The 102,566-nt window shown below is 40.1% G+C and overlaps 4 protein-coding genes and 2 non-coding genes across 8 annotated transcripts; 2 read left to right on the plus strand and 4 right to left on the minus strand.

Moving 5' to 3' along the window:
• The first annotated feature begins 26,123 nt into the window (after positions 1-26,123).
• Positions 26,124-32,385, plus strand: LOC147860594 (uncharacterized). Its single transcript, XM_087324459.1, has 11 exons — positions 26,124-26,160; positions 26,350-26,485; positions 27,150-27,310; positions 27,485-28,178; positions 28,837-29,657; positions 29,731-29,808; positions 29,910-30,096; positions 30,207-30,302; positions 30,380-30,446; positions 30,521-30,683; positions 31,054-32,385. The coding sequence occupies exons 2-11, from the start codon at positions 26,435-26,437 to the stop codon at positions 31,853-31,855; spliced, it is 3,120 nt and encodes a 1,039-aa protein (XP_087180585.1). The 5' UTR covers positions 26,124-26,160; positions 26,350-26,434; the 3' UTR covers positions 31,856-32,385.
• A 1,146-nt stretch (positions 32,386-33,531) lies between these two features.
• Positions 33,532-38,130, minus strand: LOC147860595 (uncharacterized). Of its 3 annotated transcripts, none has more exons than XM_087324351.1 (6): positions 37,131-38,128; positions 36,634-36,983; positions 36,474-36,550; positions 36,259-36,370; positions 36,050-36,175; positions 33,532-34,276 (listed from the first exon to the last, which is right to left on the minus strand). In XM_087324351.1, the coding sequence occupies exons 1-6, from the start codon at positions 38,080-38,082 to the stop codon at positions 33,914-33,916; spliced, it is 1,980 nt and encodes a 659-aa protein (XP_087180477.1). In that variant the 5' UTR covers positions 38,083-38,128; the 3' UTR covers positions 33,532-33,913. The 3 variants fall into 3 exon arrangements, with proteins under 3 accessions (XP_087180477.1, XP_087180479.1, XP_087180478.1); XM_087324353.1 differs by having other exon boundaries at positions 34,119-34,276; positions 36,050-36,144; positions 37,131-38,130; XM_087324352.1 differs by having other exon boundaries at positions 34,119-34,276; positions 36,050-36,147; positions 37,131-38,130.
• A 2,372-nt stretch (positions 38,131-40,502) lies between these two features.
• Positions 40,503-45,182, minus strand: ACL5 (S-adenosyl-L-methionine-dependent methyltransferases superfamily protein). Its single transcript, XM_087324547.1, has 10 exons — positions 45,024-45,182; positions 44,507-44,573; positions 43,991-44,085; positions 43,548-43,650; positions 42,422-42,510; positions 41,834-41,990; positions 41,649-41,724; positions 41,410-41,468; positions 41,145-41,290; positions 40,503-40,822 (listed from the first exon to the last, which is right to left on the minus strand). Exons 3-10 carry the CDS (start codon positions 44,062-44,064, stop codon positions 40,741-40,743), a joined length of 786 nt encoding a protein of 261 aa, XP_087180673.1. The 5' UTR covers positions 44,065-44,085; positions 44,507-44,573; positions 45,024-45,182; the 3' UTR covers positions 40,503-40,740.
• A 24,416-nt stretch (positions 45,183-69,598) lies between these two features.
• Positions 69,599-69,805, plus strand: LOC147860597 (U2 spliceosomal RNA). The gene has a single exon (XR_015530294.1). It is a non-coding gene; the product is annotated as a U2 spliceosomal RNA (small nuclear RNA).
• Positions 69,806-70,709: 904 nt separating this feature from the next.
• On the minus strand, positions 70,710-70,875 carry LOC147860598 (U1 spliceosomal RNA). Its single transcript, XR_015530282.1, has one exon. It is a non-coding gene; the product is annotated as a U1 spliceosomal RNA (small nuclear RNA).
• A 2,401-nt stretch (positions 70,876-73,276) lies between these two features.
• On the minus strand, positions 73,277-75,389 carry LOC147860599 (uncharacterized). Its single transcript, XM_087324123.1, has one exon. The coding sequence runs from the start codon at positions 75,387-75,389 to the stop codon at positions 73,290-73,292; it is 2,100 nt and encodes a 699-aa protein (XP_087180249.1). The 3' UTR covers positions 73,277-73,289.
• Positions 75,390-102,566: the final 27,177 nt, after the last annotated feature.

Here is a 102,566-nt window from a genome sequence, read left to right on the forward strand (position 1 = left end):
GCGCTCTGATACCATGTAAAGAATATGTGCGGAAGCAATAGAAAACCGAACACTAAAGATACGCAGGTTTAATGGAGAGCTTGAATATACACAGCACGTGGGAGAGACAGATAGAACACACAGAAACTCAATTCAAAATAATGTTAAATCTGTACATAGGATGTGCTCAGTGAGCACTTTTATACAAGTCCATACGGACTGACAAAAGTACTGACACGTACTTCAATGCTCATAAGTGAGCTCTACACTAACTCCCAAAATGTATTCCTACATGGAATATCTTCTCAACGGTCTCACGGTTTACGCAACGCTACGGCTTCTCGTTGCGTATCGGTTTACGCACCCAGTTTTCACACCAGTCCGACCTAACCGATCAGTCCCAACCGATCCGGTTCTCGGCTTGCACAGCCGATCCGGCCAATGTTGAGCTTATATCTCAACAAGGCACGATGGCCCTTTATTCCCAACACCCCCTTCAAAGGTACGGGAGACCTGTTTATAAGGTAGACAGCCATCAACATTGCCTCAGCCCAATACGACTTTGGCAATTTTGTATGTGCCAACATGCGTCTTACCCTTTCCATTATGGTCCTATTCATTCTCTCCCAAACCATTGAGCTCAGGTGTCTTTATAACCATATACTCAAATTTGTTGCCTTGAGACTTGCAATACATCTCAAATTGGCCTCTATACTCACCACCATTATCTATCCAGATAGCATTGAACTTTTGTCCAGATTCTCTTGTTGGCTTTGCATGAAACTCTTTAAAGACCGACAACACTTGGTCTTTAGACACCAACACAAAAGCCCACACATTTCTACTCAAATCATCGAAGAATTATCCACCACGGTGTGATGGGGCATCCACATAACACACATCTGTGTGAACCAGTTCTAGGGCATGCTCTCTTCTCATCGGAGGCCTGGAGTGAAAGATTGTTCTATTCTGCTTTCCAGCCAAGCAGTCCACACACTTTTCAAGGTGTATCCCTTTCACTTCTGGTAGGAAATCCTTTTCAGCAAGGATATGCATTCCCCTTTCGCTCATGTGCCCGAGCCTTTTATGCCACAACTCACCATTTGAGTCCCCCACAACATTTGCTTCATCTCGGCACATCACAGTGTGTTCTGTTTTTGAGCTCGAGCCACAATCAAACTCCCTTTACAGAACTTCCATGTACCATTACGAAAACCACATTGTAGCCTTCGTCGTCTAGCCGTCCATCCAATATCAGATTCAATCTGACATCCAGAACATGGTAAACATCCCTCAACATTAACCTACAGCCAGTAGATGTTAGCAAACACACGTTTCCTATGCCCACAATCTTGCATTCACCGTCATTTCCCATCCTTACGTAGCCATAGTCACCAGCTATGTAAGATGAGAAACATTCTCTTTTAGGGGTTAAGTGGAATGATGCACCGAAATCCACTACCCATGAGCACTCAGCATTTGCAAGATTCATACTAGCTTGTTCACAGATAAATAACATCTCTTCCTAACTAGTTGCAATGGCTGAGGTGTTTTTATCATTGGAAACTTTTCTAGGTTTGACCTTGTCAGTCATACCTTTGTCCTTTCTAAGGTGTCGACCATTCTTTTGGAAGTGGTCACCTTCCCACAATAGAAGCATGTAGGTCTTCCTCTAGATTTCGACCTTGCATAAAACCTATCTCCATTTTCGAGACTTCTGTGTTTGCTTCTTCCTCTACTAAGCTCTTGGGTCACATTAGCTTCTAATTGAGACAAGGCACTTTTATCCTTTCTTCTTGTCTCTTCATTTAAAATACTTGTCTTTACTACTTGTAAAGATAGATTGTCTTCTTTACATGAGGTATTGAGTGTCACTATTAAGTTTTCCCAACTGTCAGGTAGAGTACATAGTAGTAGTGTGGCTTGCATAGCATCATCTAATGGGAACTTCGTTGATGCTAACTGATTCACCAGTCCCATGAGCGTACTAATGTGCTCTACAATGCTCTCCCCATCTACGTACTTTTAGTCTCACTATTTTCCTCATTAGGGAAGTTTTATTTAGAGTATTTTTCCTTTCATAAAGTGCAGAGAGTTTATGCCATAACTCGGAGGCATTGGTATCACTTGCTACATGTTGTAGGATGCTAATGTCCACACACTGTCTTATAGTTACCACTGCCTTTCTATGTAGAGTTTTCCATTCAGATTCTATTACCCCTCTAGGTATGTCTTCCTTTTCTATAGGCTCATACAGATCTTTGACTATCAAAAGATCTTCCATTTTGATCTTCCAGTCTGAGTAGTTTTGTGAGTTTAGGACAATCATCCCTAGAAAGCTACTCACATTCCCTTCCATCTAGAACCTAGGATCTTATACCAGTTTGAAAGATTTTACTCAGACGTAAACCATAATATACTGAGACACAAACAAAACGAAAAACAAGGAGCACACGATTTACGTGGAAAAACCTGATTTCAGGGAAAAACTACAGCAAACAGAAATTTCCACTATGAGACAAGAAGAAATACAAACATGGAATGATAGAACCTGATTTGGTATGGATGCACTCTCAAGTTGTTATCTAAAACCATAGTTTTAGCCGAGTGCACCAAACCCTAACTCGTAGGTATCTGTCACTTTTGAAGCTTCCAAAGCTTCTCTGTTCTATCTCTCTTTCTTCTCTATTTCACTCTCGTTCCTTTGTTTCCTCTCACGCTCTGCTTCTGAGCTATGTCACTCGCACAACCACTACTGTGTTAGCACTCTATCGTTCTCTGTATCACTCTACTCTTGCAATACGTTCACTTACACCTCACGCGCTCACTTACTTAAGTTCACTTTCGCACTTTTCTCGTTGTTTTTACTCTTAGTGAGTTATCCCACATACAGACCGAATTCGGGCAGCCGACTCTTGTTTCGGCTTTTCGACCAATTTCGGCCAGCCGACTCTCGTTTCGGCTTTTCAACCAATTTCGGTCAACCGAGTTCATTGCACCTTGAGGTAAGGTACACATCCGCACGAGCCCGATTGGAGTCCTCATGGTTGTAATGTCACAACTGTCGATCGCCAATTAGAATTGGTCATATCCGAAGTAGAGATCACCAATGGAGTAGATGGACCGGCCCGCAAACGCCTCGGCAAATTCGTCCACGCTCGGACCGATTCCAGCATTTCGAATTGTCACCTTGTTGACGGGTTGAAGATCTTGGATGAATCACAATGATCCATTCTTCTTCGGCACCGTGAACCACCTATTAGAGTAAGGAGCATTCGACGGTTCTAGAATACCCATATTCACTTTCTCCTTTAAGAGCTCGATTAGCTTCAGAAGGTGCGCTCTTGGAACTAGTATCGGTTTCAAATTCCAAGGTACGTGTGGCACCATGAAGATCACCATCGGCTCTATCGTCCTTGGATCAGCACATCCGATTTCTTGTGGGAAAAATGCGAAAGCCTTCCCATGTCACGAAACATTCGCTCTTCTTCAGGGGAGAGGAAATCCTCCCTTCCAACTCGCAACTTTCCCTTCGTCTCTTCGGTGAAGATATGACCTATCGTCTTCAAATCTCTTAAGCTTGGATCGTTAGTGACTTCCTTCATCTTTTGCCAGCTATCTTCCAGTAGCGAAACCGCAACTGGCTTGATCTTCTTATCCACCATTTTATATTTTGTGTTGACTTCAGCTTCCTCCATCAAGATGCCACGAGAGTATTCATCGATGATAGCGTACATGTTGACGGAGTTAACCGAAATCACGCGTTGGTCGTGAAGATAGCTCAAGTCCACGACGTCCTCAATTTCGCCGATGGTATCGTTAAATGAGGCTTCTTCCATAATATGAGTCACGAACTCTTCTTCTTCTATTATGTTTTCTTCTTTCAACATCTTCTCGAATTCGTGTATCCGACGCTTGTCCTTCTTGTCGGGTAGTACTAGTTTACATGTGCCACTAGGTGTGACACATGTTGCTTCTCCTCGCAATCCACGCGCTCTTCTTTCTTGTGGGAACTTCTGATCACTCGGACTATTTGTGCCCCATGCTTCCATAGTCCACTCTAAAAATCCGAGGATTCGCCTCCAAGACTATCTCGATTCCTTTCATGATTAGCTCGCACCATTAGGAATTGAACAAATCTTTGGTTGTCAAGACTCTTTATTCGAGCAAATGCCGCACCATTGTCGAACACTTTGGTTTCCATCCGAGATTATGTGATATACGGTTGTCCTAGGATGATAGGATGCGATGCCGATTATTGCACAAAGACATGTTGATCCATCTCCATATCCCCGATCGCGACGTTAACATTGGGACAAGCTACGTACAAGTCCTCTGTAGTCTTTATTGCCGCACGAATCTTCCATCCGTGATTTGTATTGATTGGCCATCTTCCTTTTTTGTAGAAGTCGGTTGCCATGCGGTTGATCTCCGAGCCGTGGTCGATCAAGGCTACCACGATCTCTTTCTTCTCCCCGATCTTCATTGGCGTCTCTGTTGTCGCTCGTGCCCAATGAGGTTGAGTATAGTGGTTGTCCACCATTTCGTCATCGACTTCGTCTCTTGCCATCGTTATGGCATTTGCTTTCGCTTTTAGGGGCTTCTCTTCTTCTTCGTCCGATTGTTGCCTTTTTCGCTTTACAAGGTCCACGATCGTGTCGTGGAACTCCTTCTTTGTAATGCCGAGTAGTTCCCTCAAGGACAAGGTCATGTGGTTGTCAAGAACGCGTTCCTCGAGAATCTTCTTTAGGTCTGTCGTCTGCTCTATGTCCGACCTTAGCTTATAGGTAGGCATAGTCCTTGTCTTTCGAGCGGGGTCTTCGACACCAATCTTCACGGGCCGAACCGTTTCTTCGACTCGTTTGCTCGACTCCACTTTTCGGCTAGCATCTCCTTCCTCCATTTGTAAAGATCGACTCGTTTCTGCATCTTCTTTATTTTTCATGTTCCTTGTTTCATGTCTTTTTGATGGGCAAGCTCTTCTATTCTTTTTCTCTTTTCTTCGACGAACACCTCGTGGTTGTCGCACATCACTTCCGCGAGTATGGTGTTGTCGTCCACCGGATCCGACCACCCGGTTATGCTTTGCACACTTCGGTCTGCAAGCTCTACCTCGTTCGATGTGACCTTCCCCATCTTCTCATACTCAAGAACGGAAGACCAAAACTTTGCTCCCACTTTCGCAGCTTCATTTTTGTCCCGACTCTTATTCCGGCCGTTGCAGCATAGTGCATCGCATCCACATGAGTTACCTCAACATCTTCCATAGATTTCTTCATTCCCCCTCTTCCAAAATTCACCCGTAGGGGTTTTCGAGTTTCAGTCGAGCAGATCATGTTGTCATCTATGTATACGATATTTTGTCGGATCGCCTCTCGAAGGCTCGCGCAATCCCTTCTCATGTGGTCCATGCTATCGCACCACGCGCATCTAAAGGGTTCTTTTCCTTTGGGCCCCCGACGATTCATGTTGGCTAGCGTAACCATCTCGAACTTCTTCACTAGCTCTTCGATGATGTCATCATCAATCTTCTTTTCTTTCGGGTTGCTTTGTTTGGGCGGCTCAGCTACTTTCGGTTGTCTAGTTTTCTCCGCAACAATCGATCCCGCTAAGTCGATGTCATCGACCCACTGACAACACTTGTCGAGCCTATTGCATGCTCGCTTCACCGCGACCCAGTCCGCCACAAGCTCGTTCGCTTGGGTATCATCTTCGAGGAGAGTACCCAGTTCTCATCTATCCTTTATGTCCACAGCCTTTAGGAAGTACAAAGTTTTGTCCTCCTCAAGTAGCACTTGGTCTGTGGCGGGGAGACGACGAAACATTTGGTCGAATTCGTCGTACACCCTCGAAGCGCTCATCTTCTTATTCTTCTTTTCTATTCACTTCATCAAGGCATGTCGAGTCATCCTCGACAAATCTTCCGTCGCGAACTCCGCTAATATCGCTTTCTCAAACTCCGACCACATTGTCTCCCCTTCTTGAAGCTCGATGACGCACCTTTGGATGTTGTTGGCGACAACTCTCTTGAAGCTTGTGATTTGACGTGCTTCAAACACGTCCCTTTGATTCATCTCCCTTTTGTATGCATCGAGGAACTTCGTAATGTTCCTTCCATCGAATTGACCCTCGAGCTCCACGACACGGTCGACGGCCTTCTCCACACTCGCATCGTTGTCTCGAGATCTCATCATTTGTTCGACGATCAACATCATCCTTTCGAACTCTCCTGCTTGGTTGCTTGAGGACGCCATCTCCAAGTATTGGTCTCAACTTGATCCTTCCTACTGCCTCTTTCACGTCGAGTTCACCGCTTAAATATGTCGTGAAGATCCGTCACTACGTGCGGATCGCGAGGCGGAACTGCCGGGGTTCTAGACCGGAAGGATTCAAAGTTGCACTAGCTTTAGCGAGAAAGAAATTAAGACAGATTGGAAGAGAGAGAGATTGAGATAAGATAGAACGCTTGATTTTAGATTAAGAGAGAGCTTAAGATTGGACCCTTGACTTTAGTTTTAAGAAACAAGATACACCATCAATTGGACAACGAATTTTTCTTCTTCTTAAATTCGTGAATTACATTCTATTCTTTTACCTTTTCAATTGTTACATTCATTTCCTACCATCTGTCTCTTGGGTCCCACATTGGTTCTCAACGCAACTGCCCAAGTCTCTAGTTTTAAGAAACAAGATACACCATCAATTGGAGAACGAATTTTTCTTCTTCTTAAATTCTTGAATTACATTCTATTTTTTTACCTTTTCAATTTTTACATTCATTTCCTACCATCTGTCTCTTGGGTCCCACATTGGTTTTCAACGCAACTGCCCAAGTCTCTAGATACCACCGTCCATCTCTTGGGTCTCACGTTGGCTTTCTACAACTGCCCAAGTCTCCGCACATAGACACTCCCCTACCATCTGTCTCTTGGGTCCCACGTTGGTTCTCAACGCAACTGCTCAAGTCTCTAGATGGAGTGTCCTACATGGGTATCACCATCGTCCATCTCTTGGGTCTCATGTTGGCTTTCTACAACTGCCCAAGTCTTCGAAACATGTGTGCTCCTCACATAGACACAAAGGTAATAGCTTTTGCTCTGCCTTATATATGGTGGGATCTTTATTTGTCCCGTCGATGTGGGATATCACATATTTTTCTCTTCTTCTTTGTAAACTTCATACCCACATAACTTGACACTTAGATGTCTATTTCCTACGTAGTAAAGTACATTCAGAAGCTCTTCAAGACCTCCATCTCTTTGTACCACGATATTAAACTTATTTAAAATAGTATCCTTACTATTATTGTTTTATATTTCGTGAGAAGAACCACACTCGATTTCGTATGTTCCTTACAAGTTTCACACTATCGCCGAAAATCTTCAAGACACCGTGTGCCCTAGATGGTTAGTTGGGTTGTAGATAGGATTAAAGAAAGGGCGATTAGGGTTATAAAGTAAGACTCGTGGGCCATAATGGTTTTGATGAGGATTTCTACTTACTTGATTATTTGTTATGTTGCAGATGTATTGCGGGAGGAGGTTCCGGTGGTTCAATGATCGAGGATTTCTTTTTGCTGGAAAATTAGGGTTAGCAATAGGGTTAGATTTTTGAAAGGGATTAGGTTGTAGGTTCTTTGTAGAGGATTTTAGTTTGGGGTTGGGGTTAGTGTTAGAGTTAACATTAACGTTAGCTTTAGGGTTAGGTTTTTGAATGGGATCATTTGTAGAGAATTTCTTTGGTTTTTCACTCCTAATGTAATTTGGAATTGTTAAGGAACTGTTATTAACATTATAATCTTCATTATCACTCATCTCTATGTCGATTTCTCTAACATTGTTTGTATCGTTAATGTTGTGCATGCTACTCTCTGCTTTGTCTCTACTGATAGTGGCCTTCTTTCTAATAGTCGTAGTAATAGAATAAGTAACTACTACTTCATCACAAGCTCTAAGGATTTATGTGGCAAACTCTTGCTGCCAATGTGCCATTCTATCTTGGAATGAATCGGGACCTACTAGTGATGTTACTTCTTGTATGAATGGGGGTTCTTGCATTGTTTCCATTATTTTTACTATGTTGGTACAAACTTGATTAGGAAAATCATCTATGGCTTTGGTTAATGCGTGGACTAATAAGTCTAAATGCCGAATATATCATGTTGTAAGATCCTTGCGATATTGTGTTGTGAGGGCTAGAAATTTTGTTCGCAAGCTCGAATTGATCTCCTCATGACCTACTATTAATTTCGGTGGGTGAACCCTAAGATTATGAGGGGTGATGTCATGTGAGTTTAGATCAGAGATACGCTTATATGTATTCTTAGCTTCTTGTGTGCGCCTATATAGATGTTTAAATTCAGATACCACTTTACGCTTATAGTCTTCAAAGTGGTGTGAGGACATATATGAGTCGGAGGAATTTACCTTTTCATTACTAGGATTAGAGTTTATGAAAGTTGGGGATAATGTAGGGGCACGTTGTCGTTTATTAGGACATTTGTTGGCGCTTCTCAGTTTTGTTGGTGTTGGTGTAGTTGATGCCATCGCTGCAAAAGTCATCATCTGTTGTGGAGGAAACTCGGCACTAAATGGTGATTCGATGCGAGTCGAAGTATCACTATTGTGGGTTCCAAACTCCAATGATAATCCCTCCATAGGAACCAAGATAACAATTATTGTTGTGACCGTAGCGTCGTGACAAGGAGTGCGAGCGAACTAGCACAACTATTGAGATGATATGGGAAGAGTAAGAAAAGAAATAAAGCAATGATGCAAGTGAAACTAAGATGAGTAGGATTAGAGGTGAACAAGAGTAAAAGAGAATGAGAGAATGAGATGAAAGAAGAAGAGAATAGTGAGTGAGAAAAAAAAAAAAAAAGCTTAAGAAATTTTCATTAGAAAGACCTTGTGCAAACTAGTAGAGCTCTAGGTAGAGCTCATCAGTGCCAAGGTCATTTACAACAAGAGGGTAGGTTTATATAGGGGGAAGAGAGAGAGAGAGAGAGAGAATAGGAGTTTAATGAGGGGAGTGAGGGAAACGAGGAATTGTGATAGGCAAAGGATTGATAAGTGAAAGTGGGCTAGAGGGGGGTTATATGTATGTATATGATAAGTGATAGGTGGGGGTGGGGGTGGGCTCTAAGAAAAGGGGGATTATAGGGGTGGGATATAAAAGGAATATAGTATTAAGTGGGAGTATTTATGGATTTATATTTAGTTTTGACAAGAATGGAATGAATGGACTTAGACTTAGTCCAACATATGAAGGGTCGCGGTAGTTCGGATAGTTGGGGATGTGTGGCTAAATCTGCGTGGAGGTTTTCTAGCATGTCATAAATTCCTAATCTAGGGGTATCTTTCATATACCTAAGTTTGAAGATAACATGTATAAGGGTACTTATAGGTTTTCTACTAAATACTACTGATTTCCTAGCGCTAAATAGGACCTTTTTATAATTCTCTAATATAAAAGAAAGGGGATATCCTCTCTTAACTAATCTACTAAAAAATAGTTTTTTCATTCAAAGGAAACCTAAGGGGGTACTTTCTCTAATTAGGTATCATTTTAGTTCATTAATAATAAAATGATGTTTTAAGTGAAGGGGGTTAACTGACGAGAATGAGAGATACTGGTAGGCATTTTGGGGCTTTTGGTAGCAATTAAAGGAGAAATGTGAATTCCTTATGTTAATCCATAAATCTAAGAATGGTAATCACAAGGGAGAAGTGGTGATGGTAATTTTGAGGCTATGATTAAAGATTATGACATCACTCCTACACTCGAGCATCACACATGCCTAGTAGATCTTTTTGGCCGATCAGGTCAGTTAGAAAAAGCTATAATAGCAATGGAGGAAACACTATTTTATCCGAACAGTGTGATGTGGCATGCTATGTTGGGTGTTTGTCGGAAGTGGGGCAATGTAAAGCTCGGAAGATATGCATTTGACCAAATACTGAAGTTTGATGAAAGTGAGATTGGGGCATATATATCCATGCATAACATTTATGCCGATGTTGGCATGTTGGATGAGAATATGAGTGAGATAGATGGATAAACAGATGTTTAATTTAATTTTCGCGGGATATCTATGGGATAAGCAGAGCCCATCTCGAATATTATTGGAGTAACACATACTAATGCAATATTTGACGCCCTTGTAAGGGCATCATAAACTTTTTATTCCCCTTCACTTACATCTCTCCACAAGGATGTGGAAGTTGGAAGCCAATCAAGAGACAATGCATTGACGCAAAAAGAACTCTCCGATGAAACAAAAACACATCCATGTTGTGGAAAAAAAATTGTCGACAGGGAGAGCACCTTATGGGGAACTCTTTAAATTCAAACCCACCCTTAGGACTTAAGACAACATAAATCAAGTGTTGCTCGATAGTGAAGGGCCGGTTGAACAAAACAAAATATGCAGAGGTTGGTTGACAATGCATGTAGGTATACAAAGGGATTTAAACCTTATCCAAGGAGTATGCCAGCCAGATCGACTCAACAAGCACCTCCTCTGACATAACACTTAAACACGGTAACATAGAACAAAGTGTAGAACTCTAGGACCGATCTAAATTTCCTAAAACTACCCAATCATACCGTGTTAGATGTGAAAGGGACATGTTTGATGCACCGCCTTGCAAGGGTTCTTACTACTTAATGAATTGCAACAATAAGCACATGCCGTAGGAAATTTGGATTGTATACTTAGAGGGACAAGGTCTAAAACTATGTTACTAAGGGTCTGAAAATAAGGGTCGTAATTGAAAAACAAACTTTAGTGAGAGACAAGTTCCTAAAGAAGTTTGACTCTATTGAACATGAGTTAACAACAATAAAGGGAGCATCACACATCTCTTACTAACAAAAGTTTACAGCCAAACATAATTAGGCCAGGCAGCACCCTTCAACGCCTATAGAAGATGGAGAAATAAACCTCCTACATTCAACATTTCAAATGGCCATTTGAGGAAAAAGTATTGGGTGGATTCTAGGGTGAGATCAAATACCCACCCTAGATTCTCTCCCCCAAGAGCAACTCTACTCAAATCAAAGCCTTTTTGTATCTCTAAACTCTATACAATATCAATATCCCTGATGGAGAATAAAATCAGTTATTTATTGTCGATGAGGAGGCCAATTTTGACCTATGGTACCAAATAAACATATCATCTTGAATGTGACTCCTTGCTAAGAAGAGGGGTTAACCTTGTTGTGAAAATAATGCATGCGCATATGAGTGCACCCGTTTTTGGTGGAGATTTGAGTATGACAATTAAGTTTCAATGCATGTCTAAGTACAAGTCATCATAATTCTCTCAAATTTCCTTATATGTTGACCATGCAAGGGTTAAGCAATATTCATCCTCCACAAACTCTTCATTGCATATCTTCATACTAAGGTAATGATAGTATGATTGTGTGAGAGTGTGAGAGTGTTTGAAGAAGTGTTATCTCCAAGAGCCAAGGGTCATGGGGGGTATGAAGATGTGGGATATGTTTTGGCATCTTCACCTTGTATTGGGGGTTAACATTTGAAATGTAATTGATCAATTTTGACATCGTAGCATCTAGCCACTTCGTCGTTAGTGTCTATTAATCAATCTTCAATGATCACATACTTCATAACATCACTTGAGAGCTCCAATATATCTTCTACTCCCCATCTTTCAAACCATTTCATAATGTCCACCATAATTTTATATATATATATATATATATATATATCTTGGAGGGAGTGTGTATGTGGAGGTTGAGGTTGAGGTTGAGGTGAGGTAGCACGGTGAGAAGTGGGGGCATTTCGGTTAGAAAGTGATGTGTCTATGGGTGAGGGGGTGATCGATGACAAAAGACGAGGGGCACATGATGAACCAAGAAGGTGGCAAGGGATGGAGGAATGGGGGTAAAAAGGAAAAGTATTAGGGAAAAAGTAAAAGGAAAAATAAGGAAAGAAGGGAGATAAGAGAGAGAAACAAAAACAAAAAGGAATAAGTTAAAAAATATGTACAAGAACCAATGAATTGTATGGTTTGCAACCCTATGGTCCGAAAACAGCAAGATAAGGAGAGGGAAGGGAGAAACCACAACTTAAGTGTCTCATGGACATTGGTTTTACTACTTACTCTAAAGAAATTATGTACATGGCGAGTGATTGTTCCTCTAAACAACCACAATCTCTAACGTATTGTGAGATTTGACTATGACTGACATTTTCGAGGGAAGCTCCATATAGGTATCTTGTTTGGGATAGAATGTTGAGGTTAAACATGGGTGTTTGGATGCAATTGCCAAGCTCAATGGTACAAGTCAAAGGTTTTTTCATTGTAGACCCAGGAAGTGGCATGATTGACAAACCAATGTGGGCATTGGTAGAGACTAAAAGGTGAGGGGTGGTCCAACACAAAGAGCATTATGTGGCAACTCAAGATGAACGCGAGGGCCAAAATTGAGCGTTACCTTCGTACAAACTTTGCAGTTTCATGGTTTGATGGGAGATTGACATCAACTAAGTGTCGAATACGAGTGTATAATGGCCGTATTCACACTGTCCCTTTGGACAGCCCAAGTTTGGGCTATTTCTATAAATAGCATAAAGGGCAATTGCCCTAAGACAGTCACTATATAAAGTGACTTTGTAACCTTTAGAAAAGGTTGGTTGTTAATTTTGTAACTGTTGCTATTGGAATATAACATTTCTTTGTGCCTATCTCTCTCCCTCTCTCTCCGTGTCTATCTTGCTCATGCTCATACACAGGTTCTGCTTCATCACGAATGTTGCTTGCACTTCCGCATTGACGGCCTTGTTCCCAACATTTGGTATCAGCATGTTGGAGGTTCTTCAACCCGTTGTCGGTCATCATAGTACACCACACAACATTCTGTTTTCGTTTTCTTTGAAGAACATAGAAGGGAGAAGAAAAACAAAAAAGCTCGCATATCACTCTGTTAAATCACAAATCGGAGTAAGCCAACCAGTTGTACTCTGTTCCTGTGATTGTAACCGGTTGAGGGGAGCTCCTTGTGCAACAACCGACCCAATCATGCTTCATTCGGTTAAACGGCATCCGAATAGGTCACCCGACGCTATTCACCCACTTGTTGTAACCACCTAGTGCATATTGGTCTCCTGGCAACAACCACTTCGTGCTTCACTCGGCTGATCGACATTCAAGAGGATCAGTTGGATCCGTCCATCTCATCGCTGCAGTCATCTGAAGTAGAATCGGCCTAAACAATCGGTTTCTTGTAATCAGTATTCGGCATACAATCGGAAGCTAACCGGGTTCACTCCAACTCGGCAACATTCGGGAAGACCAGCCGGTTTTGTCCCTCAAGTTACCGTAGTTACTCCGAGCAAGTTCAGCAACAAGTATCCGAAACCAAACCGAATTGGGTTCAAAACCGACTAGAACGATATCAGGTGAGCCGACCGGCTGCACCTCACCAAAGTTCGTAGTCAACTCCGAACCGAGTCTTACCAACCGAAACCGAATCAAATGGCATCAACATCCGGCACATCGGAGATGAGTCTAAGGGGGTTCAACGGTTCGAACTTCAACTTCTGGAAGGAACAAATGCAGGACTATCTCATAGTCAAGGGTCAGATAGACCCGATTGAGAATGAAAATCCTCCAGAAGCATACAAGGCAAACGAGTGGCTAAAGCTGGACAGAATCGTCCGCGCCACGATTCGGATGCACTTGTCAGAGTCAGTATACTTCATAGTGCAATCATGCACGACAGCTTTCGAACTTTGGAAAACACTGTCGGAAACTTATGAAAAGAAGCGACGAAGATGTATCTGATCCGGCGCCTCTACAATCTGCGGATGAAAGAATCTGATTCGGTTCAGGCACACCTCAATGAGTACGAAAGCATAAGCTCCCAAATCTCGTCTCAGGGGACGACAATCAAGGATGAACTCATAGCAATGATACTCATGAGTAGCCTCCCCTCTTCATGGGAAACTTTCGTTACAACCGTGTGCAATGCTTCAACGATTTCTATCAAGTACTCCAAAATCACGAGCGCAATCCTGATTGAAGCAGCTCGGAGAAAGTATCTCGCCAATGACTCGGCAGATGAAGCTTACGTAGTACAAGGTTCGACCGACCGATCGAACAACCAGGGAAGAAGTTCTTCCCGACCACCGAACAATCAGCGAAGACAGAGCAAGTCCCGGGACAACCGAATATGCAACTACTACAAGAAACCGGGACACATCAAAGCCGAATGTCGGGCACTCAAAGCAAAAACCGACAAAGCGCAGAGAGTGGATCAGAAGAGTAGCCGGCATGAGGAGGTCAACTACGTCGGCTCTTCAGCCGAAATTCTGACGACCGACCCAAACATATTATCCATAGAGAACCCAGTCGAATCAGAAGTTTTGCTTACAACTGAGGAATCGAGCACATGGCTCCTGGACTCGGGTGCATCGTATCATGTGACACCTCATCGATCTCAATTTCGGCAATATTCGGACCGGCACTCTAACTCAGTTCGAGTCGGAAACTCGCAGCATTGTGCAATAATCGGAATCGGCACCGTAGAGCTCAACCTTCCGGGTGGCTCTACACTCGTACTACACAACGTCTGACACGTTCCTAAGCTCTCAAGACCCTTGATCTCAATCGGACAACTTGACGAAGCCGGCATCCGTGCCGGGTTCTCATCGGGAGGGTGGACACTCCACAAAGGGAACCTCCTGCTTGCTCGAGGACCAAAGGTACATTCCTTGTACCCTTTATATGTCACACTCAAAAAGGGTGATTTGTTTTTGGTTGATATTCCTGTGTCATCATTATGGCACGGACGACTTGGACACCTCAGCAAGTCCGGCATAACGCACCTATCCAGAGCCGGCTACATCCCCAAGCTCTCCTTCTCGGATCACCAATTCTGCGAGCATTGCCAGTACGGCAAATAGGTAGCCGCATCACACCCGACATCACCACCAAGAGAATCGAGCCCACTCGATTTGGTCCACTCAGACGTCTGTGGCCCGATGCCACATCAGTCTCTCGGCGGTGCTTTGTGCTTCGTCAGTTTTATTGACGACTTGACTCAGAAGGTGTGGGCTTACCCCATTAGAACCAAAGATCGAGTGTTCTCGATCTTCTCTGAATGGCTTGCAATGGTCGAAAATCAGACCAATCGGAAACTGAAATGTCTTCGAACCGACAATGGAGGAGAATTCAAGTCTGAAGAATTCGTCAAATTCTGTCGGGAACGCTGTCGTGAAGATTTTCGGCAATGGTGTGAAAATCACATAAAACGTACAAAATCGAGTATGAATCACATAAAACAATAATAGTGAAAATAACATTTTAAATAAGTTTAATATCTAAGTACAAAATGATGGAGGCCTTCAATAGCTTTCGAATGCACTTTATTACACGAGAAACGGACAACTAGATATCAAGATATGAGGGTATAAAGTTTGTGAAAGAAAAAGAGAAAACTGTGAGATATCCCACATATGCACGACAAATACGGCTCTCATCATATATAAGGTAGAGCAAAAGCTATTATCTTTGTGTCTATGTGTGGACCATAGAGAGTTCAAGGTAACTTGAACTAAGAGTGGAGGTGGCCTAGCACTCTAAAGGTTTTGGCCAACCAAAACCGATCCGGCGATGAAGCCGGTGCTCCGGTGGCACACCGGCAACCGGTGATCCGATGGAGCCGGCGAGCCGGTAGAACCGACATCCGGCGGTGCACCGGTGAGGCGGGGGCATCCTACGGCGCACCGACATCTGGCGCCAGCGAGGCACCGGTAACCGACAGCATCCGGCGAACCGGCGACTAGATAAATAAATATATAAATATATATACATATACAAGGAGGGCAAGTAAAGATTGGAACTTTGCACCTCCAAGTTAAAAGTCAATTGGCTTACCACTAAGCCAAGATATTTAGTTGAAATTATATTTCTATCATTGTACTTTTACATATAAATTCTCATACATGAGAGCTAAAATGAGTGACATGGTTATCATGCACCACATGTAATACATAAGCGCCAAATGGCAAACATGCATTATGGCTTGGTCGGTTGGCGCACACATTTTGACAAGTCGACTCCGACTCGGCTCCAGTTGTCTACAACGACAATCAGGGTGTTGTTGCTTTGTCAAAAAATCCGGTTCACCACAACGCCTCCAAGCATATCGATGTTCGATATCACTTTGTTCGGGACTGCATCATTTCAGGGAAAATCGGTCTCGAGAAGATATCCACAACCGATAATGTCGAAGATGGAATGACCAAGTGTCTTTTTGCGGATCGCTTGGACCAGTCCCTTCGGCACCAGATGGGCATAACGAAAAATCAGTCCGGTTAAAGTCGGACACACATCACAGGATGGTTTCAGACCACCGACATCGGTTCTTTGAGAATCGACTTTAGCTCTTCCGATCCGACCGGTTCGGTCTTGTGTCTACGGATCTTGCCGACTCTAACAAAACCGATCTATCCAATAAACCTTGTATATACCTGTAATTTTCTTTTAGATAACCCATGTATACGCCCATTACGGGGGAGTGTCGAATAGGAGTGTATAATGGCTGTATTCACACTGTCCCTTTGGACAGCTCAAGTTTGGGCTATTTCTGTAAATAGCATAAAGGGCAGTTGCCCTAAGACAATCGCTATATAAAGTGACTTTGTAACCTTTAGAAAAGGTTGGTTGTTAATTTTGTAATTGTTGCTATTGGAATATAACATTTCTTTGTGCCTATCTCTCTCCCTCTGTCTCCGTGTCTATCTTGCTCATGCGCATACACAGGTTCTGCTTCATCACGAATGTTGCTTGCACTTCCGCATTGACGGCCTTGTCCCCAACACTAAGGATGGCACAACGAATACATCACTCATCAATGATGAACGAGGTACTAGCTGAACAAAACAATGTGTATGGAGGTTGGTTTATCTCTAGGGTAACATAACTAAACTAGAACCAAGACACGTGTGAGCCAGCTAGCATGCCAAACACATTGGCAGAAACTACAACATGAACATGCTGATGTAATACTAGAAATTAGAATAATAGGACAAGAAATGGATTGCCAATATGATTGATTGCTCAAAGGAATACAACCAAACTAGTACAACACAAAATCAAAGTAGCATTACAAGAATGAACTTTGGAATGATACAACTATTAATAAAGCTAAATCTATATATTATGATCTTATAAACACTCAAATGTGCTAGATCACCTTTGGAAAAGGCTCCCATGCAAAGGTAAGTATGCTAGACCAAGTATTACACAACACCTATAAGTGAAAACAAAAACATCCAATAAGAGACAAGCCAACAATCTATTAAAGTGAGCCAAAATTCTTGAGACTCATATAAGACACCCACACCTCACAAAAACCTTGGGTGGCCATACAAGCTATACATGCATTAATCTCGCTAATGGAAAAGGAGAGATAATCCATCCAACCCTCTTAAAAACCAATTAATGACTATTGTGAGTGTGCACAAATTAGCAATTTGGTCTTGAAGTTTACATAGTTTGGTGATGCTTATAACCACATGGAGCACTTCAAACGAAATCCTCAAGCTTATGAGCTTATTACAAATGTAATGTGTTTATGACCTTCAAGATCACACTTGATGACTAACCTGACATGTGGTTCTAGGTTCGTCAAGGTGATATGCTAAACAAATTCAATTATGTGGAGAAGTTTTATCATTGTGTGCTACGTGAAACCTATTGAACAACTACTTATCACTCAAATAATGCAAGGGAGATAATGTAGGCTTACATCATGCATGCCAAAAGCATGCATAATTGATGCAAACCATAAGATAAAATGTAAAATGACAAACTCGTGAGTTGGTTTGTCAAAGGGTTATGTGATCTTACCTTACCTAACTTGTTGTTTGTCAAATCATGTAGGTCCTTTTTTGAAGCTTACACCATGGTAATGGTCATGAAAGAGTCCATGATTAGACTCCAAATGCCAACTGCCACAAACACAAACCCAAGAGGGTGGTCCATGTACAACCCAAAAGAAGGTAGAATCTCCTACAAGCTACAAGATTGGAGAAAACATTAGTTTCCCTACATGTTATGGACACCCAACAAGTCATAAGTGCCGACTTGTAAACCAACATAAATCACAATATTGTAAATTGTGCAAGGCCTTTGTAATGCGCCACCTAGATATTTCTAGAATGCAACCAATGGAAGGTAAGATTTGAACAAGGACCCTTGGTGGTATATCCTATGTCTCCAACTCAGTCACATAGATCGCCTCCACTAGCCATTTCACGACGAAAACTCCCAAATCCTACATCAACATAGTATGAAAATCCAAATTTTGACCATGGGTCAAGACTCATGAAGGACAAGGGGGTAGCCCACCCTATTAACCAAACAAATCACAAAGTGATTATGACCGAGATTGAAATAACAATGTTGATATGGCATGTGCAAAAGGGGAAAACTAAGAAAAAAGGCAAAATGCACAAAGGCTTAAGATGTTGGTTTAAATTCTCACTAGAAGAAAAATTGAGGAGAACAAGATTAAAACAAGAAACCATATTCCAAATGGAAAGAGGTAACTAATAATTGTTGAGAGATCAAGCTCAACTTAGTTTAGTTAGTTAGTCAACCATGTAACTTCGTAGTTACCTAGATAGAATCTAGTTAGAAGTGTTGACTATAACACCTTAAATAGGACCTTCTACTTAAGTGGGATATTGTAGATCCTCCACTCCCAAGTACATTTAATATACGACTCACACATGTGCACCTTTGCACATGAGATGTATATATACCTCATTGTGGGTATTTTTGTATTTTGATGATGATAATGCTAATTTAATATACTTACTCATCCCCCATCTTGTGTTCTTCATAAGTGTGTGTGTGTGTGTGTGTGTGTGTGTGTGTCTCTCTCTCTCTCTCTCTCTTCCTCTCACACACATATCACTTAATCTTCCGCTTATCAACTAATCACATAATTAGGTACTAATTAATCCTTGCTTAATTACTTACCTAATTCTTAACATGGTATCAGAGCGTGTGGTTTAGCACATCCACTAAGCCCACCCAATTCTTCGTAATTGTGTGTTTGAAACGCCGACGACAAATTCCGGCCATTCGCTATTGTCGTGCCGCTACGTAGCACGTACACGTGATTGAAGGAAGAAAAACAAAAGAAGAGAAGACACAATCAACATGAACACACAAATGGGTAGCTCGCTCCCTAGCGAAAAGCTAGACCTGAGCAATTATTCATCTTGGGAATACAAGATGACCCAATACCTCGTCGGCCAAGAGTATTGGAGCTACATCAACGGTGCACAAGAAAATCGACCTGACTCGAAAAATGCTGACTTTGCAACATGGGAGCAAGCTGCGAGTCAAGTAATGTATTGCATGGCAACATGTGTCCACGACCACATGCTTAGCCACATTCAAGACGCCAAGACACCCAAAGAGGCGTGGGAGAACTTAAAGAAAATGTTTGCCGCCAACACAACCGCCTGAAAGCTTCAACTCCGATAAGAGTTGAACAACATTCGGCAAAAAGACATGTCTGTGTTGGACTACACCGCCAAGATCAAGAGCATTTGCGACTCTCTTGGCTCCATCAAAATAAACGTCGACAAAGACGAGATTGTTCAAGTATGCTTGGGCGGCCTCTCACAACGATTCGACTCGTTGAGGACGGAAATCTTGGCGAGGGAAAACCCTCCCTCGTTCTTCGACCTTCAATCAATGCTAATGGTTGAAGAGAACCATGTCCAAACCAAAACTAAGACATCGGAAGGACAAATGTTCTTCTCGAATTCAGATGGTGACCGAGGACGAGGTTACGGCGGTAAAAGAGATAAATTCGACCCATCACACGAAGGGAAATCAAACCTTCACGGAAGCCATCGAGGAACCTTCGGAAGAAGGGGGAGCTTCCACGCCGAACATGGTCGGCAAAAGAGGCCCGCAACTTGAAATTACTGTGGCAAAGTTGGCCACTACGAGGCGGAGTGTCGAAAAAAGAGAAGTGAGTCGGCTTCAACAAGTCGACAACTTACAAACTACGCATCGAACTCCGACTACGATGACCGTGGCAGAATGTTCGTAATGAGGCATAGAGTGAACTCTATGTCGGCCTCTAACTCCGTAAGCGCCTCCAACTCGGAAGACGTGTGGTTCGTCGATTCCGGCGCCTCACATCACATGACATCTCACGAAGAGTGGTTTCGTGATTTCCGAATGCCGGATCGACCCGGCTTCATAAAGACGGGAGATGACACCACGCACCCCATTCGGCACATTGGCAATGTCACATTCGAGAAAGAAGGCGAGCAAACTTGCATCAAGAATGTCTTGCACGTGCCCACAATAACGAAGAATTTGGTCTCGGTCGGCCAAATCGTGGAGTAAGGCATGCAAGTCCGCTTCAACAATGAAGGTTGTTTCATTAAGAAAGATGGTTGACTCATAGCTAAGGGGCGGAGAGACGACCGAATGTTCATCCTCGATTCGAACAAGGTGAAATCGGCAATGTACGTTAAAGGTCTCAAAACCGAGGCAAGCATCGAGTTGTGACACAAGAGAATCGGCCACATAAACCTCCAACGGCTTCAAGCGATGCAAACCAAGGGAGTCGTCATCGGACTTCCGACATTCGAGTCAAAACGAGTCGACCGAGTATGTGAAGTGTGTCAACTCGGCAAACAACATCAACTCCCATTCCCAAAGGAGGGCCACGTGAGCAAAGGCCTCCCCGACATCATACACTCGGATGTATGGGGACCGGCTCAAACACCGACAATTGGCGGATGCCGATACTACGTAACCTTCATCGACGACTACTCGCGCTACGCGTGGATCTACCCGATGAAGAAAGCAAAGTGCTCTCCCACTTCCGAAAGCTCAAGGGCCAAGTCAAAAAAGAAACCAGTCGGCACATTCGATGCCTACGATCGGATGGAGGCAAGGAGTACTTCTCCGACGAATTCACCTCCTACCTCCAAAGTGAAGGCATTCGTAGAGAATTCTCATGTCGATACACACCCCAACAAAATGGAGTAGCCGAAAGGAAGAATCAGCAAATACTCGAGGTAGCACGCGCCATGATGCATGAGAAGCACATGTCGAATTTCTATTGGGCCGAAGTGGCATCCACGACCGTCTATCTCATGAACCAGTGCACCACCAATGGATTCCATGAGGTAACTTCATACGAGCTCCTCGTCGAAAGGAAGTCAATCTTGTCGCACCTCAAGGTGTTCAGAAGCATTGCGAATGTACGCATCCTGAACGAACAACAACAGAAGCCCGACGCGAAGTCTCCTCATAGGATATTTGTCCAAGAAGAAGGTGTACAAGTGTTACAACCCTTCTACCCGAGCGGTTCGAGTAAGTCGAGACGTAGTCTTCGACGAGTCCGCATCGTGGTACGCACCATAGGCTACTTCGACTCCGACTCCGGTCGACCCAGAATCCGTCGAACAAGAGGTAGAAGATGGAGATCTCTTCGAACACATGTTCGAAGAAAGTCCGATTATGGCAAAGCCTAGTGAGCCACAAGAGCCCCCACGCGACCCAAGCCCGTTGCGGCCAAGTACGAACTTGGACAAAGGCAAAGGTAAGATGCCTGAATACGAAGCCGATCACCCCAACGACAGTGATTTGGATGAATCGGCCCCCTCACTAGATAGTGAGTTTGGTGTACCCATCATGCATACACCCGGAGTAAAGAAGGCGCTCACATTGGCAAGCGAAAAACTTTGATGCTCATCTATAGCTAAGAACCCCGTCACTCGGCACGGTTACAACGAGTATATGGCCCATCATTACACCTTCATGATGAAGGTAGCGGCCGAACAAGAGCCCAAGAGCTCCACCGAAGCGGCTCGTAACCCACGATGGGTGGTAGTAGTCGACCTTCGCCCACACACTACAAGCCTTCGTCACCAGCTTGAGGGGGAGGAACCGAGATTGCCACGGCAAAGAAAGCCGAAGGCCGGACGAAAGCCGCACAGAAGCCGACACCGAAAGCCGGACAACGCCGAAAGCATAACCGGATGTCGAACGTCTCACACTTGAGCTTGAGGGGGCATGTTGAGAGATCAAGCTCAACTTAGTTTAGTTAGTTAGTCAACCATGTAACTTCATAGTTACCTAGATAGAATCTAGTTAGAAGTGTTGACTATAACACCTTAAATAGGACCTTCTACTTAAGTGGGATATTGTAGATCCTCCACTCCCAAGTACATTTAATATAGGATTCACACATGTGCACCTTTGCACATGAGATGTATATATACCTCATTGTGGGTATTTTTGTATTTTGATGATGATAATGCTAATTTAATATACTTACTCATCCCCCATCTTGTGTTCTTCATAAGTGTCTCTCTCTCTCTCTCTCTCTCTCATTCTAATAAATGATTAGTTCTAAGAGCTTCATACTAAGCCTTGCACTAATTTTATGTTTTTTCTTTTCCAAAAAAGAATATACTCCTTTAGTTTAAATATACATAAAACTCGATCCCTTTCTTGGGAAGGCCGAGCCAAGACTATCCTATCCTACACAAGAGATCATGCTTATTTATCTTACACTTTCACATATGGCTCTAGCCATCCTTTCATGCACATCACCTACATTCACTATCCCACATGCCATGTCTTTCACGCCCCTCGTTCATCTAATGGGAGGGGGGGGGGAACAACCATTTGGATACTTCATACTTCCATAATATATCCATTCCATTTGTTGCGGCCATCGGTGTAGTACACCATCGCTTTCGAAAATTCAGCCTCATTAGTTCTACAGCATCATTAGTACCATCAATCCGCTCATATTGAGCTCTTAGTGTAGTTATTAATGTGTGCCAGATTAGCTTAATCGATTCAGCAGGGGGGCGCTTGTGTGCTGAAAATACCTTGGTACACCTTGTTGTCCATATATACCATATAGTAATGGGGGCAAGCAACATCCAAAAATCTCCAAGTTTTTGATTCTGTGCACAAGTTGTAGGTATCTTGTTGTCAGTGATCAGCTGCACAATGCCATTCTCCCCTCTGTACTTAGCATCGCACGTGCCATCATATTTCGCCACATCATCCTCAAGACAAATCCAGCAAGCATGTCCCCAGTTGAGGTTGAACGAACTAGAGGCATGGCAAAGCAAACGTAGTGCCCTTCCCATACAGCCACTGCCTCGCAACATTCCCATAGACAATGGGAAATGCTTTCTATCTGTCCACAAGCAATGCATCTAGGGTCTACATTGGGACCTTTACCCCACGTCCCTACCAGCGAGGCTCTATGTGCAATAAGCCATAAACACATCATTATCTTGCAGTCATATCTGTCATGTCATATCATTTTCTAGAATTTATCTAGTCTCATTTCACTAATGCCCTCCTGTATCCAAAATTTCCTTGTTGCAATCTTGTCGTGTTCTTGTTCTAGAATAATTTGCCTCCCAATCTTCGTGTTGTACCTGAAAAATTGAACCAGTTTTTCCCCATCAGTTCATCCTTGAGTTCTCCAACAATACATCGTTGGGTCCCATGATACAAATGTATAGGCCAACACACTATTGTGTTTTAGCTTAGTCTCCTTGATTCATGGAAGGTGTTTATTTAAGCATGTGTTTTGTTTAGTTAAATTGTATACCATACTTATGTATGGCAAAGTACATTGCATTTGTTGCTATCATGAAGAAGTAAAGAAAGTGATGTAACATTTGCTTGTGGCCACTGGCTAGGGTGCCCAAAAAGAAAATTGGATGACAAAATTATGCTGGAAATAAAGCCTTCTAAAACTTGGGGTTTAAAGAAAGCATATTGTAACAAATGTACACAATGTTAGTTGAATTAGAGCATTATTTGCAACTTCATCAAAACCAACTATGTTGGAAGCCTAGTCTTGTCCATTTTCATGAGTTCTGCCACAACATGCCATAATGTTAAGGAGCAAGACATGATGTGCTAAAAAACACATTGTTATGTGGCTTTATGCATCATGTTAGAGACTTTTGATGTGCCTATTGATGTGATCTAAATTGTTTATTGCTTTATATTTCAAAGCTTGCATCTTAAATTAGACATATAAATACGGTGCGGTGGTATCAAAGTTGTTAAGGTGCATGGTCTTCTTGAGTTGATATTGGGCTTAGCCTAAAACTTCTTCGAAAGTTGATATTTTTTTTTTTTTCCAAAAAAAAACTCCTTCCATTGATATTGAAATAATACAAACTAATAGAGGAACGATATAAATTAACTTAAAGCTTTGGAACCATAGTATCACATTTTATAATAGATCAATATTTTTGTTTGAGATCATGCATTTCCCCCCCTAAAAACAACTTTACAAATTTCACTTTCCACAATGAGATCGTTGAAAACAACACCACACTGATTATTAAACACTTCATGTTTTTTCCTTTGGGGTCATGCACAGTTACAATTTGATCCTATAAATGGATTTCGAATTTCCAACCTACTATTGAAAACATAGCATTGCATTTGAAAAGACAATGGTTATAATAATGTTTTTTGCAAGGTTGTATTTTCAAACATCACATATTGTAAATGCTTGAGTATGCACTAGCATGTCTATCAACTATTTGGATCAATGAATAAAAATGAATGCATGGTACACAATAGACGTTATATCCTCGTGAAAACAAGCATAAACATGACCATTTGACACTAATATCACCATAGTTTACTCAGATGGCATTGAATTGAGTTGTTTATGTTAATATATTGGCAATGTCATTTTCGGTGTCCACTATCATAATCCACTTTAGGTGAATCATGATGGAACAACAAACATATGTGGCCCATTATGCGTCTCATGGGATGCTCATTACGGTGACCTCGTCGAAGGTGACAGTAATCAAGCAAAGTAGTCGTGTTATCTCTATGTAGAGTAACGTTGTTGTCGAAAGGGTTGTAGATAAGGTGAGATGAAGGTTATTAATGTGTAGTGAGCGTCTCGACACAAAGACAAAACCCAACCCCCATTGGATTCGTTCTAAGTTCTAACCAGTGGGGGTCTGGTCTGGACACCAAGAACAGAACCCAACTTGCATTGGTCATGTCTAAACCAACGCATTCTGTTCTCCAATTCATAACTGCTCCCCCTCCCCCGACAGGGGGCAGAACTCAATTGGCGTTACTCTTTCGGATGACAGGGTTCATAGCAGGTTTCCTCCAAAACTCTCGAACTGAAGACATATATATATATATATATATATAACCCAATCAGGATGACTTTGTTGTGAGTCACGATGACTTTGTGGTGATCGCGCACGCAAGGAATTGAGGGGGGCCCACACCTCCCTCTCTCTCTCTCACACACACACAAACACACACATAGAGATGGACACACACACACACACACATAGAGATGGACACACACACACGAACACACACACACATACACATAGAGATGGACACACACACACACGAACACACACACACACACATAGAGATGGACACACAAACACACGCATACACATAGAGATGGACACACACACACACACACACATACACATAGAGATGGAGACACACACACACACACATAGAGATGGACACACACACACAGACAACCACACATATACACATAGAGATGGGGAAGGATGTGGGGTCATGGGGGGGGGGGGGTAGGTAGTTAATGACATACATAATTAAGCCTGAAGAAGAAGAAGAAGAAGAAGAAGAAGAAGGAGTGAGTCTATGTATACATATATACCTATCTACTCTCTATAATCTAATCTAATCTAATCTAATCTAATCTACTCTACTCTCTATAACCCAAGTAAAAACAGAGCAGCTTTCTGCAACACACACACACACACACACACACACACACACACTCACTCTCTCTCTCTCTGTTTCTCTCTCCATATATGTATTACCTTATTATAGCTGTCTGTCTCTCTGTTTCCCGCGCACATCCGTGAACTGAAAACACATACACACACACACACAGAGCATCGCCATCGCCATCGCCATCGCCATTGAGCCATGTGATAGGCCATAGCTATAGCCATAGCCATAGCCATAGCCATCTCCATCGAGCTCTGTTACATCCTCCCCTGTTCCTGCTCCCTTCGTCGTCTCCCAAAAGGCCATCGCCATCGAGCTCTGCTTGATCTCTCCGACCGATTGCCCCTCTCTCCCAAAGGTCAGGTATCCTCCTCCTTCTTTCCCCCTTCGTTTCTTTCCCCCTTTGCGTATAAGGCAAAATTTCTTCGTCTTCGTCTTCGGTTTTATCTCTGAAGGCTTATTTGCCTCATTTCTTTCTCGTTTTTTCTCCATTTCATTGTTCCTTCCATCATTTCTCTCTCTCTCTCTCTCTCTCTCTCATCTGCAGATATCTCCTGAGATTGCTTATACCGAATCGGGGATTTTCGGTGGCCTTTTTTCTTTCAGAATTTACATTGGTAAACAGAGAGGCCATGGAGTCTCCAGAGAGGAGCTCTATGGTCACAACAGTATCAGAAGACCAGGTATTTTTTCTTGATTAAATTATTTCTCCTATTTCTCCCTTCAAATTTAAAGGTTCGTAAACACTTATATGTGTATGTATATATGCATGTGTGCATACATTTGGATCTTGTCCTCATAACCCGTGCTAGAGGAAAGGAATTTCATCTTCTGTGTTGATATGATCCAGGGCCATGATACCGACCATTCTCAATTTGACAGTTTTTTTTCGTACATCTAGATGTCTATAATAAATACATAGACTGATTTCAACTCTTAATGCAGAGAACCACATTGAGTTCTATTCTTAATGCTGGGAACCATTTGAATTCTATTGTAAATCCGGCAAGAAAGTTGGACTCTGTTGGCATTAGAGCAAAAAAAAACACTCAACATTTCTCTGTGTTCCAATCCTTGGCCATGTTGCAACGCTCATTATTACAGTGCTTAGTCCATTTAATGCAGATAGTATGCATGATCCGTGTTCTGGATTGTGTTTATTTTGTGATCCAGTAAGTCCTGGATAATGGTTCTTTTCTCATATTTACACTTTAGTCCGGATTGATGCAGAGTAGACATCATTCATATACATCGTTTGGGCCATTCTATTCTATGCTATGATATAGTCCTTGTTGATGCAATTCTCAGAATCTCCTCTTTGATGTTTTCATGGTTGCGTTTTTATAGGGATCTCCAATATTCAACTTCCTCTGTAGTCTCTCTCCGATCAAGGTTGTCAAATCTGTGCATATTGCACAGACACTTGCAGAGTTCAATTTCCCACCTCCACCAACTGTTTTTGTTACCCCAAGAGTTGATTCGAGAAGAGACACGAGAACATTACAAAAGTGAGTCAAGTTCACTGTGGTAAACTATCCGTACTGTTTATATTCTAGAGGGGGGAATAAAAAAATAGCTGGACAATATAAATGGACATGTATACATCTTTCTTAACCAACCATGTTTTGGGGTTTCATTGCTTTACTGAAAAATGTGTAAAATGCTTTCTTTTTCTTTAATAGGAATGGATCTTCTGATACGAGCGATTTATTGCAAAATCAGTCCAAAAACTCTCATGATTGTGTGCAAAAAGAGATCAGTCAGGCTCTTGTTAATACATCCAGAAGAATTCAAGGTGTGAGGAAGGTTGAAGGCCAGCAAGTAAAAAATAATGTGTGTAATTCACCCTGTAATAGTCCCTCGAAGCTTGTAGATCAATATCTGGCTGAACCCATGGAAGTTGAACCAAAATCGTCAATGGAAGAGTTAGATGTACACAAGGAAATTGTTGATGGAACTCAAGATGGGAAAATGAGATCTGGAAAATGCAATGGGGATGATGATTTAAAAGATGCTCAACTGATTGAATCATTGAGATCAGCCCACTTGGATTCACAAGAAATTAGGGATGATAAATTTGTTCTTGAACTTGACCAGGAGACATCGGGTCTTGTGTTTTTTATGTCAGAAGATGCTGAAAAGCAACCTATTACACTTGCAAACTTAAGTGGTTGGCAGAATCAGGCCTCTTCTTCAGTATCTGATACACCCATGCAACAATTACCTAATCCTTTCACTTCAAATGGTGAAATTGGAAGCGAAAATGCCATGCACAGAGAAGTTGATTGTCTCTCAACCCAAATGGAGACAAATGCTCTGGCAAGCAAGGCTGCAAATGTAGATTCTCTTGATCAACCAGGAGGTGGTGCCAATAAGGTAAGATGAATAACCTATTTTAAAGCTTTGAATAAAAATGAGCAGATCAATGTAATATATGTTTATGTGCATCATTGCAGTATGAGACATATTTGATAGAAGAAAATCGCAAGTAGAAATTTATAAAGCTGGCGAGCCCAATATATTTTAGTCTCTTTTATTTATTGTTTTCATCTAAACATTTGAGGAAGTTCTATCCTGAGAATATTTATAACTACATTCTTCACCATCTTCTTGACAGCATAAATATATTTCCACAATTAAGAGCTAAATAGTGCCTGTTGACCAATTTATACATCAGATTAGGGTCAGATCTGTTTAAGAAAATGTTTGATATATCTCCATTACTCATTTTTCAGATTTGCAGGTTTAGGTGAGTTTGCCCTAAATTTAAAGTGCACGATTGATGATTGATGAGCAGTATTGTATTTGTTTGGTAGTAATCTGTTAAGTTAAAGCTGACCTTGCATTTGCAAAACCATATAGTTGATAAACCATATTGATAAGTTGCAGGTTTATGCGAGTTTGCCCTAAATATAAATGGCACAATTGGTGATTGATTAGCAATATCATATTCGTTTGGCAGTAAGCTGTTAAGTTTAATCTGACCTTCTATTTGCAAAACTATATAAATGATAGATAAGATCCATGCTCTCAGGTCAATTTGCCTTCTCAACGTGGATTTCGGCGACGGTGCCTAGATTTTGAAGAGGGTCAAGGAAAAAGCAAGAGCACTCCCCCTGCACTGAAACAGAATGCTAATAATGGTGACGTTCAATCTGAAAACGATGCGAGCTCTATTCCAGATTCAACCACCCAACTGTATGTCCTGAAAGAAAGAGTTTTGGCAACATCTGGTGCAACAAATAGTGACGCTGCCAAATTTCTAGATACAGATAAGGGAGCACAACTCAAATCTAATTGTGTGCACAACTCAGCACAGTCCTTGAAGGATTCCCATGTCGATATGGATTACCACCATTCATGTGATATACAACATTCACCTGGAAACATTACCGTTTCTGAGAACATGCAATGTGGCACACTATGCTTTAATAGTAGTATGCCTTCATCAGAATCATCTTTGCGGTCAACAAATGCTTCCTTAGGCACAACACCTCCCTCAAGGAGTTCTGATGATGGATACCGTAACTACTTGCCTTCAGGAAATCCTTGTTATCTCTTAAACATTGGATCGGAAGGATGTGATTCATTTGTTTCTCTTATGGAGGAAAGAAAGGAAAGTGAATGTGATTTGCAGTTAGAAAGCTCTGAACTACCTGTAATTGCCATTGAAAATATTCAGTTAGCTGAAATAGGAATGAAGCACTCACAAGACTCTGTCCCAACGTATAGATTTGAGAAAAAACCAAGTCTCCTTGGCCATAGGAGAGGTTCACAGACAGAACTTAGCTGTCAAATAGAAAGCGATGATCGGGAGTCCTCTGACCAAAGCCCACCTAGCCCAAAGAAGAAAAGGTATTGTATGTTGTCCAGAGAACTGGCCTTTGGTTGATTGTTTGTGTGGACTGAATTTATGTGAAATATGCAGGAGGTCAACATCATCAACTGATAAATCGGGTGGTGTATGCAAGCGATGTAATTGTAAGAAGTCCAAGTGCCTTAAATTGTAAGTTTTGCTCTTGTTCACCAACTATTTATAGAATTTATAAGAATGTGGCTTAACTGGAATTATTTGAATCGATTTGAAAAATTAACTTCTCTTTACAGGTACTGTGAATGTTTTGCCGCTGGGGTTTATTGTGTAGATTCTTGTTCTTGTCAAGGCTGCCAGAATAAACCTGAATTTGAAGAGGTAGTTTTAGAAACACGACAACAAATCGAATCACGGAATCCTCTTGCCTTTGCACCTAAGGTTGTTCTCGCAGCGTCTGGTGATTTGACTCCTTCAACTATGGTAATTGATGAAAAAACATAAGCATTTAGTATTCAATTATATTGACTCATGAAAATGACATTGTTTATTGTCTCTCGTTGACAAGATACCATTGTAACTTTTTTATACAGGAAAAGAATAGCGGTGATACTCCTCCTGCAAGACATAAGAGAGGGTGCAACTGCAAAAAGTCTAAATGCTTGAAGAAGTATTGCGAATGCTATCAGGTAGGTGGTGTGCATCACATCTTCATTGTATATTTTCCATATGGCAAACATTTGTATATTCCAATTTCCAATTTCAGGCAGGAGTTGGCTGTTCAGACGGTTGTAGGTGTGAAGACTGTCAAAATATTCATGGAAGGAAAGAAGGTATGTGGGTTGTCAATTATTCCTTTCATTTAAAAAACTATTTTTATAATAGCATGAGTGCCAACTTCTTGTAGGTTTCAAAGATTCAGATGAAAAAGACATATCTAATGAAACAGCTGAGAAAGAGGCGTTATACGATCAGGTGGAGGTGTCACAATATTGCCATGAGCTTACAGATATGTCACAGCAGCAACATCATAACTTGTCTCCGATAACTCCATCTTTGGAACACATGGGGTACATTTTTCTCCTCACATACACTTGTGCCTTCTTAACTGATGAGAGGATGGTCTTTTTTGTTGAATGTAGCCATCATGAGACATAGGCTCCCTCACTCCCCTCCACATCTTGTCCTCTGGATGTGTTTCTGGTAGTTTTCAGGATATGTATGTTTGTGTGTTCAAGTCTTCTGACTATGCAAATAGAAACTTAAAAAGCAAGCAAGAAATAAAAATATGAATGAATTCTACATTGAGTTGGAGGAATTTAACTGGGTTTGTGCAAGCAAGCAAAATAAGGAACTGTATTTGGGAAGATGTGAATATGTATATTTGTGATTGGTACCTTCCTATCTGTGTTGATAACTGGATTGAACTTCTCTACACAGGCCAAACAGGTCTGCATTAATGTCTAGATCTGCCAGCAAACGGCGTTTTTCATATGAGGAGATACAGTCTCCACCTTTCTTGCTTTCATCGTCAAAGCCACCAAAGACACCATCACGGTTGCTTAGGTCTTCAAAAGAAACTGATAACACTTTCCTGCCCATTTCTGGAAGACGTCTTTCGAGCTCACCTATATCAACACCCGACCTCTTTGGGATTGACCAATTTTCACCTCGTTGGGATGGACTCGCTGATATATGCACTCTCACTCCTTTACCTCAGGCTCCTAATAGAGCTGTCCCAGCATCTGTATCAAAATTGGATGAACCTGATGATTCTTCTCCATCCATAAATTTTCAGCAATGTGACAGCCTTCTTAGTTCTGATAACAAGAGATTCGCAAGTAAAAATTCAAGATTAGCACACTGCATATCACCAATGTATCCAAGTAAGGTTTCTGATGACATACAAAATTCTCAGACTTCAACGGAATTGCAGAATGCCCCTTTGATGCCAACATTTAATGCGCATGTTTCTGATATGGATCCTAAGGGGTCCTATAATGATTCTAAGGCTCTTCAACAAAAGTCTGCTGAAGATGTAATGCCTGAATGTTTGAAAGACCCAGAAGCTTCACTCTCTCCAGTATGTCAGTTGAAAACTAGCTCACCGAAGAGAAAGAGAGTCTCTCCTCCTAGCTCGAGGGAAACTCTCCATGGAAGTTTTCATTCACCAGCATCAAGAAGTGTAAGGAAATTCATATTACGATCCATTCCATCGACACCAAGTATTGATGGCTCTTGAAACCTTGAGATGCTCAGAATGTATAGAGAAGTTAATCACAGGCATCATTGCTTCGGAAGAATATGAAATGTGAGATTTTATCAGTGTAGGTCACAAGGTTCCACATCGAATATCCTTATCTACTTGTTATTGTCATGGTGATATATTTTGACTAGCAGTTTGATATCTCCACCAGGTCTGCCAATGTGGATAACTGGGGACTGTAAGTTTTGGAAGGGCTCATGCTCCAAAAGACACATTTGTGAAGATTCTGAAGAAAACCCTTCAAGTGATATTTGTATCAATACTATCAGTATAGTTCTGAAGTAGGATGCCACAAGTTGGGTGTAACCATAAAAAGTCGTGTTTTTTGGAATTTCTTTTGGAAGTTATTAAGAGGCAAAAGATTATATGAGCTCTGTTAGATAGATAGCTCCCCTTGAGACAAAGCAATGCTAGAATAAGAGATGCTTTCAAGGCTCAAAAATATCCTGGCATGATGTTATATAAATATTTCTAATCACTTGTAGTAATACCAATATTTTTGTATACATGTGAGTTTAAAATAACATGTGAATTTTATTGATTTGGATGCCCCTATAAATAAATATGACTTTCTTTATGGCCTTGAACCCTATGTTACGATACTCACCTGCATCTGTTTTTTATGGTTCCAATACCCAGCAAACTTCGGTGAAGAACTTATTCCTTGGAGCTTAAAAAAGAAATCAATTATATGTTGCTTAGTTTTTCTACATTTCACACTAGTTATTGCTATGTAGAATGTACTAGTGTTTCCATTGGTGTTCTGCATGTGTTTCAGCCACACCGTAATTATGATCTGGAAAGCTATATGCTGTAAAGAGAGGCAAACTAGATATCTAGTACATAAGGGCTTTCAGAACTGCTAGTGGCATTAGTTTCTGGATAATGCAAAAATCATACATCTTGCATAAGGTCCTTCAGAATTGCTAGATGATTTTTTAGGACATTTGTAATCAGCAATAATAATCAAAGAAATGTTTTGAGGTATATACTGCCCCCGAAAAAGGCCTGGAAAGCTCTTCCCTCTGTCTTGAAAACTTGTACCCCCCAAGTGAAACTTTATCCTGTAGTTGTCAAAGAGTAAATTCATGAACAATCTAAAGACAGCCAAGACAAGAACCATTGTTGTTGCATGGATAGAGGTGTCTTATAAGCTCAAGAGTTCAAAAATCAAAATATTCCCTGGGTGTCAATGCCTCTAGTATTGCTTGACATCATCTACTATAGTATCATTGAGTCATAGCAACCCTAGATTATCATTTTCTCCTTTGCTACTGTATTCACTAGTGTTTAGAAGTGATGATGGCAGCATTGCCAAAAAACCTCATCTTAGAATTCACAATGTTAGATGCCTTGCAATCTCTGGTGATCTCACACAATCAAACATAGAACTTCTTCCATAAATTTAGTGTCAATTGATGTTAGTTAAGGAACAATTTACGTTAGAAACAGTTGCAATTAAATCAGGTGTCTATCTATTGATGTTAGTTAAGGTATACTTCATGTTAGAATTTGAACAGTACACAAGCAAAACAGCTTTTACCAAAATTTCTATGCAAAGGTTATGTAACAGTACATAGACTCGTTTTTGAAGGAATTTTTCTTGGATTCTGTGACGACTTATACAGTAACAAATTGAACAATATCACCAATTGATGCAATCACAGTTAGTAGCATTTTTAATAATGGTATAAGCTAGCCCTAACTTTTTATTCGAGACAATACAATCTTTTGCTCCAAAATCACTGCAGCTTCATGAATGTCGTCTGTTGGCAACAAAAGGCAGCCCTTTGTGTCGAACAAGGAAATAGATAGACAATGAACCATGCCCCAGAGGGGATCTTTCCCGAGGCATTGCATATTGCATGTATGAAGATCCCTTTATCAAGATGTTAATTTTACAGCAACTGAAGTGATTCATCTATGAAGAATTTACCACAGTTGTCTGTATAGTACAAACAAACTCTAAATTCATATTTCAGCAAAATTCTCAGTGAAGCATGGTAGGTCAACCAAGTACATGAGGTAGGCTCGTCAAGAATTTGAATCAACTAGAGGCTCAAAAAGTTCTCCCATTTCTGCTGATGGCTGAGTTGCACTGTTACCTTGGAAAAATACTGGTCTCCCTCGAAGCCAATCATATGGCCAACACATGTTGTATAGCCTTGAGGTTATTCCACCATCACCTAGTCTCTCAAGGGCATCAAATTGCCTATTCAATTCTTCAACCCTCTCTCTCAGTTGCACAGCACGTTCGTCAGCAATGCGTAGAGATCTTTCAGCTGCATTTCGTGCAGCAATTGCAGCCATTGTCATCTCCTCTTTAGATTGTAGTTTGTTATTGGACTCTTCTAATGATCGGCCCAACTGTTCACATTGTTTTTTCAAAGAAGAAACCTGCACAATCAACAAAAAATGAATGATTCCTACACATGATCCAAATGAAACATGGTTCCTACACATGATCAAAATGAAACAAAGCTACTCAGCTAAACAGAATCTACTAGATTGTAATTCAAGGAAGAGAATTTAACCTTACAGGCATCAAAACAAAAGCTACCTAACATAGAACAAGAAGGAATAAATACACTAGGATAGTTCCATGCTAGCTCAAATGCTGCAAGATTATCCCTCACTCCCCTTTCAAGATATCAGATTTCCGGTTTCGTCTTAGGATTGAATATTATTTTTGTCCAAAAGAAGCATCCAATTTGACATTTAAAAGATGTTGATCCATGGAGTTACTCAGGTCATGCTGTCACATACTTTGCTTCGCATTTAGACTTTCAACAGCTTCTGATTTCCAGATATGTTCATAAAACTTTAGGTTGTACCCTTTTTTTTTGAGTATTGTTGGCATTTCCAATTCACTCTACACTTGATCAAAAATTTTGGGGATAAAAGAACAGAAAGAGCATATACACATTCTTTTGTCATTTCTGAAATGTGGTTGGATACATCTGTAACTTGAGCATGATAAAACAATTTCCATCCTTTGATTGATATACATACATGTCTGTTCTTTATATTCAATTTTTCTTGAAATTTTCTTCTTAGAATGGATCTTCTGTATCAATATTTTATTTCCAATATAAGGGTGAATATACTTCGTCTGATGACTAACAGGCCAACAAGAAAAGAGAAGTGGATTGACATATATCAATATCTTTAATTTGTTGGACTGATGTTCTAAAATTGTCTTCTCCAGTTGAGATACAATATGATTGTCCCAACTTCTCAATATGGTTGGCATCCGAGCATCAAACAAACTGTATTAAGTGAATGCATCATTAGAAGAGCACCACGCTTCCGTGGTGTTTACATATTTAACTCTTTCACCTCGTTTATGCTTCCAATGAGTTTCAGAGAAACATTATACTGGTTATTGCAAAAAATGGTAACTCATGTGACATGCACCAAACAAATTAGTGCAGTAAAGAAGAGCACTATGGTCCCTTAGCATTGATATTGATACTTTTAGGACAGTGGCCATTCTCTTTTCAGCAGCCATAGCTCACTCTGCCACAACATGGCTGCCTCATTCCAAACAATCCCGCAGGCCATATGTCTTTTCACATTCTAGCTACTGTGCATCCATAATTGAAACAGGACATTTCTAAATAAACTTTGTTTCCATGGTTGCTGTGGCACGTGCATACATAATGTCCAATATTTTTATCCATTTTGCATGACAGAAAAAATCATCATTCATTTCAAGAATTCCTAACTGCAGAGTCCAAAATATTACCTTGTTTTTGGCGCATTGCATGATAAAGAACAGCACTGTTTATTTCAAGCATTTCCTGATGATCAAGTACATTACCGGCAATTTCTTGACACGTCGAGTAATGACTAAGCCCAAAATAGCTTTGCTGTGGCGAGAATTGTTTAGTTTGCCATATCTTTGAATGGAAAGCCACTATGAAGCTTGGCTCTGACTAGAACAGCATGGTTTAAAAAGAAGACTTTGTTGATTTGGTCGAAATATATGACAACGGACACACTTATTTTGCATAAAATGAAGATGGCATAGAAGGATGATCTCAGGGAAGCATTTCAAAACATTGAATTTAAATAAGGATAAGACTTTCATAAGCACAAAATAACTCATCACACCTATCAAAACCCCATTTATATTTTTTCAAGCTATTCATGGAAAATACTTCCTACCTCTTCTTGGCATCTTTCAGCCTCCTCCAACATTGCTGCTCCAGCTTCAGCTTCTTTTGTGGCAGCTTGTTTCCATTGAAAAATCTCCTCTTGTGCTGCTGCCAAATCCATGTTAAGGTTCTCAATCTATAATGATAAAGGAATTGTCAGCTGTTTCTCAAAACAAAAACCAAGAAAGTTTTGAAAGCAACAAGTTGGAGGGCATTTACTTGGTCTTGTGTTAGAGATTGTTTTTCTTTCAGCTCCTCTATTTCGGAAGTTCTCTGAGAAAACTCTTTTCCTTGACGATCTAAGGTCAGCCTTAGATGCTCAACTTCACCCCTGGTGTTAAATCATAAAACAAAATAAATCAATACTAAACACTTCAAGCATTGAAAGGTATTTAACTTTTCCGATAAGTAGAGAATATGATAAGTGATAATACCTTGAAGCAGCTAGAGATTGTTGTAGTTCATACACTTGTTGCCTTAGGATTTTAACCTCATTTTCCAATGCAGATGCCTGTTTGAGAAAACAATAATATTGGTCTATATGTGAGAGGGTGTATTTACAAGTTACATATATATATATGAAACAATGCTTACCATGCTGATAACTGCTGGTTTATTTGTTCCATTTTCAGAAAGACTTGATAATTCTTGCTTATTGGCAAGCGCATTTCGAAGGAAACCGGATATCTCTTCTTTCTCTTTTATTAGCTGGGCTACTGAGTCTTCTAAGTTGTTGATTTCTTTCTCTTTGATCTTTCTATGCTCAGACAAATGAATCGTTATTTTTGAATAACCCTCAACGAGCTCTTTCAATCTGATTAAGCAATCCTGAAGACCTTCTTCAGGGTCGGCTCGAATAGGAGATGGAGATTGTTTAGACAGCACATGAGAAGATGATGATGACTGTGTCGTTAATTCATCCAATTTTGCAACTATTTCATTACCTTTGCAAACAAGATCCGATAGTTAGTTTGAATGTGCATATGGGGTGATGGTGTTAACCCATTCAAGTTTGCAACTTCTTGAAACAAGATTGACATGAAATGGCTATAATGATATTGATACATCAAAATCTTCATTTATTCCATTACCTTTGGAAACAATATTTGATATTTGTAGAATCGATCCTTTCATTTTCTCTATCTTGCTCCTCACTCCTTGTGATTCAGCTTTATACTCATCGGATTCCTTCTTGATTCTGGATACTTTTGAAGCAAAATCTTGTTCAATCTCAACAATCTTCGCTTCCTTATCAGAAGCCAAATTCTTCCATTTCTCCAATTCTGAAGCTTTCTCTGATACTTCTTCTTTCAGCGTCTGAATTGATGCTTCCATTTTTGATACCTCAATGGCCATACGATAATTATGCTGTTCCATCTGTTGTCTCAATTCACCTCTACTTTTTAATGCAACTTCATGAAGTTTCACCAATTCTTCTACTATTTCCTCTGCTCTTTTAGTATAACCATAAGCTATGGCAGCAACACCTGTGTGTTGCGATGATCTAGGCAAGTTTCCAGGAAAGTTTTTGATAGAATTAACTCTAACGGTGATCTTTTCAGCACCTTCAACCAGCAACCTAGCAGCCATTTCAATCTCAGATCTAGAAAATTCCTTACCTTTGTTTGCATCGTCTCTCTGTCTCAAAGCTTCTTCTTTCATTCTGATAGCTTCATCCCTCTGATGAGAAATCTCATCTCTCTGTTTCATCGCTTCACTTAACTGATTGGAGAGCTCATCTCTCAGTTTGTGTATTTGCTCTTCTTTTTGTTTGACCATCTCCTCTCGCTGCCGGGAAGCATCTTGCGTGTACGTCTTGAAACGCATAACAAGCTCTGCCTTGGCTGCCTCGGCTGCTTTCTTGGCTAATCTCTCTGTTTCAAGCTCTGCAAGGAGAGAAGCTATGGCGGGAGGGGGAGAAGCCGAAGATGAAACTAAAGAGGAAGGAGGGGGAGGGGGAGGGGGAGGAGGCTTTGATGATGGAAGAGGAGGGGGGACATCTTCTTCTAGGTCGCTCAGAGCTTCCTCTTCGCCACTCTCCATGGAAGCAGAGAGAAACAGAGCAAAAGAGGAGAGGAAGAAATTGGACAGGAAAATGATGTTATTATATACATATGTATATCATATATGTATAACAGTATGTACATGTATATGTATATGTATATGTATATGTATATGTATATGTATATGTATATGTATATGTATTATGTATTATGTTATTATGTTTATGTTTATGTTTATATATTGTGTATATGTATATGTATATGTATATGTATATGTATATGTATATGTATATGTATACGTATATGTATATGTATGCGTATATGTATATGTATGCGTATATGTGACTCTTAGCACTCGAATTCGTAACCCCATGCACCCACTCCTACATCCGTTGTCTCATTGGCGTTCAGCTTTAAGTTTGTTGGGATGTGGCAACTCGGAGCATACACTACAATGGCATGTAGACCATGGTGACTCTTTATGTGGGCTTATGCGTCTAGTATATTTGGGCATATAGTTCTCCCCTATGGTGGACCATATTGCTTTGTAATGTACATTTCTTCATTAGTTGGACCATGCAAACTCTTTCCATACACTTGTATGTTTGATCTTGTTGGGCAACACACGTCTAAGTCAGAGGTAACTCGTGGGCATATTGTTCCCATGCCAACTGCTCTAGACACCGCAAATGAAAAATCCAGTCACCCCTTGAACAAATACTTCCAAGTCATCTAACTTTGGGCAATACACACAATTCCCCATCAACTCCTGTTGGGAAATCTGTATGTGTTCATACTCATTATCTAGTTAACGATGTTGGAACAACCTAAACTTTAGGGACGTTTTAAAATATATCAAAAGGAGGCAATATGTGGTTCTCCCTCAAAAGAATGCGACGAAACAAATGAATACCAAGTGCATCTACTTTCTCTGTTTTGTTTGTCAACGTTTCCTTTAAAGGGCAAATTTATGGTTTGCATGCCTTGTATTTGTGTAAAAGTATATTCTATAGCTATTTTTATGTTGAACCTGGGAGTATGTATATATGATCTCAAGCTAAGATTATGAAAGGTTTTTTGGGCTGAATCATTTGTTTTGCTAGGAGCAGTTTAGGGTTTGGATGAACTTTATGGCTACACTTACATGTTTATATATTTAAGTAGGGAACCTTGTGATAGTATAAAATATGTTATATGATATCTGGTGGTGACATGAGCTTTCACATTGTTCTTTAGCTCATATTGTCTTGTTTACATGGATGTTTTCCTATCCTTCATCAAACATTTCAATATTTATCGACTCAAATCTCCCAAACTTGATGAACTTATTTTAATCCATTCTATTTTATCTATTAGTGCGAATTCTTATTCAATCCATCCCACTTCCTTTATAGTAATACCATACAAAGTAGAGAGTTCAATAGAAAAGCTGAAATCTGAACTTGATCGATGAGCAAGTGTTATTAAATATGACATCTAAGTGTGAGAAAAGTTTTTCCATAAAGATCAAACTCGTTGCTTGAGACAGTAATATTGCAAAGCAGAACCTTCACCATTACGTCATCATGTATGCATTCAAATCTTAGAATTTAAATAAGGTAAATTATGAACCTATGTAACCCATCATTTTTGGGACCTCTAATTAATTCATTTGTATGGTGTAAAAAGGCAATGTTTTCACATTGTATTTTAGCATGTATTGCCATGATCTTGACAATTGCTACATATCCTGCCATGGATGGATGTTATCAAGTACATATTTGGAGGTTATGTTAATAGAATGGCACATGTACTCTGGCTACCATCAACAAACAATAGAAATATGCTATTGAATTTGTAGTGGCATAATAAGCAACGTATCTATGCATTTCTACTCACCATAATATATATAGAAATGTGCTTAATGATAAATTAATTATTTTTTTGTTTATAAAAACAAAGTCCAACTCTCCTAAACATGTTTATGGAAGTTGGATAGATATCTTTTCGCTTAGACGAACAATTCTAGTTTTGGTTTTATTTTCATTTTACATTTGAATTTGGTGACAATTATTAATTGTTCGATTCAAACCGTGTTTAGTTCGACCTCCTATTCACCATAGTATTGGTCATATTGTAACTTAATTCCATCACAAGGTTCATCATGGGTGTAATCACTTTGTGTTTTAAAAATCAGAATACGATACTTCCTACTTCAATGTTTACACATGATACATGACACATGTTCATAGAAACATGACACATTAAGCCAAATAAAATCAAACATGTTGATTGCGTTTATAAAAAATTAAAAGTATATTCTTAAAGGGAACTTTATAGAATTTACAATAAAATTGCATGATAAAATCTTTGTTTAAATTAAAGACAATATTTGATCTATCTATATATGATATGTTCATGAATTGTATATATGAGAGCAACTTACAATTCTTTTGTGGCAGACACCCAAAACTAGCATAAAAAACCACTTTTCAAAATATTCAAATGGTGGTACGGTTAAAAAACACCCTTAAAGTTCTTTTGGTAGAAAAGGCAAAAAAAAGTTGTTAAAATTTAGCTTCAAATAAGACAGGAAAGGGGAGACATTCCTAAAAGAGCAATGTTTCTCCCTTGTATAGTTTTATGTATACATGTACGATTACTCCCCTTGTAGGCCATACTTGAGATGCGAATGTGACTAGATGATTTACCTCATGAATTAGTGTGCATTTGCATTCCTCCCATGACCGTATAAAAACCTAGTTGAACCTTCTGTGTAGACATGGTCCTCATTTTCTAGACTGCACGATTAAAACAACACTTAATAAGTCCCCCAAAAATGCCCAATAGCTAATGAAGAAAAACTTATTTGCAAGTTGTACATTATAGTTTGCCCTCTAAATATACCTTTAATTGGCATATAAAAGCTAAAATGCCAATCACAAAAGATGCATACTTGCAATATATATGGTGTAAATCCATTATGCCCAATGTTATGTTTGATACGAATGTTATACATTGTTTACTCTAAACTTACCAAATTCAATCACTACATGATACAATGTATGCCTATATTTTGTATTACGAAAACCTAATTTAATATAGGGATGAAATTTGTATTACCTAATACGAATTGTCTTGTTAAGGATGGTGGACGCATGCAATGTAGGTCCATCTAAGTATCTCAAATCACCCTTGATACGTTGCTTGATTTTGGAATCCATTTCAGGATCAAATGTAGATACTTCACCCAATGGTTGGTCAGATGCCTAATGAAACCGATAAGAAAATAAACTATCATGTCACTGAACTAATAAAATAACAAAATAATGTATCATGTATTCTATTGAATTGCATGGATTAATGTGATCTATTATTTTGGTCTCACCATAACCCAACCCCAAGTGTCTGCATACGAGGGTATGTGAGCAGTGTAAGCCACAACATCTAAAACAAGTTCATGTAAACAATGGTTTTAGATTAAAATATAGATAAAGTTGAATAGTGTGCATATGTACTAATACATGCATACATACATACATACATACAAACATGGGCAGAAATTTAGAGACACGAGATGTCATTATGTCTTAATAATATTACTAAGAAACAATGTAAAGTTCTTACAAGCAAATGCATGCTTCAAAGTGTTATAGATGGATGTAAACACCTCTTTGTGAGATAGGATACCCGCAGGACCAGCCTTCATCACATAAACAATCAACATAAAAGATTATCTAGGTGAACTATCAATATGGAGTACCAACTATATCAGTTAACAAAGGAATAATGTAATAACGGTAATGAATTACTTGTGTAACAAAGATTCCACCCAAATTCAATTTTGGTTTTAGGATGTTTTGATAAAAGTCTTTGGAATAGAGTTGATAACAAGGACCCCATTCTAAGGGATCTGCCAAATCTCCCACAATCACATCAAACAACTCATCTCGAGATTCTAATTCCGCTCTAGATTTTAGCTCCAATTCAAAGAGACAATATGGCAATAAGATCAATAAGAAAAGGTGTTAGTGTTGATTCATTATAATCAAATACATAACCCACATATAAAAAATAAACAAGATACTAAATGCAAGAGACAATGTGATGCATTGCCTTTTATTGGAGATATATCACGATAATAGAGTCAATTTAAACCAAATGTAGATAGTTATACATAAGAAAGGGTACAATGATTTGTTTATGCTCCGATTACCATACAAACACACAATCCCTTATACCCATTCTTAACAATGAACACCTAAAAAGTACCAAATGGACAATTCTTTTTAAATGGAGATCCACTTCAATAGATAATAAAATAACCACAAAACCTTGATACCCCCAACAAATTGTATATTTGTGCCAACATTATCAACAATGGGGAAAAATATGTGTACTTGGCATCGTTGATCACAAGCTCCAAGCGAGGGTTCTCGAAAGCCTCCCTATTGTTAGTAAGATAAGTGCTACAAAATTTCACCACTTCCTAACAAGAAGAATGAAAAAACATAATAGCCATTAACAAATCTAAAACGAAATCATTTCATAAATAAAAATAACACTATTACATAATGCAAAACAAAGCACTATATAGAAAAGAACATGAAAGGAGATGATCATGAGACTTGCTAGACATATTTGGTGCTAGTATTGAGGAAGATACCATTATGCCGATGATAACCGTGGCCCTATAATAATATATTTTTATTGCAATTTGGTATCTAAGTTACATAAAGCGCTTCATCTAGTCAAAGTTTGGTATCATTGAGAGAGTATGCAAGTTACCTGGTTTGGAAATTATGACCATAGTTGAGACTAATATGCTAAGTATAGAGCATAAGCAAGGAATTTCATTTCTAGTATTGGAAAAAAGAACAATGTTAATCTCGTTAAGGCATATGACACTAGCATCAAGCAAGCAAGGAATGATCCAAGCCATAATCACACAAATCTTCAATGTACTAATGATTCTCTTACAACAAGAATCATTCCATATTTACCATTTGTAGATTGTTCATGCACATAAACATTTATTTAAAGATTATGGTTACAATTTATAAGCACTACTATAGGGAAGCCCTATTGCATGCCAAATATGGCCGATTGACTTTTGGCATCACTAAATTGGGACACCGGGGATACTCAAGCATTGTATTAGTTATAAACACTACACTACCATAGCGAAACCCTCTCTTTCATGCCAATGGCTCGATCGAGTTTGGCAGTCAATGTGAGGGGTGTGAGTGTATAATTGAACGCACCACCTCCATTTGCCTTCTTCATTTCCTAATGTGAACTTCTCCTTGTTCTTTGTGGATAGCATTGAGAGCCATATATATTTGGTTACTATACTACTATTAGTGTTGGGTATGCGTGTTTGTATATGTATGTATGTATGTATGTATGTATGCATGCATGCATGTATGTAACTTTGTAAGTGTAATATGTATGCTTGTATGTATGTATGTATGTATGTACGTACGTATGTATGTATGTGTAATGTGTGTGTGTATGTATGTATACCTCATCGATATCGCACATGACCACCTTCTCCAGACGGTAGTGGCGAAGGGCCTCACGTGCTGTGGATCCTTCGCCACCCCCCAGTATGAACACGTTCTTTGGGCTGCCATTGTAAATTATATCAGATCAGATGAAATCAAATCAAAGCTCCAAGGAAAATCGATCGTATTTCATTGGGAATCCTACCGGCATGCCGTCTCTAGGTTCTCACTATGCGCACAATTAACACATGCATGCATGCATACATGCAACATGTATGTATGTGTATGTATATATGTATATGTATGTATGTATGTATGTGTATGTATGATGTATGTATGTATGTATGTGTATGTATGTATGTATGTGTATGTATGTATGTGTATGTATGTATGTATGTATGTATGTATGTATGTATGTATGTATGTATGTATGTATGTATGTATGTATGTAATGGATGTGACCTGTCGTGGAGCAATAGGGCAGGATGAACAAGGCATTCATGATACACCCATTCATCCATCTCTGCACTCTGCATTTTCCTGTCCAGTGTGAGAACCTTATCATCCATATCCATGTCCATGTCCATGTCCATCCATTGCAATCATAACCCAACAAAAGAAATCATCATCATTATCAGAAAACAGAAGAACCTAATGATTTTTAAGTTCTTATAGTAGGAGCTTAATTTCGCATTCTACAGTCAGAAAAATCTGATGATTCAAGTGCTTGTAATCTCAGTTTTTAAACTTATCATTAAAACAGCACAAAATCTGATGATTAGCTGCTCGCCATTTTAGCTTAACTTGTGCTTAGATAAGCATAAAGCCTTCAGATGATCTAAGTCGTAATTATATTATCCGAGCTTAATTTATCATCAAACCAACAGAAAATCTACTACTTTCGAGAATAAAAAAACAGAAAATCCAATGATTTGAGTTCTTATATCTTATCTTAATTAGTGATTATAAGGAAATTACCTTGCCAAAAGACTGTGTGTCTAGCAGGGCTATCTCTTGGTATTTGCTGACTCCAGTATGAAGGATACTGCAATTCAGTTTAGAAGAAGAATTTATTAAAGCCCAATCGTAGGATTAAATCAATTTTGCTTCGGGACCTTAATCCTCTGCAGAAACACCTTCAACTTCAGAATGAAAATCATAGGAAAAAAAAAAGGCTTATTAAACTATGATCAGTCGAAGAAACAAAGCTTTATTTTCCAGACTGAATGAAATCCATGGCAAAAGATTTCATTTTATCAGAAGCTGCAAAAAAAAATTCATTTTTTTTTGGAATATGATTGAATCCGAAGAATGTATGTATGGATCGAATTCTTCTGATTCAAATATCCATCCCGTTGGGGATCATCATTTGAATCGGGAGAAACAAAAAAGCAGCAAAATGAATTTTATGAAGCCACAGTCTGATGATTCAATGGAATGGAATGGATTAAAATAAAGATTCCAATTGGAATGTTTATATATATATATGAATGACCTGATGAGGCCGAAGCACCATCGCAGATTTTCATCGATCTCCTCCTCGTACCACAGAGAAGGGCGGCTTGGAAGAGGAGGAGGTATCAAATTTAGGTTCTGATTGCCATCACTGTCCCCATTGCCGTCTCCATGACCATGACCATGACCTTGACCATCATGACCATGGCCATGATCTTGACCTTGGCTATGACCTTGACCATCATGACCATGGCCATGACCTTGACCATCATGAACATGGCCATGACCATGATCATCACGACTATAACCTTGACCATGGCTATGACCTTGACCTTGACCACCATGACCATGGCTATGACCTTGACCATGACCATCATCATCACCACTATGACCTTGACCATGACCATCATCATCTTCACTATGACCTTGACCATGACCATCATCACCATGACTATGATGCCCTTGACCATGACCGTCATCACCAGGATGGCCCAAGCATAAGGCTTCATTTCCATTGGAGCTTTGACTGCCATCATTAATGGCGGCGGCGGCGGCTGAGTCAGCGGATGTGCCACGTGTCGCATCTAGGGAATCTGCCACGTCAGCCATAATATACGAGAATCATAAAACAGAGAGAGAGAGAGAGAGAGAGAGAGAGAGTGGATTTAATGGAGGGAAGGCTGTTAATTTATAGGCGGGAGTTGGGGGGGGGGGAGGGTTGCCCACGTGGCACTCTGACGTGGCGGCAGCACGCCCACGTCAGCTGTGCCCCCTTGACTGACCCACCACCGAAAAGAGCGTATCCTATCGGTTTCCCTTAGGACCACAATGGGCCAGTGTGAAACGAGAGTTGTGTTTATTTTTCTTCTTCTTTGTTGCTCGTGACAAAGATTTGTTTGGTTACTGTGTCCGGACATGCTTCGTTCGGTTCTTGAACTCTGTCCTTCCTGCCAAACTCAAGGTGTCCGAATATAGTTGACATTTGCAAGAATAATCCACAATGGTTCGGTTTCGGCTTTAACCAGTTTGACCCAAAGCAATTTGGCAAGGTTCAAGCCGAACCGAAATGAGCTCAAACTAGTTACAAAAGCTCAAGCTTGAACCGAGCCGAACATGCCCCAACTGTTTTAACATGATTTAGTGGCTTGGTTTAGGCTTGAGCTGAGTCGATGCTGACTCCTAATTGCCATCTTTATTGTCTCACTCTCTCGTTGTTGGCTTCATGCCTTACGATTTAGCACCAAAGTCATGATTTTGATCAAACATAAGTTCAATCTTGATTCCTCGCCATGGGCTACACCGCTTCTCATAGATCGCAATCAGTCTCCCATGGACATTAAAAAGATTTCTCTCTCTCTCTCTCTCTCTCTCTCTCTCTTTGTAAATAGTAATGTGTTGATTGCATTACAATAATAGACAAAACTCTTATTGGCATCATCACCCAATGTATAAAGATATGCAATATATGTGATGAAAACCTAGTGGAGGATGAATATCAGCTCTTGAGTGCTCAACATATAAGGTGATTCGTGAGAAACATAGATTTACACACACATGATATTCGTGATATTCGCCATGCGTGATATTGGCAATATTTGAGAATAAGAAATAGCCCCAATAATATTATAAAACCATTCGTTTTGCAAAATAAATTTACATAATAGAAATTAATTTATTCATAAAAAAAAAGAACAATCACTCGCTAATAGAAATATGATTAGTGTCAAATAAAAATATCCACAAAATCCGGGAGACTATAAAGGGGAGAATTTATGAACCATTATTTTCTAATTTCTAATTTCCACAAACCATTTCTAACTTCTATAAACCCTAAATCCTAAACCATTTCTAACTTCTAATTTATCAACATGAGCACGAGTCGGTCTATTTCTTCTTCTTTTTTCCTTAAAAGAAAAAAAAAGAATACCTTTACATCTATTTGTATTCGTATTCGTACGCATTTGTGGGGAGGCCCTACGAATGTGAACATGTCAATCTATGATATGTATGGTGGCTTCTTTGATGAGCATGAATTTTAGTGGTCTATGATGTAATTTGTTTGCTCACTAATGCGAAGTAGTGTTTTTTTGGAAAGAAGAAGAAGAAGAAGTTAGATGTTATACGCAAATCTCCACCAAGAAGGGGCAACACATATATTTGTGCATTATTTTCACATCGGGATTTTTTTTACTATAGACTAATAACCTTCGTGAGGAGGCGATAACCAGATGATATGTTTATTTGGTTCCATAGGTCACACATCACACACACACTCTCTCTCTCTCTCTTCATGATGCACTCGAATTACTCATGTTTCCTTTGTGTTCCATAAAGGCGACAATGGTTTATGTCTAGTTTGTGTATCTCTCTATGTGTGTCTAGATTCTCACATTATAGAACACACAAGCCACATGTGGTGGCTACACCTTATGCAACAACAAATATGACACTCTTGGAGGCACCTTTTTGGGTCCCATAAGTCATGTTTGCTTATCATTCTCATGAATTAATGAAGACAATATACATCAAGAAAAATGTCTCATTTGATCTCATAGAACATAACATGGATTTCACTCATGAGTTCAAGACCAACTCAAGCAAGGACATGTTCCAATCATTTATTGCATTGGAATCAATCACAATCCCTTGTCTACCACATTCTAACCTCCTAGTTTGGGAGACTTTCCTAATGTAGAATTCATGTCTAGATTTAGGCGATTTTAATGCAAAACCTTATTTCAAGACATTCTCATAGAGGTAGGGATTGGACCACTTTACATATAAATTTACTTTGTTAACCATTGAAGTTGTTCGAGCCAAACACAAAAAAGCAATAATTTCATAATGATTTGCAAGTAATACTCAAGGGATGGGGTAGGTTATCTCATATGCCCATCTTGAACAAGAAAGGACAAAACCCCATCGTTGAATGATGCTCAATTTTTTCTTAAAAAATTACCAAAGTTTGTTGCAAAGTTAATATAGTTGAATGAATTATGTGCGTAACTTTGATTATGACATTATGATTAGATAAGGGGCAAAAAGATCACCACCTTTTACATGAACACAAAGAAATTGTCTTGATGAATTGGAACCAAACACATTGCAGTATATTTCAAGTACTTCGTAAAGCTTACATATATATACATGAAAATTTTATGTCGGAATAGTACGCCAAGAATTATGAAAAAGCATAGCATCGAAAGAGGGTTGCATGTCCTTGGTCCCTTGTTTCCAACTTCATGTTTCGGAAGTGATTCGTGAATACTAGCAACTCTTGATTTTGTTTGTATTGATACCATAGCTACAATGGGTCATCCTAAATTGATAATAATATTTATATCAAATATACTCAGCTTGTAACTACAATGTATCATCCTAAATTGACAATAGGATTTGTATTAGTACCGAGCTTGTAATGACAACAAGAATAATGCAAAGATGACTCTTATTGAATCAACATAAGAATTTATCATGCACCATAAGTAGAGAATAATAAATTCTGTATATTAATTTTTTGGTATGAGACTAGGTTAATGCACTAATATCGAATAAATTAACTATTTAATATCCAACAATAGATTAATAAAAACAACAATCATTTCATATTTAATAAAATAATCATTACAATATTAACAATTGGTTAATAAAAGATAATAATCTATTTATATTATTGAATAGAACGATTAAATATCGAATCAATATGGAGAAATGATTGATTAAAGATAAAATAAAATAAAAATAAATGATAGATTTAAATTCAACTCAAATATTGACAAATGATCAATTCAATACATATAAGCAATCAAATTAAGTAAAAATAGCTATACGATCATTTAAAATATTTGCATAAAATTAGCCATATGTTAAAAAAACTCAAAGTCAAGTAAGAACGAGACAGATTTTCAATCCTTTGCAAGTTTCCTAGATCGATTGATGATAAAATTTAATAATCAAAGAAAAGAAGCAACAAAAGAGAGAAAAAAGTATTTAAGACATTACAATTTTTATAGAATCGAAATATTAATGATAAGCATTGAATAGTTATATTAAGAAAAGAATAGTTGGAGGGTGCTTTAAATACGTACCACCCTTGAACGAAGGACAAGAGACAAACATAAAATTCCATTGGTGTAACAAGTCAATTTTGATGTTGAAAGGGAAATCTTGAATCCTTTCAACAAGGAAACGTCATATGCAATAAGCACTACTTCATCATCTTCTTCTTCCCAAGCATTGGGATAATGCAAGCAATTGATGCCTAGAGCTTCGAATCATCAAGTTTGGGGCCAGAGTCATTGGCTAATGAATTCACGACATCCGCAGAAGGAACTCGAGAAGTCGAGTAATACAAGGGAAACCATAAGTGGAGGCTATGCGCATACATGTCTCCTGACACCGGATCAATCTTGGGATGCGAACATACATCAGATGTGCATTATTAAAATCAATTATCAATTTAGAGATAATGAGAAACCTCAAGACTATAGTCCACATGAGCTTCCACGAGTCTCCATGCACATATAGGTCCTGTCTTATGCATTGATAAATAAGACATTGGAGTGTTAGGATAGGAAGCCCCATCAAGAGGTCGTCAAGAGTAGTGAAGTGTGATGGTAATCAAACGTTAGGTCGCATGTGGGCAAAGTATGAAATATGTAGAAGATATGCATGTTAAGGGCTTGTCTAATCTTCCTCAATATAATGAAGAAGAAATTCTTCCCTAGTTCGTAGAGCCCTTTGGCCTACACGATGTTCTCCTGAATTTCTACTTCATTATGTCGTGGAAGATTAGACAAGCCCTCAACATGCATATCTTCTATTTCATGCTTCCCACATGCAACCAAACGTTTGATTGCCATCACACTTCAATATTCTTGACGACCTCTTGACGGAGTTTCCTATCCTAACACTCCAATGTCTTATTGATTGATGCATAAGACATGACCTCTATGTGCATGCAGACTCGTGGAAGCTCATTTGATCTACACTCTTGAGGTTTCTCAGTATCTCTAAATTGATAATTGATTTCAAATTTCAATAATGCCCATCTAGGGTATTTATACACAAAATGTCTTCATTACACATAATGTTTATGTCAAATTAAATTGAGAGAATAGACCACAAGAAAAAAAGGCAAGGAAAAGTTACGAATTTGAATGGGGTCACATGCCGTAATTCCTAAAGTCTAAAGTCTCTTTGTACACCTTACAATTAAAAGAATTGTCGTCCACAAAATAACATCCACAAACGTTGCCTTCACTTAAAAGTGAAGATCATATGGTTGAATTCCCAACACTCAAAACCTCTATGGCATCAATGTGCCCTTGTGGATGTGGGATTTCGTACAAAGAGAGGTTGACCCAACGTTTGATTTCCATGACACTCCACTATTTTTTATAACCTTTTAATATGCTTGAGTTTTCTACAAAAGGAAGTAACAAGTTTGGTCTTCCTCCTTTCTTTTGTACTAGATAAGACCAAATTATCACATATAACTTTGCATAGAGGATCACCAAACCCTTTTGTTTAGCCATAAGAGGAAAATTCTATCTACAAACTATAAATTTCTATGTAGATATAGGCCAAATGTTTGTATCCATTTTGTATTATATACAACATCTAAGTTGTGTGTGTTGGCTTTATATCTTTGATGATTGTTATGTAATCTCCATTGATAGTAATCTTAGAAGACTAGATTTGCTAATCTCAAGATAGAGAACTAGGTCAATAAGACTATTCCATTTGCATTTAAAACATGCTTTGTTGTGTATACTTTAATTTATTTTAAGATTTATGTCACATGAAAAAAGCTAAGAAAAGTCATGGGTCCTTTTTTACATTGATGCTTGATGCTACGTGAGGTTCCGTTGTACCATGTCATTTCATTTGTCATTAATCCACAACCTTGCATTGTGAGACACTGGCGTTACAAATCCTCTTCAAAGTTTATGAAACCAAACTACTACTACACAAATACAACAAATTGCACAAACCATGCATGTTCCTCCTACACAAAACAACGCATTCCTTGTTTATTGTATTTGTTTTATATGGAGACATTGGTAGGGGGTCTATCTCAAAGCAGTTTTTATTGGAGCATACTCTTTTATCTCTTGAGAATATGCACAATCATGGTGTATGTAAAAACTCTTCGAGGTGCTCCAGAACACGTGCTAAGAGAGTTCATTTCAACCTATGAAACAATTATCTACCGAAAAGTTTTCGCCTTTAATTTGGGTTCTTTTCAACCCTTATCAAACAAATCTCTATCAAAAAGTTTCCGCGTTAAATTTGAGAGGTACAACATCATCCATCCACAAGTCACTTTGAGTTGGTGATTGAAACATATTAATCTCCCGCAATCACGCCTTTTCCGACTCTTTTGGCATGGGGAACATTGTTCTCTTTTTAAATCAAACTGGCACTATCTTACATGAGATTTCAACAACACTCCAATATTTCAAAATAAATTACTAATAATGAGGTACATACTTCAAAGAAGTAAACAAGGTCACTAAAACACATGGAAAGATACAAATTAATAGAAACATATACAAAATAGACTTACAGATCAATATTTTCACCTCAATATTTTCAAATGCCCATTTCTTTTCAGAAAATGTGTAAACTTAGTGTGTCAAAAAACATCCTGACTACATAGATCCAAGAGATGTAATATATATATATATATACCCAAAGTTTTACGGATAATCAGCTAAGGTGTGTATTTGGTTATCTTTAATCAACTAATGATAGCAAATGATGTCTTGACAACAGAGCCCTGTATACTTGGCCTTGAGAATGAAATGATGGATACTGTATTGCACTATGTCTATCAATATGCAATGATTTCATCTTCAGTCTGAGTCTCGATCTTCTCATCATACCATGTCGGCATCTAATCAATCATCCTAGCATCTCCCGTTGGGTCGTTACCAAAACAATGTCGCGACAGGGTCTACTCATGAAGCAAGATTCAAGTGACTTAGCAGCAAAAACTTTAGTGTCAATCACTACATTCTGTGCTCAGCCTACCATTCTTAAGCATACATTACTGGGAGTTGGACCATCAATAATTATACAAGCATACACTAATGTACATAGTGCAATGAATAGTAATAATGCGCACAATTAACATATGAGTGGAACTATTCGATGATGCAGAATAGAAGCATCCATTCATATGCATGTGCAAGATAATCGTTTAATCACGAGTACTATAATCAATGCTACATTTAAGAACACATAAATTTGTGAGAAGAGTGAGTATACACGAATATGTGAATGGGGGAGTAGAAGAATGAGTACAAAGCATCCATTGATGTGGCATGGAATGATAAAATACATTAGTAGAGGATTTCAATTATTGAAAAAGCATTAAAAATAAAATAGAACACTGAAACTGAATATTGATGTAGAATGCTCTATGGATTTCAATTATTGAGCATTAAAAATAAAATAGAACACTGAAACTGAATATTGATGTAGAATGATGTATGTGCATGATCTAAAAATAGATGGAAAATCATGAATAAAAATAGTTTATAGAGTTCTGATCTACTCCGAATCACAGAGAGGAAGCAAACTCACTCTCTCTCTCTCTCCCCACACTACTAAGTGGGTACATGTATAACAATCTCCCACTAAAAGGCCTAAACTAGGAGGAGTACAAATGATGGAAGGTTGACCTGTACAAGACCTAGACCTATACCTCTCACCTGATGGGCATGTTACACAATGTACACGACAAGTGTGTAACGTAAGGTACTAAGTAATGCCCATCAAGTAACAACAATGCTCCAACGCATCTTGTGGTAAGGCCTTGGTCAATGCATCTGCAACATTTTCGCGACAAACAACCTTCTCAAGGCTAATGCAACCATTAGCTACGCATTCCCCAATGAAATGGTATCACACTCCAATATGTTTGGTCTTCGCATGACCAAACATACCGGGTTCTTAGCCAAAGCAATGGCACTCTGACTATCACAAAATAGTTTAGGTACATGTTGCGGTATACCCATGTCACTAGCTAATCCAGACAACCAAATTGCTTCGTCACATGCCTCACTGGCTGCAACATACTCAACCTCTGTAGTTGACAATGCGACACAATCTCGAAGACGAGATCTCCAAGCAATAACACCTCCCATAATCTGAAAGATGTACCCTAAAGTAGATTTCCTACTATCAGCGCATCCGGCATAATCTGAATTTGTGTATCCAATGATAGAGACATCCCCTTTACCTAAACAAAGGCACTTATCCTTAGTGCCACTCAGATATCTCAATATCAACTTGACAACATCCCAATGTTTCTTACCATGATTTGACATGAATCGACTTACTGCTCCCACTACAAATGCAATGTTTGGTCTAGTGGCCACCATTGCGTACATAAGACTCCCAACTACGGATTGATAAGGAACCTTGGACATGAATTCCTTGTCCTCATCAGATGTGGAGCAATCGCATGTGCTCAATTTTACATATGTAGGCAATGGAGTGCTCAATGGCTTTGCATTTTCCATATTAAACCTCTTGAGCACTTTCGATATGTACTCGACCTTAGACAAGGAAATGCATCGGTTACTCCTATCACGAGTAATATGCATACCAAGAATATGTTTTGCATCTCCCAAATCCTTCATGTCAAAATTCTGGCCCAAGTTTTTCTTTAACAAGGATAACTCATCCTTGTTTTTACCAACAATAAGCATGTCATCAACATATTGTATCAACGTGATAAAACTCCCATTTCAACAGGTTTTCGTATAAAGACATGCATCCTCATTGCTTCTAGTATATCCTTGATTCTTCATAAAAGCATCAAAATTCTGGTACCACAGTCTAGGGGACTGCTTAAGCCCATACAAACTCTTCTAGAGTTTACATACCAAATATTCTTTTCCCGAGACTTCATGACCTTCTGGTTGTTCCATATAAATATCCTCATCAAGGTCCCCATGTAAAAAGGCAGTCTTCACATCCATTTGGACTAATTCCAAATTCTGATTTGCAGCCAATGAAGCAACATACATAATGTAGTCATCTTAACTACATGAGAGAAGGTTTCATCAAAATCAATTCCATGTTCTTGCTTGAAACCTTTGGCTACCAAGCATGCTTTATACTTTGGGGAAACACTATCACATGTATAGTTGTACTTGTATACCTACTTGCAAAAGGTCCTTTCTTCGTTGAACCGTTCGGTCTTGCCACTCACGTCCTACAGATCCTCGTCTCGTCGATGCTTGCCACTCCGAATACGCACGATCCATAACACTTCTCATATATAAACGAGCTAACCTTATTTTGATAGCATCCCCCCCAGCAGCTATTTCATTTCTTTGAAGGATCTCGAAATTCCGAGTGGAGAAATAAGTAGGAAGAACGTTCTTCCAGGATCGATCCTCATAATTGAACAAGCCTCGCAATCTTGATGAGGTTGGTCTCTCAGCCACAGGCCTAGCAAAAAAAAGATTGGGATAGGTGAAAAACGGTCCCCCCCTCGGAATCAGACATGAGTGTTTCCCCTCATCCGGCTCGAATAGCTTTATCTAAACGCAAAAATTTGTTTGAGGGTAATTTAAATTTTTGTTTGACGGTGTGATGGGTTCTTAGGACGACATAGCGCTCCCACCCCCATCAATTCATCTATGCATGCAGAAATAGCTATTCGTTACTCAAGCTTCAACAAGCCTTTCTTGAGTAGTCTTGAATCCCTTTGCATGTGCCATCTACACCCCCGAAGGGAGGTTGGTTCCCCTCACTCTCTTTGGTTCGATCATGGATTGGAGAGATTTTTCTTGTCCCTAATACGATTATTACTCTTCTTTGGATTTCCACTCCACCTCGATGGTTTACCAATTCGTTTGAGAAACCTCTGTGATGGTTGGATTTCTATAACCATATCTATTCTTTAAAGGAGCTTTAATAAAAAGAAACCTCAAAAGAAGAAGAAGAAGAATTCAATCAGTCTTTGATCACCCAATCAAGATTGTCAGATTAGACTTGTCTTTACGAAGCTTGATCGAAGGATTAATTGATTAATACTGGAAGAGAACCCTCAGTATGTACATAATACTTTTAATCCCGAGTTACAAAATTCTCCTCAATTGTGAGAAATATGTTGGAAGTGGAGGCATCCCATCGTCGTATGAGATGACAGGCTGGGTTTAGTCTGTGGTGATCGAAATATACAATCGACTCACGCATCGCAAAACACTAGGCTTTCTGATTCCTTGAGAGGCTTAGCAAGTAGATTTGCTATGTAACTAGGGACTCGCTTTGGGAACCATATGTGAGTTACTGGGCATGCTAATTTGATATATCCCATTCGGTATCTTCGAACCCGAGAGTCGGTGAATTCAACCCCGCAATGCGTACAAAAATTGGAAAACTCCTCCTCATTCTCGATAGTTTCCACAGGTACAAACTCCACTTTTTATTGGCCCAAAAATTCTCTCACAGAATAAACCATCTCGCTCTGGCTTATGGGTCTTATGATGCAATGTATAAGGTTAATCAACTTGACCAATGGTCTCTCCGTTAGGTAACCTTCTTTCGGCCCAGCTACGAATCTGTTCAGGGGAAGCTAGCCCAATACGAAGTTTTTGATAATTAGTGTCATGAATCTTAAGATAAAAAGTTTCAATTGTTTTTTTTTTACTTCTATGGAGTATCAAATATCTTCACTTCCCCTACCTGAATCTTCTTCAAACACAAACTCGTGTTCCAAATTCAGGCCCATGCATCGTAATTCTCGGACTAGCAATTGGAAAGATTTTGTAACAGTATTTGGTTTATGGACTGGCTTTCCAGTCACAATGGCACTAGGTACCTTATAACAAGCCTGAATTTGATCTGATTTGATCGTAAGCATCTCTTGTAACGTGTAAGAAACACCGAAACCCTCCAAAGCCCAAACTTCCATTTCTGCAACTCGTTGTCCCCCCCGCCTAGATCTACCCTTGAGAAGCTGTTGCGTGACAAGCGCATAAGGTCCACTCGATCGTGCATGAATTTTAACATCAACTTGATGGATCAATTTCATTGTATAAACCTTTCCAATCGTAACTGGTTGCTTGAAAGGATCGCCCATTCGTCAGTCAAACAATTGACTCTTTCTGGGATGTTTAGGTTCAAACAACCAAGGATTTAGTGTCTTTGTACTCGCCCCGCAAAGTTCCGAAAAGACCGGTTTTCTAGAAGCCTCCCGTTCATATCTCTCATCAAAAGGCACTATCCGATAATGAGTTTTGAGGAGCTCTCCGGCTAACCCAAGCAAACACTCAAAAATCTATCCTACATTCATTCATGAAGGTAACTCCTAAGGGACTTAAGATCATATCAACTAGTGTACCATCCTGTAAATGAGGCATATCTTGTCTTGATAAGGTTTTTGACACAATGCCTTTGTTTCCGTGCCTACCAACTATCTTATCACCTACTTGTATCTTACGTTTTATAAAATATATATATGAATAACCTTTGCATCATTCGTAGCATCATCTTCGGGATAGACCCACCTAACGGCAATAATTCGACCTCTTCCACCAATAGGAACTTTCAAGCAACTTTCTCTTGCGTTAACAGGTTGGATACCATAAATGGCTTGTAATAACCTTCCTTCTAGAGTGAGTGGCGAATTTGCTCCCCCCTGAGGTGTCAATTTACCTACCAAAATATCCCACGTCTCTACCCAGGATCCCGATTTTACAACCCCATTATTATCTAGATGTCGAGGTGCATAACTATCCAACTGAGGTCTTTCCTTAGTAATCCTTTCAGGACCTTGGTTTGTCGCACGAAAGTCAATCTCGTGTCTCTCGATGTGGAAGGATGTAGAAATATCTTTGTATATCGAACGTTCGTTGATCAATACCGCATCCTCAAAGTTATACCCCTCCCACGACATGTAAGCTACCAAGATGTTTCTACCCGAAGCCGACTCTCCTCCGACGGTTGATGCGCCATCTGCTAAAAGTTCTCCAGTTCTCACGAGTTCTCCTGGTATAACCGTGGAGTTTTGGTTTATACAGGTATTGTTATTAGAACGTTCATATGTTCTCAATCAGGTATTTGTGGTGTTCAAACTTTCCCTATTATAGATGTCCCTATTGATTGTAGCTAATGTGATTATATTACCATCAATGTATTGAATGCATCCTTCTTGTTCGGATACAACTACACTTCCCAAGTCTAGGGCTACTTAACCTTCTAACCTAGTCCCTACAATGCATCTTTCAGGTTTAAAGAGTGGAACCGCTTGACGTTGCATGGTAGAACCCATCAATGCACGGTTTGCGTCGTTATGCTCAATGAATGGAATAAGAGAAGCTCCGATAGAGAAATGTTGTAGGGGATCAATGCTTCGTAAATCTACTTGTTCCCATAGAACACTTAAAGATTCTTGGCGATAGCGAACTGGTATAACTTCTTTTTCTTTAGTTCTCCACTCTGATACTAATAGGTTTCCGGTGGCTACTCGGTAAAAATCATCCTTGGCAGGAGATAAATCAACTGGTTGTTCTTCCACAAATGATTTGAACATTTTAAGGTAAGGACTCTGTAAGGATCAGATTTGCTAATCTTTGCGCGGATTGCTAATGACGAGATTAGCCTAACGTTCATCCCTTTGGATGTCTCGATTGGGCACATACGCCCGTAATGACTGAAATGAATGTCTCGAGCTTGAAAACTAGCAGTTCGTCTCGTCAACCCGTCGGGACCTAGAGAACTTAATCTCCTTCTATGAACTAGTTCTGCTAGTGGATTGGTTTGGTCTAGAAATTGCGATAAGGGATGTGAACCAAAAAACTCCTTAAAAGTTGCTATTATTGGGATGGACGTTACTAAACCCCCGGAGTTAATTTACGTTTACGTCTGACGGATTTATGAAGATTTTGTCGAATTGAATTCTCCAAGCGCTTTAGGGCTAGATTTAATCGTTCTTGTAGGTGATCCGCTACAGATCGAACACATCGATTCTTCAAATGATCTATGTCATCAAGACTACCTATTCCATAGCTTATCTCTATTAGACGATCTGCGGTTGCCAATACGTCTTGCGCAATGCCAATTATACTCGAATGTTCAACATAGGGATGAACTTCATCCGACATATCCATTATCAATGCACTATAAGTGGTTGGTAGACATAGTGGTTATGCCAATGGGATTGTGGCAAATGAGCTACCTCGTGCTAGCAAGAGAGGATCTCACCAACCAAGTAGAAGGTTGGGCACTAAGGAATAAAACAACTCTGGCGGTTTGCAAGTTTCTCCTTGAAGATGTTATTTGTCGATACGGATGTGTCGGCAAAATAGTAGCCGATAGAGGAGAATTAGATGCAGATGAAGCTAAAGAGTTTTTCTCAAGGATATGCATCAAATTATCACTTACCATGGCATACAACCCAAAGGCAAATGGAAAGGTGGAGCGGGGACATAGTCCGATTGTAAAAGCTCTAGCAAAGGCTTGTGATGGGAAGATGGGGGACTAGCCATGATTATTACCATATGCATTGTGGGCCGATAGAACTACACATAGCACGACTACTGGATATATGCTGTCTGAGCTCATATTCAGGCAAAAACCAATAATGCATATCGAGCAAAGTGTTGCCTCATGAACAACTTTGCCATGGCAAGAGGAGATGAGTCGAGAAGACTTGCTAGCTACAAGGATCCAACAATTAGAACGGAGACCCAAAGATGTTGAGTTAGCAATAGAACGGTTACGTGAGGCTCGATTGAGGAACAAGGAGAATTTTGATAAAAAGCATCATCTTCGTCTAAGAAAAATTGAAGAAGGAGATTGGGTACTTGTCTATGATAGCAGCCTTGATCATCAACATAGCACTACTCGAAAGTTCGTGAAACGATGGTTTGGCCCATACGTGGTTAAGGAAATAGAAAACAATGCAACCTATTTTCTAGCGGAGTTAGATGGAACTCGACTTGCTTTGCCGATTGCAAGGAAGAGAATCAAGATCTTTAAGAGAAGAGAGACCACAAATCCTGAAATCGAACCTCTAGACTTCGAGGTTTAAAAAGAATAAGCAATAGCAACTAACAATCATTGGCACATATCGGAGGATGTGCAGGTTTGGTGGGGGTGGATGTCGTGATGTTTCTAACACATAGTGTGAAACCACCCTAGAAAAGAAGCAAAATAGTAGTTTAAATAAACTAGTATTGTGAAGTCAACTTTATTGGTAGCAAAAATACTTTTTCATTTTGCCAAAGATAATTCCTTATAAATAAAAGGTCAAAGGATTGAACCTTACAATAAATAATGATGAATGTTAAGTTAGAGGCGGTTTTCAAAAGTAGAGGAAAAAAAGCACGTGTGGATATGAGGAGCACTGTAGAGAAAAAAGCTCATAATTTCTCGTCAGATGTCCAAATTAGAAAAGAAAAGATGCATAAGAAAGCTAACCCAAAGATATTTCCAAGAATATCTTGCATGTGAAATTTGGGGCTAGAAAACAGAAATAGTGAGGAAAAGAAAAGTCGACTCATATAGACAAGCTTTTTTTTAGGGGAAAAAGCCAAGCAATCCTAAACCTATAAATAAGAGCCGATTCTGGTGAAGAAGGGGAGGAGGGAGAAGGAACGCAGAAGCTCTACTCAATTGGAAGGCAAAAGAAGAAGGATCAACAACATCGAGAGGCATCATCAACAAAGAATCACCTTCTTCTATATTCCACTCTCTTCTTTCCTCCACCTCTCTTCCCCCTTCCTTTATAAATGATCTCTCATTATCATATCAAACCCGTTGTAAAATTGATTCTTATTTTATAAAAGAATCTATTATATTGTAATAAACTAATGCTTGGTTTCACCTACGTGTCTTATATGTTATCATCATTTGTGCTTATTTGTTTGTGTGTCTTGTGACAAGGGAGCGTTTCAGGCTTGCCCATACACCTCTCCTTTCACAAAGGCATTCAAACTTACGTATCTTATATGTTATTGTCATTTGTGCTTATTTGTTTGTGTGTCTTGTGACAAGGGAGCGTTTCGGGCTTGCCCATGCACCTCTCCTTTCACAAAGGCATTCAAACTTACGTATCTTATATGTTATTGTCATTTGTGCTTATTTGTTTGTGTGTCTTGTGACAAGGGAGTGTTTCAGACTTGCCCATGCACCTCTCCTTTCACAATGGCATTCAAACTTATGTATCTTATATGTTATTATCATTTGTGCTTATTTGTTTGTGTGTCTTGTGACAAGGGAGCGTTTCGGGCTTGCCCATGCACCTCTCCTTTCACAAAGGCATTCAAACTTACATGTCTTTTATGTTATTGCCATTTGTGCTTATATGTCTGTGTGTCTTGTGACAAGGGAGCGTTTCGGGCTTGCCCATACACCTCTCCTTTCACAAAGGCTTTCAAACTTTCGTATCTTGCATGTTAGTGTAAATCTTGCTTGTGTGTTCGTGCGACTTGTGGCAAGGGAGCGTTCGGGCTTGCCCATGCACCTCTCCTTTCACAAAAACGTTCGAATATTCGTGCCTTCTTTGTGTAAGCCTTGCTTGTGTTGTGCGTGTGAGCCCTATTTCCTTCCTGTCCATAACCCTAGCGGTTCCGCACATAGTGATGGATTTTCACAACAACGTGGGAGCAAGCGGCAAGCTAAGTGATGTATTGTTTGGCGTCATGTGTTCATGACCACATGCTCGGGTACATTCGAGAAGCTGAGATGCCAAAGGAAGTGCGGGAGAATCTACGGAAGATTTTCGCCGCCAACACAACCGTGAGAAAGCTTCAACTCTGCCAAGAGTTGAACAACATCCAACAAAGGGATATGTCCATCACAAGCTACACCTTGAAGATCAAGGAGCTTTGCGACTCGCTCGTCTTGATATGCATCAATGTGGACGATGATGAGATGGTGCAAATTTGCCTCGGCGGCCTTGCACCACGGTTTGGCGCGATGAGGATTGTCGTAGTAGCACGGGAGAATCCGCCCTCCTTCTTCGATCTTCAATCCATGTTGTTGGTCAAAGAAAACCATGTTTGAACGAGGAGCAACGCCTCGAAAGGCCACATGCTCTACACGTATTCAGATAGAGGAAGAGGACGAGGCCAAGGACCAGGCGGATGAGGCCCGGTTTACGAAAACAACTCTCACTTACGACAACAAGATGGAGGCCATCGAGGAACCTTCGGAAGAAGGGGGAGCCACCATTCCGGTTCGAGCCGACAAACCTCAATCGAATGCGGATATTGCGGCAAAGTTGGCCACCACGAAGAAGAGTGCCGAAAGAAGATGTGTGAGTCAGCTTCCACTAGTCGACAACTCACCAATTACGCCCCCGACTCCGAGTACGACGACTACGGTGGAGTATTCGTAATGAGACAAAGAGCTAATTCTATGTTGGCCTCTACTTCTACTAGTGCCTCCGGTCCGGAAGACTAATGGTTCATTGATTCCAGTGCCTCGAACCATATGACGTCACATCAAGAATGGTTCCGAGAACTTCGAGAGCCGGACCAACCTGGCTATGTCAAAACCGGAGACAACACTACGCACCCGATTCGGCACATCGGCAATGTTCCATTCGGAAAATAAGGTAAGCAAACCTACATTAAAAATGTCTTGCATGTACCAACCATTACGAAGAATTTGGTCTCTGTCGGCCAAATTGTTGAGCAAGGGATGCAAGTATGATTTAATCAAGGCGGTTGCTTCATCAAAAAAGTGGGTTGACTCATCGCGCGCGGACGAAGAGAGGGCTGAATATTCATTCTCGACTCGCACAAGATGAAATCGGCCATGTTCGCAAAAGGCACAAAAACCGAGTTCGACATAGAGTTATGGCACAAGTGGATTGGCCATATCAACCTTCAAAAGCTCAAGGCGATGCAATTGAAAGGAGTCGTCATCGGACTCCTGACCTTCAAAGAGAGAGAGATTGAAGGCGTATGTGCGGCTTGCCAATTTGGCAAGCAACATCAGCATCCATTTCCGAAGGAGAGGAATGTAAGCAAAGGCGTATTCGACGTAATTCATTCCGATGTATGGGGACCGGCTCAAACGGCGACATTCGGCGGATGCCGATACTACGTGACCTTTATCGACAACTTCTCTAGGCACACTTGGATCTACCCGATGGGCAAAAGAGTGAAAATGTTCAGACACTTCCAAAAATTCAAGAGTGGAGTCAAAAAAGCTACGAGTCAACACGTACGATGCCTTCTATTGGATGGAGGCAAAGAATATTTCTCGGATGAGTTTATGACGTATCTTCAAAAAGAAGGTATTCGATGAGAATTTTCGTCTCGACATACGCCCCAATAGAACGGAGTAGCCGAACGCAAGAATTGGCACATCCTTGAAGTGGCACGACCTATGCTTAACGAAAAGCACATGCCGAAATCGTATTGGGCAGAAGCAGCTAACACGACCGTCTATCTCATGAATCGGTGTACGACATCTGGTGTGCATGAACTCATGCCGCACAAGAAGTTTTTCGGAAAGAAGCTGTATCTATCACATGTTTGGATATTCGGTTCCATTGCGTATGTGCACATCCCCGACGAAAAGCGACAAAAGCTCGACCCAAAGTCAGAGAAATGTATCCTCATAGGATACTCACTGGAGCAAAAGGGGTACAAGTGCTATAACCCCTCAACTCAAAAATCTTGAGTAAGTCGAGACCTCGTTTTCGACGAGTCTGCATCTTGGTACGCACTAGAGACAACTTTGACTCCGATTCCGCTAGACTCGGAATCCGCTGAAATAGAGATAGAAGCCAAAGATCGACTCACGCGAGATATCCATTTCAATTGCGCTAAGCGAGTATTACGATACGTGAGCGGCACAATGGATTACAACGTTCTCTACGCATCGGCCACACCAATACGACTCGAAGGGTACTCAAATGCGAACTGGGCAGGCTACAAAGCTGATCAATGATCGACCTCCGGATTTGTCTTCTCGCTCGGTAGCAGAGCAATATCTTGGAAGAGTAAGAAGTAGCCTACCGTCGCACTTTCGAGTACAGAGGCCGAATATAGGGGCGCAACCGTAGCTGCATGTGAAGCCGTATGGCTCAAGAGGATTTTGAAGGATTTGGGCGTTACCATCAAGGATCCGATTCCCATTTACTACGACAACATAAGAAGTATATATTTGGCTCGGAACCCGGTGTTCCACACACGCACAAAGCATATCGAAGTGCACTACCACTTCATTCAAGAGCATGTTCAGGTCGGAGATGTTGATCTTCTACACATCAACACGAATCTTTAGACATTCGACATCTTCACCAAGGCCCTAGGAGTCGACAAGCTTCGACAATTCATGTCAGACCTTGGATTGATGATCCTTGACTTGCCAAGTTTGAGGGGGAGTACAAGCGAGAACCGGATACCATCCGAACCCGGTACGAGCCGAAGTGGACACCGGAGATCATCCGAACCGGATACCAACCGAAGCGAACATCAATCGAAAAGAATTGACCCGAGTTGAGCTTGAGGGGGCGTGTTGAGAATCAAGCTCAACATAGTGCAATGTGTGAACACACCTTTTGAGAATCTATGATTACTCAAAGGTCAAGAGTCACACCACTACTCTCTACACATTAACTATGTGTCATAGAATCATATTCTATGACACATAACAAATGAGTTACATATTCCCCATGACTATGAATCTTCACATTCCCCAAGAGAGAGAGAGAGGTTGTTGTAGTTAGTTAATGAAGAGAGAGGGTACTTGGTTAATTTGCATTCACACCGATTGTCAATCTCTTTTTGATGCGAATGGTCAGGTTATCCTTGCAATTGAGCACAGATTTTGCATGCCCTACATATTTTTGTTTGAAAGGGGTCTTGTTAATAGTGCATAGGCGGAGAGAGAGAGAGAGAGAGAGATTTTATTATCGTCTTCGGAGGTCAAATATGACCTATGAGACCAAAAATATTACATTTCACGTGATACATGTGAAAGTGAGTAGTGACTCTCGATGTTCAAGAACTTTACCAATGAATGTTGCAATCGAGAGTGCACATTGTGGTTGTGAGAGGAATTCATGCAAGGATTGGGCTTGGTTGAAGAAATGTGGAAAGCATGGTCAAATATGATCAAAGGCAGAGCATTGTATCAAAGTGTGATATTCAGACTCGCAAACTTGTTTAAGGTAATGTGTGCATAGCCGACCACTCTCTTCACTTGTGCCCCAACGCCCTGTCTCGCATCGCAATGCATGTGAGCTAAGTCGCATGGAAGCCATGGTTCGAATGGCAGATAACGGTATGGGCTCTAACATGTATCGATGTGTACGATTTCCCTGTTCCGCAATGAATATGGTTTTGTAGTTAGGTGCAACATGTGTAGTATAATGTGTGAAGCGTGAGCCTCCACATTTGTCCTATGTCATGATACATTGGCGTTGCAAAAAAGCCTCATTTACAGAGGAATCTAATGATGCATCATGAAGCAAGTGTCTCGCATCTCATCTACCAAACCATTTTTCTATATCTTGCATCCAACTGGAACACAAAATTTTGCTTTTATGCGTCTTTTGGATCTTTTTGCTTGCTTCCCATGCAATTCTAGGAAGTCGATGTGAGGGAATTTTTTGAACCTTAAGCATGTATTCAACAATTCTTTCCACGGCCATGATCTCAATGGGAAGCGATTCCGTCTCAAGGAGGAGGAGGGTGTAGGGCATTTGTTTCTTAACGTGTAGAAACTTTGTAAGAAAATGTTTTTGGACATTTTCAAACTCTTTCCACATAGATTTAGGGATGCCACCGCCCCATACTTCCACCCCATAGAGAAGAACCAATGTCACCAAAGTGTCGAAAAGATATTTCTTGAGGACCCAACACTTAATATCTCCAAGATTGCATGTGTTCTCAAATGCATAGTATGCTCACATACCTGCCTCTAAGGGGCATGTAGCACATTCATTCCATATATGATTTGAAGGAACTTCAAGGCCAAGATATTTGAAACTTTCCACACATTCAAGTGGCTCATTGTTGTACAAAATGCATGGTTTATCTCTTTTTTGGCTCTTCACAAGCATAATCTTTGTTTTAAAGCTATTGACACTTAATTTAGTATGCATGCAAAATGTTTCCAATGTCTTCATAAGCTTTTGTGCATCTCCTAAAAAGGAATAAAATTCCTTAAATCACGATGCATTGTAAGACTGGATTTGAACAATGCACCTTTAGTTAGGAGTCAATATGTCTATCCACTAGCCCATTAACTCTCCATTCAACTGTCTTTCGGAGACATGGTCGAAAAGTGAGGGTCGAAAGTGGTTGGCCTCACTCTTTCCTTTCGCAACAGGCTATGTTCCCTATTTATTAAGGTAAGTTGCCTCCGTCTCATCGTGAACACCTACAATGTTGTGATTACATTGTTTAGTAATACATTTACTTGGTGGTTTAACGGTCGCCTCTCCAGGAATGGAAGGTAAAAATGTTAGAACTTCTCTTCTATTCAAATCGGAGAATTTATGGAGGAATTTGGGTTTCGAATTCCCAAAAACCACACGATTATATAGCCAAAGAGGACATGTTGCGCCTAAAATCATGCCAAGTGCCGCTGATGTGGCCAAGAGAGAGAGAGAGAGAGAGAGAGAGAGAGAGAGAGAGAGAGAGAGAGAGAGTTTTGGAGGGAATAAGCAAGTTTGCCTTTCAGCTTAACTAAGTGCAACTGTCTGTGCTTCTTGATCTTTGAATCTTGCTAATAGTGCATATCCATTCTTCTAGCTATTTGTATCGTTGTCTGTCTCACACCAACCTACAGATCCTCATCTTTCGCTGCATAATATCTTCCATATTCATCAGGTACAAGAAGTTCAACGATTTTATACAATCGGTCGGCTTCGTAGTCTGAAAACCATTCGATGTTGGGGGTTACATGGAACGTGGCATTGGAATCCAGTAACCACGTCCACGCATCTTGTGCATTGTATAGGATCTCACCGGTCAACGAGTCTTCCGAGCAGAGTGAGACGACTTTCACATTTGAAACCGGAACCGATAACCGAAGCCAACCTAGATACCAGTAGGATGAAAAGCCGACTTTCTAGCAATCAGAAGTTGAGCTTGAAGGGGTGTGTTGAGAATCAAACTCAGTTTCCCTATGGTGTGAACACACTTTAAGAATATTCAAGTGTGTGAACCCCCCACTACCATGTAACATAGCTAATGTGTCATAAGAATTAACTTCTATGACACATAGTTAATAGGTAGGTAGTTAAGTCCCCACCTCTTTCCCAAGAGGTAATAAGAAAGTGTAGAGAGAATGTGACTATATAAGCACCTTCTCCTCTCCTTTGTAATGAGTTGATTGTTATTTTCTTGTGAATACAATTTTCTTATTTTTTGTCTATTATGTGTCGACTATTTCTCTCCCTCACACACACACACACACACACACACACACACACACACACACACACACACACACACACATCTATTTTGTTGCATAGAATGATACGTTTGATTCTTTACACCACTATCTTGCCGAAAGTGGGAGTTGTTTTCATGGGATGGACCTCTACCGTTTCGTCCTTGTCTAAATCGACCTCTTCTTGCGCGATTGTGTTGTCTACCTCTGTCCGAGTGTGAGTAGAGCATGTGCCCTTCCGATGCAATGCTCGTTGTTAGGACATGGTTCTCTTCGACCAACAACATTGATTGAATGTCGAAGAAGGAAGCAAGATTCTCCCTTGCTAGGACAACGGTCCACATGGTGCCGAATCGTGGTGTTAGGCCGCCAAGGCATATTTGCACCACCTTTTCATCATCAACATTGGCGTTTATTGAGCAGAGTGAGTCGTATAGCTCCTTGATCTTCAAGGTATAGCTTGTGATCGACGTGTCTCTTTGTTGGAGATTATTCAACTCTTGACGGAGTAGAAGCTTTCTTGTGGTTGTATTGGCCACAAAGATTTTCTCGAGATTTTCCCAAGCATCCTTCGGCGTCTTGGCTTCTCGAATGTAGTCGAGCATGTGGTCGTGAACACATGACGCCAGGCAATACAACACGTGATGTGTCGCTTGCTCCCATGTTGGGCAGTCAATGTGTATTGGGTTGGGTTTCATTTCTTGAGCTCCTTCAATGTAACTCCAATAGTCTTGGGCGACAAGAAAAGAGAGTCGATACGAGGTAGGCAGAAAAACCAGAAAACTATATTTCACAAGAATGATAACCGGCGTTTTACAAAGGAGAGGAGAATGTGCTTATATAGTCACCTTCTCTCTACGCTCGCTTACTAAAACTACCTCTCGGGAAAGGGATGAAACCTTAACAACCTCATAAGTATGTGTCATAGGAGCTACGTCTATGACACATTACTTAATTGTTACATAGTAGTGGTGTGTTTACACACTAGTGGAAGTTGAGTTTGATTCTCAACTCTATATACTCAATTCACTCCTTGTACCTATCATATCCACTCCTATGATTCTCTATACTCAATTCACTCCTTATACCTATCTTATCCATACCTATGATTCTCTGTGCTCAATAATTCAGTATATGAATCTGAGGGAAGTTCAATCATCTATGATCCCTTGTCTATTGGGAGGAGGAATGGTTTCAAAATAGGGGGTTCACAATTATTTCCTCAGTTGATTGATCTTCATGTATCCAAAGCACAAGGGAATTAATCAACAAGAGAGTATTATCTACAATATGAACAAGTTCTAGTACCACTTATATTAGGAAATAATGTCACTGTTCCATCTTCGCTACATCCCATTATTATACGTGGTTGTGTAATCCATGGTGACCAACAGATTGGTGTGGTGGATGCCAATCCTCTACAAATGATTAGGAAGTTCTAATACCACTTATTAGGAAACAAAGTTGTTGTTCCACATTAACGATATCCCATGTTATTGTACATGGCGGTGTAGTCCATGCTAACCAAGAAATTAGTGTTAGATGTTAATCCTCTAGAAATTTGAGATTGGCAATATTCCATGTGGCTCAAATGATGCATCTAATGTTGGATAATTATAATTTTCCTAGGCTACAAATGACGAACATAGGAATCCATGTACCAAACAATTTCTCAAATGAAGAGATCATCCATATAGGTGCAACAATGTTCATAGTCGATCCAAAGTGTGCATCCTCAAAATGATGTCCTTTTCATTTACATAATATAATATATCCTAAACAAGTAACAAGACATGAGTAGAAAATGGTGTAAGCATGCAATAGAAGATGTGGGGTACGACCATGTATGACAACGAAAAACAAATGGTCCTCGAAGAAGCTTATGGAGGAACAACGACCAGACATTATTTAGGGAAAGGACCCCTAATGATGCAAGGCAAAGTGAAGTGGGGTGTCTTATTGTCTAGAAAAACACCCATAACAAGGCAAGTGATCATGTCAAGGATTAAGATTGGGTGGGATAATAGAAAGGGTGTGGATGCTCCAACAGACCATAGTTTTGCAAGAACCATTTTGAAGCCTTAAGTGTTGAGGTATACACCCACACACGCACACCCACACACACACGCACACACACACATAAAGGGGAGCCTTCGACGTTGACATATACAAAGGGAACTAGCAACCACTTTCATTGGGACATTTGGAGACGCGATCAAGACTCTATCGGTGAGGTTAAACTCTCTACATCATATCCATTATTTCAACAACCAAGGTATAACACATGGTAATATTTAGTGAAATGGGATACTGATGATATTTTATGTTTCTCTTGAACTTTGCTCGAGATGGTCGGTGTGGTTAAGAACTCCTAATCCATTATTCTCCTTAGCCAAAGGCTCCATGTTTACCTAAAAATGTCAACAAGTTTGTCTGTGTTGCATATATGATTGAATGGTTGTATGTGTGTGTGTATTATGGTTGTATGAACGTATGTGTGTGTACGAATGAATGCATGCATGTGTATGATAAAATGAATGTGGGTGTATGAAGTTATGAATGTGTAAAAATATACGAATAAATATATGTGTACGAATCTGAGTATGATTTAATGAATTTGTATAAACAAGAAACACTCGATGTTTGTCAACAAGTCATTTAACGACGTACTCTAGCAGGGAAAGGTTAGTAAATTTTGGTAGGTTTCGGCAAGGGACACACATTTATTGCATTGTTTAACGATCGATGCCTTTAATGAAAACAAGGCACGATGCTATGTTAGTGTGGTGAAACGAGCTGATAAGGAAGTTTAATACATGCATCTCAACGGCCTTGGGCAGATGGGACATGAACGCAGATTTCCGTGATTTTGTAATGGATGGTTCATCTACTTTATATCTGGGTATGATCAGTATTCATTGTCATCAACGCGCTTTGCTAAATGTATGTATGTATATGTATGGTGATTCATCGGCCGAGATAAGGAGTTATGCAAGACAAACCGATGATGATGTGCGATTGACGTTGGATCTTGCATACTACTAGCATAAGGATCAAAGTCTCCACGTTCCGTGTGTGAGAGAGGACGGGAAGGTTATAAACTTATAAGGTTAAAAGTAAGTAGTAGAGAGAGAGAGGGAGGGGCATTTATATCTATTTATCCCACATATGGAAGCCTGCTTAGGTGCAGCCTATAAGTATGGAAGCAGAAGCTCTTACCAAATTATACCTTTCTTGGCCTTTTGGCTAAGATCAAGTGTAGTATCTGTTCTTATCAGTTTAATATCTGATACGTGGTCTATAAGGCCACATGATATTAACCTAATTTCTTTCATGGGGGCAGCACCCGCTTGAGGCAGCTTGCTGTCTCTGGGAGCTGCGTGCGTCGCCTCGGTATAGCACTGACGCCGAGGTCATACAGGCGCGCCCCCCCAACTACAATTTATTGGAAATCCTCCACTCTTCTTGGGAAGGAAGAATAAAATGTATGGTAGTATCTGCTGCAGACATTGGAAGTCATTTTGCGACTAATTCGAAAGTGGTATGTGACAGAAGTGCCGCTTGCAGGTGAACTTCTTGAGTGGAAAACTTGCATGTTGTCGGATCTGAATTATAGTCATGCATATGACTAAACACACGGATCTGAATTATAGTCATGCATATGACTAAGCACACGGATCTGAATTATAGTCATATGCATATGACTAAACAAGCAGTGTACACATTCCAACTAGTTACAGGGGGGATTAGATGGATGTGGACGACATGAGTGGAGGCGACGAATGGGAAAGTAAGTTACTGAGGGGTGGGGGTGGGGGGCATGGTCGGTTGCAGGAACAGATTATTGTAATGCATATACATATATATATATATATATATATATATATATACATGGCAAGGGGATATATGATGGATGTGCACATGGAAAATACCTCCATATGTGCATTGTGCTGAGACAACCTATGTCCGATTCACGCGGCAAAAGGTGAAACTAGATTTCACAGTCAAACGCTCTCTCTATTCTCTGGATGGGCCACTAATGCCGCGCTTGTCATGGGCGTGCCCAGAAAATGGAAATAATATGCACGACTCGGAGAACAAATCAATGGCCAATGTAGGGCTGGTACAAGATTTAACTTCCCGTTAGCCTACTCACGATTCTCTTTGCACTTACTTCCTTTTGGAGGATGTGCCTTGACAGTCTAATCGTTTACAAGCACACACAGTAAGCTCCACCCAAACTTCCCCATATATATATTAACAATAAATCCACATTTCAGGAGGATTTGCAAAGACCAGCAGCTTACTAGTTAAGTTTTTGATTGGAGAAATTTTGAAAGGGGCCGCGCGAACGCGAGCCCCCGCTACCACAAATTATGACGTGCACTCTCCCACATTGGGGAGATGCTAGGGCAAACAGCCCCTTCCGGCAGTGCAATGGAGGCGCCGGCCCTAAGCCATTGGCCTTGGTGATCACCGATAGACCACGCCCAGGTAAGTATGTTCAGCCGCTGCTCACAACCCTCTATTTATAGCTCCCTTCCTCTCCGTCCTCTCTATGTGGGACAAACACTGACACATTACACTCTCATCTACACCTACACTTTTCCATTTCTGCTCTTTTTGAATGCATCTACATACATATTCATTCGCCCATCATGACACACGCACGCACGCACGCACGCACGCACGCACGCACGCACGCACTACCACTACCACTACCACTACCACTAACCATCCCATCATGCTTCTATCATTGCACCATTTATGATATATACGTAATGTGGTTTTGCCGACATACTTTGCAGCTGCTTAAGATGCAATACAAAGCGCAACGGAACTAGTTGGGACCCACTCACTACCGTTGCACATTACTCAAATGTTGCAAACAACGTTGGACAATTTGTCTAGGCTAGAAATGGGGGAAATAGGACTTCTGTACCAAATGTCTCTCGAATGAAGAGACAATCTATAATATATATATATATATATATCAGTGAAAAATGTTCACAATCTATAATCCAAATAGTTGGATCCTCAAAATGACTTCATTTTTACATCAATCCGAAAGGGCTCACATAATATGAGTAGGAAACGTTGTTGGTATGGAATCAAAAGTGTTAGGGACAACCATATTAAATAAGCCATGAAACAAATGGTACTCAAACAAGCCATGAAGGAGAATAACAAGCACATGTTTGTGCCAAGGGAAAGGACATTACACTTGCTTCTCTACAAAAATGCAAATATTCTTAACTATACATGTGATAAGTTTCAATTATTGGGTCAAACAATAGAACAGAGTTTGGACGCTCCATCAAATCATAGTTTTGCTCAAACCATTTCGGATCCTTAGGTGTTGAATATAAAGGGGACTACCTATCCCAATTCCTTACAACATCTTGAGATGCTATGGAGACTCTGTTGGCGAGGCTATTATGCTCACTTCTTCCATTTCGTTATTCCAACAACCAAGTCATAGCATAAAGGTAGTATTCGCCAATATGGGACACTAGTGATACTTTATGTTTGTCTCTCGTCCCTCGCTTGGGGTGGTCGATATGGTTAAGAACTCCTATTCCATTCTTCTTGTTCATCTCTTGCTCTTTGCTCATTGTGAGTTTGATACGGAATAGTTGGTAAAACATATATCAATATATTCATATATGCGTGTGTATAAAGGAATAGTTGTAGATCAAGATCAAATCGCAATGCCGTCGAAAGAATAAGGATTTCCACCTCTCTAGTCTAATATTTCCTTGACTCAAAGTTCCTCGAGCCTATATTTGTGGAAGAGCTATTTCTTGAAAGATATGATTACACGAGGCAATTGTTGGGAAGCCTGGATCCCTCCGGATAGGATCGGATCCAATGTGAACCAGAAGTAGCCCGAAAGTTACATGAGTACCAGAGGTATCCGGATTTGGATCCAATGCGCCTGTTGAGGCCATACTTGTAAATAGGCTGAAAGTTATATGAGTATAAATAACTAGGGCAAAACTTATTGTATAGAGTAGTGAGTTGGTTAGTAGTTATCTCTATACAGAGAGACATAAAGCTTTTCTATTGTAACCACCAGTTGGCGAAGACAGAGCTCGAGGTCATTGCCTCTGAGTCTCGCATTGTTGTACCTCTCACCTATAGTGATCCACTTCAGCTACTACAATTTCATTTCGTGTGGTCACCGGCAAAGATCATTTCGCCTTCGTCGTCGCCCGCTAAACGTTGCACACCACCACATTACCACCGCTTACACATCAATCCACCGCACTGTTGATTCTAGTTCGGGTGCGTCTTCGACAACAAAGAACAACCCGAGAATAAACCTAAAACAGCTAATTCATCTCCACCATAACCACTAGCAGATAGAGGCCCGATGCTTGTCCGCGCCTGTGTGACAAGCACATCGCAACGTTTGGCACGTGTGTCACGCGCCACGCGACATCTATTTGGTGAACCCGACGTGAACAACACAAGGTGGTAATGGAGGCAACACGAATGATGGATGTGGTCTTGCTTGCTTACGACTTAGAGGAGTCGATTAGAATAGAAGGTGGTCCAAGGCTCTTAATCCTTCCATTTGTAAGGAAGGCCATTGAAATGTTGTTGCATGATGATAAGGATAGAGCATAGTATGAACCATGCGTACCATTCGTGCATTCGTGTTCGAGAATGATTCAATCATTCGAGAATGATAAACACTCTCGAAGAATGATAAATACCATACTTTTGGATAAATGGTTTACTATAAGGTAAACATTTTTTCACGGAAAAAAATTTTAAAAAATTGCAAAAAAAAAACATATTACCTTCTTAATAACAATATGCTTTTTTTCGTAAATTCTAATAACAACTACCCAAAATGCCTAGTCTCCAAAAAAATCCTCAATGAGGTGTTACATCAAAACGAGCATTCCTAATCTTCATTCAAGGTGATATCATCATCTTCAAAATCATCATCCTCAAAATCATCATCCTCATCTTGTGCATTATCATCAAGATAAGACATCACATTGGTGAGGCTCTCATTTTCATCAACTTCTTGTGCTTCTTGTTCACTTTGCAACACCAATAATCGTTCTTCATCATTTTCTTTCTCTATCATGTCAATAGTAACCTCAATAGGATTGAAAACTCTTTCTTTAATCCTCTTAAGAATACGAAGATTTGTGTGCAAAAAAACCAATTTTTGCACATGATTTGAACTCAATCTATTTCTCCTTTTAGTATGTATTAATGAAAATGTACTCCAATTCCTTTCACAAGACGATGCACTTGTACCTTGAGATAACACTCTAATTGCAAGTTTCTTCAAATTGGGTGTGCTTGCTCCAAACGTTTCCCACCATTTGATTGGTGTGCTTAATCTATTAGCATCCTTTGCAAATGGAACTTGAAACAAAGCTGATGCTTGTTTTCTATATGCATAAAACTCATCTAACAAAGCATTTTGTAAAACTAAATTACCACTAGCATAAAGCATGACTGTTTTCATCCAGCCCATTTGTAAATCATGATCTATTTCTTGATCATTTGCTGTCCATAATGGATGCAAGACATATCCCGTTGCATGCAATGGCGATTCCAACATTGTTAGTCTATGTATGCAACACTCTTTTATTTCATCAAGGTTCATAGGATCAATATCTGTCATATTGTTTATCTCCATCAACATTTGTTGTTTAAATTGATAAATCAATCCCATTGTAGCACCTTCCCTGTCAGCCAAACGAAGAAGCTTTAAAATTGGTTTGCATACCTTCACAATCATCTTTACATCTGCCCAAAAGTTAGCATCCAATACAATTGAAACCATCTCTTCTGCTTTCTTTGTTTTGGCACCATTCCATTTGCACCATTGTTCACTAACCACCATTCTTCTCAAACCACCATAAACTTTATCATCCAACAAATTGGATAACACAATAAAACTGTAAGAAAACCTAGTCGTAGAAGGTTTAAGCAAGTCTTTTCCACTAAACTTGCGAAACATGGCCAAAACATATTGCTTTCTAGTTATGAAACCACTAATCTTCATAGCTGATCGCAAAATGGCATCAATCCAAGCACATTTGGCAATATCCTCCAACAACAAATCAACACAATGGCATGTGCATCTAGTGTAAATTATAGATGGCCACTCCTTTTCTATCATATGTCCCGCAACCACACAATTTGCAGCATTATCCATACAAACTTGAACTACATTTGATGGTCCAACTTCAAGAATAACATCCTTCAAAAGTTTAAATATGTATTCACCTGTCTTGACATGACCACTTGTATCTATTGATTTCAAAAACATTGTGCCATGTAGTGAAGAAGCTAAAACATTAATAATTGGTCTATTTCTAGTGTCTGACCAACCATCGCTAACAATAGTGCATCCATATGTCTTCCAACTCTCTTTCAACAATATAAGATCACGCTCAACATTTACAACTTCTCCATTAAGATATTTTTTACACAATTGATAAGCAGAAGGTGCTTTAAACGAAGGGCCCACTTTTGAAACAGCCATAAGCATATCATGGAAAAATGAGCTTTCCACTTTCCGATGTGCAATATCTTCCGCATAAAAAAATCTTGCAATAGCCTCTTCTGCTTGTTTCCTCAATGCCAATTCAAAAGACATTGGGAGTGAGCCACTCGTCTTTGTTTTTTGCTTTTTAGTAGCCATTTTATTCATTGAAATGGAACTAGAAATAGAGGCATCTGTAGACACATCTGCATTAGCATTAACAATAGTAATATTATTTGCATCTTTTTGTACATCTGAATTCAAGTGATCATTTCCATGAACCATTGCATTTTTGAATTGATTCCTCACGGTATCGCTTGCTTTTGTGCATTTTTCTACACCTTGTCCTCTTATTCCCAATATATGGGCTCTAATTTGATGAGGACCACCAACAAAGACATGATTACAATATTTGCATTTCATCAAATGCGTTCCTTTTGCATTCTTTACTTGAATTAGAACATGTTCCCACTCCAGGCCTTTTTGTCTACCCATTAGTTCCTAAATTAATGTAAAACGTAAATATCAAAATCTATTTATTGTAATTTTGTCATTTCAGAAATTTCATCACAAAAATTTCTGAAATTTCTATGATGAAATTTCAGACATTTCATCACAAAAATTTCAGACATTACATCACAAAAATTTCAGTGATGAAATTTCATCACAGAAATTTCAGAAATTTCAATCATCACAGAAATTTCAGAAATTTCAATCATCACTGAAATTTCAGAAATTTTGATTGAAATTTCATCACGAAATTTCTGAAAGATGAAATTTCATCACAGAAATTTCTGAAATTTCATGATGAAATTTCATCACAGAAATTTCACGATGAAATTTCATCACAGAAATTTCAGAAATTTCAATCATCATTGAAATTTCGTTGATGAAATTTCATCACAGAAATTTCTGTGATGAAATTTCTAAAATTTCGTGATGAAATTTCTGATTTTTTAGCACAGAAATTTCTGATTTTTCAGCACAGAAATTTCATCACTGAAATTAAAACCATATTTCTACACTAAATATACCTGAAGGTTGAATGCACTCTGCAGAATCGCAAATCGTTTGAGGCTAGGTTGTAGAGGAGAAGAGAGCGTAACGTTAGTGCAGAGGAAAAGGGAGAAAAGAGGGAAAATTTGAAAAAAATTGAAAAAAAATGAAAAAAAAATGAAAAAAATGAAAAAAAACACACACACGAATATCTGCATATCATTCGTGTTCGTTTTCCAAGGTATGAAAACGAATGATATGGCAGACGAACACGAATTTTACGTACTATGGGATAGAGCGATGGAGTATCTCAAGCTGGCAAGGAAAGTCAAAAGACTATATCAAGAAGTCTCAGATTGGTACGAAGCGGTTATGACGTCAAGATTCGGGCCTCAACCTTTTCATGGTTTACTCAACGATGACGAAGATGAAGATGATGAAGATGATTGCGATTATTGTCATGAAGAGACTTTCAATGAAGAATGTGGACTTGTAAGGAAAGATGGAGATATTCGAGGATGCGGTTGTGAAGAGAGACACAACAAAGAACGTTGGCTCAAGAGGGAAGATCAAGATATTCGAGGACGTGATCATGAAAAGACATACGACAAAGAACATGGGATCAATACAAAAGATCAAGATATTCGAGGATGTGATCGTGAAGAGACATGCGATGAAGAACAAGGGCTCAAAACAGAAGAACGAGATATTCAAGGATGCAGTCATGAAGAAGAACGTGGGCTTGACAAGAGAGATCGACATGCCTATGGTCATTACGAGGATCGTTGCAAACTCGACAAAAGAGAAACATGTGACGAAGAACACGATCTTGAAGGGAGAGATTGTGATTGTCATCACGAAGATAATTGCAAACTCAAGAGAAGAGAGAGATGCATTGAAGAAGGATACAATAATGAAGAGAGATGCGATGAAGAATGTGGGCTCAAGAGGGAAGATCGAGAAGGATGCGATCATGAAGAGACATGCACTGAAGAAAGTGGACCAGAGGGGAAAGACCAAGATACTCAAGGATGCAGTCATGAAGAGACATGTGACAAAGAACGTGGGCTTGAGGAGAAAGATCAAGATCTACACAGTTATGATAAAGACAAAGATCATTACAAACTCACAAAGAGTGCTCGAGATCTACAAGGTTATGATCGTGGCAAAGATTACTATAAACTTAAGAGGAGAAACCAAGGTCGAGCTCTTCATGGTTGTGCTACACTCGAAAGTCGTGATGGTGAGAGAAGTTGGAATCTAGACTCTCATGGTTTAAATTGTGATGACGAGTCTGATAGGTTTAATGAGGGCCTCAAACAAGAGGAGAAGTTAGGAAGAGACGAAAACTTTACATTTAAACGTGATGACAGTGACGATAATAACGATACACACGATTTAGGGCTTGATGATAGTAAGAGAGAGTTTATTATTGATGGTGAGAGTGCGTGCCAAGAGAAGAATGAGGGTTATGATGATAAAAAGTTGTGCACTTTCTGTGGATATGGTTATGATAAGGGTAATGATGAGGGTGAGAGTCACGAAGAGGAATTGTGTGTTTTAGGTTGCCTTGGTTTTCTTTGGGATAGAATCTATAAGAGTTTCACTAAATCAAATGGTGACATTCATGAGGATATCCATTGTGAAAATAGAATAGGGATTTGTGATCATGAGGACGTTCTACAAAAATATATCCATGATGATGTAGGGTTACTTAATGATCACAAGGGTATAAGTAAGAAAAATCTAGAAAATATTATTTGGGATGTGTATAATGATGATGTTGATGTTGTGAGTATGTGTGGGAAGGACGGGATTAAGGTTGATAAGATTGAGGATAATCTAGAAAATGTTATGATGGTTTGGGATGTGTATGATGATAATGTTGGTGTTGTGAGTGTATGTAGGAAGGATGAGTTTAGGGTAGATGATATTGAATATTGTGAAATGCACATAAGAGATCAAAACCAGTCTACTTAGCTTCTTACTTCTTAATCAATTTATAGTTGATACAACAGAACCCATTTGGGTTGGCTTGGCTAAAAAGGGTGTGCTAAAAGGGTGGGTCAACTTGGGTACGTGCATCCTAAAAAGGGTGAGCTAAAAGGGTGGCACAAAGGAACATATGCACACCACAATATGATGGTTATCTCATGATAAATAATTCGGTGACTAAAGATGTTGTTAACTCAAAGGATGACTATAATGATGATGTAAGTATAATTAACATTGAGGTTGTTATCAAAGAAGATGATGTTGTGGTAAAATGGATGGTTATTACTTATGAAGAAGAATGGAAAGAAGTGATTATGAGGACTACCCATGGGAAGGAAGGGAAAGATGCCTCAAGATGGTGGGATGTTCAACGAAACAGAGAAGGTTGTATTGCCAATGTTTCCATCTCCCATCTCAAAGAAAAGGATTGGCTAATAAGAAGAAGCACCCGGTTTTGGATTCGGTTTGACAAGACGCATTGACTGCATCCCAAGAAGATCAAAGGAGGTTGGGTATTGGTCTACAACAACAACCTTGACAACCAACACAAAACGAGAAGAAAGCACGCAAGAAGGTGACACGTGCCAACGACAACGCTACCTACCACCTCGCGGAGTTAGACAGATCGAGGTTGGCCATACCCATTACGGTGAAAAGATCTCCAATAAAAGACAAGCTGAGGGTCCTTTACAATGAAGTCGGAACCTGCAAACGTGAACAAGGTCAATGAGGACATGGAGGAAATTGATTGTTCACGGTAGTCGAAATCTCACATTCTCTTATTGGCACGTACCGGAGGACGTGCGGTTTGGTGGGGGTGGATGTCTTGAAGATTTTCGGCAATGGTATGAAAATCACATGGAATGGAGAAAATGGAGAAGGTGCAATGTGCACGAATGAATGGGGCGATGGTTACACTCGTACGTTAGCATGTTGTCAAAAGGAATGAAATGAGAACCCCTAAGGCCTAGTAGCCTTTTCGTGCATACAAAGGGGTGCAAGTAAGGTTTGAACCTTGCACCTCCAAGTTAAGACACAATTGACTTATCATTAGGCTAAGTTGTTACTCGTTATACTTTTATCATGTATTTTTCACATGTAAATGCTCATACATGAGAGCTTTAATGAGTGACATGGTTATCATGCATCGCATGAGCACCAAATGACGATCATGCATTGTATGCATGTTTGACACCCTCACATGCATGGGGGCATCTAAAAAAGAAAGGAAGAAAAAGAAATGAGGGGGAATCAATCTAGGCATCAATCAAGCTATGTATTGAATCAACATCTCAATATTAAAAAAAACCTACTTATCTTATTGGTGACTTGTCTTGATTCTCAACATTGATGTCAAAGGGTTCAAACCCGGAATTGGAATTTCCATCCATCTATCTATCTATCTTAAACACTTCCTCAATTCCCGTCTCTCTCTCTCTCTCACACACATAACCACATTAGTGCGTCACTTCAGCTACTACAATTTCATTTCATGTGGTCATTCACTCTATCTTTGGAATTCTCATCAAGAAGGAAATAGCACCAGAAAAAGATCATTTCGTCGTCATCGGCGCCCGCTAAACGTTGCACACCACCACCACATTACCGCCGCCTACGCATCAATCCATTGCACCATTGATTCTAGTTCGGATGCATCTTCGACAACAAAGAACAACCCGACAATAAACCTAAAATGGCTAATTCATGTCCTCCATAACCACTAGCGGATAGAGGCCTGGTGCTTGTCCGCGCCTGTGTGACACGCACATCGCGACGTTTGGCACGTGTGTCACGCGCCACGCAACAACGTTGAGACTCCCCTCTGATCCAATTCGTGATTAAGGTAGATATTGGGACTCCTCTATATTTGGTTGACTAGAACTCTACCTATTCCATTAATAATGGTTGTTCCTTGTGAATCCATCTAGTGGATAGATCCAAGACATACAACCTCCTTTTGCACTAATCCGTCTTTGTTTCGAGTTAATTAAGTTGGTACATACAACTCAGATGAATATGTGGCACATTGATACACAACATCCCTCTCTTTCGCCGAAGGTTGTGTATCTAATAGATCAAGATTCAACTTCCTTATCTATATCTTCAATCTTTGGAAAACCCTTAAGCTCTTTAAGTGATTTTTCGTGAACAGAACTATTAAATCCTTCAATTTGAATTTGTGCAACTTTTGGTAGTACATGCGTATCTCTATCTCCTCCTAATACTTGTTACGTCGAGACTAATTCTCGGATAAAACTCCACCATTTCAACATTTCTTTCTTTTTCTTTCGTTTGTTCATATTCTTCCTTCAACCAGGATACCTTTTGTGTCAAAATAAGCGGAAATAAATAATGCCCATCAAGTAACAACAATGCTCCAACGCATCTTGTGGTAAGGCCTTGGTCAATGTATCTATGGCATTTTGGCGAGAAACAACCTTCTCAGGGCTAATACAACCATTAGCTACGCTTCCCGAATAAAAAGGTATCACACTCCAATATGTTTGGTCTTCACATGATATACCGGGTTCTTAGCCAAAGCAATGGCACTCTAACTATCACAAAACAGTTTAGGTACATGTTGCGGTATACCCATGTCACTAGCTAATCGAGACAACCAAATTGCTTCCTTACATGCCTCACTAGCTGCAACATACTTAGCCTCTGTAGTTGACAATGTGGCACAATCTCGAAGACGAGATCTCCAAGCAATAACACCTCCCATAATCTGAAAGATGTACCCTGAAGTAGATTTCCTACTGTCAGCGCATCCGGCATAATCTGAATCTGTGTATCCAATGATAGATACATCCCCTTTACCTAAACAAAGGCACTTATCCTTAGTGCCACTCAGATATCTCAATATCAACTTGACAGCATCCCAATGTTTCTTACCATGATTTGACATGAATCGACTTACTGCTCCCACTACAAATGCAATGTCTGGTCTAGTAGCCACCTTGGTGTACATAAGACTCCCAACTACGGATTGATAAGGAACCTTTGACATGAATTCCTTGTCCTCATCAGATGTGGGGCAATCACATGTGCTCAGTTTTACATATGTAGGCAATGGAGTGCTCAACGGCTTTGCATTCTCCATATTAAACCTCTTGAGCACTTTCGATATGTACTTAACCTTAGACAAGGAAATGCATCACTTACTCCTATCACGAGTAATACGCATACCAAGAATATGTTTTGCATCTCCCAAATCCTTCATGTCAAAATTCTGGCCCAAGTTTTTCTTTAACAAGGATAACTCATCCTTGTTTTTACCAACAATAAGCATGTCATCAACATATTGTATCAACGTGATAAAACTCCCATTTCAACAGGTTTTCGTATAAAGACATGCATCCTCATTGCTTCTAGTATATCCTTGATTCTTCATAAAAGCATCAAAATTCTGGTACCACAATCTAGGGGACTGCTTAAGCCCATACAAACTCTTCTAGAGTTTACATACCAAATATTCTTTTCCCGAGACTTCATGGCCTTCTGGTTGTTCCATATAAATATCCTCATCAAGGTCCCCATGTAAAAAGGCAGTTTTCACATCCATTTGAACTAATTCCAAATTTTGATTTGCAACCAATGAAAGCAACATATGTAATGTAGTCATCTTAACTACAAGAGAGAAGGTTTCATCAAAATCAATTCCATGTTCTTGCTTGAAACCTTTGGCTACCAAGCGTGCTTTATACTTTGGGGAAACACTATAAGATGTATACTTGTACTTGTATACCCACTTGCATGGCAATGCTTTCCTGTCCTTTGGCAAAGGTACTAAATCCCAAGTACCATTCTTATAAATATTGTCCAATTCACGTTGCATGGCGTGCTCCCACTTAGCAAGTATGATCACTAGCCAGCATAACTTCTTTATAACAAGAGGGTTCACCTGCATCCGTTAACATCACATAGTTTGTGAGCTTAGCAGGTGGCCTCACTGGTTGCTGAACCAGAGTCGGGTTATTTTCAGGTTGTAGACGTGCATCCTCATTTTGAACATCCTCATATGGGTGAACATTTGTAGGATTGTTCGGCATAGGTGTGAATTATTCTTTTGCACACTAATAAAGGGTGTAACATCTTGAAATGCCACTTTCCTCACTTCCACTTCCTTAATTGGCTGCTTATGCATAATCTTTTCATTGAAAACGATAGATTCACTACTTCTGACTATAGTGCGCATTTCAAGATCCCACAAACGATATCCAAATTGACCATCTACGCCATAGCCAAGGAAAATACATTTTCTGCTCTTAAAATCTAGTTTTTGCCATAACTGTTTTGGAACGTGAACATACGCTTCACATCCAAATACCCTAAGATGATCATAGTTTGGGGTTTTTCCTACCCACAACTCTTGCGCCACTTTCAAGCCTTTGGTAGTACTAGGTGATAGATTTATCACGTGGGCTGCTGTCCGAACTGCTTCAACCCAAAAACCTTGCGGTAGATTTGCATGATGCAACATAGAAACAACTCTGTCTTGGATGGTTCTATTCATCCTTTCCGCCACACCATTTTGTACCGGAGTGTAAGGGGTAGTAAACTCTCTACATATGCCTCTAGACTCACAAAAATCTCTGAACTCATGAGAGGTATACTCACCTCCATTATCAGAACGTAAAGCCTTAAGCTTTATTCCTTTTTCGGTCTCAACCGAGGCAAGCCATTTTCTAAAGATGGGCTATACATCACCCTTTCCCTTTATGGGATACACCCACACCTTTCTTGTGGCATCATCAATAAATGTCACAAAATACAAAGCTCCACCCAATGATCTAGTAGGCATAGGGCCACATACATCTGTATGAGCTAGATCCAAGGGTTGAGTAGATGAATCAGAATTAATATTCTGATGCACACTTCTAGTTTGTTTACCATATTGACAATGCTCACAAACTGAAAATTTTGGAAATGACAACATAGGTAAATAGCCAAAACATGATAGAGTTTCCATCCCAGTACGAGACATATGACCTAAGCGGCCATGCCAAATACAAGTCATCGGTTGTTCTGTGATTGTCAAAAGATGCTCTTTTTGATGGACAACTAAAGGATAAAGTGAACCAACTTTGTTCCCTTTGGCAATAACCATATTTCCTTTCGTAATACGAAAGGATTGGGAAGCAAATGTCACTTTAAAGCCAATGTTATCAAGCTATCCAACTGACATTAAGTTATGAGTCATCTCAGGCACATGGCGTACATTTTGTACGGTAAACTGAGAGCCATTAGAAAATTGTACCATGACATCTCCAATGCCAATCACATCACATTGATGTGAATCTCCAAGTCGTATTGTGCCAAGTGGTTTAGCTTTATATCGTGTGAACCACTCTCTATGTGGAGTCACATGAAATGAAGCACCATAGTCTAACAACCATGTATGACCAAGCACATGAGTAATATTAGCCTCAGCATAGGTAGCATCATCATCCATGACCTAGATGTCAACACCATCATCGCATGCGACATTTATTTCCTCTATCTTCATTGAAGATGATGAACCCATCAACTATTTAACATGCCCATCAACATGAGTTTTACCCTTTTCCCTTTCTTTGTTCTTCAAGGCATACCTGTCTTTCTTGATATGACCCTTCTTGTGGCAATAATGGCATTCCACAAGTCTCTTCCTAGACTTACTTCTGCTCTTGTCATGATTTCCATGACTATTTCTGGTATGGCTTCTACCACGTTGCTGGTTCTTGCCATGACCAAAATCTCGAACATTGTATGCCTCTCCAACTTGTGAGGAAACCATAGATTTCCTACGTATTTCTTCACCCAATAGTGTTCCACTTATGTCATTATACACCGATTTCCCATTTGGTACACTAGTGCTAATAGCGGTGCAAAAATACAGCTTTCAGCTCATCATCCATGGTCATTTTCTGAGCTTGCAACTATGACCATAATGCATCAAACTGATTTAAATGAGATGCAACACTATCCGTATCCTTCATACGAAGGTCATATAGCTTCCTCATCAAATATACCTTGTTAGTTGCAGTTTCCTTCTCATAGGTATTGCATAACTTTTTCCAAAGTTCTTCGGAGTTTTTGCTGTCTAAAACAGTAAAGTAGACATTATCCACCAAGTACAATCTTATAGTGGACATGGTCAAGGCATCAAGTTCCTCCCAATCATCATCACCCATGTCATCCGGCTTCTTTGCTTTGCCACCTAGGGGCCTCGTTTGCTTTCTTTGAACCAATACAACACGCATCTAATTCTTCCACAAAGTGAAATTAGATTCATCAAATTTCTGGATCTCGATATGATCTTTTCCCAAAAATGAATAGTTCTTACTTCAACTATTGCGAGCAACAGAAGTGCTACTAGATGCATCCAACATTTCAGACTCCATGGGAGTGAACGACAGTATCAGGCAACAAAATACGATTGGGCAACAAAAAACTAGAAACTGACTAGCTTATGGCAAACTGTCAAAAATTAGTCCCAATAATGCGTGCAACATGCACCACTGAAAGCATACAACTTCCAAAATATCAGCTGCAAACTATCCAAAAAAGACTAATGCCACTCTTGCATATAACATGCACCATTGAAAAACATATAATTTCCAAAATGTCAATGATGCTGACTAGCATACATCTCCCAAATCACAAATTGTAGGCATCTGCTTTGCTATACGTTCACACTGACCCCAAATCTCTCTTCCAAATGTGACAATGATATTGACTAGCATACATCTCCCAAATCACAAATTGTAGGCATCTGCTTTGCCATACATTCACACTGACCCCAAATCTCTCTTCCAAATGTGACAAGGGGTCTCTCCCACCACAACTTATTTCCACCAAAAAATGTTTCGCTTATGATGGATAAATGGAGAGTTTAACCAAGAGAAATACCTGTGAATAGTAGTCTCCTTTCTTCAATATCGAAGATGCCCACCAATGGGTAGATGCTTCAATCGATCCCGATACTCCAACGCTCGCCACACGAATCTCCTACGCCACTGCTACGATTCTCGGACACTCGTTGCTTCCGACTCCAAAGCTTCCTATCACTATCTCCCAAGCTCTGATACCATTGTTGGAAGTCGATAGAGCAAAAAACCAAGAGGGAATTGTTCTGATCTACTCTGAATTGTGATGCAAGGACAACAAGGATGAAGAAGGAGCGGTGCTCCTTCTTAGTTGTAGTGTGCACGGTAGGAACAGGGGGCGAGCAACAAAGGGATTCAATAGATAACTGAGGTAATGAATCTCTGCATCAGAGAAAAGGGGGAAAAAACCAAAGAGAGGAAGCAAACTCTCACTCACTAACTCTCTCTCTCCCCACACTACTAAGTGGAAGACCAATTTTGGCCTTTTCACACTTAGCATGTATCGGGGGTACATGTATAACAAGGAACAAGAAATGAGAGAGAGTAGGATTTATTGTACCTGAAAAGCTTGAGGTCAGGGCAGAGAGAACTAAGAGTGGAGCTTTTTGTTGACATTGATGCTGATTATTCGTTGGCTTCTGAGATACGAAGCTCAGCCTTTCGCCTGACACAGACGACGAGGGAGAAGAAGAAGAAAAGGAAGGAGATGAAGAAGAAAGAACTTTAAAGATCCCCTAAACCCTAAACCTAAACCGAATTTAAGTTGTGGGGTTCTTCCCTCCCATGTCGAGGAGGAAGAGCTCCAAATGAAATATTTCATTGGGTCTTTTTTTTTTTTTTTGGCCACATTAGTATGTGGATGTATATGTTGTAATGGGTCCAAATTAGTATGAAATGGGTTCAAAATAAAGTTTCTACTTATAGGTTCTTCTTATTCTTACGCGTAGTAATAAGGCGTTTTTTTTTAGAAACATAACCCTTATTATTACTATCTTTGTTTTTACAAAAATATACTAAAAAGAATATGTAGAAATAAAGGAAAGAGAGTGAGAGAAAATAGAGAGAGAAAATAAGAGTAGCCCAAATGGATGTAGCTCAGTTGGTAAGGTTGCCCAATGGAGGCCAGGAGGTCATGGGTTCAACCCTTACGTTCCATAGTGGCATCTTGTGAATTAAAAGAAATATATATGAAGCATGTAATAGAGGTGAGATAATTTGGTTTCGAACCCAAGATATAGTGCTTGTAATGTAACAACTTACCACTAGGGTAAGGTACTTACGATAAGAGAGAGAGAGAGAGAGAGAGAGAGAGAGAGAGAGAGAGAGAGGAAATAGAAGTACCCAAGATAGATGTAGTTCAGTTAGTAAAGTTGCCCAATGGAGGCTAGGTGGTCATGGGTTCAACCCTGACATGGCATCTAGTGAGATATGAGATATCTATGGAGTAATAGAGAAGTGCAAAAATTGGGTTTCGAACCCAATATTAGTGTTAGTAGTGTAAATGACTTACCACTAGGGTAAGCTAATTACAATTAAAAAGAAGAAATAGAGTAGCCAACTACTATTCTTGCCCCGGTCAATGACCAAACGACCTCTAATCGTCGCCAAAGTTTAGTGAGTTGTTCTTGATACTATCTTCTTCAAATCCAATGGCTGGATTATTGTTTTGATCTCTATATCATCATAAATTATGCTTTGATAGGAATTTATGAATTTGTAAAATTGACCACTATATGTGATGATTTGTTGATCCAAGGACTTACGTTGAAGATTGTAAAGCCTCTAGTTTTGAACTAGAGATGAAAACTTGTTGTGCCCATTGGATTATTGTTTATTAGTGGAGTTTTTGTGCCAATGTGAACGGTCCCGTGGTTTTTCCCCACATTGAGGTTTTCCACGTAAATTTCGTGTCTCTTTGATTATTTGTTTGTTAGTGTTATTGTGTGGAGTTTCTTGCTAAATTGTTGTCCATATTACTTCGGTTTCATTCTTATCTTATATTTTACAACACAAGTAGGGAAAAGATTTATTAGCTTCCGTGTGGAATAGTGGTATAATCTTGTGCTTCCCCAACATTTTAACTCCAATAACGTTGTTATTTTGGTTCCACCTCACTATACTTTGTGTGACAATGTCTAATGTGTTGGTGAAGGTAACAATCGACAATGGTTCTGTGAAACCGCAGTTTAACGACTTAACAATTTAAACAGTTCGATTCAGGTTCAAGTTTTTTTAAACGGTTCAATTTCGATTCAATTCGGTTTTTAGATATTTTTTAAACAACCTTTTCATTTTTAAGCCTAATTCTCACTTTTAGGAAAATTCGTTAAATTTTTGAAAATTAAAATTTGAAATAATGAATTTTTTTAAAAATAAAAACATAAAAAAATTGATTTTTGACCTAAGTTGAAAACCGAAACCGACCACGAAACCACAGTTTTAACGGTTTGGATTTATTTTTCTACTAGTCGGTGTAAATGGTTTCGTGGTTCGGTTCGGTTCAAGTTTCAAAATTTTAAAATAGTTTGGTTTTAACACTCTTGAACTGAACCGAACCAAAACATTGCCGATTGTTAGGTGAATGCTTCATTTGCACTCTTGTCTAGACTAGCATTTCATATGTCCAAATATTTTATCTCGTCTTAAAACCCAAGAAGCCCGAGTGCTATTCTTGGATACATGTACCAAACGTGTCTTCACACCACAATTGTGGTCTTGAACCAAACTTGTCTAAAGATTCTCTTGATGTAAGAGTATATCTTGAAGACCTACGAGATGCTTCCAAATGGAGTGGCCTACGTTCTTAAATATATGCATAGGATCTAATAAATAGTATATCTTTAGGTCCTTCCAATACTCTACTGTGAACCATATGAATATGTTAGTTTCCATACATCTCTGATTTAGTATACACTTACATCAATCATCATCATCTTTGCTTATAATCACTCCTCATCTACATCAATTTGAGCTGCTATAAAATCCACTTCCTATACCAATCTTGTGAGGTTTACTGAGCTATCAGTCTTCCTTATTTGATTTTCTCATCAAAACAACTTTCTTAGGCTTTACCATGTAGAGGTTGATCTTCATGCGAAAAATGTTTTTGTTTGAGGTATGTATTCTTTTTTAAAGATTTACAATAAGTTGATCTCAACCAATCACTACATGGGGGGATTGCCTTAAATCCTTTTATCTTGAGACATGAACAAAACCCATATGCAAGGTAGTCATGATTAGTCCATGCTAGATAACCACTCAATTTTAAGGCTTGTAGTCCTCTCAGTTTGGTTGCATCAATGACATTTAAACCTCTCCACAATTCTTACAAGTCATCAATAAGAGGTGCTAAGTATAGTAGTTTTGTCATTCTAGATTCCCTTGAGAAGTTATAGAAATTTCTGGAACATGCACACATATTTTCAGAATATTATTTGCCTACACATTGTCGTGCATTTTGGCGCTGGATCATTGTGTGAGTCGAGTGGGAACCGTTGGGGTTTGAGACGAATAAGAATGAGAATAGATTATAAGAAAAAGACATTGAAACCTCGTGAATCCCACGAGTGTATTGTATTAGATTAATCAACCCTTAGAATCCTAATAGTAAATCGGCATAGATTAGAAAAGACAGATTGAAAATTGTGAATCACACGAATATAATCAATTAGATTAGTATTTAGAAATATTAATAAAACCCAAGAATCAACAACAACCTATTACAATTTGCTCCCCACCCTTATATAGTGATGGGAGAGGCTTAACAATCCATGCTTTTTCTAACTATAGACTTTATTCTTTTTCTAACCTCATGTGTTTTTTATTGACTATAGTGTTCATGCACGTTAGATGTGCATGTATAGCTTTTTTCTATCATGCGTTTTTCTTCTAACTAAAGCTTTTTCCTAGAAACTATGCGTGAAGTAACTGTTATATGTGGGATATCTACTTTTATAACACTCATGATGTGTTAGTATTATGGTAAGGCTTCAAATTATTAACATGGAGGTATAGGGTTTGAATCTTGCCCTATGCATGTAATATATATTTTAATATTTTCTTCTATTTCCTTATATTTATTGAGTCGGGTACTCCATACGTTTTTCACGTAGTGTACAAAATACACTACGACACTAGCCCCTCCAAACTTGCACATCCTCCGGTATGTGCCGAAGTTTTCGGTACTTGTTACTCTTCTTCATTCGTAACATCCTCTGTCTCTTCTCCTATGTCAATTATTAATTCTAGCCCACTTTCTTCACTTTTCGCACTTCCGTGATCCTTGTCTGATTGCTCCTCTGTGTCAATTTGGTCTAAGATTATGTAGAGTGTGTTGTCACTTCTTTTTTTGAAAATCTTCACCCGCTTCTCCACTATAGGCACTCGAAGTATTGTTCCATCTAGCTCACTTAGTCAGTAATTTCCGTGGTCGAATGCTTTTCGAACCTCGTATGGTCCGAACCACCTTCGAGTGAATTTCTGTATCGTTCGGTGTTGATGATCCAAATTGTTGTCATAGACTATCACCCAATCTCCTTCTTCAATCTTCTATGGTCGTAGACGATGCTTTGTGTCGAATCGACTTTTGTTCCGGAATCACACTTCTTGTTGTCGGCATATTGCTTCTGCTATGTCTTCTGGTCTTCCTTCTAGCTGTCGTATTCAGATCGCTAGTGGTTCTTCCTGACTCATCTCTTCCTTCCATGGTAGCATTGTCCATGTCGCAATTGCGGATATGGTCGACTACAAACTTTTGACATCCCCGATCATCTGTTGTCTCATCCTTCTCTTCAATCAAACATCATTTGATTGGAATGTCATCTAAAAACAACATTGTTATCTCCGGAATGCTGTCTCAGAGCACCTTGTTCATCATTCATCATATGTGCGACAGAGTTCGTCACTCCTTGTGGCAGTGTACACATCTGAACTAATCCTATCGGTGTCTGCATTGTTGTGATATCTCGGTTATCCATGGCTAGTTGAAATTGGTCATATTGGAGTATACGCCTCCGATAGAGTATATCGCGTGTCCGGCAAACGCTTCCGCAAATTCATCCACTATCGGAGGGACTCCGGAGTTCTAGATCATGACCATGTTCACCGGTTGCAAATCTTGAATGAACCAGAGTGACCCAATCTTTCTCAAAACCATAAACCATCTATTTGAGTACGGAGCATTGACTTGTTCAAGGAGAAGGTGGCTATGGGGATTCTAGAGCCATCATGTCGGGTGCACCACTTAATTATGTCGTGAAAATCCGCCAGCTAGTGCAGATCGTGAGGCGGAACTGCCGGGGTTCTGGACCGAAAGGATTTAGGGCAAAATGATTTATGCACTTTAAGTTTTAAGACGAGATATTTCCCCCGAATAAGAGTAAGATAGTACGAGAGATCAAATAATACTTAATTATATTTATGCATAAGAAAATCTTCGAGTAAGAGATTATGTGAGATTGAATGATACTTAATTATGTTTATGAGTAAGAACGCTTAGAGTAAGAGAGTATGAATAACACTTAATTATACTTATACATAAACAAAGTTAAACCTAGAGAGTATGAGAGAGGAAACATGGAAAGTTTTGTATTACTAAATCATCAATCTAATGGACTTATTTTGTTACATGATTTGTTTTTCTATATCCCCTTTTAGAGTATAAGAGTATGAGAGAGGAAACATAAATATTTTCTTCTTCAAATCCCCATCCATCTCCTTACCGCCCCCATCTTCACGTTAGGTTCACCAAATGATATATACTAATGTACTTCTCTGTCTTAGTACTGCTCCTGACAACTCCCAAGTGGCACTATCCATGTTGGCTGGTTTCGAATGGACATCAATGGACGATTTTGGTGGGAGGTGAGGGTTACACCTAGGGATTGGCAACGATTCGGTTTAGGCTTAGCCGGTTTGGCATGATCCAAGCCAAACCGGCTAAGCCTAAACCATTTTGGGGATCTCAAACCTGAACCGGTTTGGTAAACGACGTAGAAACCAGTTTCCAAACCGACTTGGAAACCTCCCTCCCTCTCTCTCTCCCTACCTCCCTAGTTCACAAACCGGTTTGGTAAACGGCTTAGAAACCAGTTTCCAAACCAGCTTGGAAATCGGTTTGGAAACCTCCCTCTCTCTCTCTCTCCCTACCTCCCTCTCTCCTTCTCTCTTAGATGATCCACTATATAGTATACATTGTACAAGCTCCCCCTCCCCCTCTCTCTCTCACCTCTATGTGGTCTCGACTCTCCCTCTCTCTCCCTCTCTCTTCTCTGTGTAGTCTCTCTCTCTCTCTCTCCCCCCTCCCCCCCCCCTCTGTGTAGTCTCTCTCTCTCTCTCTCCCCCTGTCGAATACAAATGTATAATGGACATATTCACACTATCCTCTTAGAGAGCCCAAGTTCGGGCTATTTCTGTAAATAACATAAAGGGCAGTTGCCCTAAGTGAGTCACTATATAAAGTGACTTTGAAAACTTTTGTAAAGGTTGGTTGTTCATTGTTGTAACGGTTGCCCCTTTATGAATATAGATATATTCTTTGTGCCTCTCTCTCTCTCTCTCTCTGTCCAACACTATTTGGTCTATGCATTGATGAATTGGAAGAAATGGTTACCAAGTTTGCAAAGGAAGAATGTGTTGAAGAAGTTGCCATTGGGAATGTTGTGATTATGCTTTTGCTATATGCAGATGATGTAGTGCTTTTTGCAAATACTTTAGGAGATGCACAAAAGCTTATGAAGGCATTGGAAAAATTTTGCATGCATACTAAATTAAGTGTCAATAGCTCTAAAACAAAGATTATGCTTGTGAAGAGCCAAAAAAGAGATAAACCATGCATTATGTACAAGAATGAGCCACTTGAATGTGTGGAAAGCTTCAAATATCTTGGCCTTGAAGTTCCTTCAAATCATAGATGGAATGAATGTGCTACACGCCGCTTAGAGGCGGGCAAGCGAGCATACTATGCATTTGAGAACACATGCAATCTTGGAGATATTAAGTGTTGGGTCCTCAAGAAATATCTTTTCGACACTTTGGTGACACCGGTTCTTCTCTATGGGGTGGAAGTATGGGGCGGTAGCATCCCTAAATCTATGTGGAAAGAGTTTGAAAATGTCCAAAAGCATTTTCTTACCAAGTTTCTACAAGTTAAGAAACAAACGCCCTACACCCTCCTCCTCCTTGAGACGGGATCGCTTCCCATTGAGATCATGGCCATGGAAAGGGTTGTTGAATACATGCTTAAGGTTCAAAAAAGTCCCTCACATCGACTTCCTAGAATTGCGTGGGAAGCAAGCAAAAAGATCCAAAAGACGCATAAAAGCAAAATTTTGTGTTCCGGTTGGATGCAAGATATAGAAAAATGGTTTGGTAGATGGGATGCGAGACACTTGCTTCATGATGCATCATTAGATTCCTCTGTAAATGAGGCATTTTTGCAACGCCAATGTATCATGACATGGGACAAATGTGGAGGCTCACGCTTCACACATTATACTACACATGTTGCACCTAACTACAAAACCATATTCTTCGCGGAACGGGGAAATCGTACACATCCATACATGTTAGAGCCCATACCGTTATCTTCCATTCGAACCATTGCTTCCATGCAACTTAGCTCACATGCATTGCGATGTGAAACAGGGCGTTGGGGTACAAGTGATGAGAGTGGTCGGTTATGCGCACTTTGCCCTAAACAAGTTCGCGAGTCTGAGAATCACACTTTGATACAATGCTCTGCCTTTGATCATATTCGACCATGCTTTACACATCTCTTCAATCGAGCCCAATCTTTGCATGAATTCCTCTCACAACCACAATGTGCACTCTCGATTGCAACATTCATTGGTAAAGTTCTTGAACATCGAGAGTCACTACTCACTTTCACACATATCACGTGAAATGTAATATTTTTGGTCTCATAGGTCATATTTGACCTCCGAAGATGATAATATAATCTATCTATCTATCTATCTATCTGTACGTAATTTGTTCTTGCCTCTCTCATACATAGGTATTTCTTCCTCACAGATTCATACTGTGTGATCTCTTCCGCACTGACGGCCTTGTTCATTACCTACATTTGGTATCAGAGCATGGATGTCCTTCATCCCGCTGTCGGCTGCCATTCGAATCTTTGGATCACAACATTCTGTTTTTTTTTGTTTTGTATTTGAAGAAACAGAGAAGAGAGAAGAAGAAGAAAAACGAGGCTTGCATCTCATCGTGTTAGATTATCTTCACTTGGAGTAAGCTGTTAAGAAAACGTGAAGAAGGCACTCGAGCTCTTCTTATGTGCGCGGCGGATCGTAGTGTACTGGATCTTTAGCGTGCTCTAAACAGACAGAGAAAGGAAAGGGGACTTACCTCTGTAGTAGCAAAATGGTTTTCTTCTATTACATGTAGAGCTCAACTTGCTCTCGTCAGTCTTCTGGTCTCTCACTCTCTCTCAGAGTTTTCTACTCACTATTCTCTGTTTTTTCTTACTGCTTACTTCCTATTCACTCTCACTTACTTTTACCTAAGTCATAAGTTATTACACATGCAGCTAATTAGCTGTCAGTCGCTAAATAGCTGTTCACTAGCTAATTAGCTGTCACTAGCTAAATAGCTGTTTTACCTTTTTGTTCACTAGTAGCTAAATAGCTACTATAGCTTATTTCTCATAAGCATCACATACCATGTTGAGCTTGCTTCTCAACACTCCCCCTCAAGCTCAACTTATTCTTGCTTGAGGTTCTCTTCAATCTTCTTTTCCATTTTGCTTTTTAGCCATCTCATCAACGTTTACAACTCCCATCATGTTCCGAAACTGTGTATGCTTTTCCACACTCAATCCCTTTGTGAGAATATCGGCAACCTGCTGATTTGTATTCACATACACCAGATCAACTTCTCCTTCAATCACTTTTTCTCTAACAAAGTGATAATGCACTTCAATGTGCTTTGTTCTTGCATGGAACACAGGGTTCTTTGCAAGTTGAATGCTGCTCATGTTGTCACACCAGATTGTGACAGTACCGTCTATATACTCTCCCAAATCAGCAAGCAATCTTCTAATCCATACCTCTTCACAAGTGGCTATGGCAGCTCCTCTGTACTCAGCTTCAATACTAGACAATGCAACAGTAGCCTGTTTCTTGCTACTCCATGAAATACCTGCACTTCCCAATGTAAAGATATATCCACTTGTGGATCTCCTGTCTGTTTGGCTTCCAGCCCAATCAGCATCTGTATATCCTTCCAGATTTATGTCCAAATCAGCCCTGTAAAACAATCCATAGTTCTGAGTAGCTTTTACATACCTCAGAATTCTTCTAATGCAGTCCAAATGTGGCTTTGTTGGCTGTTGCATAAACTGGCTGACTAATCCAACAGCATAGCTCAAATCAGGTCTTGTTATAGTCAAATAAATAAGGCTGCCCACCATAGACCTGTACATGTTTACATCTTCTATCTTGGCTCCCAAATCAGCCCTCAACTTGCAGTTTTTATCAAGTGGTACAGCAATAGGTTTGCATCCAAGCATACCATACTTTTTCAACATAGTTGTTGCATACTGTTTTTGCAACATACATATACCACTTTCAGATCTGATGATTTCAATACCAAGAAAATATCTCAGATCTCCCAAATCTTTCATATGAAACTGCATTTCCAGATTTTTTTTCAACTTTCTTATTTCATCCACGGAATCTCCTCCAATAATCAAATCATCTACATAAATCAGAATAATAACAATGCAATCATTTTCACTTTTTACATACAAAGAAGGATCAGCTTTTGACATTTTGAAACCAAGATTTTTCAGATAATCTGAAAGTTCTCTGTGCCATGTTCTTGGTGCCTGTTTCAATCCATAGAGAGCTTTTTTCAGCTTACATACATAATCAGGTTGTTTCTTATCTTCAAAACCTGGTGGTTGACTCATATACACTTCTTCTTCCAAGTTACCATGTAAAAAAGCATTTTTTACATCCATGTGATGCAAAATCCATTTTCTGGCTGCTCCTACAGCAAGTAGTGTTCTCAAGGTTGCCATCTTTGACCGGTGCAAAAGTCTCATCATAATCAATCCCTTGCATCTGAGCATATCCTTTTGCAACCAATCTTGCTTTATGTCTACTTACATTTCCATTGGAGTCATGCTTTGTCTTGTAGACCCATTTGCAGCCTACCACATTTTTCTCTTTTGGTAACTTCACTAAATCCCACGTTTTGTTCTTAGCCAATGCATCAATCTCTTCTTGCATTGCATCCATCCATTTCTTCTCAGATTTTGCTTCTTCAAAGCTGTTTGGGTCAGGGATCTGTACCACCTTAGACATATATGCATAGTGCATAGCCATATATGTATCATACCCAAATCTTTCCACAGTCTTTTTCTCTCTATCTGATCTTCTCAGTTTCTGATTTGCATTCTTTATTTCCTTTTCCATACCAGGGATTTTCATTTCCTGTATTCCAAGGAAATCATCCAAAGACATATCTGAATCTTCATCTTCCATGTTTTTTGATAGGTCATCCGGGATTTCATACTCTGGCATTTTCTGTTTTCCTTTTTTGTCATCAGATTTTTTCTGTCCAGTTTTTCCACTCCATGAATTTGAATCAGATTTACCATCTGAGCTTTTTTGATGGTCCAGAACATTCTGTTGATGTTGGACTTTGCTGTCCAACCTTGTCTCCATCTCTGTGACAGTCTTCTACATTTTCTGATCTGTCTTTGTCTTCATTTTGACAGTCTTCATCAGTCTCTAGATTCTGTTTTGGGCTGTACCAACTAGCCAACTCATCAAATATCACATCTCGACTTGTCACAATCTTTTTAGTCACAGGGTTATAACATCTGTACCCTTTTTGTTCTTCTGAATATCCAACAAAGATACATTTTTCTGCTTTTGGATCCAACTTACTTCTTACTTCTGCAGGCACATGTACATATGCAAGGCATCCAAACACTTTCAAGTGTTGTAAGCTAGGCTTCCTGCCATAAAAACACTCTTCAGGAGTTGTCTCATGTACTCCTGATGTAATACATCTATTTAAAATGTAATTTGCTGTATTTACAGCTTCTGCCCAATAGTATAATGGCATGTTCTTCTCAGTCATCATTGCCCTTGCTATGTTCACCAAAGTTCTGTTTTTCCTCTCAGCAACTCCATTTTGCTGTGGAGTATATCGGCATGTGAACTGTCTTCTTATTCCCTGATTACACAAAAAATCAGAAAATTCATTGGAGAAATACTCTCCTCCTCCATCAGATCTCAAACATTTTATCCTTGTACCAGCCTGCTTTTCTACCATGCATTTAAACTTACGAAAACAATCAAATACTTCACTTTTCTCCTTCATGAAGTACACCCATGTCTTCCGTGAACAATCATCAATAAATGTAACATAAAATCTGCATCCACCAATAGATGCATTCTTTGTTGGTCCCCATACATCCGTATGTACCAAATCCAACAGATTTTTGCTTACATGTCTTTCATGAGGGAATGGCAACCTGTTTTGCTTACCATATTGACATGCTTCACATACTTTTCCCATTTCACACTTTTTCAAATTTGGCAGTCCAGCCATTGCATCTTTTCTCAACATATTCTTTAATGTTTGCATACTTATATGGCCAATCCTTTTATGCCACATTTCCACATCTGAGATTACACTCGTTCCATTTGCAAACATGGCTGAAATCTGTTTGGGCATTTCTACATCCAAGATAAACATTCTTCCTTGTCTCTTCCCTTTTGCAATGAGCTTCCCATTCTTTTCTATATAGCATCCACTTGGCTTAAACTTTACTTGCATACCTTGCTCTACTATCTGTCCAACAGAAATCAGATTCTTAGCAAGATTTGGAACATGCATCACATTTAACATATACTTGGTTTTTCCTCTTTCTTCCCACAATGGGATATCTCCAACATGTTTTATTTGGTGAGTTGTGTCATCACCTGTTTGTACATAACCAGGAACCTCTGGTTCTCTTAAACTCTCAAACCAATTTGCATGTCCAGTCATATGGTTAGATGCCCCCGAGTCTACATACCACGTAAACTCTTCATTACATTTCTGTGAGCTTTCAGCCACTGCTGCTATCTCATGTTGCACTACAAAACCACCTTCCTTTTCACAATCTTCACTAGTAGAGGCATAGTTACTCTGTTGTCCTTTTCCTCTTTTCTCATCATTTTGTTTCTTGTAACATTCAGCCTGTGTATGGCCTGGTTTACCACAATACCAGCAGCCATCATCATTTACATAAGTTTGCTTACCTCTACCTCGGTTGCTCCCCCTGCCTCTATTGTTGTTTCCTCCTCTATGAGCTTGTTGTCCTCTTCCTTGAAAGCCATTATTATTGGTTCTTCCTGAGCCAAATCTTCCATGGCCTCTTCCTCGGCCTCTTCCGGCATTATTATAGAGGGCTTGCCCCTTGTTCTCTGAGTTTCCTTTATTTGCATCATCCATCTGATTCCTCGGTAACATTCAGCCTGTGTATGGCCTGGTTTACCACAATACCAGCAGCCATCATCAATTTACATAAGTTTGCTTACCTCTACCTCGGTTGCTCCCCCTGCCTCTGTTGTTTCCTCCTCTATGAGCTTGTTGTCCTCTTCCTTGAAAGCCATTATTATTGGTTCTTCCTGAGCCAAATCTTCCATGGCCTCTTCCGGCATTATTATAGAGGGCTTGCCCCTCGTTCTCTGAGTTTCCTTTATTTGCATCATCCATCTGATTCCTCGGTAACATTCAGCCTGTGTATGGCCTGGTTTACCACAATACCAGCAGCCATCATCATTTACATAAGTTTGCTTACCTCTACCTCGGTTGCTCCCCCTGCCTCTGTTGTTGTTTCCTCCTCTATGAGCTTGTTGTCCTCTTCCTTGAAAGCCATTATTATTGGTTCTTCCTGAGCCAAATCTTCCATGGCCTCTTCCTCGGCCTCTTCCGGCATTATTATAGAGGGCTTGCCCCTCGTTCTCTGAGTTTCCTTTATTTGCATCATCCATCTGATTCCTTTCCTCTACCACAAGCATTGAGACCAGATCTGAAAAACTTGGGGTACTATCCCTTGTGAGCATAGAAGTTTTAAAACTCTTGTATTGAGGTCCTAAGCCTCTTAAGCATATTTCCACTTTGTCATCATCTTCTATCTTCACATTGATAGAAGCAAGTGATTCACATATACTCTTGATTTTTAGGGCATACTCATTTATTGACATCTTACCTTTTTCTAAGGTATTTAGCTCAGTCTTCAACTGTAGCTTTCTAGCTTTTGTGTTTACTGCAAACAGTTTTACCAAACTGTCCCAAGCTTCTTTTGGGAGCATAGCATCTTGTATGTGCCCAAGCATCGAATCTGAGATGCTAAGTGAGAGCCAATGCATTACCTTCCTTGCCCCTTGATTCCAATCTTTGAATGCTTTAATCTGTGCTGCTGTGGCATTTTCTTCTGGGATCTCCGGAGCCTCTTCTAGGTCTCCTTCAATGTAATCCCAGTATCCTTTCCCCATTAGGAAATTTGTCATTCTAAATTTCCACGCCGGGAAATTGTTTTTATCTAGTTTCTCTGTAACTATTTGGCCCGCATTCTCTGCAGCCATTATCTCTTCCAAACAAGGGTTTCTGCTACGATTACTTCAGCAAGTAACTCTTTGATTCAGATCAGCAAACAGAGAAATACCTTTCTCAGATCTATGCACTTTTGTACTCTTCTTTATGAGCAACTCTGCTCTGATACCATGTTAAGAAAACGTGAAGAAGGCACTCGAGCTCTTCTTATGTGCGCGGCGGATCGTAGTGTGTTGGATCTTTACCGTGCTCTAAACAGACAGAGAAAGGAAAGGGGACTTACCTCTGTAGTAGCAAAATGGTTTTCTTCTATTACATGTAGAGCTCAACTTGCTCTCGTCAGTCTTCTGGTCTCTCACTCTCTCTCAGAGTTTTCTACTCACTATTCTCTGTTTTTTCTTACTGCTTACTTCCTATTCACTCTCACTTACTTTTACCTAAGTCATAAGTTATTACACATGCAGCTAATTAGCTGCCAGTAGCTAATTAGCTGTCAGTCGCTAAATAGCTGTTCACTAGCTAATTAGCTGTCACTAGCTAAATAGCTGTTTTACCTTTTTGTTCACTAGTAGCTAAATAGCTACTATAGCTTATTTCTCATAAGCATCACATACCATGTTGAGCTTGCTTCTCAACATAAGCCACCTGGCTGTACTCTGTTCCTCGTGACCGTAACCGCTCAAGGTGAAATCTCCTTGTGCAACATTGGCACAATCGTACTCCACTCGGTTAAACGGCATCCGAACAGGTCACCGAACGCTGCTCATCGCCCATTGTAACCACTCGGTGCAGATCGGTCTCAAGACAACAACCCCAATTCGTGCTTCATCCGGCTAATTGACATTCGGGAGGATCAATTGGATCCGTCTCTCTCGTCGCTGCAGTCATCCGAAGCAGAATCGGTCCAAATAATCAATTTCAATAATCGGTATTTGGCATATATATTCGGAAGCGAACCGGGCTCACTCCGACTCGGTAACATTCGGGAAGACCAATCGGTTTTGTCCCTCGAGTTACCAGAGTCAATTCGAGCAAGTTCAACAATACATATATCCGAAACCGAACTGACTCGGGTTCAAATCCAACTAGAACGATATCGGGTGAGCCGAACGGCTCCACTCCAACAAGGTTCGTAGTCAACTCCGAACCGAGCTTCGTCAACCGAAACCGAATCTGATGGCATCAACATCCGGCTCATCGGAAATGAGTCTAAGGAGGCTCGACGGTTCGAACTTCAATTTTTGGAAGGAGCAAATGCAAGACTATCTTATAGTCAAGGGTCAGATCGATCCGATTGAGAATGAAACTGCTCCAGAAATATACAAGGCAAATGAGTGGCAGAAGCTGGACAGAATCGTCCGCGCCACGATTCGGATGCACCTGTCGGAGTCAGTGTACTTCATAGTGCAATCGTGCACGACAGCCTTCGAACTTTGGAAGAAGCTGTCGGAAACCTACGAAAAGAAGGTCGCCTCAACGAAGATGTATTTGATCCGGCGCCTCTACAACCTGCGGATGAAAGACTCCGATTCGGTTCAGGCACACCTTAACGAGTACGAAAGTTTGAGCTCCCAAATCTCGTCACAGGGGACGACAATCGAGGATGAACTCAGAGCAATGATACTCATGAGCAGTCTCCCCTTCTCTTGGGAAACCTTCGTTACAACTGTGTGCAACACTTCTACGACTACCATCAAGTACTCCGAAGTCACAAGTGCAATCCTGACTGAAGCAGCTCGGAGAAAGTCTTTCACCAAAGACTCGGCAGAAGAAGCCTATGTAGTACAAGGTTCGACCGAACGATCGAACAACCGGGGAAGAAGTTCTTCCCGACCGCCGACAAATCAGCGAAGCCACAACAAGTCCTAGGAAACCCGAATTTGCAACTACTGCAAGAAACCGGGACACATCAAGGCCGACTGTCGGGTACTCAAGTCAAAGACAGACAAAGCTCAGAGAGCTGATCAGAGGAGTAACTGACATGAGGAAGTCAACTACGTCGGCTCTTCAGCCGAGATATTGACGACCGACCCGAACATATTGTCCATAGAGAATCCAGTCGAATCAGAAGTTCTGCTTACGACTGAGGAATTGAGCACATGGCTTCTGGACTCGGGCGCGTCGTATCACGTGACACCTCACCGATCACAGTTTCGGCAATATTCGGACCGGCACTCCGACTCAGTTCGAGTCGGCAATTCGCAGTACTGTGCTATCATTGGAATCGGCACCGTAGAGCTCAACCTTCCGAGTGGCTCTACACTCGTACTACACAACGTCTGACACGTTCCTGATCTCTCACGACCCTTGATCTCAGTTGGACAACTTGATGAAGCTGGCATCCGTGCTGGTTTCTCATCAGGAGGGTGGACACTCCATAGAGGGAACCTCCTGCTTGTATCAAGTTGGACAACTTGATGAAGCTGGCATCCGTGCTAGTTTCTCATCAGGAGGGTGGACACTCATTGTACCCTTTGTATGTCACACTCAGAGAGGGTGACTTATTTCTGGTAGATATCCCTATGTCATCCTTATGGCATGGACGACTTGGACACCTCAGCAAGACCGGCATCACGCACCTATCCAGAGCCGGATACATCCCGAAACTCTCCTTCTCGGACCATCAGTTTTGCGAGCATTGCCAGTACGGCAAACAGGTAGCCGCATCACACCCGACATCAACACCAAGCGAGTCGAGCCCGCTCGATTTGGTCCACTCGGACGTCTGTGGCCCGATGCCACATCAGTCACTCGGTGGTGCCTCGTACTTCGTCAATTTCATTGACGACTCGACTCGGAAGGTGTGGGCTTACCCCATCAGAACCAAAGATCGGGTGTTCTCGATCTTCTCAGATTGGCTCGCAATGGTCGAAAACCAGACCGGTCGGAAACTGAAGTGTCTCCGAACCGACAATGGAGGTGAGTTCAAATCTGATGAATTCGTCAAATTTTGCTAAGAACGCGGCATTAGACGTGAATATACGGCACCATATAGTCCGGAGCAAAACGGAATCGCAGAACGCATGAATCGGACGATTCAAGAACACCTTGTATCCATGCTCCAACACTCCGGACTGTCGGATGGCTTCTGGGCAGAGGCTCTACTCACGACAATACACATAATCAATATGTCACCAAGTAGACCTCTAGGACTTAAGATACCTCAGGAAATATGGACCGGCAAAAAGCCGAATTATGATAAGCTGAGGATTTTCGGTTGCGAGGCATACGCCCTCATACCGAAAGACGACCGCCGAAAGCTCGAACCGAGATCAAGGAAATGCATTTTCCTTGGGTACGGACCCGACGGCGAGATCGGATACCGACTCTGGGACCCCGAGCACAGGCAAATCGTTCGAAGTTCGGACGTCGTGTTCAACGAGTCGACTATGCACAAAACGGCCGAAAGGCCTATTGAAGTCCGAAGGGTAATATTTTCCGAAGTGCCAACCCTTCATGACGGCCCAGCACACAACACGAGACCAGTTTCACGGGTAACCAACTTCTCTCGCACCGAATCCACAAATTCGGCACAGCCGAATGGCTCGACTTCCGACCATCCGACATCGACACCCGGTGCGACCAGTCCAGTCATACCTCGAAGATCTGAGAGACTTTCGCAACCTCTGGAGAGGTACTTGTTGGAGACAATGTCGTCTTTGCGGAAGATCAAGAAGCATTCGATTCTTCTCTGTACCTGCGTATGACAGTTTCTAGGTCGTGCACAGAGAGAGAGAGAGAGAGAGAGAGAGAGAGAGAGAGAGAAAAGAAAACAACTTTCTATTTCCCAAAGCAATAATACAACATCCAACCTTACAAGAAGGTTACAAGGTCACTATATATAGTGACCGACTTAGGGCAACTACCCTTTATGCTAATTACATAAATGGCCAAAACGGGATAGTGTGAATACGTCCATTATACACATGTATTCGACACTCCCCCGTAATGGGCGTATACATGGGTTATCTAAGATTACAGGTATAGACTTAGGTTCTCGGACATATCAGCTTTGTTCGAGTCGGCAGGGTCCGAAGGCAGAAGACCGAACTGGTCGGGTCGGAACAGTTGAAGCCGATCATTAAGGAACTGATGTCGGTTGTCGGGAACCATCCTGCTCTGTGTCCGGCTCTAACCGGACTGGTTTGTCGTTACGCCCATCTGATGCCGAAGAGACCGAAAACGGTCTGCCGAAAGACACTTGGTCATTCCATCTGCGACATTGTCGGTT

The sequence above is a fragment of the Azolla caroliniana genome, unplaced genomic scaffold, assembly GCF_043228905.1.
Source record: "Azolla caroliniana isolate FFs.n. ecotype wild unplaced genomic scaffold, voAzoCaro1.0.p SCAF_9, whole genome shotgun sequence".
Classification (NCBI taxonomy): Eukaryota; Viridiplantae; Streptophyta; class Polypodiopsida; order Salviniales; family Salviniaceae; genus Azolla; species Azolla caroliniana.

Bases quoted from the DNA above. Each gene is read 5' to 3' on its own strand.
- LOC147860594 (XM_087324459.1), top strand. From the start codon at position 26,435: ATGGAGTCTCCAGAGAGGAGCTCTATGGTCACAACAGTATCAGAAGAC. The intron at 26,486-27,149 runs GTATTTTTTCTT...GCGTTTTTATAG, and splicing joins CAACAGTATCAGAAGACCAG to GGATCTCCAATATTCAACTT. The intron at 30,684-31,053 runs GTACATTTTTCT...TTCTCTACACAG, and splicing joins CCATCTTTGGAACACATGGG to GCCAAACAGGTCTGCATTAA.
- LOC147860595 (XM_087324351.1), bottom strand. From the start codon at position 38,082: ATGGAGAGTGGCGAAGAGGAAGCTCTGAGCGACCTAGAAGAAGATGTC. The intron at 36,551-36,633 runs GTAAGCATTGTT...TTTCTCAAACAG, and splicing joins AACCAGCAGTTATCAGCATG to GCATCTGCATTGGAAAATGA. The intron at 34,277-36,049 runs GTAGGAAGTATT...TTGATTGTGCAG, and splicing joins CTGAAAGATGCCAAGAAGAG to GTTTCTTCTTTGAAAAAACA.
- ACL5 (XM_087324547.1), bottom strand. From the start codon at position 44,064: ATGCAGAGTGCAGAGATGGATGAATGGGTGTATCATGAATGCCTTGTT. The intron at 41,469-41,648 runs GTAAGAACTTTA...AACTTGTTTTAG, and splicing joins TTTGAAGCATGCATTTGCTT to ATGTTGTGGCTTACACTGCT. The intron at 40,823-41,144 runs GTAATACAAATT...TTAATCGTGCAG, and splicing joins AACAAGACAATTCGTATTAG to TCTAGAAAATGAGGACCATG.
- LOC147860599 (XM_087324123.1), bottom strand. From the start codon at position 75,389: ATGGGTAGACAAAAAGGCCTGGAGTGGGAACATGTTCTAATTCAAGTA.